The 144179-nt window shown below is 39.1% G+C and overlaps 2 protein-coding genes across 3 annotated transcripts in view; one reads left to right on the top strand and one right to left on the bottom strand.

The window, feature by feature from the left end:
- Positions 1–36219: 36219 nt before the first annotated feature.
- Positions 36220–119898, bottom strand: LOC104608273 (transportin-1-like). 2 transcript variants are annotated; one of them, XM_010274207.3, is made up of 29 exons: positions 119534–119898; positions 118118–118405; positions 117538–117627; positions 117313–117390; positions 117137–117217; positions 114128–114178; positions 110903–110988; positions 97774–97840; positions 97586–97642; positions 97287–97316; positions 97108–97167; positions 96671–96898; positions 95397–95495; positions 83979–84104; positions 83824–83898; positions 83559–83630; positions 83061–83171; positions 82077–82160; positions 80798–80905; positions 70129–70230; positions 69961–70023; positions 69811–69885; positions 44436–44507; positions 44221–44345; positions 38439–38490; positions 38281–38349; positions 38125–38184; positions 36846–36935; positions 36220–36716 (listed from the first exon to the last, which is right to left on the bottom strand). In XM_010274207.3, the coding sequence occupies exons 1-28, from the start codon at positions 119708–119710 to the stop codon at positions 36852–36854; spliced, it is 2670 nt and encodes an 889-aa protein (XP_010272509.1). In that variant the 5' UTR covers positions 119711–119898; the 3' UTR covers positions 36220–36716; positions 36846–36851. The 2 variants fall into 2 exon arrangements, with proteins under 2 accessions (XP_010272509.1, XP_010272508.1); XM_010274206.3 differs by having other exon boundaries at positions 36220–36935.
- A 23746-nt stretch (positions 119899–143644) lies between these two features.
- Positions 143645–144179, top strand: part of LOC148803115 (uncharacterized) — a 2716-nt gene continuing 2181 nt past the window's right edge. The window contains exon 1 of the mRNA XM_088894139.1: positions 143645–144179. This exon is cut by the window's right edge and continues 1167 nt beyond it. Within this exon, the coding sequence (XP_088750265.1) occupies positions 143645–144179 (535 nt within the window).

Genomic DNA, 144179 nt, shown 5'->3' on the forward strand with positions numbered 1-144179 from the left:
CAGCCCAGTAGCCTTTTGTAGCTCTGGCATATCGTCACCCCTTTCTGGTAGCCTCCTCTCCTCTCATTCACTCCCTCTCTCTCATTCTCTCTCTTCATTGAAATAAATTGAACGAGAACCATTGTTCATCATTTTCAACCTCAAGACGAAGAACAGTGTTGGCATTCTCTTCCCCGACCATTCCCCCTTTCTCATCCTTTTCTTCTTTCCTATTATTCCTCCTTGGCTCCTCATTCTTCTTCTTCTTCCTCTTTTTCTCCCTGTTTGTATCGTTTTCCAAATCGCGCTCACCTTGTTCTCAATTGCAGAACTGTGTTTTTGTCAATGTTTGGATGGTTGATAAAGAAAATTAGATGACACTCGAAAGGCATTTGTCTTTTCCAAATGCCACTTAACGGTTGGTTAACAACAGGTATTGGATTGTCATGTTTTGAAAGTTTAGGTACTGAAATGTCGCATTTTAAAGTTCGGGAACCAAAGTGGCACTAGGCCCAAAGTACAGGGTACTAATCAGGAATTTTCCCTTGTTCTTAATCACATCATTGATTTTATTAATTTATCGAGTCACTAATTTTCTACTCTTAACACATCATCAGTTCCAACAATTTTCTTATCACATTATAGCACATTAGCTCATTGGAATTAACACTTCACAAGTATGTCATAAGTTGCATTATCTTTTATCAGCATCTTCCACAAGTACTTGTGTTTTACAAATTTTGGGAGTTTGATCGCTTTGTAAACACATAATAATGTTTCCACATATGGTATATCATAAATTAGAATTTTTCACTACATAGCACATGGAGCATCTACCCCTCTGGCACATCATGAATTCCACTCCATAGCACAAGATTTTTTCCATTGAATAGCACATGGTTTTTTCACTACATAGCACATGGTTTTTCCACCCTTTGGTACATCACAAATCATATTTTCTACTACATAGACATAGATTTTCCGCCATCTAGCACATCATAAATAAGAATTTTTCGTTGTACAGCACATGAATTTTCTGCCTTTGGCACATCATGAATCAATATTTCTTTGCACTATAGCACATGCTTTCCCGCTTCATAGCATGAGTTTTTTTGCTTTACTGCACATGATTTTTTTCGCTCTCTAGCACATGAGTTGTTCTGCTACATAAGACATGGATTTTTTTCCTTTGGCACATCACAAATCAATGCTTTCCGACACTAGCACATGTTTCTTTGCTTTATAACACATGAGTTTTCCATCGCATGGCACATGGTTTTTTCACCTTTGGCACATCACAAATCAATGTTTTCTACTAATAGCACATGTTTCTTTGCTTTATAGCACATTTGTTTTCTGTTGCATAGCACATGGTTTTTCCACCTTTAGCACATCACAAATTAGTGTTTTTCGCTACTAGCACATGTTTCTCCGCTTTATAGCACACAAAGTTTTTTGCCATTGGCACATCACAATCAGTATTTTCTGCTCTATAGCACATGGATTAACCGCCTTTGGCACATCACTATCGGAATTTTCCGCTCTATAACACAAGGATTTTTCGCCTTTGGCACATCACAATTAGTATTTTTCACTCTATAGCACATGGATTCTCTTCCTTTGGCACATCACAATCACGATTTTCCACTTTATAGCATATGGATTCTTCGCCTTTAGCACATTACAAATCAGGATTTTCCACTCTATAGCACAGAAGTCTTTCCACCTTTGGCACATCACAATTAGTATCTTTCGTTCTATAGCACATAAGTTCTTTTTTGCCCTTCGGCACATCACAAATTAGAGTTCTTCGCTTCATAGCATATGGGTTTTTCCACCACTTTGGCACAACATAAATCATTGGTTTCCTCGCTTCATAGCATATGGTTTTTTCCGCCACTTTGGCATATTATAGATCAGAGTTATTTGCTTCATAGCACATAGGTTGTTTTGCCACTCTAGTAAATCATAAATCACCGATTTCTTCGCTCTATAGCACATAGGTATTTTTCGCCATTCTAGTATATCACAATTTTAATCAAGGTTTTGTCGTTATTTTCATCGCCACATGGCACATTATTGATTTCAATGTTATGCTTTCTCACCTTACGACAAATAGTTGACCTCACTCCATAAGATCATTTATACTTGTTAGAATGTCCATTATTGCCAAAATTAAATTGACTTCATTCATTGAGTTGATTTTATTGTCATTTTCTATTTGCTTTCTATGTTTTTCTTCATGACAAATGTACCATGATTCCGAACGTTCTTGATACCTAGGAGGGGTCACTTTGCTAAGAATAAAATGGCCTGAACATGATGAAACGATGTTGCACAGGAACTTTTCTTTTTGCCTTCCCTCGCCATAATCCTCCTTCCTCATGTCGCCCCTCTTCCAAGCCTACCATTTGCAAAAATCTCTGTGTACTTCTTTCGACCTTTATTATTTCGTAGTCTCCTACCTCACAACAAAGAATGGCAGATGTTAATACCTGATTTTTTCTTGGTCCGCCGCCTAAACCCCAATTCACCCAAATTCCCGATAAAAAACTTTCAATCCTTCTAAAACACCTAAAAACCCAAGAAACCCGAATTTCACCCCGAGAGCCCTCAAATCTGGTGTTAAACTTGCCCGATACCAATCCGATGGCCCCCAATCAACCCTTGTCTACACTTTTACCCTTAAATCAGACACAAAACCTCTCAAAATACACACCCATAAAATTTTAGCTCAAGATTCCTCCATTTACCCATTCATCAAGCGAAGATTCCATTCTGATACCTCTCGTTAGCCTAAACACTCAAACCCAGATTCCCTTATTCTTAACACATCCAAACTGATCAAACCACACCATTAAAGTCTGGATACATCAAAACACTTGCCCAAGTATTAACCCCATATTCCCCCATTTGCCCTTCCATCAAACTAAGATTTAATTCTGGATCCCCTCGTTGACCCTAATTCCAATGATCTTGATCCTCCTATACCAATCAAACATCAGAATCAGATCCCAAACATCTTCAAATACCCACCTGTAAAATTTCAGCCTAAAATACCCTTGTTTGCCCCTCAATCATGCATAGATTCTGTTTCGATGCTCTATATTGACCAAATTAAACCTTTTCCATATCTGCCTGTTCTGTGCCCAATTGGCCTAATTTGACACCACCAATCAACTCAAAATGTCCAAAAATCTCACCTTGCCAAATTTCAGTCAAAAATACCCCCATTTACCTATCCATCTAAAAAAAAATTCCATTTCAGCTAATCTCGTTGGCCCTCAACCACCCTCTGTGGTCAGGGCCACCTCAACCCTCTGATATTTGACCCAAAAATCCCCACCATAAAACCAGAAACCTGGTTTGACCTCCTTAGACGACATAGTTTTTTTCAAAATTACAAAAATATCCCTAGATTTCCTCGAATTTACTGAAATACCCTTAATCCAAAATATAAATCCCAGCCAAACTTTCTCATTGAATCCAATCTACTATTCACCATCTTCGCTCGATGGCAAAACCAACAGCGGTGGCACCATCATGTCCAACCTCCCTCATCTCTCTCTCGCTCTCTCTCTCATTCTTCTTCATCTTCTTTTCAACTCCTGAGAATCCACTATTCATTTCCTTCGACAGTGAACCAGAGCAATGGTAGTTCTCAACCCAATAGGTGTATCATCTTCCCTATCTAGTAGCCTCCTCTCCCATTCACTCCCTCTCTCATTCTTTCTCTTCATTGAAATAAATCGAATGAGAACCATTGTTCATCGTCTTCAACCTCGAGACAAAGAATAATGCCGGCATTCTCTTCCCCGACCATTTTCCCTCTCTCCCTTTCTCTCTCTCATCCTTTTCTTCTTTCCTATTATTCCTCCTCATTCTTCTTCTACTTCCTCTTTTTCTCCCTATTTGCATTGTTTTCCAAATCGCGTTCACCCTGTTCTCAATTGTAGAAAGGTCTCACGACGATGTCTCTTCTTCTTTTCAACGACAACTAAGGCCATGTTTGGTTCAATTCTCATTCTTACCCAAGATGAAATTCTAAAATGGAAAAGAATGGGTAGAAAAAAAGGTAGAATGAGAAAATATTGCTATGAACCAAACACTTTTTTCCTAAAAATGAATTCTATTTAGACTGACAAGTGTCCTATGTTGCTCATTTTCATTCTTTAAAAAAAAATTGTGCCAGTATTCACAAACCACCAGCCTAGTCTCCAATTGGCATAGATGTTTTGCAATAGTAATTTCATAAAAGTGCTTTTATAAAAGTAAAAGTACTTTCATAAAAGTGATTTTATAAAAGTAATTTCTTAAAAGTGCTTTTGTACTTTCATAAAAGTACTTTTGAAAAAGTTGTTTCATAAAAGTACTTTTGTAAAAGTGCTTTCATAAAAGTTCTTTCATAAAAGTACTTTCAAAAAAATGCTTTCATGTAAAATTACTTTCGTAAAAAGTACTTTATAAAAGTGATTTCCTAAAAGTACTTTTACAAAAGTGCTTTCGTAAAAGTGCTTTCATAAAAGTTCTTTCCTAAAAAGTGCTTTCGCAAAAGTAAGCATCTATAGCAACAATTTTATAGGTAGAGTTTTCTCAAAGAATTAAATGAGCAAGATGGGGCATGATTATTTTTCATGCTGTAGGCTAGTCAAGTTTTGGGCTATGGGGCTGATTTTTCATTCTAAAAAGAATGTGGCCCCCTAGGCAAGAATTTTGTAACCAAAGACTAATGTTATTCATTCTTGCCCATTCTTTCCTATAATGAGCTAGAATTAAGAGAATGAGGCTTAGAGCAGTGAACCAAACATGGCCTAAGGAACCTGTTCCCTCTCTCTCATTCTCCTCATTTCTTCTCCCACATTCCCTCCTTCTTGCTCGTCTCCACCTTCATTCTATTTCTTCCACTGAACCAAAGATCAATGTTGATAATCGTCTACCTCAAAAAACGTAGAGTGGCAGCAACCTCCCCCCCGCCTCATCGTTAAGCCCCACGAAAGCAATCCTCACTTGAAGGTGAATCCCACACCCTAGCAGTCGGGTTTTCGTGCTAAGCTTTCGATTGCGGATCATCGATCACCTTTGTTATTCCGGAAAGGAAGTCAGGGACAACATTCTATCCCCTACGCATCATTTGGTTTCTGGCCAAAACTAGACCAGGTAAGCCCCTTTGCACTATCCTCTACTAAACTTGTGATAGGGAGGGGAAATAACTGACGGAGCTGGTAATCAGTTTCGTCCAACCAGGCTCTTGTAGGTTTTCAATACTGACCCAGTCTCAATATTGTTTCTTCAAGAGCTTGATAGTTATTTTTGAAATGTAATTGTTTATAATTCTTAGTTTCCTTTTTAAATTTGCGTTCCTCTGTGATGATTACTGCCTATAATTTAGATTCTAATCATGTTAAAATTGATCAAACTTGAATCCTAATGTTGGATCTGTTCTAGCTGTTGATTAGCTTAGGTTACTATCTCTTTGTGTTTTTGGTTACTTGAATGTCTTGAATAATTATTTCATTCTAGTGCAGCTAACTACCGGACAAAGTAGTTGAAAGGGGGGAATGACTTGTAAATTAGACTAGACAAGGGAGGCTATGGATATTAGAGGATGAAACTGATTTGAGAAAGAATAAAATAAAAGAGAATAATGACAAAACCAAAAAAAAATTAGGAAAAGGGAATTTGACAAAGAAATTGAGAATTTTTTATGGTAGAATAGGATAAATAGACAGTAAATCTAGTGAATAAATTTGGGGATAGGGATCCATGAGAAAATGATAAAAGTGTATAATTAAAAAGGGGAAAATACAACAAATAATAATAATAATAAAACAAATAATAAATAAGTAAGTAAGCATAAATAAATAAAAATGGGAAAGTGAAAGTAAAAAAAAAAGAAAAAATAATAATAAAAAAAAAGATATACAAAGTAAAACAAAGAAAAAAAGAAAATAGTAGAAAATACAAAAGAAAAATAATAATAATAATAAATTATTATTAGTTAATTAATAAAAGAGGGGGGGATTTATTTTGTTTGCTTTTTTTATGATTTATTCTTATTACTTATTTGGTACTTGTACTTTTTGTAACCCCATGTGGGCCCCACCTATCGAACCCAGGAGAGGGGTAACTAACTGATTTTGATACCATTCTCGGAGGTTCCATCACCTCCATTTCCATAACTGATGGGTGGTGACTCCATTTCCAGCCCGAGTGAGTCGTTTCCCAACACTCACACCAACCAAAGGCAATCAAGTGCCAAGCTGTAGCAAACCTCCTAGAGGCATTTCCCATAGGCAGTGAGTTTTACATCTATGAAGTACTCGGGAAACTCCCCCTCATCGCATTTGTAGAGGACACCGAATGGACATTAACGTTCGATGGCAGCTGGCTAGCTGCACCAACTCTTCTGCAGGGGCAGGGGTAACACTAACTTCCCCATAAAGAAAATTCATGGCCTATTCCTTTAAACTCCAGTTCCCTTGTTCTCACAATATTGCGGAGTATAAGGTGCTCGCACTGGGACTAGTCACCACAAGAGATTCCAGAGCCAGGAAAGTGAGTAATCAGAGACTCGAAGCTGGTAATCAACCAAATGGGAGGAGAAACAACTATTAAAGAGATATCCACACTCCCCTATAGGACACTAATCCAAAGCCTCACCAAGGATCTGGAAGTGACATATGAGCACCAAAATAGAGACAAAAATGGATATGTTGATACACTTACCTTGGGGTCTAAAATATAAACAAGTAAGGAGCCCATCACCATAACCATCTAGATGCAGGGCCAACCTTCGATAGACAGGTTAGCACACTGGATAGAGACAAAAGATAAGTTACAAGAAAATGACTAGAGGTTACCCATAATAGAAAAATTGCAAAACCCAATCTCTACGACCAGGGACAACAAAGTACTGTTACAATATCAAGTAGTCGATGGGGTGCTCTACCATAAAATGGCAAATGAAGTAAGGGCATAGTGTTTAGGAGTTGCGGAAGTAGCAATAGTGATAAAAGAGATCCACGAAGCCTATTGCAAAGACAATACCACTTCCCTATACAGGAGACTATAACGAATGGGTTGCCATTGGCTAGAAATGAAAAAGGACGCAACCAAGTTACAACATCAGTGCAATAAGTGTATACCTGTTATGGGCCCGGGCGTAGGATCTCGTCACGGATCGGTCCACGGGGAAAACTCCTAGCCTTCCCTTGCCCTTCCCTTTGCGTGCTGACCCTATTGTGGCAAACTAGGGGGTGATTTGTCCAAGAGATCACCCTAACTCTCCTAAGCTCTTTCTTGATCGAAAATTCAATGCCTTTATTCCAATTCCAAGCTCCTTTAAATAGGAGATTACAAGAGGATTTCCTTGTTATATTCGGCTAGGATAATCCATCTCTTATTTCTACTGGTAACACAACTCCTACTAAAAACAGGGGATAAGTAGACGGGATAAGGGATAAGGTAAGCTAGCGGTGAGTTGGCTAGAGTGGCAAGGTAAGTGGGCCCCTGATGAACTGTCGTGTGGGCCCCCCCTTCAATGCTACTGCTCAGTGCTGCTGCCCTTCACTGCTGCTGCCGGCCGCAGTGGTTAGGTTCGCCTACGAGTGTGTCTACTGCTTCTGTGTCCGCAACAATACCAAAATCAGATAAGAATGCCTCATCGTAGGCACAACAGATTGCAGAGAAGCATACATGGCATACCTCAAAGATGGCACAAAACCCACAAATTTCCCATTGAAGAAAAAATTTCAACTCATAATCAAAAGGTTCTACCTACAAGAATGATTGTTGTATAGGAAGTTGTACACAGGCAAACCCCTATGATGCATAGCGGGTGATGAAATAGAGGAAGTCTTAGATGCAGCCCATAGCTCCAAGTTAGCCACCCATCAAGGGCAGATAGCCATGCACAATCACATCCTACATCTCAGCTTCTACTGGCCAGCCATGCTAGAGAAGACACAGAAAAGCATATACGCAAATGTCATACCTACCAAATACATCGTCGTCGGATCAACCAGCCAGTCAACAAACTCCACCCAATAGTTGCGCCTTGGCCATTCCATACATGGAGGGGGTGGACTTGATTGGCAAAATCAATCAACCATCCAAGGGATACTACTTCATTCACATACTACTTTAGCAAGTGGGCCAAAGCCCTTCCATTAAGAAGGGTGGTTGCAAAGGATTTTGCGAACTTCCTCGAACAGCATGTCGTCCACCGCTTCAGTGGACCTCCTAGGCCAGTACAGGACATGACTAGGGACCTCCACTACCTACTACCCACAAGGGAATGGGCAAGCAAAGGCAGTAAACAAAACTCTACTAAAAATTCTAGGCAAAATGGTGGCTGAAAACCAAAATGACTGGGCTTACAAACTCTCTAGTACACTCTGGGCGTATCGCATATCAATCAGGAAAGGAACTCAAGCGACCCCTTAATCTTTAGTTAACGGGCAAGAAGCCATCTTACCAGCAAAAATACAGACAGTATCTGCCAAGGTGGCCCATGTAATGGGCAAACAATTCAAGATGGACCAAATGATCTGCGGTAAGTGAGAAGTAATAGACGAAGAACGAGAAAAATGGCTCCAGAAGCAAATAAGATACAAGCATCTCATGGCCTCGAACTTCAATAAGATGGTAAAGCCTAGAAGATTCAAAGAAGGCGATAAAGTACTCAAAATGTCTCTACATGTAAGACAAGGGAAATATGTTGGGAAGTTTGCACCCAATTGGATCCTATGTTGTAACAGAAGCCCATCTAACATGATATTATGTATTATGGGACCTCCAAACGAATGAAAGGGATGAAAGAATGAATGGATATTGGTTAAAGCTATACAATGAATAATGATTGACAAACTTTTATATGTATTATTATATGTTGATTCAATAACATTGTCTTCAATCTTGAGCATACCTTTTGTTCACTGTTTACATATTCTTTGCATGGGCATAGCATTTAATGAATCAATCTTCCCCTTTGCATTACTATCTCTATTACTTGTTGCTTATAACAAACTATTCCCGATTACATAATGCTTGGAAATTTATGCACATCGCAAATCCCTACAACCCCAGGCACTCACATCGCATGTCCCTAGCAACCTCAGGAGGCCTTAGCAACCCCAAGCGCTCACATCTCAAGTCCCTAGAAATCTCAAGAGGCTCTGGCAACCCAGTCACTCACAAAAAGGCCCTGACAACCCCAAGCCTTGGCAACTTGAGCTGGGAACGATCCAAGCATTGCTAGGATGCATTACTCTAACCTTCCAACAAACATTGCCAACAGTACCACTAACGGAAAACCCATGGAATAAAGGCGGGAATGCATTGCAAACGACAATCTCTGATGCGCTGATATGGCATGGTCATGATCAATGGTCTCTCCACATTGCAACAAAAGAACTCAGTAGCATAATCAATACATAGACAAAAAAGTGTTGCAATCGCTCATATCAAAATAAAAAAGGCGCAAAGAGGACTTTTGTGCAACCTAACATCTCAAAACACAAACAGACCAGGTATTGCAACCATCAGTCTGCGTTGGTGAAACATGTCACTTCGTAAGGAATAAGAGCAACCTGAACTTTATAAACGATCGTCCCTCCTCCTACCACGACTAGGGACGATCAAATTGTGTAACACTTAATGATCACACCGAAAAATAAGGCAAGACATAGTTACAACGCTGCTCTAGAAATTTCATATCATTACATTCACACTACAAGTAAGAATATGTTACAAAAAAGCAACAATATTGACAAAAGAAGCTTTTCTTTCCAAGGAGTCTCATTTATAGCAAAACCTATAACAAATTCAGTCTGATTACAAAAATGAGAGTACAACAACCCGTCAGCCATAGCCATACCACTCATGCTGGAGTTCAGATATAACATTTATCTTCAATCTCTGATCTCAGACTTGAACAAGCTCAACCAGCTCCTCCCAAAGTTAAGATAGCTTTCTCTGACGTCGCTCCAACTCCTCACTAAGGCTTGCTCTCGCAGCCTCATTCTTTGCAATAGCAGCATTGACAATATTCAGTCGCTTCTGAACACCAACATAGCTTTTTGGGGACAGTGGCACATAATCCTTGTGGCTGGTCTTCTAGAACACATGAGCCATTCGAATAATTCTCTCTTTCGCACACTCCATGTTAAAGCCCATCATAACAAAGGAAGTGCTTGTCTTCAGCCATCAAGAAAACAATAACCAGGATAGGGGGTCCACCACAACAAAGCCCAGAGGGAGCATCTCCTCCTTCTCGTAATGCTCTATCAACTCCCTCTCGACCATAGAAAACTTGGCCTGGAGGGATGATGCTTTATCCCCACCAATATTGCCTTCACCGTCACTCTCCGAACGGAGCTCGTGCTATGGCCTGGGCACTGGACTCTCATCTCCCCCAGGAGCTTGCGAAGACTTTTGCACATCTCCCACCACGACTGGCTCACTCTCCATCGAATGGTCCCGAGCTACCTGTCCCTCTAACGCAGGTAGCGTTTGCTCTTGCTCCCGCACAACAGATTGTGTCTCATCCCGACGGATTGGCACCCCCTCATTCACCTTAGGGGCAGTATGCGGATCTTGGTGAAGTGTAGTGCTCGGAATGCTGTCATCTCTTACCCCCTCTTGCTTGATGCCAACTTCACACTGATCACTAACCTGTGCGTTTGATGATATCTGGAACAAAGACGCTAGCAAGATGATGAAGGACAAGGGCCTACACCAAAGAACATGTTTAATAAATCGGATAACTATGAATTAACCATGAAAACATAGTAATTACACCAACATAGTAACTACACCAATTAGCATACCTCTTTGTAGGTAATCTGCCCACCAGGAAACCGAGGGCCTATGAACTCCAGATGCTCACAGTGATCTCCTCCTTCAACTTTCTTCAAAATGAATGACTACAATATAACAAACTTATCTGTTAGATGGATCAATAAAATAAATACAACACAATGAAAGAGGGAGGTTAAGTGATAGAACTACCAAAGTTGACTTCTCATGCACGAGTAGCAATCTTCTTCACACACTTATTCGTAATGGGGACTAAGGCCCGTAGGAGGGACTACCAAGAATGGGAAGAGAAAAATTCTCTGGCCCGGTGTTATATCATTGCCTCCCTAGACAATCTGATACGGAGGCAGTTCGATCAGATCGAGCTGGCCAAGGACATATTGGACAGTCTAAAGACAATGTATGAGGAGCAGAACCGTTCTACTCGCCAAAAGGTCTTGAAACAGTTCATGACCGCTCAAATGTCCATGAACCAACAGGTTCATGACCATTGTCTTCGGATGATTGGATATATCAATGAACTTGAGGATCTTGGATCCGGGCTGGACCATGTGACCAAAGTAGACGCCATCTTGAATTCTCTGCCTCCTTCCTTCAAACTGTTCATCATGAACTATAACATGAACAAGATGAATGTCAGCATTCAAGAACTCAGCAATATGTTGCAGAGGGCCGAAAAACTGATAAAGAAGGATGAGCCTCTTGCTATGCTTGTTGAAGCTAGCAAGTCAGGCAAGAAAAAAAGGAAGGCTAAGAGAAAGCCCCAGAAGAAGACCGCCAAGACCAAGAAGAAGAAGAAGGACAGAGTATCATATGCTTGTCACTTCTGCAAATAGACCGGCCACTGGAAGAGGAACTGTCCTCAATACCTGGAATCCAAGAAAGGTAATTTCAAATCATGTGTCATAGAAACCAATTTGTTGGTAACTTCTGCTTCCTGGTGTATTGACTCCGGGGCTTCGACTCATGCATGTAACTCACTGCAGGGGTTCAGGATAAACAGTAGATTGAGTGATAGAGAAGTAATGCTTTACTTGGGGACTTCTACAAGTGTTGCAACTGTGGCTATCAGAACCGTAGAGTTATTTTTCAAAGAAGGATCTATTATACTTAAAAATTGTCTTTATGTACAGAATTTGAGAAGAAATTTGATTTCTGTTTCAAAATTGTGTGTGGATGGATATTCTATTCTTTTTGGTAATACGATTACTATTAAAACAAATAACAAATTCATCGCATATGAAGAACTTGAGAATGGTCTCTATGTTCTTCATCCTTCTCTGGAAACTAACATAGTCGAAACTACGTCGGTTGATATCCCCAAGAAAAGAATCCGTGATACAGTTAATCCCACGTGCCTGTGGCATTACCGACTTGGCCATAAGCATTGATCGTATCACAAGGTTGGTAAAGGATGGTCCTTTGGATTTTCTAACTATAGAAGATCTTCCTACTTGTGAACCTTGCCTTCAGGGTAAGATGACGAAATGGCCATTTAACGGTAAGCCTGAAAGATGTACAAGCACGCTTGACCTTATACATACTGATGTATGTGGTCCCATGAGTGTTAAGACTCATAACCAGCACGTGTATTTTATTACATTCACCGATGATTATTCTCGGTATGGTTTCGTGTACCTAATGAGACACAAATCTAAATCATTTGAAAAGTTCAAAGAATTCAGACAAGAGATCGAGAAACAGTTAGGGAGAAAAATTAAGACCCTTCGATCGGATCGAGGTGGTGAGTATCTCTCTAACGAATTCGGGGACTACTTAAAGGTCAACGGTTAAACGGTGTTTCAGAGAGGAGGAATAGAACCTTATTGGATATAGTCCGATCACTTCTCGTGCACTCAAAGTTGCCCACATCCTTTTGGGGTTTCGCATTGGAGACTGTGATATACGTGTTGAACCGGGTTCCAACCAAATCAGTTCCGAAGACTCCCTATGAGCTTTGGACCAGAAAGAAACCAAGTGTAAGACACTTGAAGATTTGGGGTTGTCTAGCACACGTTAAAAGAACGAATGCGAACAAGTTGGAATCCAAGACCAACCGTTGCCTATTCGTAGGCTACCCCAAGTGCTCTGTGGGTTACCTATTCTATGACCCAGGAGAACAGAAGGTGTTTTGTAGCCGAAATGCCCATTTCTTGGAGGATGATTACATCCTGAACAATCATCGTTAGGAAGTTGTTCTTGATGAGGAGAGCTCAGGGGTAGTGGGAGGTGTCTCACAAGTTCCAGGTAGTGACCAACCTAGAAGATCTACCCGGGTTTCCAGGCCTCTAGTTCGTTTCAGCTATGAACAGGATAGTTACCTGGTGGAAGCTACAACCATCGAGGAGGATCCCGTGACTTATACGGAAGCTATGTTGGACATAGATTCCTTGAAGTGGGTACATGCCATGAGAGCTGAGATGGATTCAATAGAGACCAATGGAGTCTGGACTCTAGTAGATCCGCCTCCCGGGGTAAAAGCAATTGGTTGCAAATGGATCTATAAGAGGAATAAAGGCTCCGATGGTATGGTTGAGACCTACAAAGCTCGTCTGGTGGCGAAAGGGTATACTCAAAAAAAGGACATCGATTATGAGGAAACCTTTTCGCCGGTGGCCATGCTTAAATCCATTAGGATCCTGCTAGCTATAACAACATACCATGACTACGAGATTTGGCAAATGGATGTCAAAACTGCGTTCCTGAATGGAGATCTTACTGAAGATATCTATATGCAGCAAACGTAAGGTTTCATAGCTGCGGGTCAGGAACACATGGTATGTAAATTAAATAGATCCATATATGGACTTAAGCAAGCTTCTATGAGTTTGGAACATCCGGTTTGACTCTACTATCAAAAGGTTTGACTTTGAGCAGAACCCGGATGAGCCCTGTGTTTATAGGAAATCCAGTGGGGATTAGGTTATGTTCTTGGTTCTGTATGTAGATGACATTCTGCTCATTGGGAATGATGTAAGAATGTTGACTACGGTGAAAGTATGGCTTTCACAGCAATTCTCCATGAAAGATCTTGGAGAAGCCTCCTATATACTAGGTCTTCAACTCTATAGAGATAGATCGAAGAGGATAATAGGATTATCCCAATCTGCTTATATTGACAAAATAGTCAAGAGATACAACATGGAGAACTCCAAGAAAGGAAATGTTGCTTTCAGGCACGGAGTCACTCTCTCCAAGGGGATGTCTCCCAAGACTCCCGAGGAGATTGAGGGCATGAAGGACGTTCCCTATGCCTCAGTTGTAGGGAGCATCATGTATGTCATGCTGTGCACTCGTCCTGACATTGCTCAGGCAGTGAGTGTGGTAAGCAGATTCCAGGCCAACCCAGGGCAGGAGCACTGGACTACTGTGAAAAATATACTTAAGTACCTTTGAAGGACAAAAGAGTTTTGTCTGATATTTAATGGTAGCTCACTACAGATCTAGGGGTATACTGATGCCGACTTCCAGTTAGATCCAGATAATAGAAAGTCTACATTTGGGTATGTTTTCACGATAGGATCGTGTGTTGTTTGCTGGAAAAGCAGCAAACAGGGGTCCACGGTAGATTCCAGAACCGAAGCCGAATACATTGCCGCAAGTGAAGCTGCCAAAGAAGCCATATGGATGAAGAAGTTCATTCATTAATTGAGAGTAGTTCCATCCAGCACATCACCCATTCCGTTGTTGTATGACAACAATGGAGCTATCGCTTAGGCTAAGGAGCCACAAGCCCACTCGAAGTTGAAGCACATCGAGAGGAAGTACCATGTACTGTGGGAGATAGTTGGAAGAGGGGACGTCCTGATTCAGAATGTAGCATCAACGGAAATTATAGCAGACCCATTGACTAAGCCACTAACACAGAAAGTCTTTGAGAAACACATGGAAAGTATGGGACTCCGGCTTATACCAGATTGGACCTAAGTGCAAGTGGGAGCTGTTAGACAGTGTATGCCCTTAGCTCCAATCAGAATGATGTACATTATGACATTTATTGTAAATGAATAAAGTACATATTTGATTCATGTTATTGTGGTGTGTTTCGGTGTAATACCCTTAAAATGGACACATATGATACTCGTGTTAGTTTAGAATGTTCACAACCGATGGATCGATCTGTGGAGATCTATCCTGATAAGGCTGACACTGATGTGCCGCCAAGTTGGTTGGGGTAGCCTGTCTCAGCTGCCAGGGTAAGACCCGAGGTACATGTAGTGTAGGTTTACTTGAAACCCTGAACCAGACTAGAATTCCAGTATTGCCCTAGACCTTGGTGATTAGTGGGCAAAACTGGAATGTTACACTTGACCCCTAGACTCGATTATGATATTGCACTAGGTGTCGGATTGGGCTGTCTTTAATATGCCAATCAGTGAGATTCTTAGAGGGGATCAAAACCTGGGTATGTTGGGACAGTCCGAGAATTCATCTGAGTGGGTGATCATAGTGACAGGATCATCCCCTTTGTCGGACAAAGGTAATGGTCGGGGATGCACTCTCTCTGATGGAAACCAAAATTGTCGGTAGTTGATTTCAATTGTTGAAATTTGCTTTGCAAAATATATTTATATAGAGATATACATATATATTATGGTTTCAAAATGTTTGCAAAAGGTTTTAATTCCCGGGATCCATGTGAGTAGAGAGTGCGACACTGTTCCTTGCAGCCAAGGGAGATGTCCTCTCTTGTCGGGCAGTGCTAAATCATTATGGGCTGAGAGGTTAAGTGTAAAACCATTGAGGGTAATACCTGATGGGCTAATCTTGCATCTGCCCACAGTCTCTGGGTTTTTATAAGGTGGTTTGGCCCAGGGACCACTTAGTGTAAATGTTGGGCCCATTAAGAGCCCATGGTGATGGGCTCAGGGGTTCACTGTCCATAATAGTGAATTCGGCCAGGCCTTGTAACAGAGGGTAGGCTGAACCCATGTGGCTGATGTGTAGATCAATGTTTGGGTCCCACGCCATACAAGTAAACCCAACTGGGTAGTAGTTTGAAAGGTTAGTGAGCACATGGACTTAATGGGCCCAAAGCCCAATTCGAACTAGTTTAATTAGATTAATTAAAGATGGGCGGATCTAGGATTTGGATCAGCAAATAGGATAAGGGATTATCCTTCTCCACTCAGAGAGTCCAGATCCAAATACAGATTTGGATTTGGAAACTCCTAATAAGGTTAGGAGGGTTGATCTAATCTGCAGATAAGATAACGACTTATCCTTATCTCTTAAAGAGAGTCCAGATTCAAATAATGATTTGAATCAGGAAACTCCTAATGAGATTAGGAGCTGATCTCTTTAAGACTATAAAAGGAGGAGGAGGGCGAACCTCGAGTTACAACAACAACATTCAAATCTCAGATCACAGAAAGAGATGAGACAGCTACAGTAAAACTGCGCCATATTCTGCTCTTGCGCCCTTCTCCTGTTGTCGCCATTGCCAGTTCGTTCTCCACTGTAGGAGCGATTAAGAAAAGTTCTTGATATCAGTTTTGGAGAAAAACTGATCTGAAGTCGTGCTCACATACCCTTCATCGAATTCTTGCTGAAGGATTCGGTTCTTGGGAAGAACCACCTGTTGATTTTGCTCCATCTTGTACTGTGTCATCTTCTGTGGGAGCAGTCTTTGGATTTTCCTTGGGCGTGAACACCTTCATTGGGAGATATTATTTCGTATCAGGTACCTCCCTCTCCTACCTTTTAGTTTTAGATCTGGTTTGGTTCTTCGTTCAAAATTGATCACTGAAAAATGCAATTTTTCTAAAACAGGGAATGCGATTCTCAAATGGGAGAGAGATAAATTTTTGAAATTTCGCCCTACCTTCCTGCAAGGTTCGGCCATCCATATGATAGATCTTTCATCCCTTCACATGGTTTGTTCTTTGCTCACCTAGGCGTGTATCTTTGTAATTAGGTGTTTTGGAGATGGAGGAATTGGTTTATTTCATATTATGATTTCATGGCCGTAATAGGAAGAAAGGATCTAGTGATTTTTGCATTTTATTAAGGTGAGGGGAATGGTTGATGTTTGTTCATTAGAATTGGATATCGCTCTACTGTTGTTGTCACATTGGTTTATATTATTTTCTACATTATTATTTTGGCCATGCACGCGATGGTGATGATAGTGATGGGACTATGTGAATGTTTCACAATATATGTGGCGATGAGAGCATGGATTGAAGCATTTGGTAAGATCATGGTTTTACTCTATGCTTCATCAACTAGTGAGGTGGGTTAAAACGGATCCTTGCTTGTTTAATGATCGAATAAAGGTGTTAAGTTGTGAAGTTTGTTGTGCTGTGCTTTTGGATTCTGATGATGGTGGTGGGGACTGAATTGCCTAATTAATAAAGTTTAGATGATAAAGAATTACGGGCAATAGCTCTAACCAAGAGATTTGATTAATAGAATCTTTGCTTGATGGTGGTATTAAAGGAGGAAAATATGGTTTGTTTAGCCCTCTTGTTTCTTGATAGAGGGCATTGTGTCAAGCAACGGATCGTCTAATTTTTAACCCCCTTGTTTCTTAATCAAGAAACACTCCATTTGGGTTTGGGATTTGTGCTTATAGGCACATTGGGTCATGTGTGGGGCCACTATTAATCATCCAAATGATTTTGGGGGAGTGGCAACTTTATTTAAGTTGTCTTTAATAGCATCCCAACCTTTTAAGGGTATTATTGTAATTGTCTATTTTATATACTCGTACTTGATTGGAGGGGGAAGCACAGCCGGTCATTTCAACCGTCATGTGGTGCGGCCTTAATCTTTGGCACCTGTGGTGTTCTGTTTAAAAGGACATGCACGGGGAGCTTTTTCCTTTCTAAGTTTCCTACTCTAGGTCTTCCTTCAACTGTCAAAGAGTCCCTTTTGTCCCTCGATGCTATTTGGGATCTGTTCTTCCTTCTGATTATCCTTTATTTGAGTGTCCTCAGTTGGGCAAAGATGTATGTTTTGGAGAACCCCGTGTATTGTAGGATTCCGCACAGTGCTGGTTTTTTGAGGTTAGTTGACTGCTTCATGCATATGCCTGGTTGAGATGGCGTGGATTTTATGGATCTGCTCTTGGTGCATCGGTGTTGCCGAACGCACACCTCCGTTGCTTTGTTGTCTCTTCCTTGGTTGGGGCTGTCGAGTCCATCCTTAGTGAGCTTTCAAGTATCTATACGGAGTTGGTGAATGAGGTGGACCGGTTCAAGACCAAGGTAGATGCCACTTCAGCCTGTGGTAAGATACCTCGTGATGCATGGGTTAAGCACCGGTTTGAGCGCAGGAGTGCAACAGACATTATGGTTAGGAAGGTTGACAGAAAATGTCACTTGGCCACATTCATTCTCTTCGTCACATTGCGATTCCTATTCCCTAGCAGCCTTGATTATGGCCTCTGGACAGTATTGCCACCGCTCACCGTTCTTGTAGTTGGAGGGCACCAATTTCCATTATTTTCAATGTTCTTGGGCTACTTGTACGAGCAAATGGATGATACCATTCACCAGGTGATGGGCCCAAGTTGCAGCCGATGGTCTTCGTACATTTTCTTTCCATTCCTCTTTATGTTCATCTACGAAAGGTTCGATTCGGATGTGATTCCCCGGGAGCTGTCTCTAATGGACGTCCATATGGCTACCTTGGATGGGACAGATTCGGAGGACGTCTGGTTGGATGTTTGTCAAGGCAAGGACTGGTTGAATGCCAAGAGGGGTAAGGGATTTGGCATCAATGAAATAGAAGCCTAGTTCGTGTGTTTAGATGGTTTCTTTCCCCATCCATATGCAAAGCATGTTGCTCATTCCATGCCATTTTGTATTGGAATGAATGTTTCCAAAGGAGGTGATTAGCAGTGTGTGTGCAGTTGCCATTGATAGCCCAGTGGTGGGTGCTGCCCATCTTGTCCTACAGCCTGGTGTTACTAGTTATTTGGACAAGACGAGGTAACTCAATCATGCACGTACCAGCCCGATCACCTTCTCCATTAGTTCGACTACGATAGCTTGGGGTCCTAGTTTTTATATTCTGATGGCGAGGACGTTTTCTGGCAGAGACACAACGGTCTCGCCTTTGTAGGCATTACGCGCTTCCCACTAGCTGGGTACAAGCACGTGGAGGTATGCAGTTCTCTCTATCGTGGGTATCTGTGTTCTTTGTTTGGAAGATTTCAATTATTTTTAGTGACTGCCACCTGGTCATATGGCAGAAAAGCTTGAGGAGAGGCCTTGCAACACCTGTAGTCGACGAGTTATGCCGGTGTTGGCCCCTGAAGCTCATATTGATGAGAGGCAACCGACAACCACCAATGACAAAGGAAAATGACCCATTGAGGAAGTGGGGGAGAGTAGTCGATCTTCTGTTGCGAAGAAGCAAAGTGTAAGAAGTGTTCTCTTCGCCGCACCATCAAGTGCCAACCATCGTGCCTTTAGCCGCCATTTTAGTGTCCAAGTGTGTGCCATGGGTGGGCTATGCATGTACTTTTGTATGGGGGATTGCAATGGGATTATTGTAATACTGTAGTATGATTTTTCACCTTTTTGATGTTTCTTATTGTCACTCCCCCAAAAGCTTAACGTACTCTTTGAGGGGAAGTAGGTAGTCGAGTGAGCTCATAAGCATGTAAAGGCTTATTCGTCCATTTCGAGTGCCGCACGGGGCCCCAACGATTACCCCCGTGACAGTTGGTATCAGAGCAGGAGCTCCTTTTAAGCCATTCGATCCGCGATGCGATTTATAGCATGAAGCACAACAGGGACATCGTGGAGGAGATCGAGCATGGACTCTCCACATCCCATGAGGCCGATGATGCGCCCGCCGACGACATCAGCAAGGACAAGGAACCGAAGCCCAACAAACGTGAGAAATCTTCCAACAAGCATGCAGTCGTTGAGTTGCGCATGCTGCGTTGCGAAGCCACCGTAGGTGAGATGCAAGACTCGATAGACGAGCTGCATCAAAATATGGAAGCCATGGACAACACACTGGTCGAGATTGAAGGTCACTTGAGTGGAGTCGTGGACGAGGTCCGAGACATAATCAATGGCACGCTCAAGCAAATTTGTAGCACTGCGCGCCAAAGAAGAAGCAAGCTCCTCCAACTCGCAGGTCCAAGACAAGCTTGATAGTTTTCAAGCCTAGCTCGATGAGATGAAGAACGAGTGGGCAACGTGGAGAAGAGGCACCTCCACATCAATGGATGTCCAGGCCCAACTAAATGAAATGAGAGCGGAGTGGGCCTCACTGAAGTCCGCCGCATGTGCCTCCTCTGACACCCAAGCTCAATTAGAGGAGCTCAAAGCAGAATGTGCAATCTTGAAGAGGGCCGTCGCTAATCCAGCCAACACTTCCTTTGCACATACTCCCTTCCACATCAAGATTAGGGAGCCAACTCCCTATTCGGGTACCCACAATGCACGAGAGCTCGACAACTTCCTGTGGCAAATGGAACTGTACCTGGCCGCCGCCAATGTGACTAATGAAATGACTCAGGTACGTACTGCTACTATGTATTTGACTGATGTCACTATGTTGTGGTGGCGCAGAAGGTGTGTTAATATAGAACGTGGTACGTGTGTTATCCGTACCTGGGCTGACTTTAAAAGAGAGCTGAAGAGACAGTTCTACCCAGAGAACGTGGAATACCTCGCTCGTCGCAAGATGAAGACTCTCAAGCACGACGACTCCCTCCATGACTATGTCAAAGAGTTTTTAGCCCTCACATTAGAAGTCACCGATATGTTAGACAATGACTTATTGTTCAACTTCATGGATGGCCTAAAGCCTTGGGCCGAGCTCAAGCTCCAACAACGCAATGTTCAGGACCTTGCCTCCGCCATGGCTGTGGCTGAACAACTTATTGAACGGAGACTATCGGATGACGAAGGAAGCAGACCAGCCAGCCCGCGTACCACACATTCGAGTGGGGGAGATAGACAACCAAGTCCCCCGAAGGAGAAGCCACCCTTCAACCACAAACCAGTCGAGCATCATAAAGGGAAGCAGCCCCAAGGAAGCCAAAGCTACTACAACAACAAATATCAAGGGAGACCCAGCCGTCCTCCCATTTGCTACATTTGTGGGGAGGAGCACTTCACCAGGAATTGCCCAAAGTGAGCAAAGCTGAATGCCCTCATTGCCAAGCTAAGTGATGATGAGCAGAGTGATGGGGAACAGAGTACCCATGCGCCAAGAGTGGGCGCCCTCCAACTTTTCAATGCCATGATGAAGAAAGGAGCTACCTCCAAACAGCCCTCCTTAGTCAAGAGAGGACTGAGGTATGTTGATGTAACCATTGGCGGGAGGCCAACCAGGGCCCTATTTGACATAGGGGCAACTCACAACTTCATATCCATTGCAAAGGCCAAAAGACTTAATTTGGCCGTTTCCAAAGAGCCTGACTGGCTCAAAGTAGTTAATACAGGTGCCAAACCTACTAAAGGCATGGCTCATCGAGTAAGACTACAACTTGGCACCTGGGATGGAGAGATTGACCTCTCTATCGTCCACGTAGATGATTTTGATATTGTCCTTGGAATGGACTTCATGATATAGGCAAAAGCGACACCGGCGCCTCACCTTGACACCCTGATGATCTTCGACGAGCAGTCACCTTGCATGGTCAACATGATCGCCACAGCCAGCACCAAGAAGAAGCAAGTCTCCGCCTTGCAACTCCAACACCACCCTCAACCATTGATGGCAGAGAGATCTACAACCACCACCAGTGCAACCAGAAGTGATCGAAGCAACTCCAGGAAGAAGTCAGTGCCAGCGCCAGAATCAGTGCCAATGCCGCCACAACAACAGCAGCGGAAGCCACCTTTGCAGCAGAAGCCGCACACACCCACAACTGGTGGGCTCATCAGAAGACCCAAGGCCGTGTCAAACTTTACCCACATCTACTACCACAACAACCGGGGAAAGCGAGTGCCGCCCAAGCCATTTAGGGACCACATTCACACCATCCCTCAAGCTAAATCCTGTAGTAGCCCTATGAGTCACCCTTGGGGAAAAATGCATGGGAACCAACACCCTAACAATCCAAAATACCATTTTGACCCAACCTTGGCCACCAATTTTCCTTCCACCATCAACAACCATCCAAAATCCTACCTCGAAACAGCCAGGCAGGGACTTAACTTAGGTACTAGCCATAGGTTTTCCTGAAGGGATAAGAGATCCATCCTATGGACGCCCAAAGATTGCGGAATAAGGGGCGAATTTCAAAAAAAATTATCTCTCCCTTCAACTAGGAATCGTATTCCCTATTTAGAAAATCATATTTTCAATGATCACTCTTGAACCATAAACTGAACCAGATCTGAACCAAAAGGAGTGGGAGAGGATTATACCTGATACGGAGAAATACTATCTCCCAATGGAGGTGTTCACGCCCAAGGAAGGATCCAAAATCTGCTCCCACTGAAAATGGCGTAGTGAAGGATGGAGCAGAATCAACAATGTTCTTCAAAAGAACTTGACCCTTCGCAAAAATCAACTAGACGGCTTGTGAGTACAGCTCCAACCAATCTTTTCCCAAAAGATTGAGATCAAGATCAAATCTTGATTGCTCCTAACAACTGGAGATCGAACTGAAGGAATGGCAATGGCAGGAAGGTGGCGGTAGGAGAGAATTCGTAGTATGCAGGAAATCTCTCAATCTCTCTTTCTTCAAAGAGAAGAATGTTGTTGATCATGTAAAAGGCTGCCGCCCCCTTCCCCTTTTATAATCTCAAAGGGATCAGCTCCTAATCAGATTAGGAGTTGGTAATCCAAATCATATTTGGGTTAGAAGTCCCTTAGTGATAAGGGATAATCCTTATCTTATCTGCAGATCAGATCAGCTATCTCCTAATATAATTAGGAGGTTTCTAGATCTAAATCTCATTTAGATCTTCGATTCTCTGAGTAGATAGGGTCTAAGCCCAATCCTTTTAGCTGACCCACTTCAGAATTCGCCCCTTTTAAATGACTGATCAAATCAGCCCAGTTCGAAATGGGCTTAAGGCCCATTTAAGGTTATATACTCAAAAAGCCTTCCAAACTGCTGCCTAGTTAGGCTTCCTTGTATGGCGTGGGACCCAAGCATTGATCTACACATCAGCCACATGGGTTTAGCCCAGCCTTTGTTACAAGGCCTGGCCGAATGCATTGCTGAAAACAGTGTACCCCCTGAAACCCATCAAATGGGCTCTATGGGCCCAACACTTACACTAAGTGGTCCCTAGGCCAAGCCACCCTGTAACACCCAAGGACTATGGGTAGATGCAAGATTAGCCCATTAGGTGTTATCCTCAATGGTCTTACACTTAACCGCTCAGCCCATAATGATCATACACTGCCCAACAAGAGAGGACCTCTCCCTCGGCTGCAAGGAACAGTGTTGCACTCTCCACTTATGTGGATCCCGGGAATTAAAACCTTTTGCAAACCTTTTAGAAACCATAATATATATACTTTTATATCTCATATAAAATATACTTTGCAAAAAACAAATCTCAACGGTTGAAATTGGCTGCCAGCAGTCTTGGCTTCCATCAGCGAGAGTGCATCCCTGATCATTACCTTTGTCCGACAAAGGGGCTGATCCTGTCACTATGATCACCCACTCAGATGAATTCTCGGACTATCCCAACATACCTAGGTTTTGACCCCCGCTAAGGATCTCACTGATTGGTACATCAAAGATAGCCCAATCCGACACCTAGTGCAGTATCATAATCGAATCTAGGGGTCGGGTGTAACTTTCCAGTTTTGCCCATCAATCTCCAAGGTCCAGGGCAATACTGGAAATCTGGTCCAGTTCAAAGATTCAATTAATCCTACACTGTATGTGCCTAGGGTCTCACCCTGGCAGCTGAGACAGGCCACCCCAACCGACTTGGTGGCACCACAGTGTCAGCCTTGTCAGGATAGGTCTCCCCAGACCGACCCACTGGTTGTGAACATTCTAAACTAACACGCGTCTCATTAAGTGTCCAGTTTAAGGGTATTACACAGAAACATACCAAGGGAACATGAATCAAATATGTATCTTTATTCATTTACAATAAACTCATAAAGTACATCATTCTGATTGAAGCTAAGGGCATACAAAACTGTCTAACAACTCCCACTTGCACTTAGGTCCAATCAGGTACTAGCCGGAGTCCCATGCTTTCCACATGTTTCTCAAACACTTTCTGTGATAGTGACTTTGTTAATGGGTCTGCTACATTTTCCGCTGACGCTACCTTCTGAATCAAGACGTCCCCTCTACCAACAATCTCTCGCAGTACGTGGTACTTCCTCTCGATGTGCTTCGACTTCGAGTGGGCTCGTGACTCCTTAGCCTGAGCAATGGCTCCATTGTTGTCACACAACAATGGGATGGGTGATGTGCTGGACGGAACAACTCCCAACTCGTGAACGAACTTCTTCATCCACACAGCTTCTTTGGCAGCCTCACTTGCGGCAATGTACTCGGCCTCGGTCGTGAAGTCTGCAGTGGACCCCTGTTTGCTGCTTTTCCAGCAAACAGCACACGATCCTATCGTGAAAACATATCCAGATGTAGACTTTCTATCATCTGGGTCTGACTGGAAATCGGCATCTATAAACCCCTGGATCTGTAGTGAGCTACCGTCGAACACCAGACAAAACTCTTTTGTCCGTCGAAGGTACTTAAGTATGTTTTTCACAGTAGTCCAATGCTCTTGCCCTGGGTTGGCCTGAAATCTGCTTACTACACTCACTGCCTGAGCAATGTCAGGACGAGTGCACAGCATGGCATACATGATGCTCCCTACGGCAGAGGCATAGGGAACGTCTTTCATGCCACCAATCTCCTCAGAAGTCTTGGGAGACATCTTCTTGGAGAGAGTGACTCCGTGCCTGAAAGGAACATTTCCTTTCTTGGAGTTTTCCATGCTGTATCTCTTGACTATTTTATCAATGTAAGCAGATTGGGATAATCCTATTATCCGCTTCGATCTATCTCTATAGAGTCGAAGACCCAGTATATAGGAGGCTTCTCCAAAATCTTTCATGGAGAATTGCTGCGAAAGCCATATTTTCACTGTAGTTAACATTCCTACATCATTCCCAATGAGTAGAATGTCATCTACATATAGAACCAAGAAGGTAACCTTATCTCCACTGAACTTCCTGTAGACACAGGGTTCATCCGGATTCTGCTCGAAGTCAAACGATTTGACAGCAGAGTCAAAACGGATGTTCCAACTTCTAGAAGCTTGCTTAAGTTCATAAATGGATCTATTAAGTTTACATACCATGTTTTCCTGACCTGCAGCAATGAAGCCTTGCGGCTGCTGCATATAGATATCTTCAGTAAGATCTCCATTCAGGAATGCAGTTTTGACATCCATCTGCCAAATCTCATAATCATGGTATGCTGCTACAGCTACCAGGATCCTAATGGATTTAAGCATGGCCACAGGCGAAAAGGTTTCCTCATAATCGATGCCTTCTTTCTGAGTGTACCCTTTCGCCACTAGACGAGCCTTGAAGGTCTCAATCCTGCCATCGGGGCCCTTCTTCCTCTTGTAAATCCATTTGCAACCGATTGCTTTTACCCTGGAGGGTGGATCTACTAGAGTCCAGACTCCATTGGCCTCCATTGAGTCCATCTCTGCTCTCATGGCCTCCACCCACTTCTAGGAATCTATGTCCAACATAGCTTCTGCGTAAATCACGGGATCCTCCTCACTAGTCAAGGTTTCCACCAGGTAACTATCCTGATCATAACCATAACGGACTGGTGGCCTGGATGCCCGAGTGGATCTTCTAAGTTGGTCACTACCTGGAACTTGTGGGACATCTCCCACTGCTCCTGAGTTCTCCTCATCACGAACAACTTCCTGACGATGGGTGTCCAGGATATAGTCGGTTTCCAAGAATTGCGCATTTCGACTGCAGAACACTTTCTGCTCACTTGGGTCATAGAAAAGGTAACCTACAGAGCCTTTTGGGTAGCCTACAAATAGGCAACGGCTGGTCTTAGATTCCAACTTGTCTGCACTCGTTCTTTTAACATGTGCTGGACAACCCCAAATCTTCAAGTGTCTGACACTTGGTTTCTTTTCGGTCCAAAGTTCATATGGAGTATTCGGAACCGATTTGGTTGGAACCCGATTCAGCACGTATATCGCAGTCTCTAATGCGTAACCCCAAAAGGATGTGGGTAACTCTGAGTGTATGAGAAGCGACCGGACCATGTCTAACAAGGTCCTATTCCTCCTCTCTGAAACACCGTTAAGTTGGGGTGTAGCAGGAGGAGCTAATTGTGATACTATCCCATTGTCCTTTAAGTAGTCCCTGAATTCGTCAGAGAGATATTCGCCACCTCGATCTGATCGAAGGGCTTTAATTTCTCTTCCTAACTGTTTCTCGACCTCTTGTCTAAACTCTTTGAACTTTTCAAAGGATTCAAACTTGTGTCTCATTAGGTACACGTAACCATATCGTGAAAAATCATCTGTGAAGGTGATGAAATACACGTGTTGATTTCGTGTGCTAACACTCAGGGGACCACATACATCTGTATGTGTTAGGTCAAGTGTGTCTGTACATCTTTTAGGCTTACCGTTAAATGGTCGTTTCGTCATCTTGCCTTGTAGGCAAGGCTCACAGGTGGGAAGATCTTCTACAGCTAGAAAATCCAAAGGACCATCCTTTACCAACCTTGTAATTCGGTCAACACCGATGTGGCTAAGTCGGTAATGCCACAGACACGTGGGATTAACTGTATCATTGGCTCTCTTCTTGGGATTTCAGCCGATGTAGTTTCGGTTATGTTAGTTTCTAGAGAAGGATGTAGAACATAGAGACCGTTCTCCAGTTCCCCGTATGCGATGAATCTGTTATTTCTTTTAATAGTAATCGTATTACTAAAGAAGACAGAATAACCATCTGCACACAGTTTTGAGACAGAAATCAGATTTCTTCTTAAATTTTGTACATAAAGACAATCTTTCAGTACAATTATTCCTTCTCTAAAATATAATTCCACGGTTCCTATGGCCGCGGCTGCAACAGTTGCAGTAGTCCCCAAGTAGAGTGTGACTTCTCCTTCACTCAGCCTTCTGCTTACCTTGAACCCCTGCAGTGAGTTATACGCATGAGTTGAAGCCCCGGAGTCAATACACCAGGACGCAGAAGCTACCAATAAATTGGTTTCTATAACACAAGTTTCGAAGTTACCTTTCTTGGATTCCAGGTAGGCAGGACAATTCCTTTTCCAGTGGCCGGTCTTCTTGCAAAAGTGACAGGCATCCGATGCTTTGTCTTTCTTCTGCTTCTTGCTTTTAGTGGCTTTCTTCTGAGGCTTCTTTGCCTTCCTCTTTCTCTTGCCTGTCTTGCCAGCTTCAACAAGCATGGCTATAGGCTCATCCTTTGTAATCAGTTCTTCAGCTCTTTGCAACATATTGCTGAGCTCTTGTAAGCTGACATTCAGCTTGTTCATGTTATAGTTCATGATGAACGGATTAAAGGTAGGAGGCAAAGAGTTAAGGATAGCATCTATCTGGGTTGCAAGGTCCAGCCCGGATCCAAGAGCCTCCAGTTCGTTGATGTATCCCATCATCCGAAGACAATGGTCGTGAACTTGTTGACCCTTGGACATTTGTGTGGTCGTGAACTGTTTCAAGACCTTTTGTCGAGTAGAACGATTCTGCTCTTCATACATTGTCCTGAGACTGTCCAATATGTCTTTGGCAAGTTCGATCTGATCGAACTGCCTCTGTATCGGATTGTCCAAGGAGGCAATGATGTAACACCGGGCAAGGGAGTTTTTCTCCTCCCCTTCTTGATAGTCTCTCCATCGGGCCTCAGAAGCCCTATCTCCCGAACACTCCGGGGCAGGATTCTTTGCCACTTTGTCAAGTTTTTCAGAGGTTAAGACCAACATAAGGTTCCTGTACCAGTCAGCCTAGTTTGGGCCCTTCAACTTGTTGTCATCAAGTAGCTTTGCAAATGATCCATTTGCTATTTTCTAATAAAAGAGCAAACATCAGTCCACGACCTAATTTGATTCATGTTCATTTCATAGATATGTATTTTAATCTACGATCCATTTCCATTTATTCATCTCTGAGATTTCCCTCCTTTCTCAGTGACGGAGACTACGGGTTGTCTCTGGAAATGTGGAAAATCACATAGGGTGCATGAGGCCAACTGTTTCAGCTGCATAACCCCACCACCTTTTTGTGAAGGATCATATCCACTCATCATATGAGTTTTCCCTTTGGCCTCTGTCAGACAAGGTTCAGAGCCGTTTTCAGGTAAACCTTTCTGTCCAGTGAGTGCTTACTCATCATATTCGTGAACGCCAAGGTACCGTGAGAGGGTTCCCATTTTCTAGTGAAGCCCCTCCCACATCGGTCTATGACGCCCCTATCATCTTATGAAACACTTAGACAAGCCCAACAACAAATGGATAGCCCATTTTCTGGTGCGTTTCCTCATTACTGAAGGACCCATCATTGTGCTAATGATGGAAGGCCTTTAGAGAGTTCATCATATGAATCTCCCTATCACATGCACTCATATTGTCTGGAGGGAACAGATAAATACGCCCTAGTTCTAACTTTAGGTCAAACCAAAGTGGCTCCCACTGACTTTCACAAAGCCAGATTTTGGTGGGCCTAAATCGGCTAGGGTTCCGCATGAGACCTCATGATGAGGTGTGGGGCCCACCACTAAGGGAGGTCATCCAATGACCAAAAGGGACACCATGGCAATGATGTGCATTCAGCCATGGTGTGCGAAAGAGCCACTGTCGATTGAGCATGGACCAAGTACTTATGGCCCATGTACGTAGCATATCACACATCCATACAACACATGCAGGGATAAATTGATCCAATCAATTAATTATCTGTAAAGTCCATTTGAAGCCCATTTTAAATCCATAATATTAACCATTAATATTATCTAGGTATATGGGCCGAATGGTTCAACCCATATAACTTTAAGGGTTAAGTGGGCTTTTAGCAGTTTTAACTGTTTAAAACTGGGCCTTTACAGGTTGGGCCGAATTAACCATTTAATTAAATATCAATCCTTAGGCCCATTAGTGGGAAAATTAGGGCTGACTTTCAGCCTTGATTAAACCCTAGATTCGGTCCTAACAGTTTGAACCAATCTTGGTTCGAATGGGTCTAGGGTTTGATCTTTAATTAAATCTTTAATTCAAGAAAATAATCTGAAATTAATTAGTGATAAAAGAAAAACAACAATTAGTAAATCAGGGCTGTTCGCACAATCCATCCTGCAAAACAGAGGTTAGATCACAGAATGCAGTTTCACAAACTGCAAATCGCAGATAGCGATTCTCCCATCTGCGAAATCTCCTTCTCCACGCCGCCATCTTCGATCCAAAAATAAATTAAATAGAAATCCTATTTCTATTAATTATTACATCAGATCGAATACCTATACATTGAGTCTAGAAAATAAAAAAAAAATTATTTACATACCAAATGTAATAAATAAATCAAGAAACTGCAAAAAAAACGCAGGTTCCCTACGCAAATCAAGATTTCGATCTCCCTTTGTACGAACAGCCCATAAATCAAGAAAATCATAAAGAACAATTCTAAATAATAATCAGATTTATATAAAATTAATTTCAGATTATTCGCCCATTAATTTTGGGAACAAATTTCCCAAAACCCATATCTGCGCAAATTGAGTAGAACACCTTCTACCCATTTGCGCAGGTTCAGATCTGAAACAAACTGGTTCAAGATTTGAACCATGGCTCTGATACCACTGAAGGGATGAGAGATCCATCCTATGGACGCCCAAAGATTGCGGAATAAGGGGCGAATTTCAAGAAAATTTATCTCTCCCTTCAACTGGGAATCGTATTCCCTATTTAGAAAATCATATTTTCAATGATCAATCTTGAACCATAAACTGAACCAGATCTGAACCAAAAGGAGTGGGAGAGGATTATTCCTGATACGGAGAAATACTATCTCCCAATGGAGGTGTTCACGCCCAAGGAAGGATCCAAAATCTGCTCCCACTGAAGATGGCGTAGTGAAGGATGGAGCAGAATCAACAATGTCTTCAAAAGAACTTAACCCTTCGCAAGAATCAACTGGACGGCTTATGAGTACAGCTCCAACCAATCTTTTCCCAAAAGATTGAGATCAAGATCAAATCTTGATTGCTCCCAAGAACTGGAGATCGAACTGAAGGAATGGCAATGGCAGGAAGGTGGCGGCAGGAGAGAATTCGCAATATGTAGGAAATCTCTCAATCTCTCTTTCTTCAAAGAGAAGAATGTTGTTGATCATGTAAAAGGCTGCCGCCCCCTTCCCCTTTTATAATCTCAAAGGGATCAGCTCCTAATCAGATTAGGAGTTGCTAATCCAAATCATATTTGGGTTGGAAGTCCCTTAGTGATAAGGGATAATACTTATCTTATCTACAGATCAGATCAGCTATCTCCTAATATAATTAGGAGGTTTCCAGATCTAAATCTCATTTAGATCTTGGACTCTCTGAGTGGATAGGGTCTAAGCCCAATCCTTTTAGCTGACCCACTTCAGAATTCGCCCCCTTTAAATGACTGATCAAATCAGCCCAGTTCAAAATGGGCTTAAGGCCCATTTAAGGTTATGTACTCAAAAAACCTTCCAAACTGCTGCCCAGTTGGGTTTCCTTGTATGGCGTGGGACCCAAGCATTGATCTACACATCAGCCACATGAGTTCAGCCCAACCTTTGTTACAAGGCCTGGCCGAATGCACTGCTGAAGACAGTGTACCCCCTGAAACCCATCAAATGGGCTCTATGGGCCCAACACTTACATTAAGTGGTCCCTAGGCCAAGCCACCTTGTAACACCCAGGGACTGTGGGCAGATGGAAGATTAGCCCATCAGGTGTTATCCTCAATGGTCTTACACTTAACCTCTCAGCCCATAATGATCATACACTGCCCAACAAGAGAGGACCTCTCCCTCGGCTGCAAGGAACAGTGTTGCACTCTCCACTTATGTGGATCCCGGGAATTAAAACCTTTTGCAAACCTTTTAGAAATCATAATATATATACTTTTATATCTCATATAAAATATACTTTGCAAAAAACAAATCTCAACGGTTGAAATCGGCTGCCGGCAGTCTTGGCTTCCATCAGTGAGAGTGCATCCCTGATCATTACCTTTGTCCGACAAAGGGGCTGATCCTGTCACTATGATCACCCACTCAGATGAATTCTCGAACTGTCCCAACATACCTAGGTTTTGACCCCCGCTAAGGATCTCACTGATTGGTACATCAAAGATAGCCCAATCCGACACCTAGTGCAGTATCATAATCGAGTCTACGGGTCGTGTGTAACTTTCCAGTTTTGCCCATCAATCTCCAAGGTCCTGGGCAATACTGGAAATCTGGTACAGTTCAAATATTCAATTAATCCTACACTGTATGTGCCTAGGGTCTCACCCTGGCAGCTGAGACAGGCCACCCCAACCGACTTGGTAGCACCACAGTGTCAGCCTTGTCAGGATAGGTGTCCCCAGACCGACCCACTGGCTGTGAACATTCTAAACTAACACGAGTCTCATTAAGTGTCCAGTTTAAGGGTATTACACAGAAACATACCAAGGGAACATGAATCAAATATGTATCTTTATTCATTTACAATAAACTCATAAAGTACATCATTCTGATTGAAACTAAGGGCATACAAAATTGTCTAACATTTCCAACCATCAAGGACATCCACTAGACATCTACCCAATCTCCCATCTGGGCCTTGGAAGAAACCCTGTTCGTGGAGCAGTCGAAGAACCTTCCTACACCAACAACAAGTTCAAGCCTCAAGCAGAAGTTAGTCTTCGAGGACGAAGACTGAATTGAGTGGGGGAGACTGTAACAAGTGTTCTCTTCACCACACCATCAAGTGGCAGCCATCGTGCCTTCAACCGCCACTCCAGTGTCCAAGTGTGTGTCATGGGTGGGCTATGCATGTACTTTTGTATGGGGGATTGCCAATGGCATTATTGTAATACTGTAGTATGACTTTTCACCTTTCTTATGTTTCTTATTGTCACTCCCCCAAAAGCTTAACGTACTCTTTGAGGGGAGGTAGGTAGTCGAGTGAGCTCATAAGCGTGTAAAGGCTTACTCGCCCACTTCGAGTGCCGCACGGGGCCCCAACGATTACCCCCGTGACAAAAGGGCAGTGGTGGTAGGGCAGGTGAGGGAACAAGTCGTTCCTATCAGGGTTGTCATCCTTGCTCGTTTGAGGACTCCTATGAAGAGAGTAGGGAGGCATCTACACTCCGTCTCTCCCTTGGGTACTTCCACTATGTGAGATGCACAAGTGATTGTGTCTGTCGCTAGGGTTCACCAAGCAAGAAAGGAGGGGTCTAAGGCTCCCCTTATGCCTATGATTCCCCAAGAGCCTGTCACTCCTATTGTTGAGCGTAGAGTGAGTCAGCCAGCGAACTGGTTGGCTATAGAGGTTGTGGCTCCCGATGTTGAGGTACAGAAGTAGGGACTCTCCCGATAGGAGAGAGGATACGTGACCCACACAAGGGCAGCCCAAAAGGAAGTTGTCTTGGTGGGTGTAGTGTAGGAGGACAAGTCACAGGAGTCGACGAAAAGGGAAATGGTTCATGAAGAAGTACAGGAAGGAATGGATCAAGGGGAGGTGTAAGGCGTTGGTGGTGACCTCGCCCTATCAGTAGGGGAGAGCTTAGCTCCAATTGAATCCCTATCTCTTGGACACTCCGGGGCAGGGTTTTTAGCCACTTTGTCCAACTTTTTAGAACTTAGGACCAACATAAGGTTACGGTACCAGTCAGCATAGTTTGGTCCTTTCAGTTTGTTGTCATCCAACAGCTTTGCAAATTGTCCGTTTGCCATTTCTAGTAAAAAGCAAGCGTTAGTCCACAACCTAATTTGATTCATGTTATCTACATAGATATGGCTTTTAATCTATATTTCATTTCCATTTATTCATCTCCGAGATTTCCCTCCTATCTCAGTAACGGAGACTGCAAATTATCTCTGGAAATGTGGGAAATCACATAGGGTGCATGGAGCCAACTGTTTCAGCTGCATAACCCCACCACCTTTCTGTGAAGGATCATATCCACTCATCATATGAGCTTTTCCTTTGGCCTCTGCCAGACAAGATTCATTGCCATTTTAGGTTAAACATTTCTGTCCGGTGAGTGCTCACTCATCATATTCGTGAACGCCAAGGTACCGTGAGAGAGTCTTCCATTTTAGGATAGGCCTCTCCCACATCGGTCTATGATGCCCCTATCATCTTATGAAACATTCCAACAGATCCAGCAGCAAATGGATAGCCCAATTTTATGGTGCGTTTCCTCATTGCTGAATGACCCATCTTCATGCTAATGATGGAAGGAATTTAAAGAATTCATCATATGAATCTCCCTATCACATGCACTCATATTTCAGGAGGGAACGAAGTTACGCCCTAGTTTAATTTAGGTTAAACCAAAGTGGCTCCCACTGACTTTCATATAGCCAGATTTTGGTGGGCCCTAAACGGTTAGGGTTCCGCACGAATCCTCTTTAGGGAGGTGTCGGGCCCACCACAAAGGGAGATTATCCAATGATCTTTAGGGACACCATGGCAATGATGTGCATTCAGTTATGGTGTGCGCAAGAGCCACTATCGTATCTACATGGGCCAAGTCCTTATGGCCCATGAACGTTGCACATTACACATCCATACATCACATGCAATGATAGAATTGATCCAATCAATTAATATCTGTAAAGCCCATTATTAAAGCCCAATTTAATCCATAATATTACTGATTAATATTATCTCGGTATATGGGTTGAATATCATTAAGCAGTTCGGCCCATATAGCTTTTCTACAGTTGGTGGGCTTTAGTAGTTTTAACTCCTTAAAACCGGGCCTTATAGGTGTGGGCCGAATCAAGTCTTACAATTAAACATCAATCCCTTGACCCAAGAGTGTGAAATTAGGGCTAAGAACAGCCCCCATCGAACCATAGATTCGATCCAACCAGTTTAGTCCAATCTAGTTCGAATGGGTCTAGGGTTTGATTTTTAATTCAAGAATTAATTCAAGAAATTGATCTGAAATTAAATAACTGATTAAAGACAATAAAAAATCAAAACTAGGGCTATTCACACATCTACAACCTACAAAACAGAAGTTAGATCACAGTTTGTAGTTTCTCAAACATCAAATCGCAGATAGCGATTTCTCCATCTGCGAAATCTCCTTCTCCTGCGCATCCAGCTTCGTTCATGAAATAAAATAAAATAGAAAAACCCTAATTTTATATTAAAATTACATCAGATCGAATTCCTATACATTCAGTCTAGAAATTAAAAAAGAATTAATTACAGACCAAAATTTAAAGAACTGCAAATCGTAGTTTTCCTGTGCCATTAAAGAATTCGATCTCCACCGTACGAACAAACCATAAATCAAGAAAAAATATAAAGAACTATTCTAAATTTATTTCAGATTCATAAAGATTTAATTTCAGACCAACAGCCATTGATCTGGGAACCGATTTCCCAGAAAAATCAATTATCTGCGCAAATCGGGTACAACGCCTTCTGCCCATTTGTGCATGTTCAGATCTGATCTATTTCGGTTCAAGATTTGAACCTATCTCTGATACCACTGAAGGGATAAATGATCCATCATATGGATAGTCGAACCCTATAGGAAGGTAGGGCAAAATTTTAAATTCTCTCTCTCTCATCTGGGAATTGCATTCCCTGTTTTAGAAAAACTGCATTTTTCAAGTATCAATCTTGAACCAAGAACCGAACTAGATCTGAAACCAAAAGGTAGGAGAGGGAGGTACCTGATACGAAATAATATCTCCCAATGAATGTGTTCACGCCCAAGGAAAGTCCAAAGACTGCTCCCACAGAATATGACACAATGCAGGATGGAGCAAAATCAACAGGTGGTTCTTCCCAAGAACCGAATCCTTCAACAAGAATTCGATGAAGGGTATGTGAGCACGACTTCAAATCAGTTTTTCTCCAAAACTGATATCATTAACTCTTCTTGATCGCTCCTACAGTGGAGAACGAACTGGCAATGGCGACAGCAGGAGGAGGGTGCAAGAGCAGAATATGGCGCAGTCTTACTATAGCTGTCTCATCTCTTTCTGTGATCTGAGATCTGAATGTTGTTGTAACTGGAGGTTCGCCCTCTCCCTCCTTTTATAGTCTTAAAGAGATCAGCTCCTAATCATATTAAGAGTTTCCTGATTCAAATCCTTATTTGAATCTGGACTCTCTTTAAGAGATAAGGATAAGCCCTTATCTTATCTGCAGATAACATGAATCAAATATGTACTTTATTTATTTACAATAAATGTCATAATATACATCATTCTGATTGGAACTAAAGGCATAATTTTATTTCTAAAATTAAAATTCTTTTTTTATATATAAACGTAGATTAATAGGTATGATAAATTCGATTTAATATTATATTCTTGAATATTTTGTAAACACTTTTTTATTTTTGTAAGTAATAAATCTGTTGTAATTTAATGTAAATTAAAATACTAATTAATAATTTAAAAAATATATAAAAATTTAAAATACATATCTTGTGCAAATTTAAAAATTTTAAGTACTAAAATAATTATTCTATTATTAATATTATATTTGTATAAACTTTTTGAGATTGAAATAATCTTTTGATATAAATGTAGATTTGATATATTATTTATTTAATTATTTTATAAAATACTAATTTTATATATAATTTTTTTAATTTTTTGTTGGAGTTATTAAACATAATTATTTATTATTTATTTGGATTACAATTAAACAATAAAGTAATAAAAGTTATTGCATTTCTCATAGTGAAAAGGTGTTCATGTCTTACGCGTGGTGACATGGCATATCATTGGCTAGGGTTTGGATCATTGCATCATTTATTTTATAGTCAAAAGGCATGTATTCATGTCTCACACGTGGTGACATGTCATATCATTATATATCCGTACCGGTTGAATCGATCGATACAATACGATACAGACTTGTATACATCCATATCGGCTCGATATGCACGATTGGTACCAAATGCTATTGATACCGATGTATCATATCAATATTTCAATCCTTATGTAAACCAACATAAACAGTTTTGCACTAAGTGTAATTCTTCCCCTCTTTCTTGAATTTACTTCAAGTAGTTTTTGTTACCTCACTTAAGTTTCTTCAAATCTCTATATCCAATATTTCTACTAATGAAACACAAGGTCTAATACAAGTTTACCAAAGTTCCTCTACAGCTTGCCATGACGATTATAAGGTCTACTAATATATCACGAAAATGATAAATCACGCCAAATTGCAAGTCGAAAACGCTCTATTATCATAAAAATAAACTGATTCAAATCAAACAGAACACAACTCTCATTAAACAAGAAAATCCAAGGCCACTAAATGCTGGTCATTTCGCTGACAATCGATCAATACTGATACAAGCCCTCGATGCTCCATCTCTAAATGTAAGTTACAATCCAAAAACAATAAGAATTGAAAAGAAAAAACAAAACAATAAAATTTATGTAAAGCCCCTTTTAACAAAATCAGCGGAGCCTTCAGACTAAAACCTATCCACTGGCATGGTATAAACAATAAAAACAATAAACTGAAAATGAAGCAGAAGGTGGAAACTGACACCTATATATAATCTTTCTCAGTGCAAATATTGAAAGGGAACAATCACCAGCTTTCGTGTGCTTGGAAAACCACACCTTTGGTTGGACCTGTTTCCATCCCCCCTTCAAACTCGCACTCAGCTTCTTCTGTTCAATATGGTTTCAAAATTGCCATCCTTCAGCTTCAGACTTCCATCCTAGAACTTGGGATGTAACTTCACCTTCTTTCGTTAAAATGCAACAGACAACCTTCTGCTCAAAGCAAATCACATCTTTGCTTTTCATCACAAGATGTACAGAAAAGGAACACTATCCAAGACACAGATATACACCTCTGAAGAAGCAGACTTGAGACAACTACCAGCATGGGCAATACAACACCTTTGATTATACTTGATACTTTGACAACTTGTCCTTCAGTGGAGGGTCCAATGCTGACATGCACTGTTCCCATGCTCCATTCCTAAGCATCTGTGAAATGTTCATGTAAATATTGTCCTATTAGTTCCATGATATCTAGTTGATTTTGTAGAAGTTGCCAATAAACGAAAATGATGCAGTCATATTCTTAACTGCAAGAGCTTGAATTTCAGATATTATCCTTCATTGGATAGCTGAACAGGGTATTTAGGAGGATAAGCAGGTCAAATAAGGCGAGGAGGATTTAGAAACCTAGGTTACATAAAAAACAAGTACCAACCACGAAAGCTTATGCAAGCTTATACCCTGTTAGAAAATAAGTTTGCCCATGCACTGTTAACTGGTCCACAGCAGTTTGAGAATCAGCATAATTGTGAAGGTGACATCTGGGAAATGAGGTGTTTCCTGAATGCACCTTCATATTAAGCCATCTTTTATATGCCCAGTGTCTTTTAGTCAAGGAAAAGGGCAAGCAGGGCATCTTATCACATGTTGCACTTTATTTCTGCTCAACCATTAAACAATGTAGTATATATATTATTATTCTGTTTATTACTTATGTTTTCAGATTCTTGGTACAACATTTCCATTCTTGGACTCAGCGTAATGTAATATTCATTTGATTGGGTTCATTATGCTATATGGAAATTCATGATTTAAACATCTCTTCCTACTTTGCTGAAAAGAATTGATTATGTGTATGGACTATTGAAACTTATGACTAAAAAACCATTGTCTTATGAAATTAACGGTGCCATGCCTCTGATACAATAAAATTGTCTTTTTTTTTTTGTCAAAATCTACAACCTAACTGGCATATTTCAATGGCAAGTTGGTGCCTGTTTAAGCACTTAGGCGACATGACAATATCTGGTTGCCTAGTCTCATTTCGCTGCCTAGATAACTATGACACCTGCAGATTTATTTGTTTCTTAGATATTATTTGTTTCTTAGATAAATCCTAGACAAGCTCCACTTTCCCAAAGTGAGATTTCGAAAGTTGAACCTGCATGTTAATAATATGCTAACCTCAATTTAGGAATTACCAAATCCGTCCCTATAGGAAGTTTTCTCATATAAAACTTTATATGAACAAAAAAGAAACATTAATCAGCTATGGAATGTTGCATGCAGACATGCAGAGACACTACTTCAAAAGTTCAACATAGAAGAAAATTCTAGAAGTTCCTATGCATGAATAGAATATAAACTGTTATCTTATACAGATATGGCAGCTCACCTGCTTATACCCATTTAACACTTGGCAAACTTCATTGTGTAGATCTTCACTCCTTATTTCCTAAAAATAAAAAAGGAACAGAAAAAAAAAATAGTTAAGAGAAAGAAAGGCCTAACCTATGAATTGTTTGGAGTTCTAAAGAAATGTCATTCTTACATGCCAACTAGCAATGGCTTTGCACATATAAACAAGTGAACTCAAAGCCCCAGATGGATTTGTTCTAACCTGCAAATGTTTGATAATAACTATACAAAATGAAGACATTGCTATTGATCTAATCAAAATTTTATACCACTAAGAAAAGTATATCATACCATAGCACATAAACCTCGGAAAGCATCCTCTTTCTCAACATCATCACGTATCCTGCCACCATTTCATTGGTTATGAAAAACTATGAACAAAAACAAGCCTATGCATTAAAGGAAATGAAAAATGAATAAATTTAGAATAAAATTTGCAGAAGTAATGTGGCCATGCAATTAAAAGAATGATTTTCTGGTTAAACCAAATTTGATATACTTTTTAACTATCCATATATAATAAACTTACATAAATATAAAACATAATATTCATATCTATATGCATATATGTACACATAATTATATTAAGCACACGTACATAAACAGAAACACATGTATAATAAATTCTAATCAAACTCAGATCTTAATTGGATGGAGTCAAATCTGGATCCAATCCAATTATTAAACAGATACAGATTGTGATATCCAAATTTGAAATCAGATTGAATGTCAAATCAGGTTTCAGACTTTTGGAGTCCATTGGCAGCCCTAGTAACAAGGTAAGTCTTGCCCAGCCTCATGTTATCACTTTCAGTCTCTATAGGCATTGCCATCTATGATCTATCACCTTAAAAATAAGATGCACATGATATAAATACATCTGCTCCCTCTGCTCTATTCCCAGGACAATTCCCCTTTCACATTTCTCTGTCCCTCCTTTTCTGTTTTTCTATATAGGCGGCATTTGTTAGGTGTCTTTATTTTTCTTAAACAGGGTATATTTGCAATTTTATTAATCACATAATAAAAGAAATTTGAGTGACAGATAGGAAATAGATTTAACTATCCTAATATGCTCTGTCCTCTTCTTCTTCTTTTTTGTATTTTTTTTTTGTATTCTTCTCTTACTTTCTCTCTATTCTCTTTAGCTTTCTGATTAACCTGTTTTTTAATTAGTATACCTGAGATTGTACCAGGTTATTTTCAGTAACCAAACAAATTCACTAAGACTAAGAATGGGTCGGTCCACTGATTAGAATCAAGGTTTAAAATCTTGGTGTCGGTGGAAATGATAAAAGCATTGACACATCTTTTTAAATTATATCTTGTTCCAAATCACTAAACAAAGCCAAGAAACTAATGCTACAGAGAAAATAATACATTCTGAAGTTGCCCTGTAAACCTTAAGATTCAATGCTTCATGATAGAATGAGTTAAAGCAAAATTTAAACATACAAAATTTTAAAGGTTGTAATAGATCAACCAAAGAATCTATTACACAAACAAAAACTAATATTTAACTTCATGTTTGAAATGAATATTGAGCTAGCTTGAAGTGGTAATCATGTAAGTTAGGCGGGCAATAACATTGTTACTCCACATATCTACAAATATTGTCAGCAACTTATATTATAATATTATCTCTTGTACTCAACATAACTCTGGTAGTGTTCACTGGGGAATATGTCAATTTCAGTAAAATTTCATGTCACTACCCATGGAAGTGGAAATCGAAATATGTCATGGAAAGTGGAAACTATATCTCTTCTACTCCACATAGTGCTGGTAGTGTTCATTGGGGAATATGTCTCAATTTGAGTAAAATTTCGTGCCACTACCTATGGAAATGGAAATATGCCGTGGAAATATTAGGGAAATTAGGGAGATTTTAATCCATGACTAGAATTTTGTTTCAATAATTGGTAGAACCCACAGATTGGGATTGTTTCGATAGTGGATAGGACATTAGGGCCCACGGGACATAAACCCAGTTAATGGTAAATGGCGGAAATGGTCTACAAAATGTATTTAGGGTCCACCGATCATGATTTTATTTTGAGTGGATAGAGCCCACTATTCAACTTTATTTAGTAGTGTATAAGACAACCAAATATAAACTGAACCTAACAAATGATATTAAACTAAGTGGTTCTATATATAGAACTTTTTTTCTAGAGAAAGATAAGGGTGTTAAAGCCTTGCTCTTAACAGTATGGGGCCAACTGGTTGCTATGACAGTGGGTGGGACCCATTACTCAGGCTTGTTTTAATAGTATTTGAGACCCACCGAATATGAATTGAATCCAACAAATGGATATTAAGTGAAGTGGGTTCACAACTTCATATATAGGATATTTTTGGGAGAAGAGAAAGCTGTTAAAACTTGCTCTTAATAGTATGGGACCCACTTGTTTCTGTGACAGTGGGGACCCACTATTCAATCTTGTTTTATGATGGGTAAGACCCTCCTAATGTAAATTGGACCACACAAATGAGTATTAAATAGACTGAGCGCATATATAGAATTTTTGGGAGAAGGTAAGGTTTTTAAAGCCTGCTGAGGCCCACCTGTTGTTGTGACAATGGGAACCCACTATTCAATCTAGTTTAATGGTGGGTAAGACCCGCTGAATATGAGTTTAATAACCAATCAGAAATCTTCAAATGGGATAGGATTATCTATACAAGGGTGGATAAGATCCACCAAATTTAACCCTAATCCCAGGACGAGACTAATTTTGGTCCTAATCACAAATTAATTGGATTCTCTTTCCTACGTGGCATATGGCCCAAAGAGAAGGGTATGTGAAATTTATTAGAATAAGACAAGAGTCGCAGACCCTTTGACTCAGAGTCTTATGAGGATCAGGGGAAGGATAAGAAGGCAACCTGCCACAGAAGAATACGTGTAAATATGGAAGAACAGGACAGAAGAAAAGAAAAAAAAGTACTTTTTACCCATACCACCTGTACTTCTCTCCTACCAGCAGAATTCTCTCTGGCTTCTCTTCTTTTTGTTCGATGGTTTCACTCCTCTCTCTAAAAATCTCCTCTCATTCTAATGGTCCCTCTTTTATAGACCCAGCCACCTGTCAATGTGACAGTGTTAAAAACATGAGAAGTTAAAACAACCTCCCCGTCTTCTTGTACATGGGGTAGTTATTTAACTTCACTTAATCAGCCTCACAACAGCTTTCCCCACAACTGAGAGGTATATGAAACATAAGAGGGGTTATTGTAAGTGGAACAAATAATACTCCATAATTTGATCCATCAAAATTAATGAAAAAATTACTCCTTTCTCAGAATCCATCTGAAATAATTCTTACAAACAAGAATATCAAACAGAATGCAGATTTCAAAAGTTCCCAAACAATGGAAGAAAAATACAGAAAACAGCACTAAAGCATCAAAAAGTACCAAACGAATTGGATCTTCTGTCACTAAACCTTAATCAGAACTCAGATCAGGACGTACTCAAATTCCTCCCTTTAGGGTGACTCAAAAATCACCGGAAAAATTCCAGATACCTTAAACAATCCCCTTGACTGATTAATGGCAGAAAAACCAACTATGAGTCACTTTAAATTAAATAAAGGCCAATAAGTTCTTTGTCAGTTTCCTCTTCACAATTTGAGTAGACAGCTATATATTGCTACAGCTTGAGGGATAGGTTCATCACAGCAAGTCCTAAGAAATATACATTGCTACAGAAGCTGTATAAAGGCATGTTTGTCCCTTTGAACAATTATATTACAAGTATTAAAAAAGGAAAATGTTCTATATTATAAAGCCCATTATAACACTATACACCATATTAGTTTATCTCTTGGTAAACAAAACTAAAGCGTCTCTCAAACCGAACTCTCATGATATAAAATGCATCATCATCATCAACACCAATATCCAATATAGATCACAAATTTGGATGGACTACCAACTACATAATGATAGGGAGCATTGCTTGGTGTAATGATAAAATCTCAGGCTGGCAAGTGTGAGAATACTGGTTTGGGTTTAAGAATGACTACTTTGTGCAAAAAACAAATGCCAAAGGTTAGCATAGTCTCAGTCTATCCCCTCCCAAGACCCCAGAGAACTGGGAGCAACATTAGACTGGGAAGTGGGACAATGCAAGCTTGAGTCTGAGAGTGGGAGAATGCAAGCTCCAGTCTACCTTCTCAAGACCCCAGACAGCTGTGAAAAACATTGGGTAAATGGCCTTTTTACCAACTACATGATAAGAGACTTAATATCAGCAATAGTTCTATTCCTGTCCTTCCATAATTTCAAAACATGGCAAGTAGAATGGAACTCCAGAAGATTCATGGCCAGTACTGGACCAACAAAGAAGGATCCATTGCTAATTTACCATGTACAAAGAAATCTCCAATGTTCTCCTCATGGCTGTATTACACATAAAATCTAGGCTTGATATCCCGAAGCCCTCCTACTGTTCTAAATGATTCATAATCAAGAAATGAGGAGATAAAAGCCAAGAAAAGGCCTCTACTCTCATGGAAATTGGAGTTTAACATAAACATATTAATGCATTCTTTGAGGCAGACAATCAGATCAACATATTAATGCATTCTTCAATTTCTCAATTAAATGTAAGGCAGAAAAATACCTGCTCATTTCCAATCTGGAAGTGTTTGCTAACAGAAATATCCTTGGAATTAAGACAATAAAGTCTTGAACAAATCTAAATATAGAAAATCCGCAAATATAAAATAGTTCATTCAATTAATGGAAAATAAAAGCTTCATTCAAAACATGAAACACACAACTGCATGCAAGAGTCCTTGAGACCCATTAAAATCAGGTCAACCTATACTTGCGGATCAATACCTTTATACATAAAGCTTCCCATTTCGACCCAAACATCCAAAGCCACTTTCCCAGAATAGCTTTACTCAGCCCTAATTCTTCTAAACTCTATCAAATCTTACCTTCTCTTTTATTTGACATTACAGAATTGAATCTTTTCTGGTCATATCATCCATGGAGGCTAGAACTTTAAGCAGAGATAGGTAATGGTGGGCATTATTGTCAATACATTCTTTATAACAGTAACTTTGATACCAAGGAAAGATGCTTGCACTTTCAACCAGATCTTTCAAAACTTAAAGGTTGCCATGTAGAAACTAAATAAGCTTCAGCACCAATTGGGAGGCCAAGAAACATCCAAGAGTCACAGCCCCAACTACATGGGACCGGCTATATGAATCCTGTTCCATCTTTCCACTCTATTCAGTACCATATCCGTTGCTAAATTCTGGGCCATTAAACCATTTGCTACTACTTCAAACCATGTCCTCTTTGGTCTGCCCTTTGCTCTTCTAGAACCATAAACTTGTAACGGATCATTCTTCTACTCATGCTGTACATGGAGTCATCTAGACATGACCAAACCATCTTATCCTATGTTTCCTCATTTTTTCACCTATTGAAGCTACTCTTAGGCTCCTTTTAAATAAGTTTATTTCTGATTCTGTCCTTTCTAGTTTATTAAGAAACAGTGAAGGATTTTTTATTTACAGATTTTCATTAAATGCCTAAAATTATAGCCAAATGGGAGATAACAATAGCAACTTGCCCCTTTCCCTGAAAGAAGAGCAATGCAACTATAAAAAAAATGCATCTGTTGAAGGAAAACCGAAGCCACGCTGAAGATATCAAACACTCAAATCTAGGAGCAACTGAAGGGAAAACATTTTCTTTTTGATAAATAAGGGAAAACAAATTTTCCTGAACTGAAACTATGGAGGATGTATACATTATTACTCAATACCTCCAATTTAAAGACATTAACCCTTGAGGGAAATAAAACCCCCATATGATTTAAATTGTCATAAGAATGGTTGAAACCAAATACAACCACTAATGTCCTCAGTAAATATCTAAAAGATCAATCTAACAAGTACATAGGTTCATATGGTACTTGGAAACACTGAAATCACAAACTACTGGATAATTTACTGTATGCTTATTTTTGCTGACAGATAATGCAATAAAAACCAGTTACAGCTACTGGAAAGGACTATGAAAGAAGAAAAGAGACATATCATACATGGATAAAGCAGTACACCATGATTGCATGAAATGCTCCATATGAGGTGATACAAGTTCTGGGCAGACCCATGCAAGCCTCCCAAGAGTGATGGCACTATTTTCTATGAGTGATTTGTTAAGCCCCTGTTCAGAATCAATAACAATGAGTTTGTTAATAGAACTCCAGGAAAAAAAAGGAAACTTTAGCTTATGCACTAGTAGTAAAGAAATTACCTCAGCATGTTGAAGGATTGGAACTAGGCATTGAATAACTCTTAGCACAATAGGAGATATTTCTTGGTGAACCTGGAATTTGGACGCAAGGAACAAACTTAAAACTATTACTTGGTTATACCTATAAAACTACATAATTGACCACATGCACATGGTTAAACTTAAGGTTACAGAAATAAAATCGAAAGCACCATAACATGGACATATCCAAGTAGATGTTAAAATCGTGAGCATGGGAATATCAGCAAATTACTAAAAGCTCTTCATGCTACCAATAGCAATTGCATTATGCTTTAAAAGATTATAATATAAAGGATAAGACCACGCAAATCCATGTTTTGGCATTACAAGCAACAAAATGGAACTTGTAAATATTTAACTCTAGAACCTAGATATAGATGTATACTAAATCATAACCAAATTGCAACAGAATGTTTACATCATGCTTGTGTTTAACTTACAGCATATTTTGCTTGTTGCCATATAAAATATAGCTAAAGACACAAAGCCATAAAACTCATATTCACTCTTTTCTAGTAATGGTTTACCTGTGCGTCATACTCAAGGTTCAAAGTATCGACACCTATCGGCCGATACACATCATTCCGGGACCCCTCCGATACGCCCCTACAGTGGGTGTATCGGAGGTCTGACCGGTTCAGGGGGTAGAGGAGACCTAAACCAGCCCCCCTGAACCGGTTGCAAAAAAAAAAAAAAAGCCTGAAACACTGTATCGATTCACCCAATACGCCCATACTGGCGTATCGATATTTTGAACCTTGGTCATACTATCTACTGATAAAGAATGCAAATTCACAACCTGTAAACAATGCAGAAATTGATCAATAGAAACTACCAATATAAAAAAACAATTTCACAAATCAATTAATCTCAAGGAAGATCAGCAGTTTCTTTTGATCATATTTCCCTTGTCTCTAATTTACTTTGTGTCTATGTCTAAATCCATTACTGTTGAAACTAGGCTATAGAAAAGGAAATCCATGCTCATATCTCAGCCACACATAGGATCTCACTTCTCTTCCTCCTAAGAAGTGTTTTGTTGGTTGCAGGTAGGTCTATAAAGTGAAATACCTACCTGATGGCAGTGTTGAGCTACACAAAGACATATGTTGTGGATTACCTTGAGACTTTCTCTCTTATTGACAAGTTGGGATCTATTCAGGTTATTATCTCTCTTGCTACCAGCCTAAGGTGGTCTCTATACCAATCAGACATTACGAATGTGTTCGTTCATTGTGACTTACAGGAGGTGTATATGGAGCAATCCCTGGGTTTGTTGCTTAGTTTTTTTTTTTTTTTGTTTTGGTAAAAGGTTTATTGCTTAGGGGGAGTCTACACGAGTAAGGCAATATATGAGTTAAAGCAATCTCCCCAACCATGGTTTGTTCACTTCAGTAGCACAGTCTAGGTGTTTCGATAGAAGCAGTGCAGCATCATTATTCAGTATTAATCCATGACACTACAACCAGGAAGTTTGTTTGAAAATCTTGGAAGATACAAACGGCTGGTTGAAAAACTAAATTATCTACCATTATCTGGCTTTATATTAAATTTGTAATTAGTTTATTGATCCAATTCATGCAAAACCCTAAGTGCCTCACTGGAAGCAGTTATAAGGGTGTTGATTTCAAGAGTGGCCAGGACATGAACCTACAAGAATGGACTTGAAGTGAGAAGCAATACCAATGTAGACTGGGTTCAGTCATCATTAATAGAAGATTAGCAATTGGTTGTTTGTTTGTCGCACATTCTCAGGAGGTAATTTGATGACATGGAAGAATAAGAAGCAAAGTGGTGGCTGCTAAAAGTGCAAAAGTATAGAACTATGGCTTATACCACATGTGACTTGATGTGGATAATATATCTACTAAGTGAGCTTGGGATCCATATCACAAATCTTTTTTTGATAAATACTAGAAATTCTATTAAAGATCAATTAGTATACACATTGTTATCTTCCCACAAAGATGCGCAAGTTGCAGCCTTAAAACAACCCAAACATATTACAATTGATATTATATTACTTGCAGCCTCAAAACAACCCACAAAGAGGTGCTAGGTGCAGCCTCAAAACTACACATTACTTGTAATTGTCTTTACATTACTAATCTATGATAATTTTAGTTTGTCCCAAGTAAGAGAAGAATAAAGTTCTCTTCCCATCTTGCAATCTCTCTATTTCTCTATTCATAACTATTTCTTGGCCTATGAGCCCTCCTTTTCTCCTACAGTCTTCTTTTGTTATATGGCTTCTATTCATATACCATTACATTCTATTTAGTGTGATATCCATTGATAATTATGGGCCTTCATAAGTAGACCCAATTATGATACTCTAAACAGTAAATAAGAACTCAACTTAATAACCAATTATCATAACACAATTCAAGAATTATCCCTATAATTTTAGTATTTCATGAATGTAATTTCTTCTAAAACAACCATCCTCAAGAAAGAAAGAAATTCCAACTCTGCAAGAATAATCTTTTGCCAAAACATTTCAGCAACTCCATGAGCCATGGCCCTCTATTCAGCCTCAGCACTAAACTGGTCCACTACTGTTTACTTACTCTTCCACGTCACCAAGTTTCCTCCAACCAAAGTTTTATAATGCAAAGGCATGACATGAGACATTCCACTACCTAGAGGCATGAGGTGTAGTCCAGAACAGAGACATAAGCCTCCCAAACACAAGGAGGCCTAAGCCTCCTTAAGAGGAGGGGGATGAGGAAGAAAGAGGAGGAGGGGGAGGACTTTTTTTGATAAAGATGTTTTATATTAAGAAGAATGAAGATGCATAACACTAGCTGAAAGGAGGGCTGTGTGAGGTCCATGAGGAATACACCTCTAGCACACCACATGCAGAAGGCATATGCCTCAAAGGCATCAACGCCTCTGGCATATGCCTCAGGGTGTTTGGGGGATGCCTCGCTTGGAGACACACGCCTCCCAAGCCTTTTAAAACACTGCCTCCAACAAAGGTACAATAACTACTAGTGGACCCCATATCATCAATGAATCTAGCCCAATCTGCATCTATATAGGCCTCCACTCATAAATATCCATGTTTAGAAAATAAGATGTCTCATCCAGGATGTTTATTTAGAAATTTGAGCACACGTTCAGCTGCAAAAAGATGTATAGTCCTTAGAGCATGCATATACTAGCTAAGAACTTCCACAACATAGGCAATGTAGGCCTAGTTATAGGTAAGTATAGGAACCTACCAACAAGTTTCTGAAACTGCTTAGCATTAGGGAGAATCTCACCCTCGTTGTCCCCAAAACTGTGATTGCCTCAATAGGAGTAATGGATGGTTTGCTTCCAGCTTTCCAGTGTCTTGAAGAAGATCTAGTATGTAAGTTGGACTTGGAAAAGGCTTATGACTTGGTGGACTGGGAATTTTTGAGGAAAGTTTTGATCAAATTTGGGTTTGGTGTTAGATGGTGCAATTGGATCATGGGTTGTGTCCGGAATTGTCATTATTAAGTGCTAGTGAATGGGATAGTGGTAGAGTTCTTTCCAGCCAGTAGGGGTATAAGACAAGGAGACCCTCTCTCTCCTTTCTTGTTCATACTAATTGCGGAGGTCCTGGGGAAATTAATTCATAGAGCATACTCGAGGGGTCTCATTAGAGGTTGGAGAGTCGGGAGGACGGAAACCCCCCTCACTCACTTACAGTTTGCTGATGACACAATTTTGTTCTGTGAATGTGGCAATGTGAGCTTTATCAGGAACTTGAAGTTGGTGATACAACTGTTTGAGCAAATGTCTAACTTGAAGGTGAACTTTGGGAAAAGTTGTGTAGTGGGGGTGAATATGGAAGAGGGAGAGATCAGAGAGAGTGCAGAAGTGTTGGGGTGTGAAGTGTCAGGGTGACCATTGAATTACTTAGGGTTACCATTAGGTGACAACCCTGAGGGAGAGCAAAAGGATTGGTCTCTTGGAAAAAGAATTACCTCTCTCTTGGTGGAAGAGTTACACTAATTAAGGCCATGCTTGCTAATTTACCCATCTACTTCCTGTCTGTGTTCAAAATCCCAGTGAAGGTATCTAATAGGTTGGAGAAGTTGATGAGAGGTTTCTTGTGGGAGCCGGGAGAGGAGAAGAGGGATCATAGAGTCAGCTGGGAGGTAATGTCCAAGAGTAAAATTTGTGGTGGTTTGGGGCTCAGGAATGTTAGAAGAAGGAATATGGCTCTTCTAGGGAAGTGGTTGTGGAGGTTTCCCTTGGAGAAGGAGAATACATGGGCTGGAGCACAATGGTTGGGATGCTAGAATCAAAGCTAGGACCACAAGCTTTTCTCCTTGGAAAGCCATTCACGATCTGCATCCAGTATTCTCCCCTAATATCAGGTATGATCTGAATTCTGGTAACTCCATAAAATTCTGGGAACAAACTTGGGTGGGGAATGCCCCTCTAAGGGATCGGCTTCCTTCTTTGTATGCTCTATCTAATCTTAAAAATGAGCCAGTTTCATCCTTCATTACCCCGTCCTCTTCCAATTCTGGGCTTGGGTGGAATTTGGGTCTTAGAAGGGCCTTGAGGGATTCAGACTTTGCTAATATTTCGAGCCTTCTTGAACTTCTTGATAACGTTGCCTTAGACCCCACAAGGGTGGACTCTAGAATTTGGACCCCAACCCCCACTGGCTTCTTTTCTTGTGCTTCCCTTTTCAAAGTCCTAAGCCAATCCACCAGTCCTGTAACCCCCCCTTTCCCTGTTGATGAGGTTTGGTGTAGAGAAATCCCTCCTAGGGTTGGTAGTTTTTGTTGGGAAGCCTATCTGGAAAGATTCAACACTAGTGATCTACTCCAAAAGAAGCGACCCAATACTTGCTTGTCACCCCATTGGTGTGTTCTATGTAAAGCGGATGGGGAAACTGGTTTTCACCTACTGGTGTCTTGCCATTTTGCGAGGTCAATTTGGGAATGGGCTTTTTCCCTCTTTGGGTGTAAATGGAACCCTCCATCAGATCTGCAGGGCCTTTTTTCTCCTTCTGTCTTCAGGTGGTGTAGGAAAAGGGGAAGGACTATGTGGAGAGGTCTGAGGGCTGCAGTATGTTGGACAATATGGGAAGAAAGAAACTTTAGGATATTCTCAGCTACTGAGAGAGGGGTGGAAGAACTAAAGGCTATCATTCATTTTAGGGCTGTATAGTGGCTGAAATCTTTGGAACTATTCACAGGTTACACAGTGGATGACATGCTGAGGAAGTGGGGTGAAATAGCAAATTGCACACAGACCAAGTCAGTAATGAATGTGTCTTGGACACCTCCACCTGTTGGGTTCATGAAATTAAATTTCGATGGGAGTAGTAGGGGGAACCCTGGACAATCAAGGATTGGGGGTGTCTTTAGGGATAAGAATGGGGTCGTTTTTGCCTTGTTCTCAGGCCCAATTGGAGTGGGTGACTCCCTTAGAGCTGAGATCTTTGCAGTTATGGAAGGAGTCCAGAAAGCCAAGGAGATGAACATGAGAAAACTCTTAATTGAAGGGGATTCGGAAGTGGTGATAGGGTGGCTGAATGCAGATAGCAATGGTTTATGGAGGTACAGTAATCAAAGGAGGAAATTTAAGTGGCTGGTGCGGGAGATGGAAGTTAAAATGTGCTGGGTCAAAAGATCAGCCAATCCTCTAGCTGATGGTTTAGCTAAACAAGGGGCAGAAAGGGATTCAATGTTTTGGGCTAAGTTGTAACTTTTTGTCTCTACCTATTCTTTTGTTTTCTTGATTGTACTTGGAAGATAAGTGTGTTTGTCTTCCTTATGTAACTTCTTTAGTGAATTAATGAAATTGTTATTGATCAAAAAAAAATGAGCATGCCCTTATTGGATTTGGCAACTTCACTCCCTAGAAAGTATTTCAATGGGCCTAGGTCTTTAACTTCAAACAATGGCCCTAGAAACTCCTTCAACTTTTGGATCTCCGATTCCCAATTGCCAATGCTGACAGTGTCATCCACATGAACAATCAAGGCTGCTATTGTATTGTTGAGTTGGGCCTAGTTGTTTTTAATCTTATTTTAAGTTATTTAGTTAGGAAGTCGTTGGGCTTTAGGCCCATTAGTTTATGTTTTTAAGTTGTGACTGTTCAGCTACAATAGTAGCTGCCCTACTAAGGGCATCCTTGTAATATCTTATCCGTTAAGTTAAGTATAAATTATAACGAGGGGTTGGCGGCTAGGGTTTATCTAAGAATCCTGGTTGACTTCCTCCTCTTTTCTTCTCTACTGCTGAAATCTTCATCTTCCTCCTCTTTCCCTTCACAAGAAATTCAACTAAATCTGCAATCAATGATTTCTACTTGGTGTCAGAGCAGGCCGAAGGTTCCTTGAGTTGTTTTCTCATGCAGCCCTAGATCGGCCGATTGCATGGTGATTTAAGAGGCTGATCGAAGATCTCAGGTAAGCCCATTTTTTAGATTTTTTGGTGGATCTGTTTGCCCTGTAGCTAATCTAAGGTTTCTCATCAAAATCAGGAAAAACTGGAGAAAAGGGAAAAGTCTTGTTTCTGTTGGACTCTTCAATTTTGACCTAGAAAGTGGCGCCCTAATTTTTTAGGGTTCCTTGCAGTTTTCTGTAAGGGGCGGTTCAAGTCCTGCCTGTTTTGGAGGCTTCTAGAGAGAGTGGCTGCCTCTTTTCTCTCTTCTCATGTCCCGCAAAAAAGGAATCTTTTGTGGGAAGACAATCTAGGACACCAGAAAGGTGTTGTTGGTTCCAGAAATGTTTCGTTTGATCTTCTTGCATATTTCAGTTATTTTCTTTACACTTTTTGAGAAGCATGGAGGGTCACGGAGTTGAAAATAAGCCCGGGAGTGAAATGAGACCAATGGGAAGAGGTGCTGGAGATCTTTTCGGGGCTGGGAATTACTACAATTAGGTTGGATGGTGCAAATTACTTAGAATGGTCACAATCTGCAAAGATGGCCATTGGTGCTCGTGGGAAATTAGGGTATATCACTGGTGAAGAAGTGAAACCCAAAAGTAGCAACTCCCAGTGGATACAGGAGAATTATATGGTGATGACTTGGTTGTCTAATTCCATGTTGCCCCATACAAGTAAAATTTTTTTATTGGCAAATACAGCTAAGGAAATATGGGATGGGGTTGCAGAAACCTATTCATAGAGGGAGAATGTTGCTAGGGCTTATCAGTTGAGAAATCAGATTATTTCTACAAGGCAAGGAGATAGACCTATTGCAGCCTATTTTTCAGCCCTTAAAACCCTGTGGCAGGAGATTGACCATTTAGAGACATTTGATTGGGAAACTACTAGGGATGCAGCTACCTATCAGAAACATCTAGAGAAGTATAGGGTGTTTGAATTTCTTGCTGGCCTTAATCCTGAGTATGATATTGCAAGACAACATCTTCTTTCCAGGGACAGTGTTACCCTCTCCCAAGCATATGCCTTTGTGTCAAGGGAGGAGAGCCGGAGAGATGTGATGATGAAAAATCTTGTTTCTAATCAATCTGCCATGGTGAGATTGTGAAACCTAAACAAAGTGGAGATCGGGGTGGCAGTGAAATCAAGAAGGAAGATAAAGAGATTTGATCTGTGACTACTGTAAGAAGCCTAAACACACAAGAGATACTTGCTGGAAGCTTCACCCACATCTTGTGCCGACTAGACTGAAAAATAAGGGAAATGCTCACATGGCTGTTACTTGTGACATTCCAGCCCCTCCTACTATAGCTACTCTGGAGTCTGTTGCAACTGCTGCAATAAGGGCCGAACTTGAGAGGTATGGGCAACTTCTGAACCAACGAGATACAGCCAGTTCCAGTACAGCAGCAAGCGGACAACAAGGTACAGATGGTACTAGTGGAGTCCACTCTACTTCCTTTGCTCACACAGGTAATTCACACGTCACTGCAAATTATGTTTCTACTTCAGGTAAGCAGGGACCTCCTTGGATTATAGATTTTGGAGCCTCAGACCACATGACCCACAACTCTTTTTTGGCAGAGATAGGGTCTCCACAGCTGATGGATCCCATGTTCCCATTGCTGGGAAGGGATCTATCAAGATTAGTGATTTTATTTCTCTACCCTCTCTCCTTCATGTTCCCAAATTGAGCACTAATTTGTTATCTATTAGTAGTTTGATTAAGAACCTGAACTGCTCAGTAATTTTTTCTCCTGATCATTGTATTTTGCAGGATCTAGATTCAAAGAGGACGATTGGCAGTGGTCGTGAAGTGAATGGGATCTACCTCCTGGATGTGCTTCCTCCTCATCAGAGTCATCATGTCAACAGGGATAGTGAGTCAAGGTCTGTGGGTCAAATTATGCTTTGGCATAATTGTTTGGGTCATTTACCTTTTTCTTCTTTGAGTCTTTTGTTTCAAAAACTTTTTGAGTCTGTTAGTTTGTCAAGTCTGGAGTGTGAAGGTTGTCAAAGATGTGAATCAGTCTTCTAATATCAGATTTAAAATAGTAATTAACAGTGCAAATCAGATCTGAATAATAGTGCAAGAGCTGTGTATGTCGAAGAGAAGAGGTAAGAGAAGAAGAAGTCGAAATACTCACCCTTCTCCTCTAACCCTATTTTATTAATCTCTAACAATTAATGATGACAAGTATGCCCTTTAGTGGGCGGCCAGATTGGCAATTACATAAAGAAAATAAAACAAGAACAAATAACAGGCCCATCAACATAAAATAAAAGATAAAAAAAGGATATCACACAAGCAGCTGTTAGGGCCCATTCAGCCCAGTCTCTTTACACTCCCCCTCAAGCTGAGCATAGATGTCAATCATGCCCAGCTTGCTTATATAGTGTGTCAATTTCCCTTTGGGAACTCCCTTGGTCAAGATATCAGCCAGTTGCTCTTCTGATGTGATAAATGGCAAACACACTTCTCCTGAAGAGACTCTTTCCCTTATGAAATGCCTATCAACCTCAATATGCTTAGTTCTGTCATGTTGAACAGGATTATGTGCAATGTTGATAGCAGCTTGGTTGTCACAATAGAGCATCATTGGTTTCTCGTAGTCCACCCCCAATTCCTCTAGAAGGGATCGTAGTCATAGTAGTTCTAACACACCATGAGCCATTGCCCTGTATTCTGCTTCAGCTGAGGATCTAGCAACTACTGATTGTTTCTTACTTCTCCAAGACACAATATTCCCAGCAACCAGAGCACAATAACCAGAGGTGGACCTTCTGTCATCAATACATCCTACCCAATCTGCATCAGTAAAGGCTTCCAGCTTCATGTGACCATGCTTAGCAAATAGAATACCTTTCCCTGGAGTACCTTTCAAGTAGCACAGAACCCTTTCTGCAACAGCTAGATGAGTATCTCTGGGAGAGTGCATAAACTGACTAATAACACTTACTGCATAGGAAATATCTGGCCGAGTCATGCAAAGGTATAACAACCTCCCAAGCAGTCTCTGAAACACTCCCTTATCAGACAAAGGCTCACCATCTGTGGCAGAAAGCTTATGATTAGGATCGATGGGAGTGGAGATAGGCTTAGCTCCAAGTTTACCCGTTTCAGCAAGAAGATCAAGGGCATATTTGCGTTGAGATATGAAGATACCTTCCTTAGACCAAGCAACTTCAATACCCAAGAAATACCGAAGATCTCCCAAGTCTTTGATTTCAAATTCAGAGTTGAGAAATCCTTCAGGTTTATTGGCCTCTTCAATGTCATTACCCGTGACCACAATATCATCAACATAAACAATCAAGAAGGTCACCAGAGTGTTATTTCTCTTCAAGAACAATGTATGATCAGATTGTGTTTGAATGTAGCCAAAGGAGACACGAGCAGCCCGAAATCTCTCAAACCAAGCCCGAGGAGATTTTTTGAGATCATAAATGGATTTGTGTAGTTTACACACCTTGCCTTTCATTTCTTTCCCATACACCCCTTGAGGTAGAGACATATAGACTTCTTCATGCAGATCTCCATTCAATAAGGCATTTTTAACATCAAACTGGTGTAGGGGCCAGTCAAAGGTAGCTGCTAGAGAAAGCAAGACCCGAACTAAAGTCATCTTAACTACAGGAGAAAATGTCTCAAGATAGTCAATGCCATACATTTGGGTGTAGCCCTTGGCAACCAACCTAGCCTTATACCTCTCAATCGAGCCATCAGAGTGATATTTAATGGTAAACACCCATTTACACCCCACTAGTTCCTTCCCTTCCAGCAAGTCCACAATATCCCAGGTATGGTTTTTATATAATGCTTCAAGTTCAGTCATCATAGCATCCCTCCATTTAGGTTGAGATAATGCTTCCGATACAAACCTGGGTATCACATGTGAAGAAACAGAAGCAAGAAAGTAGTAGGAAGGAGAGAGAAGGTTGTAAGATAAATGTTTGGAAATGCAATGGGTTGTACACTTCCGCTTGCCCTTGCGAAGAGCAATAGGAAGGTCAAGGTCAAGGACAGTCGAAGCTGGGTCGGTAGAGGGCTGACCTGTTTCCTCAGGAACTATGGGAGTGGCAAGATGCTCTTCTGAAGGAGTGGAAACAACCTGCATATGTCTGAATCTCCGCCTTTGGTAACACCTTTGGAGAGTAGGAGCAGAAGCAAGAGGAGGATCAGGGGTGGGTCCAGTGGAAGAGGTGGACACCCCATGATCAGACTCACAAGGGATGGGAAGAGGAACAATTGGAGACATAGCAAAGGGTTCATCAAATGTCTCCCCCTCAGAAGGAATAGTAAAGAAAGGAGTCAACTCTGCAAAGGTGACATCCCGAGATACAAAGCGGGTGCCACGACCTAGATCAAAACAACAATAACCCTTTTGTGTAGAGGCATATCCCAAAAACACACACTTATGAGCCTTAGGTTCAAATTTATGCCTTTGGTGTCTATGAATATGCACATAACAAGTACTCCCAAAGACACGGAGAGGGAGAGAAAAGAGATCCTCATCCAGGAAGAGAAGACTAAAGGGGGTTTTAAAGCCAAGAACCCTGGAAGGCATACGGTTGATTAGGTAGGTAGCAATATGAACAACATCTCCCCAAAACCTTACAGGAACATGGGATGCAAATAAAAGGGATTTGGCAACCTCAACCACATGTTTGTTCTTTCTTTCTGCCACCCCGTTTTGTTGTGGAGTGTAGGAACAAGAACTTTGATGAATAACCCCAAAAGTTTCAAGATAGGTGGAGAGGGTTTTCTCAAAATACTCCTTAGCATTGTCAGAACGGAATATTTTGATACAAGTATTAAACTGGGTGAGGATGAGTTCATGAAAATTTTTCACAATAATGGGTATTTCATCCCGGGATTTCATGAGATAAATCCAAGTATAACGAGAATAGTCATCAATAAAAAGGATAAAATACCTGTAGCCCCCCATGGTTGGCATGTAATATGGCCCCCACACATCAGAGTGAACAATATGGAAAGGAGAAACAAATCTTTTATTACTGATTGAATAGGAATGTCTACAATGCTTTGCTAGCTCACATGACTCACAATGAAGACTAGATAAAAACACTCCTTTAAACATATCTGGGAACTGATGACTCAAAGCAGAAAAAGACAAATGACATAACAAAATCTTGTTAACAGACTCTGACACAACTGACTCTAAAGCAACTCCATGAGGTGGTCCCAAGGCATGATTTGGTGTGTCCAGTAGGTATATTTCGTTCGCCTCATGGCCACTCCAGATCGTCCTCTGAGACTGCAGGTCCTCAAAAACACAATGAGTGGGAAAAAAGGTTATGCTGCAGTTCATGGACTTTGTTAAGCTACTAACAGATAAAAGGTTTGTGTTAAGCTTAGGAACATGGAGAACAGAAGATAAAAACAGGGTATCAGAGGTCTTTATATCTCCTTTACCAGAGATGGGGGCAAGTGACCCATCGGCAAGGGATATTTTCTCTTTCCCAGAGAGGAGATGATATGAAAAAAAATGGTTAGATAGGCTGGTCATATGGTCTGATGCACCGGAATCTATAATCCAAGGGAGTTTATGATTACCTGAAACTGAAGCATGATTTGCTGAGGCATATGTACCTGAGTGAGAAAAAGCCGATGAAGAGGATGTACTGTTAGAAGGGTGGGCTGAAGAAACTGTAGCTTCCAAATGATTTAGGAGCCTCCCATACTTCTCAAAGTCTAACTTCATTGCAGCCAACTACTCAATGGTTGATGTTTTCTCACTCTCCTTACTTCCCCCTTCAGGTACTGTAGCAGCATTAGCAGTCTTGAGTTTTCCCGCTTGACTGCCCTTCTTAGGATTATTCTTAAACCTCTCAGGGAGTAGTCCAGGGTGAAGTTTCCAGCAAGTGTCCTTGGTATGCCGTGGTTTCTTGCAATATTCACACACCCGCTCCCCCTTTTCAGTAGGCCCCTTAGATTTTATTCCCGCATGTGCAAAGTGTTCTGTAGGTGGATTCTGCAACTGAACTTGTCGTCTACTTTCCTCACTACTTATCATGGCATATGCCTATGATAGAGTAACCTCATCTCTGGCCAAAATATTCTGTCTGATAATATCAAACTCCGGGTTGAGTCCAGTGAGAAACTCGAATACCCTATTTCTCTCCACCAACTTTCTGTACATTTCAGCATCCTTTTTACTCTCCCATACCATAGTTTCCATAACATCAATTTCCTGCCATAGGAATTTTAGGATAGAGTAGTAGACTGCTACACTCTTCTCCCCCTGTCTCAGGTTCTTCACATCACTTTTCAATTTGTACGCTCGGGCTACATTCAGTTTCTGTGAATAAGTCTCAGTTATACTGTCCCATATCTCCTTAGCAGAAGACATCCAGAGATAGTGTTGGCTTATATGAGGTTGCATAGAGTTAACTAACCATCCTATAACGGTATAGTTCCCTTGCATCCATCTCTCAAATTCAGGATCTGTCTCTTCGGGTTTCACTTACTGCTTGTGAGATACCCGAGTTTTCCTCTACTACAAACATAAATTTTTATAGACTGTGCCCAGGCAAGATAGTTCGTCCCATCTAGCTTAATCGTGGTAACACCAGTCAAAACGGAATCTACTGGAGCAGATCCAGAAACCGGCACCTGCTTGAACTCACTTCCGTATGTCTCCATTAATCAAACGGAAATCAAGGAACTGAAATTTTAACTATGCAAACTTACTTGAAGTCAAACCAAAAATAGGGTGCTTGAAAAACTAGGGTTTTGCTCCGTCCAACAGATGGGAGGAAGAGAGAAGATGGTGCCGCACCAACCAGACTGACCCAAACTCTTCCTAACCTGAACCGCCCTCCTTTAGCAGTCACAAGACACCTTCCAAGCACAGAGCGCCACACCCAAGCTTCACCTTTCCTGGTAACCTCGAAAATCTCCAGTTGGAAGGGTTTCGGGTAAAAGCAAAACAGCATCACTTCTTGCCAAAATTCGGCCAGAACTTAAATCTCCAAGTCCTTCTACCAACTAGGCAAGTGATTCTCTATACTATAGAGAACCTATCTCTCCATACACTCTCTTAATTTTAGAGTGTACAGGAACGAAGAAAAGAAAGAAAGAAGAATTGTACTCGCTCTGATACCAAGATGTGAATCAGTCTTCTAATATCAGATTTAAAACAGTAATTAACAGTGCAAATCAGATCTGAATAATAGTGCAAGAGCTGTGTATGTCAAAGAGAAGAGGTAAGAGAAGAAGAAGTCAAAATATTCACCCTTCTCCTCTAACCCTATTTTATTAATCTCTAATAATTAATGATGACAAGTATACCCTTAAGTGGGCGGCCAGCTTGGCAATTACATAAAGAAAATAAAACAAGAACAAATAACAGGCCCATTAAGTGAGGCCCATCAACATAAAATAAAAGATAAAAAAAGGATATCACACAAGCAGCTGTTAGGGCCCATTCGACAGAGTCTCTTTACAGTCAACTTGGAAAGCATTGTAGACATTCATTTAAACCTAGTAATAAAAGGTTTTCTTCTTCTTTTGATATTCATTCTGATGTGTGGGGACCTTACCATGTTCCTTCTATGGGAGGTTATCGATATTTTCTCTTATTTGTGGATGATTTCTCACTATACTCTTGGATTTACCTGATGAGATCCCACGATGAAGTACCATCCTTGGTGAGGCAATTTCATCAGATGGTGCTAACATAGCTTGAAACAAGAATAAAGGTGTTAAGATCAGACAATGCCAGGGAATATTTTGAAAAACACCTCACCTCATATCTGTTAGAATATGGTGTTGTCCATCAGAGCAGATGTCCCTACAATCCACAGCAGAATGGTGTTGGAGAAAGGAAGAACAAACACATTGTTGAGATTGTGAGAAGCATGATGATCACATCTACAGTTCCAATTCGGTTTTGGGGTGATGCAGTTCTCACAGCAGTATATCTGATTAACAGGGTGCCCTCTCGTATACTTGGATTCAGCACCCCATTCAGTCTCCTTTTTCTTGAGGGGGGAAATGTTTCATATTCCTCTCAGGGTGTTTGGGTCTGTCTGCTTTGCACATATCCTTGGTCCTCACCGCTCAAAGCTTGATCCCTAAGCAAAGAAGTGTGTCTTCCTTGGATATGCAGAAAATCAGAAAGGGTACTATTGCTATGATCCAATCTCTAGGAGCTTATGTTACCATGGATGTCACCTTTTTTGAATCCACATACTTCTCAAAGAATCCTTCTCAGGGGGAGTGTTTTGGGGAAGTGAGTCAATAGTCTATTCCTCTCCCGGCCCGGCCCGGCCCCCAGACGGGTTTGAACGGGCTTTTTGGCCTGCGGGCTTAACCTCGGGCCAAAAAGCCCGGCCCGCATAAAATTCGAGCCGGGCTCGGGCTTTGCCAAAATAGCCCGACCCGAGCCCGATCCGGCCCGACCTATAGTTAAACCTAAGTAAAAACCCTATGTGATGTCCATTTGAATAAATTTTTTGATTTAAGTTGTTGATTCACTTATAGGCCCATTGTTCATTTAAATAGGGGAAAAAAACATCTAAATTAAAATAGATAATGTTCATTTGAATAGGGAAAAATTAGAATTTCTTTTATTAGGTCGGGCTTCGGGCTTTTTATCAGGACCGGGCTTGGGCCCAAGTTGTAGAACCGTTGGTCGGCCCGGGCTCGGGCTCGGGCTCGGGCCTAACATTTTTCTGTTAGTAAAGAGTAAAAGCCCGGCCCGGCCCGGCCCGGCCCATGAACAAGTCTATATGTCACCTATCTTACCACCTCATGTGTCACCTACCTTACCACCTCCTTTGCGTCCTGCTTCTCAGCATTACTTACGATAGAGACTTCACAAGGAGGTTGATTCCACTACAACAGAACTCACATCACTTCCTGTCGGTTCCTTAGAGACTCCAGATTCAGCTGACATGGATTCAGGTATTCCTCTTGGTACCGCTACTGCTTCAGTTTCCATTGATTCTACTAATTCTATTACAGATAACCTCGATCTTTCTATTGCTCTCAGAAAAGGGAAGAGAAAGTGTACTGCTCATTGTATTTCACATTACTTATCCTACAGTGGACTTTCTCCTTCCTACCGTGCCTTTCTTTCCTCTCTTGACTCTGTGTCTATACCCAAGGGTGTTAATGAGGCTCTCTCCAAACCTGAGTGGAAGACAACTATGCAGGAAGAGATGGCAGCTTTGATTTAGAATCAGACATGGGACATTGTGGATCTACCAAAGGGAAAAGAGAAAGTTGGATGCAGATGGGTTTACATAGTAAAATATAAGGCAGATGGAAGTATAGAAAGGCACAAGGCAAGACTTATTGCAAAAGGGTACACACAGACCTATGGCATTGATTACTTAGAGACCTTTGCACCAGTTGCAAAGATGACCTCTGTTTGGATACTTCTTTCTCTTGATGCCTCATACTCTTGGCCCTTGTTTCAACTTGATGTGAAGAATGCTTTCCAAAATGGGGATCTGCAAGAGGAAGTGTATATGGATCTTCCTGCTGGCTTCTATAGTGATGTTGAAAAGGGAAATGTATGCAAGCTTAAGAAGTCACTTTATGGCTTGAAACAATCTCCCAGAGCATGGTTTGACAGATTTAGAAAGGCCTTAATTGCTTTTGGCTACACTCAGACTCAATCCGATCATACCTTGTTTGTGAAGCGAAGGGGATCTTTGGTGTCAGTCCTAATTGTTTATGTGGATGATATTGTTGTCACCGGGAATGATCTAAGTGAGATTGATGGTCTAAAAAGGAACCTACATAAAGAATTTGAAATTAAAGATCTTGGAGAACTGAAATACTTCTTAGGCATTGAAGTTGCAAGATCAAAACATGGAATTTTTATCTCTCAAAGGAAGTATGTCTTGGATCTCCTTCAAGAGACAGGGAAGCTTGGAACAAAGGCAATCAGCACCCCTATTGATCAGAACCATAAAATCAATACATCAGAAGGTGAACCAGTAAAGGATATTAGGAGATATTAGAGACTTGTGGGTCGGCTGCTATACTTGTGTATGACAGTAGGTGTAGTAAGTCAATACATGCATGCTCCACGAATCCAGCATTGGGAGGCAGTTGACAGGATTCTTGCTTATCTGAAGGGACACCCGGGCAGAGGCATATTGTTTACTGATCATGGACAGTTGAAACTAGAGGCTTATACAGATGCAGATTAGACAGGATGCCTTGATGACAGGAGATCAACTTTAGGAGTGTGCACCCTTGTTGGGGGTAACTTTGTCTCATGGAAGAGTAAGAAACAAACAGTGGTGGCAAGATCAAGTGCTGAAGCCAAATACAGGGCCATGGCACATGGAGTTTCAGAACTTCTCTGGATCCGTTCCCTGTTAGAAGAAATTGGTGTATAGGCAGAAGAACCTATGATGCTATACTGTGATAACCAGGCAGCAATTAACATTGCCCATAACCCAGTCCAGCATGACCGAACTAAGCACATTGAAGTGGATAGACATTTTATCAGAGAAAGAGTAACTTCTGGAGAAGTTTGTCTTCCATACATTGCTTCTGATATGCAACTCGTTGATGTTCTCACAAAAAGTGTTGCAAAGAACAAGCTAGAGCATGATCTACGCAAGTTGGGAAAGTGTGACATTTACTCCCAACTTGAGGGGGAGTGTTGAGTTGGGCCTAGTTGTTTTTATTCTTATTTTAAGTTATTTAGTTAGGAAGTTGTTGGGCTTTAGGCCCATTACTTTATGTTTTTAAGTTGTGACTGTTCAGCTACATTAGTAGCCGCCCTACTAATGGCATCCTTATAATATCTCATCCTTTAAGTTAAGTATAAATTATTATAATGAGGGGTTGGCGGCTAGGATTTATCTAAGAATCCTGGTTGACTTCCTACTTTTTTCTCCTCCTCTTTTCTTCTCTACTACTGAAATCTTCATCTTCCTCCTCTTTCCCTTCACAAGAAATTCAACTAAATCTGCAATCAGTGATTTCTACTTGTATCTCCATCTCTCTTAACAAAGAGACTATGGTCAACATAGCAATGCTTAAATCCTATTTGCTGAACTACACAATTAAACTTATCAAACCATGCCCAAAGTTGAACTGCTGAAATCCTTCATTCTCTTTGCCATGGAAGCCTAGAGGCTGAATCATATACATTTCTTCCAAGTCCCCATTGAGAAAAGCATTCCTTATATCTAAATAGTGAGGGCGCCAACCAAAATTAGAATCTTGAGAGATGAGGACCCATATAGATCATCTTAGCAATGGGAGCAAATGTTCCAATTTAATTAACTCAAATGTCTAGGAGTAGCCCTTGTTTACCAACCTGCCTTTACATCTCTTCACTTGCCCATCAGTCCAACACTTCACAAAAAACACCCACTTACACCCAACAAGTATTTTAAAAGCACAAGGGGCAATTTGTGCCCAAGGCGCAAGGTAAAGCATGCACCTTTTTGAAGAAAGGCAAAAAAATGCAAAACAGGGACAAAAAATTAAAAAAATGCAGAAAAAAATAAAAACAAGTATATCAAACATTGTTAATTAAAAACATAAACTTAAAATTAAAATAAATAAACATAACATGTAAAACATATGCAAATGAAATTTTAAAAATAAAATCAAACATATAAAGCATATTCAAGCATGCAGAACCATCAATCTCTTTAGTGTGATGTAAAACATTTTGCATTCCTGATTCTACAAGTCCATGTTAGGGTCTTAAATTCTTAATTCCTACACAAAAAAAATAAAAATATGATTTTATAATTTTAATTACTTTATATTTTATTAGGATAAATTAATGAACAAATTAGCATATAAGGGGTTCTTAGAGCTTTGGTGAGCGAGTGGAGAGTGAAGCAACTGGCCCAGCCACTAGGTTCAAAAAAGAACAAAAAGCACAAAAAATAAAAAGGTGCATGCCTAGGCTGAAGCGCAAGGCACACCAGGTACACGCCTTTTGAAAGTGCTACTCCTGCTGCCTAGGCGAGGCACATACCTTAAAATGTGCCTCACCCGTGTGCCTAGGAACGCCTTTCAAACCACTACACCCAATAGGCTCTTTCCCTTCGGAAAGATCCACTAAGTCCCGTGTATCATTCTTACGTTGGGCATCAATCTCCTCCAACGTGTCCCTTTTCAATTCAGGTGAATACAAAGCATATACAACACTTACAGTGATAGAAACACTAGAAATGGTAGAAAGATAAGTACAGAAAGGAGAAAGTTGGTCAAAAGTGGTATAATTAGCATCAGAATACTTAGTAGTACATGTTTGGATACCTTTACCAAGGGCAATGAAAACATCAAGGTCACAAGGTGTAATACGTGGCTGAGTGGAACACGGACTACTCTTCAGTTTTGCATCATGAGATCCCATCGGTTCAAGTAGCACATCTTCTGGTTGATCCATACTTGGAGGTGTATACTAGTCTTTCTGGAACCAAGTGTAACAAGAGTAGACATAATGGAGTAAGTGCAGGAATGGGTAACGGAACCTGAATTTGCTCTCCCTCTCCTCAAGTTCATTTTCCTTCTCCCTCTAGGGATAAACAAGGAAGAATGGTTGAGACTCCAAGAAAAAACACCCATGAATATATAGACACGTTGAGAGATAGGACCATGAGAAAGGAACAAGTTATGAACATAACTACACCCAAAAGTCTAAAGAGGAATCGAGAATAAGGGAGACTGAGGGAACAATGATTTAAAAGGTGCGCCTAGGCACTCAGGCGAGGTGCATTTTAGGGTAGGCGCCTCGCCCAGGTCCTAGGCGCAGCCTATTCAAAAGGTGCACGCCTAATGCGCCTAGACGTGCGCCTTGCACCTTAGCCCAGGCGTGCGCCTTTTGAAAATTTGTCGTTTTTTTCCTTCAACAACCCCTATTTGGTAATGTTGTCCATTCGTTCATCTTAATAAAATATCTTCTTAAAAGCAATTTAAACTATAAAATTATTATTTTTTGTGTGAAATCTAAGAATTTAAGAACCTAACATGGACTTGTTTGAGCTGGCCTCGAGGGGCGTGGCACAAAGACGGCTCGTAGAATTAGGAATGTAATATATCACATTAGCTACTTGATGCAATTGAGAAAAAAAAAGAGATTGTGGGTTTTATATGCTTGAAAATGTTATATATGTTTGATTTCATTTTTAAATTCTCATTTGAATATGCTTTACATATTATATTTATGTATTTTAATTTTAGATAATAGGTTTTTTAAAACATTTATTTTAAAACTTAAGTTAATATTTTTATTAATAATATGTTTTATAATTTTTTACTTTTTTTTTGAAATGTTTGCATTTTTTTGAAATGTTTTGCATTTCTTTTCGAATTTTTTGCATTTTTTTAAATTGTGCGCCTTGCCTCCAAAAGGCACGCACCTCGCCTTGCGCCTTGTGCCTCAGGCGCAAAATAGCCCTTGCGCTTTTAGAACACTGTGAGGGAAGAAGAGTTGATCGCAAAATCCAACTCAACATCTGGTTAATTAAATATGCAGTAGTAAGAATTGTGTCTCCCCGAAAGCACTTTGGCACAAGCAAATGTAATAGAAGACCTCAAAAAACTTCAATGAGATATCTATTCTTTCTGCAACACCATTTTGTTAATGTGTTCTAGGGCAGGATAGTGCTATTATTAGTAAAAAACCTGATTCACATAATCTCTAAAATATCCACATGCACTGTCAAAATAAAATAGCCAAATTTCTACATGAAATTGAGTGAAGATCATCTATTAGAAGTCTTGTATTGTTTTTGGCACTTAATCTCAAGAAAAAAGTAAATAAATCCAAGTATACATGGAAAAACCATTGATGAGACTGATGAAGTATTTGTGTCCCCCTTTAGCAATACTAGATGTTTGTCAAAGAGGAAATTTGAAAAGGAAAATTAGTTCATTAATTATTTGGTGGAAACGGAGTTCTACAATGTTTACTAGTCTCACATGTTTGTCAATGCAAATAAGACAAAGGCACTAACTTAAACAACTCAACAAATAGGAACTTTAAAGAAGGAAATGAAAGATGACACAAACAATGACATAACAAATCTTGGTTGTAAAATAATGGCCAATAACCTCGTTCACATAAATGACGGAGTTATTTAACTTCAAAGTCATGGTTTAAAATGTCCCTAATTTCCTTAATATTTCCATGACATATTTCCATTTCCTTGGGTAGCGACTTGAAATTTTGCCAACATCAACATATTCCTTAATGAACACTATCAGCACTATGTAGAGTACAAGAGACAGTTTCAACGACATATTTCCATTTCCACTTCCATGGGTATCAACATGAAATTTAGTTGAACACTACCGGTGTGGAGTGCAAGAGATAGTAATAGTATTATAACATAAGTTGGTAACAATATTGTATATATGTAGTGCAACCATGGTTTCAAATGTCGCTAATGCCGCCCGTCATATGTCGATGTCATGGCTCACCGACATGAAAATGGATGGTAACATAAAAATTACATTATGTCAGTCGACATTTCCTATATTTCGGAAATGTAGATCAAATCAGTCCAAATAACCAAAAAAAATACAGTTTTTCCTATTATGTCGACAAGATGTCGACTAATGTCGATAGGATGTCGACTAATGTACATTAAAAATATAATATATTAGTATATTATATTAATATTATACAGTATATTAATATAGATTATTCCATATTAAAATCAGAAATGTTTATTAAATTTTATAATAAACCATATTCTACATTTAATATAAAAAATCAGAATAAATTTAACAAATTTTATACTAAATCATAATTTATTATAAACTTAGTATAAAAAATCATAATAAATTCATTAAGTTTTATAAGAAATCAGAATTTATCATAATCTTAATACTACAAAAAGGAGAATCAGTTTATTAAATTTATAATAAAACATAATGCATTATAACTTTAATATTTAAAAAATCAGAATAAATGTATTTCTATTTACTAGTGTGAAATAAATATATTAGAATTTATAATAAATCGGAATTAAAAATTAGAAAAGAAAATATCAGATAACCTTGTAAAAACATCAAAATGCATAATAAATCAGTAAATCGTCATTTACTAATTTGTTATTGATCTTAGTTTCTTAGCTTTATATAATGGTTGGGAATAAGATAATAGTCTAGAAATATGTATTAATGCTTTGTTTATCATTTTACAAAATATCTTTGCATATTTCCACAGATTTCATAATATTTCCACAATGTCTCTAATTTTTACAATATTTCCCCTCAACATTTCCGACATATGTCCTATATTTTGGTCAACGACATTTCCATCAACATCGACATTTTAAACCTTGGGTGTAACAATGTTATTGTCCGAGTAACTTGATTACCACTTTGAGCTATCTCAAAATTGATTTCAAACATAAAGTTAAATATTAGTTTTTGTTTGTGTAATAGATTATTTGGTTGATCTATTATAACCATTTATAATTTCTCTAAGTTTAAATTTTGCTTTAACCCATTCTATCATCAAGATTTGAATCTTAAGGTTTACAAGGCAACTTCAAAATATATTCATTTTCTATAACCTTAGTTTCCTAGCTTTGTTTAATGATTTGGAACAAGATAGTAATCTAAATAGGTGGGCATATGCTTCTTTTATCATTTCATAAATTATCATTCTATATTTTTCATATTTTACAATGTTTCCACCATATCTATAATTTTTACAACATTTCCATATGATATTCCCAACATTTCCGATATGTTTCTTATACTTGGACGACCAACATTTCCACCAACATACATTTTAAACCTTGATTCAAATCAGCATCATCTTCCAGTATGTAGAAACCATCCACTACACAACTTTTACTAATTGTTTTTCCCCAAGGTGAATTCCCAGAAAACACAAGAATCTGAGAAAAACAATACATAACAATTCAAGGATTTAGTAATGCTACTAATAGAATGAAAGTTTTTAGGAAGTTTAAGAACATGTAATACGGAGTCAAGGTTGATACCGAAAGGAAGAGATATAGTTCCTTAGCCAGAAATAGTAGAGAATGACCAATCTGCCAACCTCACTTTATCAAACAGTAGATGGTAAGAAGAGAAAAAATCTAGCTAACCAGTAATGTGGTTGGAAGAACCTAAATCGATGATCCAAGGGGACTAAGAGGGGTTAGACACATAGTTGTCAAGGTGAGGCGACTAGGTGCTTTTCAATGAGCGCCTCACCCAAATGCCAAGAAAAAATGTATTAGGCGCATGCTGTGGGGACTGAAACACATATATAGTATACAATATTTTATTAAATATAATAAATATAAAATATATAATATTTGATTGGTTGGTTTTAGTTTTTATAATAGGATATGTTGCATGTTATCATGTTTTTGTTACGAGGAAAGTAAAAACAAAATAATCTCAAGGGTTTCATTCACTTTGACAAAAGAATCGAATGAGGAAGAAGAGAGAACAGCCCTCCATCGTTCCGACACAATCCTCTAAGTCAAGGTGAGTTAATCAGTTTCCTCCTTCGTTTTGTTCTCTTTTTCCACTGGTTTAAAACAGTGGTTTCGCCCTATTCTTCTCCTCTTCCTTGTTGGACTAAAACCATTCTTCTTTCATGGTTTGAATCATATTATTGGACTAAAACAAGGGCTCCACCCCCTTCTTTGTTCTGAAATTTCATGCGTGTTTTCAGCTCCTTTTCCTTCATTATTGGTGTCCGAAATTCTTCAGTCTTCTTTTATTTTAGTATTTTTTTTCACCAGCTTTTCTGGGTCTAGAACAGGGGCTCGCCCCCTACTTTTGTTCTTAGATCCTTGCATTTATCACCCCTTTTTTTGTTCTCATCATTGGTGTCTGAAACAGGGGCAGAGCCCCTTCTATTCTTCTTTGTATTTTATTCTTTTATTTTAATATTTTTCACCTTCTTTTTCTGGGTCTAGAACAGGGGCACTGCTCCTTACTTTTCTTCTCCATTTTCTTCTTTTATTTTAGTAATTGTTCTCATCAAGCAACGCTGCATGAAACACAAGCACAAAAGTAAGTGCAGAATACATAAAACCAAAAAAAAAACTAGTAAGAAGGGGTAGAAATCCATCGGCTTCTTATTTTTAAATTCCATCGCCTAGGCGAGGGCTAGGCACCCGCCTAGGCGCCTAGCCTCGCCTTGGCAAGTTGGTGCCTTGAAAACTATGGTTAGACACATGGAAAGCAATGGCTTAGGTTACCTGTACTTGCTGGATAGGAGGTAGGAGCAATAGAAGTCCATTCCAGATGTCAGATTACCCTACTGTATTGTTCCAATTGGTCTTTTATGGTACTTGGTAAATCATCCCTTGGTGCTGAACCCAGAGTAACCCAGAGTTGCAATGTAACTAGTAGAACTCTCCTCATTAGGAACATCAAGAACCACATTTGTTGAAGTATTTATCTTCCCGTATTTCTTTTGAAACTTTTAGGTTTTTCAACTAGGTCCAAAAAGTGCTCCCTAGTAGCTCCAAGCAATTCAGTACATCCCATTATCTTCACCATTGATGAATACAGCCTGCCCTCCTGTAGCTCCAAATGCTACTGGGTCCACTATTTTTATTTTAAGAACTAGGGAAAAATGCCAGCACCAACCACTAGTTTTCACAACAACAAGAGAACAACGGATCTGTCTACACAGATAAGTTCAAGATACTAGTTGCTACAAAACAACTCAACAGATAAACCAGATCATTGATTAGATGTTCATACATCTGCACAGACCATTTCAAATACAGGTTCTAATTTTCCAAGCGATAATCCTGCATTCCCACCCTACTTCTTGACCTAGAAACACTCCACATTCAGCCCATCACCCTACAACCTTTAGCCCTCCATAGCCAATCATACAATCACCAATAAAATGCCACAAACCAATCACAGCAACCCCCAATGGAGAAAACAACAGTCCAAATAGTATTCTTCCATAAAAATATTAAGGAAACCCTCGAACTCCCCAAAAACTACTAGATTCCTGATCCTACAACCACAAAAAGAACAAGACAGAACATCTCTTTATTTGTCCTTAGATGTATATAATACTCCTCTTCTGATTGAAGTCTAAGGAAAAACAAAAGTGAAGAAAGAGAAGAAAAAGGAGCAGAACTAGTATAGAACATGCTCTGATCCCATCCTTTTTTATCTAGAGATGCTGTAAAGAGAAAAGTGAAAAGAGGTGAAGAGAAAAGACAAGATTTCGAAAGTCCAAGATGGGTCCATTATCCACTTGGATATTTATATTAGGGTGAAATTATATATAATGAAAAGACAAATATACCCTCAGGTACATAAAAATATATAAAACAACCTAATAATATCTACAAAGCAGTCACTGCAACTGGTCAAGCATCTGACTCCATTCTGTCTTCCACCTTCATCTTCAAACTTTCTGTTTCTTTAATTCCAAAACAAATATGCAAATTAACAGGTAAGACTTAATTTTTCTCAGTGATTATGACAAGGGCAAAACCAAGTACTCAGCTGTTTTCTGTACAGCATTCTGCTACAAATTCTATTTTCAGACTTAAACTTCAATATGGAGCCTAAATCACAAACCCACAATGCACTTCAAGTATTCTAAAATATACTTCCTTGGAAAAGTCTCATACAACAGGTCTAATCAAGTAGATAAAATTATGCATTTTGTAATACCTAGTTCCAAATTAAACATCTGTTTATTGATAAAAATAATAATTCTAAACTAAACGTTTGATTTTTAGTTTGCACCAAACCTAAACTACAGAGATTATGGCCATTTCGACATCATCATTTTCCTTTTATGTTTGACAATGCTCTACAGACAATTTAGAACAAACAGGCACAATGCTTGGGAGGACTGTAGTTTTTGACAACTAAATCACAAATAGGATGATCTGAATTCCAGTCTTTTGGTTGAAAGACAACAAATTCACCATCACACTATATGCATTATTGGACTGGCTTGGTTGGAACATAGTGCTGAAAGATACCCTACCTTTACTGCTAATTCTCCAATTGCCCAACATGCATTATTAGCCACTGAAACAGATTCTTTCAGCTCCTGAGTATGCTGCGCATGGCATATGTTGGTCAAATACTAACAAACAAGGCTTGATATCAATAAAAACATGAATCAAATGCTTACCAACTGATTGGCAGCAACATTAAGAAATTCTGACAAACGAGGATGCAAATGCACATGGCAAACCTGGCACAAAATCATGTCAGAACAAAGCTAAACTTTAAAGCTGATGAAATAAATAAAACCAATCAACCAAAACACCACTATTTGAGCAAGGAAATGCTAACACACCCTTGCAAGGTCCCCCAGAAGAGCAAGAGCACTTTGACGCACATCAGAAGCATCATCCATGCAGCACTGAAGAAGTAGGTCCCTCAAATTGCCTTGTGCAACCTACAAAAATAAAGTTGCACCAGAACAAATGAACAAATTTTTGGAATGTTTAAGCATGAAAAAACAATTGATTTATAAAACAAAACATCAGGAATTGGAAATTTCAAAAATTAGAGAAGTAGTAGCCCAAGACTACATATTCAAGCATGAAAAAACGAATGCAACATCTACAAGCATATAAATTTTTTTTTTGATAATTGAAATGAATTTATAAAACAGCAATAGACAATAGTACAAAGTCCTCAAGGAAAGGTACGAGTTGCAACCTCTCCGGGCTAGTTAAGTACAGATTTCCAAATTAATAACAGCTTACATAGAAGCACAAAAAAGATCTTCCCTAGAAACCCCCTGTTTGGCTAAAGCATCAGCCAAAGAATTAGCAGACCTACCAACCCATTTTACCTCAACACTCATATTACTGGTTAACCACTTTACTTTTTTGATGAGATCTTTGTAGCCCCAAATGGCGGTATCCAAGTTTATGAGCCACCTGGTTACCACCTGAGAGTCCCCTTCAACTAGGAGATGCTCCACCCCAAGCTGGTTGGCAATCTGAATTCCTTGTACTGCAGCAAGGATTTCTGCCCTTGTGGAATCCCCCACTCCCACTAGTCCTGAGAATAGGGAAATTATGTTGCTGTCCTTATTTCTCAGGATACCCCCTATACCTGAAGGCCCGGGGTTGCCTTGGCTACTTCCATCAAAGTTCAGCATGATGACACCTTCCAAAGGCGGAATCCATTCTGACAGAATTCTATCCTTCTTTGTTGAAGTGTTAGCTATTACTAGCCAATTTCTCCACAAATCATCAAAGGAGAAGTCATCAAAGATATCCACAGTTTTCAGCCAATGGATTGCTCTTGTTAGGATACAATCCTTCATTTCATCTAACCCTCTTTCCTTCTCTAAGAAAATTCTTGCATTCCTTTCCTCCCAAAGTGTCCACAGAGTGGCTGCCCGGACACATTTCCGCATGACCTTACCTCTTCTAGTGTGCCAAACAAAGACAGATGGGTTGAATAACAAGCTTAAATCAGAAAGCAAAGACCACCTACCTCCAAATAAACAAAGGCTCCACCTCCATATAGTTGTAGATAAGGAACAGGAGATCAGCAAATGGACACAGTCCTCATTCTCGGCCTTACACAAGGAACACCAATTTGGGGAAAAACAAAGCGAGGGTCTCTTTTTCTGTAAGTTTTCCAAAGTATTGATCTTCCCATAGAAGACTTCCCAGCAGAATACAGCAATTTTTGGGGGAATAGGTCGCGCCCAGACTTCTTTGACAGGGAATTCTTGGGAAAAGGGGTTAGAACTGAGGGATTTTAGAAAAGAAGAGCAAGTAAAAGTACCTTTTGGAAGAGGAGTCCAAACCCTTTGATCAGAAGAAGTGGGGTCCAAGCAAACGGATTCAAGTAAATGAATTAGCTCAATAACACAATTTGACTCACCATCCATTAACCCTCTACAAAATCCAAAGTCCCAGTTTAAAGATAAGGGGTTTAATGGACTCGGGAGAAAAGTTGCAATTATAAAATTACTATTCATGAAGTGTAAACAAAACCCAAATCCTAATAAAGAGATTCAAAGTAACCCAATGGATTTTAGTCTTTTACTAATATCATTATACAACTTATATGAGAAAATTCTGCAGATTAAATTCTTCTTTTTTTTCAAATATGTAACTATATATTCATTAAAATATATAGAATAGGTGTGAAAGAGAGAAGAGGATACATTTTTTTGGTTCAATGGATTGACACTTTCACGCCTTTTTCTTCTGAGGATTTTCAAAGGGAGTGGAGAGGCATAGAAGTTCTGGAATTTTCCCAGCTGATAAAGGTTTCTTTAATATTATTATTATTATTATTCTGCCTTTTTGTCCTTTTCCAAACAAACTTTATGACTAGGGGATCTGTGTACCTGGGATTGTGCACTTAGCTCCACTATGCTGCATCACATTTCAGATTTATACCTAGATAGATCACATAAACCACACAGTACAAGGGTTCTCCTTTACTGTGCGCTTACACATATCCCATACCAACACTTCCTGTTCCATAGCTTATCTTCTATATTCTGACTCTTAATAAACACCTAATTATGGGTGTAGAGAACACTGATGTGGGCCCCACGGCTGTGGTCCCCACTGTGTTCGTATGACAGCACATGTAACCTTTGTTAGTTATGTCAGTGTTAGTTGGTAGTTATCTTAGACAGCTTGTTATTTCAGTTTATTATTTGTTTTATTTTCCATGTAAGCATTAAGGGCAATTCTGTCCTTTCCTACATTTAGTGAACATAACCTATAAATATTGAGAGAGTGGCGGCGGCAGGTTCATTCGATCTGTCCCTCCTTTCAAAACTCTTGTGTACTGCTTTCTTCTCCTTCCTTCTCCCTCTTTCTTCTACTTTTCTCAATCCGAAATCTATTGGAATTCAAGACTGACTGTAGTCTTGATCGACTACTTGGTATTAGAGCCTATCTAGGGTTTCTCATGTGGATCTAGTCTAGCCGACCACATGAGAATTGTCTAGGGCTGGAAGCTTACAAAGGACTGTTCGTTGGCTGATTCTTGGAAGTTACCAGAAAAGTTTAGCAGCTGTCCGAAGACTTGTAGAGGCTTGGAAAGTGTTTTGGTAATCAAGAAGAATCAGAGAAGGTTAGGGTTCAGGCCACGATTGAAGGTAGCGATCAGAATTTTCTGGGTAAGCCCTTTTTTTCCCTTGAGATTGCTGTCAGTCAAAATAGGTTGGACCTATCTAGGAGGAGTGGCCGAACTCTCCTATTTTTTCTCAGAGGTGATCAGTTTTTTAGGGTTTGTCATTAACCCTACGGCTAGACTTGACTGTGAATTCTTTTGGAAGGTGCAACTGAGCATTGTTTATGTTCTCACAGAGGTTTTCCTAACCCTACGATTAAAACCCTAATTCTGCTTCAGCATTACAGATTGCTTTCTAAGTGGTTTTCAGACCTGTTTTGGCTTCCGAGCATGTTTTGGGGGTGAGACCTGTTATCGGACTGCTTATATTCTGATTGTCGATTGGTTTCAGATCAGATCTGAACTGATTTCATACAAATTTCTAATTGTGATCAGTTGTTTAAGTGTTGTTTTCTATTGCAGTAACCCTAATAGTTCTTAACTACTGATTCTTAACCAAGAATGGAGTTCAAAAATCAGGGAGAAGGTGTTTTTGGGAACAGCAGTTCTGGTAGTATGTCTGAGACTGCGTTTCAGATTACAACAGTGAGATTTGACGGATCCAATTACTTGGAATGGGCCCAATCAGCCATGATGGCTATTGGGGGAAGGGGAAAACTTAGCTACCTATTGGGAGATGTGAAAGAACCTTCCAAGGAGGACCCAATGTATACCAAGTGGGTTCAGGAGAACTACTTGGTTATGGCATGGCTGCACAACTCTATGCAGCCACATATCAGCCGAAATTACTTGTGGGCAAAGACAGCCAAGGAGATATGGGATGTCATGAAAGAGACCTACTCCCAACCCCTTAATGTTGCTAGAGCCTATGAACTGAAGTGTGAGGTGAATAACCTTAAACAAGGAGAGAAACCAGTCTCTGTTTATTTCTCTACCTTGAAATCTCTGTGGCATGAAATTGACCATCTGGAGACTCTTGAGTGGGAAAGTCCAAAAGATGCACAGACCCATAGAAAGCAAGTCGAGACAATAGGGTGTTTGAATTTCTGACTGGCCTGAATTCAAATTATGACATTGCGAGACAGCAGATACTGACAAGAGACAGTGTGACCCTATCTCAAGCCTACTCCCTAGTGCATAGTGAAGAGACCAGGAGAAAGGTCATGATGCAACATCAGCCCTTCCCCCCAGCCCTGGTGGCAGTTAAACCTAAGTCTGGGGGTGATACAGAAAGGGACATGAAGAAGGAAGATAAACGGGATCTAGTATGTGAACATTGCAAGAAACCCAAGCATACGAAAGATACATGTTGGAAGCTGCACCCTCATTTAGTCCCAGCAAAACTGAGGAATAAAAAGGGTAATGCTCATATGGCTGTGAATACTGATTCTGCATCCTCGTCGGGCACAAAAGGCACGCCCCTAGATACCTTAGTTGTTGTTCGGGCTGCCCTAATACAGTTGGAAAAGGAGGTTGGGAATTTAGCTCAATCACAATCAACCCCTGCCACATCAGCATTTGCTCATTCAGGTACTTGGGCCTCAACTTACCATGCTTCAGCTCCAGGTAACACTGAACATTATTGGGTAATAGACTCAAGTGCATCTGACCATATGACTAGCTTGCCATCACTGTTCACTACTTATCACTTATCTTCTGGTAGAGACAAAGTATCCATTGCTGATGGCTCTCTTGTTCCCATTTCTGGCAAGGGTGACATCAAGTTATCTGATACTATCTCTTTATCCTCAATCTTGCATGTTCCTAAACTTGATACTAATTTGCTTTCAGTCAGTATTATTACAAAACATCATAACTGTTCAGTAACCTTTTTCCCTGACCGATGTGTTTTTCAGGACTTGGAGACGAGGAAGGTGATTGGGACTGGCCGTGAGACGAATGGGATCTATTTGCCTGGAGAGAGATCTAATTGGAAAGAGCCTATGGATAAGAAGTCTTTTGTTTCGCAGTCTATGAGTCTGGTTATGCTCTGGCATAATCGGTTAGGTGATTTATCTTTTCAGTCTTTGAAGAGTTTGTTTCCTACTTTATTTGAGTCTATTGAGATGTCAAATTTGAGATGTGAGAGTTGTGAGCTTGCCAAACATTGTAGAACATCTTATTCCTTGAGTAATAAAATAAATAGTAATTCTTTTGATATTGTGCATACCGATGTTTGGGGGTCATATCACATCCCTTCTATGGGTGGGTATAGATATTTTTTGTTGTTTGTTGATGACTATACCTGTTTTTCTTGGGTCTACCTTATGCGTTCTCGAGACGAGGTTCCCGCTCTGACCCAAAACTTTCATCAAATGATTTTAACCCAGTTTGGGGTCAAAATCAAAGTCCTCTGATCTGATAATGCAAAAGAATACTTTGCCAAGCCACTGGCCTCTTATCTACTCGATCATGGGGTTATTCACCAGAGCACTTGCCCTCATACACCACAGTAGAATGGGGTTGCCGAGAGGAAGAACAGGCACATTTTGGAGGTGGCTATAAGCATTATGTTTACCTCCAATGTGTCTATCCGTTTTTGGGGTGATGTTATCCTCACGGCAATGTATCTCATTAATCGGGTTCCTTCACGGGTTCTTGATATGAAGCCTTCGTTTACCCTTCTATACCCAGACGAGGAGTTGTTTAATGTTCCTCTTAAAACCTTTGGTTGCACCTGTTTTGTTCAGCTTCTTGGACCTCATCATTCCAAATTTGACAGGCCTCCAAATGCATTTTTCTCGGTTATGCACAAACTCAAAAGGGTTATTGCTGCTATGATCCTATTTCAAGGAGGAGATTTGTCTCGATGGATGTCACCTTCTTTGAGGAGGCACCTTATTATCCTAGGGTTTCTCCTCAGGGGGAGAGTAGTGAGAATTTGGGTCTTTTTCCTCAGGGGGAGCACAGTGAGAGTGGGGTTAACTCATCTAAGGTTGTTCCTTTACCCATTCCATTGAGTGATGAAGGTGGTGAGGGTTGTCAGAGGGATCAGGAGTTGAAAGACTATCACAGGCGATGCAGGCAAGTTGATTCCGGTCATCAGCAGTCCAGGCCAGTCCCAGTTCCTTCTGTGGATCCAGATCCAGGTACTACAGTCCCAAGGCCCACTGAGATACCTTCCACTGTTGCTACTTCCCCTCCTTCTGATGACCTTGACCTCCCTATTGCGGTCCGTAAAGGGAAACGGCGTTGCACCACATCCACAACTCACTGTATTTCCCAGTTTCTATCCTATGATCGCCTGCCTCCCTCTTACAGGTCCTTCCTCACTTCCATTGCTAATATTCCTATCCCCAGAACAGTGCAAGAAGCCTTATCAGTTCCAGAGTGGAAAGATGCAATGAAAGTTGAAATAGATGCCCTTTTGAAAAATAAAACTTAGGAGCTAGTTGACCTACCCAAAGGAAAGAAACCAGTTGGATGTAGATGGATATTTACTGTGAAACATAATGTTGATGGCTTCGTTGAAAGGTACAAAGCCCGGTTGATTGCAAAAGGGTTTACTCAGACTAATGGTATAGACTACTTGGAGACTTTTGCCCCAATAGCCAAGATGACCACTATTAGCTCTTGCAGCAAGTTACTCTTGGCCCTTGTTCCAGATGGACGTTAAAAATGTCTTTCTAAATGGAGACTTACAGGAAGAGGTCTACATGTAGTTGCCCCCTGGATTCTATGATACAGAGACAGGTAAGAAGGTTTGCCGACTGAATAAGGCATTGTATGGATTAAAGCAGTCCCCTAGAGCTTGGTTTGATAGATTCAGACTAGCCCTTGGAAAATTCGGTTATGTACAAGCCCAGTCAGATCATACACTGTTCGTTAAAAGAGTGAACTCTTCTTTGACCTTGCTTGTTGTATATGTGGATGATATTGCAGTGACAGGGAATAATAATAGTGAAATTGAGTCCCTCAAACAGCTCCTTCATCAAGAGTTTGAGGTGAAAGATCTTGGTGCACTGCGATATTTTTTGAGTATTGAGGTTGCTAGATCTAAACAGGGGATCTTTATCTCTCAAAGGAAGTATGTTCTAGATCTGTTGGCGGAAACTGGAAAGTTAGGTGTCAAGCCTGCCGATACACCCATTGAACAGAATCACAAGATCAATGCAGAGGGTGGAGAGCCTCTTGAAGACAAAGTTATGTTCCAACGGTTGGTTGGAAAGCTCCTATATCTCTGCCTCACACGGCCAGATATCAGTTATGCAATCAGTGTTGTCAGCCAGTACATGCATTCCCCTAGAACTACTCCTCTTCTTGCAGCTGAGAGAATATTAGCATACTTGAAGAGATGCCCATGTAGAGGTATACTGTTCAAGAACAATAATCACATGAAGGTGGAGGTCTATATAGATGCTGATTGAGCTGAGAGTGCTGATGACAGGAGGTCTACCTCTAGATATTGCGCCCTTGTAGGAGGTAACCTTGTCTCTTGAAGGAGTAAGAAACAAAATGTTGTTTCCCGCTCTAGTGCTGAAGCTGAATACAGGTCAATGGCTAACGGAGTGGCAGAAATCACTACTAGAAGAATTGGGTATTGATTATGATAAGCCCTTGATGCTGCATTGTGATAATAAGGCGGCTATTAATATAGCTCACAATCCGGTGCAGCATGACAGAACTAAACATATCAAAGTTGATCGACATTTTGTCAGAGAAATGGTCTCATCACAAGAAGTGTGTCTCCCGTAATATCACCTCCAACATGCAGCTCGCAGATCTTCTCACCAAGGCTGTTCCAAGGAAGAAGTTAGAGGCAGACCTATTCAAGTTGGGATGACAAATATCTATTCCCAACTTGAAGGGGAGTGTAGAGAACACTGATGTGGGCCCCACGGCTGTGGTCCCCACTGTGTTCGTATGACAGCACATGTAAGCTTTGTTAGTTATGTCACTGTTAGCTGGTAGTTATCTTAGACAGCTTGTTATTTCAGTTTATTATTTGTTTTATTTGCCATGTAAGCATTAAGGGCAATTCTGTCCTTTCCTACATTTAGTGAACATAACCTATAAATATTGAGAGAGTGGCAGCGGCAGGTTCATTCGATCTGTCCCTCCTTTCAAAACCCTTGTGTACTTCTGCTTTCTTCTCCTTCTCCCTCTTCTACTTTTCTCAATCCGAAATCTATTGGAATTCAAGACTGACTATAGTCTTGATCGACTACTATGGGGAATAATTGAATTTCACCTAAACAGGTAACTGAATTCCACTCTTATTGCAGGAATATGGGTTTTGCATGGCCTATTCTGTAGTATGGATTTTTGCAAGTCCATGCTCTTACCGTTGGAACACCAGCGAGTGTCGAAAACCCCATTTTCTGCTAATATTGTTCACTCATTCTTCTTAACATAAGACAATTTCTAAGAGGTAGGCAAAATTCTTAATATAAGACAATTTTTAAGAGGTAGAGAATTGTAATTAAAATTATAATACCATTTTTTATATACAGGTTAAGAATTTAAGACCCTAACATGGGCTTCTTTGGGATTGCCTCAAGGGGCTTGGTTGGGAGTCACAATGCTTAAAAAACACAGAAAGCACCAAAAAATAAAAAGGTGCCTTTGTAAAGGGGCCACACTTGGGCCAAGTCTAGGCACACATTTTAAATCACTGGTTGTGAGGCAGTCAAAAGATATAGAATACAGAAAGGGAGTTCACATATTTTCTTCCACCATTTCCTCTCTCTGTTCTGCTTTCCTTTCTTATCCCTAAGAAAATTCCGTCCTGTACGTTTTAAATCACTGGTTGTGAGGCAGTCAAGAGATACAGACCAAAGAGAGGGAGTTCACATATTCTGTTCCACCATTTCTTCCCTCTGTTCTGCTTTCCTTTCTTATCCCTAAGAAAATTCTCTTCTGTTCTTTCTATTCTTTGCTAAGCAAAAAATTACATGTTAAACCAAAAAATATAAGAGTAAATTCTGTTATTATCTCCTGAGCTTCTCTGATTTTGAGCCTGTGCCTCCAAGATCCCTCCTACATACCTCCCAGCCAGCCTACTATCACCTTGGAATCACCTACTATCACCTTTACCCCTTTAAGTCCTTACAAAGAAGCGTTCAATACTGCTGTAAATGAATCCCCAATTCCAACATGACCTGAAAACAGAGTCATACATCCCCTGCATGCTTTCTGAATACTCCTATACCCGATGGTCCCAGGTTGCTTAAGCCGCAACCATCAAAGTTCAATTTGAAGTGTAATACTTGTGGTGGGCTCCAATCAACTGGTATTACTAATTTGATTGGTGCAGAATCAGCAACTTCCTAACAATTCCTTATAATGTCACCAGACGTAATAGGCTTCAAACAAGTCCAAAGACTTGACTAACTTTGAGGATGGAGTTAGAATGTTTTATGTCCTATTTTCCTAGTTACAGAAGTTGGCCTTTATCAAAGGTTTTACTGCAGACCACTCAATCATGAGAAAGAGTGGGATCATCATAAATAGGATCTCCATAAAAAAAAAAAAAAAAAAAAAAAACTCCAACTTTGAGGATGCCCTTCCTGTTAAAGAAATTGTAGTTTCCTGATCTAAGAAGATGAAGATACACCAACTTGGAAAGTATCAGAAGCTTTTATCCTTTATAATCATTCAATGGCTCCCACTAGGAAGAAATAGAGGAATAAGACAATCTTGTTCTATATTGTGAAAGTGAAAACCAACTATATGTGCTAGTTCCTGATCACATGCAGAATTTCCTTTTAGTAATTTGGATACCCGAAAACATTATGGTGTTCGAAACAACTTGATGCAGATTATATTGTAAGAAAATGGTATAATTTGCACTTGATTCTTTTGTTAGGAGGATTCTCCCCCAATTGACCATGTTCGTTTTGAAGATTACTAACACAAGCAAGGGAGAGTGTATAATTGGCATTCTATTTTCACAAATCTCTCCTCTTTTTCATAAATGGCCTTTTACCATAAGTTACAAGGAGGAAACTAGGTTGGTTATGTTGATACCCCCTATAATGGTGTAGAATTCAATCAATAAATACAATTGGATGCATTCCGTAAGCTAGAAAATTTGTTGATTAAAAGCAAAGAAAAAAAAGGTCGAAGCTTCCAAAAGGATAGAGGAAAGAATAGATCAGAGAGTAAGAAATGGAATCTTATCCTTTAATGGATTCAAAGTCGTTGCATAAACCATATAGTTTGTATACTAGGGTTTTGATCTCCACCCTTGTTAGCAATGTTGTCAAACTCCAACAAGACACGAAACCATTTTGGTCACTAGATCTTGGATCACATGGTCTGGCTGTTCAACCCACTCAAATATAAAATTCAAAAAAAAAAGAAAAATTTATAAAGTAGCAAGTTATTCTAGATTGTATTTTAAAGCTATTTTTAATCAAGATAAGCTTAAAATAATAAATAACATACATTGTAACAGGCATGGTTTTGAAAACCGGACGGTCAGACCGGTTGACCTAGGAACCCGTCACGAGTCCAGGTCCGGTCTTGAACCACAAAACCATCCAACCGGGCTTCGGACCAGACAGCCCGGTTTTCAAAACCGTGGCAACAAGTATTAACAAATACCAATTTCATGTAGGTTTGACCAAGTCAACACGTCTAAGAACTGGGAAGCTTACAAACTGTTTTGGCTTTAGTTCCATGGTTCTGATGGTCCGACTATCTAGTCCAGTCAGAAATCAACAATGCTGCTTGTTAGTTTTGATGCTTATCTTTTTCTAATTGATAAACTGTCTTGTCATCTATCAAAAAATTACAAAAAAGGGAACTAATTATATTCTGCTTTTATATTTTTCCTTCCCTAACCCCCAGATTATATAAACACAAGTCCAAACAACTCATGTAACCACATATTTTCATGACAGATAAAAAGCAACTTCAATTTTAAAGACACATAAAAGAACCATGAGAAAATGGAATACCAGACTCTCTATCCCATTCCCGAGGCCTTCTGCAAGCCCTGAAAGCAAATCCAAAGAGCAGACAATAAACTCTCTGTCATATTGAACCCCAGCAGACACAGGATCAACCTACAAAAAAGGAATCAATAAATAACAAATGATCAATTAATAACGAAATATATCAGTAAGAAGTGTATGTAATGCAACCAGTAGAATGGGCTGCAGAAAGTAGTGAGAATAACCTTAGTGCCAAATATCAGTAACAGGATCAGAAGTTGGAAGGGTGGACCTGTAAATTTTAGAAGGTCCAAGAGTTTAGAGTGGCTCTAAAGTATGGGCATATGTTTGTGTGTTCAGGCACAGAGGTCAGTTACACAGGGCTGCTTCCAGCTAACCGGGTTCTTAAGAAGGGTGGACTGGATATGGACCCATCTTCTGCCATTTTAGCATGAATTGGCCACTCGCTAACTTCAACCCTCATTTTCATGCATATCAATATCAAGACAAAATCTTATTACCAAACAAAGTAACAGCACCTTGTCCTTGTGCTTATGCATGTATATAATATTTATATATGTAACTTACGCATATAAATAGATGAATATAAACAAGGGCTCCACTGAGTTGCTACTTCATCATTTCCAAATTACTCGAGGAGAAACGAAATTTGAAGAAAAAAAAAAAAAAAACTTCATGTAGTGTGCAGGAAGGAGGATAGAGGGAGTGGATGATGGAGAGCGAAGTATTAGTACATATAAATCCTTCTCCCAGTCTTCCATAGTTTCTTTTTTTTCCCCTTCAGTTTTCTTTCCTAGTTCTCGGTTCTCCACACCAAGGATCAAACTATTGATATGCCTGATACACAAAAATTGTGTATCACGAAATTCAAAGGGACAATCACTTAGAAAATAAAAAATTAAGTTTGGAAAATTGAGCCAGGACATTGCTAGGAAGGGTATTACCCTTCAAAAGTGGTCAAAAAACTTAACTCTCAGGATTCAGTGTATCAGTGACCCTAAAAACTGATACAATACGTCCCTGTATTGTAATGATACTTTGATCCTTGTTCCACACCTTCTTTTCTCTTTTTCTCTTGTTTTGTCTCTCTTGTTGTTGGAAATTCAATTAATAGAACGTAATTAGCCCCCTCTACTTGCAAGAGACAGGTTTAATTGAAGACGGGAAGTGCTTGGATAGTTAAGAATATCAAATAAGAATGATATTAATAGCCAGCAATGATAGTTAAGAATGATATTAATAGCCAGCAATGATAGTTAAGAATATCAAATAAGAAAGAAACCTTTGCCAGTTGTTGAGTCTGGATGAGGTTTAAACACCTTTGGAATACAGGTTCAGCAAATTGAGAAAATCCAGGACCAAGTGCCTGAAAGAGGTAACAGACAATTGTTCTATCAGAATCATTATATTTCTTAGCTATCTTCATTTATGATTAAGATAGGGAACACTCAACATTTTGCAGATAAAAAGGAACTGTATACAACATGATAAATGTTTTACTTTAAAAAAAATAATTTTTTATCAATAACAAGATGACTTATATTATAATAGAAAGAAGGATGGGCAGGACAAAAAGAGCCATCATACTAGTGTTTGCATAGAACCCTCTGTTTTTCTCCCTATCCACACATAACCAGGGAAGGCACAGGATATTAATAGTGGACAAAAAAAGGTAAGAGGTCTAATTTTTCTGTGTCCACTTCCACAGAAGTGGGGTATCCACTTTAGATAGTCATAGAAAAAAGTTCCCTATCTAACCAACTCTTGTGAGAAACAAGAGCTCTAGTGGGGGTTAGAAATCCAAGTAACTTTTCTTGATGCTTATCTCACAAGAGGGCATCTAGTATAGCTCTTTGTTTACATATATCTCATTTTTCCATGTTACCACTCACATCACACTTGAGCAATTCTATGACCACAGACATACCCAACACATGATTCATTGACTGCAACTGTAGACCCCCCATAAACATAAATGACCTTAGAAAAGAAAAAGGAAAAAATTACAAACTGAAGATGAAAAAATGATTTCAACTGTAAACCTCCAAAAGCTTCCTATTTAAACCCAGAAACAGTTGCATTCCCAGAACGTTCAACTTTGGACACTACAGAATGAGAAACATAGGGTGGCAAAAAAGCAGTGTCAGTGGAAGTTTTAGTGTTAACAAGTTGAGATTTCATCTGAAATGAACAGATTGATCTTGCAGTACCATGAGTGACATAAAGAACCTGAAGACAAGATTAAATAATAAACACAAAAAAATACCTGCGCTATGGATGTGAAACACTCAAGCAATGGAAAAAGATCTTTGTCTGAATTTGCAAGTTGCTGCCACTTTGAGATTAATGGAGGCATCAAAATATCAAGATACCTTGGCTGTCATGTTTACAATAGAGATTAGAACGCAAGTAACATATGCCATTATAGCATAACATGCATTGAACTATGACCCGTGTCAGCACTGTCTCTCTCAAAAGGGAAAAAACAAATAACAAAAAAGGGTAGGTGGGGCCGTGGGTGAATATAACCATCATATTGCACATTAAGGGGCAACTGTTTGGTCTAATGGTAAAATCTCAGGCTGACAATCGTGAGAGTGCGAGCCAACATCTGAGAGAGGTCACTTTGTGCAAAGGAATCTGCCGAAGGCTAGGTCATTGTCCAATCAACCCCTCCCAAGGCCCCAGAAAACTGGAACTTTTATTGGGTAACAGCCCTTTATAATATTGCAAAGAACAGGAGAGAGAGAGAGAGAGAGAGTACTTGATTGAGCTCCCCTCCAACAGCATCTGCTAGTGTACCAATAGCATCATACACTATCCGGAGGTTACGTTTCTGAAAAACAGTTAAGAATAAACACAATGAGAAACAGAAAAAGAGTTATAATTAGGATGGCAATATAAGTGGAATCTGAATTGGCACTTACCATGCACAATTAGAGTCAATTGATCAATAATGCATACAAAATGCAGAACAAAATACATTATAGAAAACAAGAAAAAAAAAGCAAAGGAGAAAAAACAAAGACCTGATATTTCCCAAAAGCACATAAAAGGTGCTGCAGAATTATTTCCAAGTGTGGCGCCAACTCTTCTGCAGCCTCCTGCTATTAAATAATGCCTTGAGTTCTAAAGAACTTTACAAGAATAAATGTAGCTATTCAACTCTTGTTACAGAATAAACCTCTTCAAGTGTAGCAAAGGCTGAACAAGCAGCTTCTTGAACTCGTTTGTTAGTGTCCAATATCCTTCGTAAAAGACCCATAAGAACTTTTTCAAATTGTTCATGACCTGTTTGATGGCCAATACCCTGAACTTGGCAGGAAAAAAAAAGATTTTTCAAGCAGATTTTAAAATTTCATGGCACCAAAAACTAGAGATCAATTAAAAAACCAAGAAAAAAGAACAGTCTCACAAGCTCAAAGTATTGAACATCTACTGAACAATTATATCTGTAACAAGTTGCATTCTAACACAGTATATATGAATGAGAATGTTAGGTAAATGATCCAATAGCAATATCAATTTACTTTATGTTACTAAAATAACAAGGTATGGTCAATTTTACATGACACCCTTTATAAAGTCCATAACACAACAAGCATGTCACCAGGGATTAGAGACAATTAATCAACAAAAGGAACAGAAGATTTTGGTAAAACGATCATAAAAAGAAGGAATCAAAAGCAATGAGATTACCATTCCAACACCAGGATCTTATAGATCAATTAACCCATATGGCAAATAGAACCCCTCATTTGATAAATTTTCAAATTAATTTAAAACCCAACCATAGTGACATGTTTGCAGAGCCAAACCTAAAATAACATAAGATGAATCCATTTCCTGAAATTAAGTCATTTAGGATTTTGCAGTCAGTATATTACAATCACCCCAGAGGCCTTAGGAATAAATTTGGAGATTCAAGAGAAGATATGAAGCAAAAGCCAGTTTATTGGACAAGCATTAAATAAAAATCCTGTCATAGGTAGCAAATCATAATGACATAGTCATTCACCACTTTGGAGGACTCTAAATTGCCCTTCTTTCATCTTGAAGCTCCCCCAGACCCATTGGTGTCAATGGTATCTGTAGGTACAAGCACTTCATTGTTAATAAACTTAAATATGACCAATACATAACTTTTGCTCGCATTTAGGGCACAGCTCTTCAAATTGCGAAAAATGATTTACTTGTTAGGAAAGTATAAGGAAAAAGAATTACATGTAATAGATGTTATGTTCTCTTGTTTTATAAGGTTAAATGTGTTGTTTAGTATGTACAAGAAAGGTGCCACGCCCCATCACAACAACAATAATAATAATAATAATAAATAATAATAATAATAACGGTAACAATAACAACAATAATAATAATGCATGTTTTCTTATTACAAGGAATGTGCATGAAAGGAGGGCATTGCTTTGTGCAATGGTAATACATCAGGTCATGAGAATGCAGTTTTAGATTTGAAAATCCCCACTTCATGCAAAAAAAAAAAAAGAAAGAAAAAAAAAAAAAAAACAAGCACTGGTGTTTTTAATAATCCAACCTGAAAGTCAGGAATAAGAAAGAGAGGAAGAACCCAAGAGAAGAAAAGAGAGAAAAGGCATTCATCAAAAAAAAAAGGAGAGAGAGAAAAGGAAGATCATGGAAGAGAAAGTTAACTCTCCAACTCATTTCCAACTCCTTAAATATTAATCACCATACAAGAACCACACATTTAATATAAGGAAAAGGACTACACTTCCCCTATGTAATAAACTTCATAATAAAAGACAAAGCTACCCTCTCAAAAAATAAAATAGTGTATTTCAACAGTATCCAGACTACCCCTCCCAAGACATGGATAGCCAGGACCATCATTGGGCAAGGGACCTTAGGCACATAAATGAAGGTGAATAAGAAATGATTCATCTTGACAACACTCAGCCTATACAAGATGCATGCACAGTCTGGCTAAATGTTTGATGTTTTTTCAAGATGATTGTACTACAGGGTGAAAGCTCTTCACCATTACATAACTATTTACACATTTCAAATCATTTCAACTCTCCAGCCTCTGCTTTTTTTCTTTTTTCTTTTTTTTATTTGTAACAAACAAAATTTTATTATAGACAAATAAACAGAAATTTACCCAAGCAATCGGATCAACAAACACTAGAAAACCAGCACAACACATACATTAGACTCCCCCAAGAATCTCCCTCCAAAAGAGCTCTTCCTTGTTTATCCTTTGTCTAGCTAGTCCATTAGCCAAGATGTTCCCACATATCAGATTCCACCTAAAGGTGGCATTCAGATCCTTTGCAAATACCTTGACTTCCCTCAGGAGACATCTGTATGTCCAGGTTCCCCTTGCATTATTTCTTAACCAGTACACTACTACTTTAGAGTCTCCCTCCATATGATGTTCTTCCCAGTTTCAATCTTTGTAAACAGCCAATAATTCACCCTTGTTGAGTTTCTATGCCCTTCGGGTCTTTGAACTTTCACAATGAAACACGATAATCGGTATTGTTAATATCATTTTTCTTTCCTTTCTATTATTTTTTTTCCAAAAAAAAACCTATGTTAGAACACAAAACATCAGAAAACCATAAACTGCAATTAATTAGAAGCAATCTTGTTAAAACCTACGATTCATGATTTGAATCATGAATCCCAAGGGTTTCGATTTGAATCTTATGTCCAAATCCCTTTCTACAAAAATCTTACAATTTTTGTTTAAAACCTGCAATTTGAATCATAAATCATACGATTTATACAATTCTTGCGATTCAAATCAATTCAATTAATTATTAGTTCTTTACTTTGTCATTTTATTTTGTTGCTATTTCGTTTTGTCAAGGGTGACTTGTTTTAAGGACCTTACTAGAAATTGACATATTTTCACTATTTAAGTCCACATGTTAATTTTCCATCATATGTAGGACAAAGAGTCATTGTATTACAGTTTCTAAGAAATTTCAGCAAGTGGAGGATGGCTTTGAATGGGTTTTAACAAATCTCTATGGTCCGAATGGGTATAGGGAGAGGAATGAAATGTGAGACGAATTGGGAGATATAAGAGGGTTGTGGGATGGACCTTGGTGTATTGGCGGAGACTTTAATGTGATCAGGTTCACTGAAGAAACAAATAATAGGAGACAGGGCATTACAACCAGCATGAGAAGGTTCAATCAGTTCATAAATATGTTTGAGCTTAAAGAATTGCCTCTCCTTCACAATACTTGCACCTGGTCCAACCTCCAAGCTAGCCCTATTTGTTCTAAACAATATAGGTTTCTTTTCTCGGTGGATTGGAAGGATTGTTGGGGTGGTTTAGTGACTAGAGCTTTGACCAGGCTCACTTCAGACTATTGGCCTATCTCCATTTGCAAGGAGGATCTTGTTGGAAAAGGGCCAGCTCCCTTTCGGTTTGAAAATATGTGGTTGTGTCATCCAGGTTTCATTCAGAGGATCAGAGAGTGGTGGGGGAAGCAACCCAAGAGCTGAATGAAAAGGGATGAAATTTCACAGGAAGTTGCAAGAATTAAAATCTAGAATCAAGGAGTGGAATACTTTAGAGTTTGGGAGGATTGAAGAAAGGAAGCAATCTTTGATCAACCAAATTAAGGAACTAGATAAAAAGGAAAGGGATACCTTTGAAGAAAGAGATAAAGAAATAAGGTGGTCCTTAAGAAAGCAATTGGAAGATGTTCTACACAAAGAGGAAATAAGTTGGAGACAAAAGTCAACACTCAACACATAAGTGGATTAAGGAGGGGATAGAAATACAAATTTTCCCATGCTTTGGTTGTTGGAAGGAAGAGGAGGAATAATATCTCCAGATTAGTAGTTGACGGGGTGCCCTTAACTAGTCAAGATGAGATTGTTGGGGCTTTCAAAGAACATTTTAGATCAATCTATAGAAAACCTTTGCAGGAAAGAGTTTGTGTTGAGGGCCTTGATTGGTTAAGGATCCTAGGGGAAATGAAGATTTGGTTGGAGAGGTGATTTGATCAGGGGGGGAAATCAGGGAGGCTGTCTTTTCCATGGATAGAAGCTGTGAAAACCTTATTTAGTCCTAGGTTACAATAGAGAAGAAGGAGAAGAAGAAGGGTTCGGCCAATAGAGGAAAATCAGTCCTCTCTCTAGTCGACCCACTTGTATTTATCTCTAATAACATAGTTACAAGAAAGACCATATTGTCCCTCATAAGTGATGGGACACATAACTTAAACTTAAATAAAACAAACCTTTCACTCTCAAATAGATAAACCCAAATGACCAAAATACCCCTGTTTTGTGTACTCTAACACTCCCCCTCAAGCTGGAGAGTATATGTCATATAGTCCCAGCTTGTCACAAATATAATCTACTCTGCCCTGAGACAATCCCTTCGTAAAGAGATCTGCCCACTGATTTCCTGAGCTCACATGAGATGTGGTTATCACTCCACTTATCACTTTCTCTCTCACAAAGTGACAATCAACCTCAATATGCTTGGTTCTCTCATGGAAGACTGGATTGGAAGAGATGTGAACAGCAACTTGGTTATCACAGTATAGTCTCATGGGTTTGTCAACCGAGAACCCCATCTCTTGTAGCAAGTTTTTCAAACATACTAGTTCACATGTGGTATGAGCCATAGCTCTGTACTCAGCTTTTTCACTACTCCTTGCCACCACTGTTTGTTTCTTGCTCTTCCAAGTTACAAGATTGCCACCAAGGAAGGTACAATACCCTGTAGTTGATCTCCTGTCTGATATAAAACCAGCCCAATCAGCACTTGTATACCCTACTATTTCAAGAGTCCCTCCACTTTGGTATAGCAAACCACGATCTTGAGCACCCTTCAGGTACCTAACAATCCTTAGAACTGCTTCCCAATGAGGAATCCGAGGATGTTGCATAAACTGACTCACCATACTCACAACAAATGATATATTTGGTCGGGTAATAGTCAGATAATTCAACTTTCCCACCAACCTCCTGTATCTTCCAGGATCATCAAACTCTTCACCTGCATCAACACTCAACTTGACATTAAGTTCCATAGGAGTCTCTGTTGGTTTAGCACCTAACAGTCATGTTTCTTCAAGTAGGTCAAGAACATATTTTCTTTGACATAAGTTAATTCCATGCCTTGACCTTGCAACTTCTATTCCTAGGAAGTACTTCAGCTCACCTAAATCTTTGTATTGAAGTGGTCCTGTAGGAATTTCTTCAACCTGTCAATCCCATTACGGTCACTCCCAGTTATGACAATATCATCCACATACACCACTAGCAAGATTTCCCCATCTTTTGAGTCATTGTTGAACACAGAATGATCTACCTGACACTGTTTCATCCCAATGTCTTTCACTACTTCACTGAACCTGCCAAACCATGCACGTGGAGATTGTTTGTTTCAGTCCATAAATTGCCTTTTTGAGTCTACAAACCTTGCCATCCTCCCCCTGAACAACAAACCCTGGCGATTGCTCCATATACACTTCCTTAATGAGATCACCATGTAGGAAAGCATTTTTTATGTCAAGTTGCACAAGAGGCCAATCATACATAGCAACTAATGAAATCAACACCCGAACTGAACCAATTTTAGTCACAGGAGAAAATGTCTCCATATAGTCCACACCATACAGATGAGAATAGCCCTTGGCTACTAACCTGGCCTTCAATTGCTCCACCCAACAGCATGCTTACCAGGAGGAAGAGTAGTGAGTTCCCACGTGTGATTGTGTTGTAGAGCAAAGAGTTCCTCTTCCATGGCTTGCCGCCACCCTAGGGAGGGAAGGGCTTCCTGGACAGTCTTGGGAATGGAAACAGATGATAGCAATGATATAAAGTTGCGATAAGAAGAAAAAAGGTGAGCAGCTGAAACATAGTGTGAAATAGGATGAGAAGTACAAGTGCGTTTACCTTTCCGCAGGGCAATAGGAAGATCAAGGTCCAAGGGAAAAGAAGCAATGACAAGATCTATCGACGAGGGCTGAATTGGAGGAGGGGCCGGTGCTCTTCTGTGAGTATACACTTTTCTGATTTGTGGTCTCTCAATAGTAATTGGCACGGGAGATGAATCTGCAACTGGAATGGGAACCACAGGAAGGGGATCCGCAACAGGGACGGGAAGAGGAACTATGGGGGAAGGAGAAGAAACCACAGTATCCGAGAAAAAAGGAACAGATTCAAAGAAGGTGACATCGGAGCACACAAATGACTTATGGAAGTTAGGGTTATAACACTTATACCCTTTCTGAGTCCTTGAGTAGCCAAGGAAGATACACTTAGTAGCTCATGCATCTAACTTGTCTAAACTAAGCCCCAAGTTTTGAACAAAACAAACACATCCAAAGACTCTTGGGGTGAGAGGAAACAGAGACAATGTGGGAAACAACACCGAGAAGGGGGGTTGACTTCCAAGGATGGACATGGGCATCTGATTGATGAGAAAATTGGATGCGAGGACAGCACCACTCCAAAAATGCTTTGGGACATTCATATTAAGCATCAGACTTGCATAGTATTCCTCCAAGCTTTGACTGCCTTGCTTCAGATTAAAGTACTCTTGGTATAACTGATACACCCTAGTTGTATTGTCTTGCCCATAATACAATTTCTTAGCATGATCTCATATTTCTTTAGTTGTATCTAGGAACATAAAGTTTACGTTAATTTTTTGTTCCATGCTATTCCACAGCCATGTCATTATTTGTGCATCTTCCTGTTCCTAGTCACTAAACCCTAGAGAATCAAAGGAGGGTTTCTCCTCTCTCACATGTTTTACTTTTTTCTTGGCTTTTAAAAACACCTCCACAGATTTTGCCCAAGGTACATAATTCTCACCATTCAACTTAATAGATGTCATTTGAACATTTAGGTAATCTGGAGAAATCATAACGCCAATTTTATTGTCATTCCCATCTGCAATCGATGCCATCTTAACTAATTCACCTTACCTCACAAAGAAATCCCTGCTATATGTAGAGTATTCACCTTCAAATATTCAGCACAACCTCACACACTTCCACAAAACTTATCTCACTTTCAGCACCACCAACTTCTTCAAATACACATTACACATCAAATACAAAAGCTTAAATCACTCAGTCATTAAATCAAACACAATTACTGCACACTGCAAAACCACTCACACACCAAATACAAGAGCTGAAATCACTCGGTCATTAAATCAAACACCTACACTGCACACTGCAGAACCATTCACACACCAAATACAAGGGCTGAAATCACTCAGCCATTAAACCAAACACTTACACTGCACTCTGCAAAACCAACTTGTACTCAGCTGAACACTGTTCACCCGAACTTGCTCTCTTCATACCATCGAATAGAGAGCTTCCTACCAATCACCACAAACAGCCACTGCACCACAAACTGGAGGCATGAAGGCCTCCTACAGAGAAAAACAACCACTCCTTTTCAACCTTTCCCTTAATCTCCCAGTGGTTCTTGAGAAATCTGCAAAACCCTAGAGAGGAGGGCAATAAAAAAACTGGGTAAACCAGAATAAAAGAGCAAGACGAGCAGATCTGAACTTGTTACATGCGCTCTGATACCATGTGAAAACCTTATTTAGTCCTAGGTTATAGTAGAGAAGGAGAAGAAGAAGAAGAAGAAGAAGAAGAAGAAGGGTTCGGCCTGTAGAGGAAAATCAGTCCTCTCTCTAGTCAACCCACTTGTATTTATCTCCAATAACATAGTTACAAGAAAGACCATATTGTCCCTCACAAGTGATGGGACACATAAACTTAAATAAAACAGACCTTTCACTCTCAAATATATAAACCCAAATGACCAAAATACCCCTGTTTTGTGTACTCTAACAAAAGCAAAGCTCCAGGACCTAATGGCTTCACAATGGCATTCTACCAAGATTGTTGGGACATTTTGGAAGAACATATGTTAGGAGTGTTTGAGGAGTTCTATGAAAGAGGAGTAATTAACCCAGGCCTTAATTCGACCTTCGTTACTTTGGTGCCAAAGAAAAGTGATGCAGCTCATCCTCATGAGTTTAGACCTACTAGCTTGGTAACTAGCCTCTACAAAAATATAGTGAAGGTCCTTTCTCTGATGATTAGGGCTGCTCTCCCTCTTATTGTCTCTCCGAATTAGGGTGCTTTTGTAAGGGGTAGGCAAATCACTAACCAAATCCTAATTTCTCATGAATGTGTGGAGGACTACAAACGAGTTGGAAAAAAGTTTTGTTAGTAAGTTGGACTTGGAAAAAGTTTATTATATGGTGCATTGGTCATTCTTGGTGGAAGTTTTAAGGAATTTTGGATTTGGGGAGAGATGGTGTAAATGGATAACAGGTTGTGTTAAGACCTAGCATTTACTCCTTGTTGGTGAATGGAACTATGGTGGATTTCTTCCCAACCTTAAGAGGGATTAGACAAGGAGATCCCCTATCTCCCTTTCTTTTCACTCTAATTGTTGAGGTCCTTGAAATGCTTATTGCTAGGGCAAACTCACTTGAGTTGTTGAAGGGCTGGAAGGTTGGTCGGGCCAGTGTTTCAATTACTCACTTGCAATTTGCAGATGATACTTTTCTAGTGAAGGTGGCAATGAGAACTAGGTTAGGAATCTAAAGCTGACAATACAACTCTTTGAGCTAATCTCCAATCTCAAAGTGAATTTCGACAAGTGTTGTATTGTGGGTGTTAATGTGGAAGAAAGGGAGATGTTAGAGTATGCAAATATCTTGGGGTGTGACTTGTGAGGTGTCACAATGGTCGTTGAAGTATTTAGGATTTCCTTTGGGGGACAATTCAAAAAAGAGCAGTTTATGGGACCCAATAGTTGAAAGGTTTGTTAAGAAACTTACTTCTTGGAAGAAAAGTTATTTGTCTTTAGGGAGAAGGATCACTTTGATAAGAGATACTCTAGCCAACCTTCTTGTGTATTTCAAGTCTGTTTATAAGATGCCAGGAATGTGAGCAAAAAATTGGAAAAGTTGACGAGGGACTTATAGGAACCAGGGGAGGAGAAAAAGGACCACAGAGTTAACTGGGAAATGGTGAGTAGGAGCAAGAAGTTTGGCGAGTTGGGTCTAGGCAATCTACAAGAGAGGAATACAGCTCTGTTAGTAAAGTGATTTTGGAGGCTTCCTATGGATAAGGACAAGCTTTGGGCTAAGATAGTGATTGGTACACATGGGCTTGCAGCTGATGATTGGGATGTTGGATTACTGACTGGGGCTACCAGAGCCTCTCCTTGGAAGTCTATCCATGCTATCCTCCCATCTTTCCTACCTTTTATTAGGTATGACCTCTGTTCTGGTAACCTTATAAAATTTTGGGAACAGGTGTGGGTGGGTAACCTCTGTTTGAAAGAAGAATCCCCTTCTGTTTTTGCCTTGTCTAGATATAAAGAAAAACCCGTGTCCTCTTTTTCAGTTCCTTAAAACTGGAGCAATGGTTTTGATTGGGATTTGGGGTTGAGGAGGGGTGTGAAGGATTCAGAAATTGATGATGTTTTGGACTTGGTTCATATCCTTAATGGGATTTACTTGAATTCCTCTACACCTGACAGTCATATTTGGACCCTATCCTCCTCCAGTGTATTTTCTTGTGCTTCTTTCTTTAAGGCCCTGATCCAACCTTTTGACTCTTTGGGGACTTTTCCCGGTTAAGGAGGTTTGGGGTAATCCCGTTCCTCCAAGAATTGGAGGTTTTTGTTGGGAAGTCTTCCTAGAAAGAATTAATACTTATTAATTTCCTGTCCATTTGCAACCTTAGTTTGGGAATGGTTTTTTTCATTGTTTTGGGTGCAGGTGGTCTCCCCCGGCTACTGTGCAAAGCTTATTTGCCTCTACTTTCTTGAGATGGCCAAGGAAAAGGGGGCGAGTATTATGGAGATGTGTAAGGACAGCTGTGAGCTGGACTCTATGGGAAGAAAGAAATGCAATATTATTCCTAGACAAAGAAAGAAGTAGAGAAGTTGTCATTGAAATTATTATGGTGAGAGTAGTTCTTTAGGTAAAATCTATGAAGATTTCTGCTGATTTCTCAACAGGTGATATCATGAACAAATTGAAGTGGCTAGTTCTGATTGCCACAATCCTATTATAAAGCCTGCTTGGTCTCCTCCAATATTTGACTACATCAAGTTGAATTTTGATGAGACTAGTACTAGGAATCCAGGCCCATCTTGTATTGGAGGGGTGTTTAGGGACAATGAAGGCAAGATCATTGATCTTTATTCAGGCCCGATTGGAATAGGTGACTCCCTAAGGGCTGAGGTTATGGCAGTTAATGGAAGGTCCGCAAAAGGCAAAAGATCTGAATGTCAGAAATCTGATTGTAGAAAATTATTCAAAGCTGGTTTTGGATTGGCTGCAAAAGGATGATAAAGGATTCTGGATCATTAATAATGAAAAAAAGAGATTCAAGTGGATGATTCAAAATATGGAAGTGCGGTTCAGTTGGGTTAAAAGGGCAGCAAATGGTTTTGTTGATGTTTTAGAAAAACAAGGAGTGCGGAGGAATCAGTTGTTTTGGGCTCAGCTGTAACAGTGTTTTTGTTTGTGGAGAGTTAAGATAGTTTACCTCTCCCTATTATAGTTGTCAAGGTGACAAGGCGCCCTTGGAGGCTTGCCTCACTCAGTCGCCAAGAAGTTTTGTATATTGTCAAATAAAATACTTCTAGATTGTTGTTTTTTTGAGATTATAATTATAAAATAGATATTATTAAACAAAAATATTCATTTTTTGTGTTTATAAACTAATTTCTTTTTATTATTTTCTTATTTGTTAGGGTTTAATCAACACAAATATTGCTAACTGCTCAAAGACTTCAAAATCTGGACCAATATGTAAGGGAAGAACTTAAAATTTTGTCTAATCAACACCTTTTCTTTTCTTCTCTTCCTATAACAAAAATAGGGGTTCAGCCCCCTATATTTTTTGAATTTTCTTTTCTTTCTTCTTTTGCTTCTCATAAATATGTTGATTTTCTAGACTTGACCATGAAGTTTATAATTTTCTTATGAAAATTATAGATAGTTATTAAGGAAATATGGTTATGGAACCTAGGGAACTACCCTAGGATATGTGGTTTTTACTTATAAAAACCCATCGCCTAGGCAACTAGGCAACAAGGCGCCCCCCCATCGCCTAGCCTCACCTTGGCACCTTGAAAAAACTATGCTCCCTATCTTGTAATTCTTAATATTTCTAATGAAATTCTGTTATTGATCAAGAAAAAAAAAAAAAAAAGATAAAGAGTCACTGTATGTGGCTTATTTGACTTTCAAGTCAAACTTGAATATATCATCTTAGACATCTATTGTATAAGTGGTGAACTTTATTGATTTAGGTAGATGCATGGTAGATATGGACTAAAAATATGGTAGAATCACATTTCTATATATATTTTGCCTTTTATAATATCTATATTTAACAATCTAACGATTTACAATACGATTCACGATTCGATTCGATTCAATTTTCTCTACAATTTACAATACAAATACAATTTTCAGAACATTGATTAGAAGGTATGCCACAAAGAATAAATCAGAAAAGAGTAAGAAAATAAAAATAATATAAATATTTAAAGCATGTAACCTGTGGAAAAAGTGTAAATTTACCTGAACAACAAATTTACTATATCTAGAGAGTGTCCAACAAGTGATACTGCGAATGAGAGGAAATTTATCATCTAACAGAGGGATGAGAAATGCCACAATCTGCACATAGAGTAAGAATTACTTAGCATAAATTGAATATAATGAATCAGCATGTAAGCATGATTTCCAGTAACAAAGAAGAATAAAAGCACAAAAGGCCTCAACTGCAATCTACTGCATGTAGAATCCACATATACTTAAAACTTGAAAAATAAAAAACAAAGAAAGAAAAGAAAAGAAAAAGGATTTAGAAAAGCAGGAAAAGCTGGATTAGATTCCAAGCTTCCAATCAAGAGGCCCAAATACAGAATTAATTTAAAGCAACAAACTAAATAGGCTTAATCAATTTTTAAAACGCGGAGGCGTGACGCGAGGCATTCCATTACCTAGAGGCATTGATGCGTAGTTCAGAATGCAAGAGGCGTAAGCCTCCCGAACACAATGAGGCATAAGTCTCCTTAAGAGGGGGGTTAGGAGGAAAGGGAGGAGGATGAAGAGAAAGGGGGGATCTTATTTTTTCTTTATTTTTAATGAAAATCTTTTATGTTAAGAAGAATAAAGATGCATAACATTAGTTGAAAGGGGGGGTCTTGTCAAAAAGGGGGGTAGGGGGGTCTGGGGGGTGAATCCCTCCAGCCGAAGGGGCAGGGGGCAAACCACTTTCTCCCTATCTTTTCATCCCTTCCCTTTCCTTTTTTTTTCTTTTCTTTCCTTTTCTCTTTTTTTCTTCTCTTTCTTTTTCTTTCCCTTCCCTTTCTTTTCTTTTCTTTTCCTTTCATTTCTTTTTTTTTTCTTTTTTTTTTCCGTCTTTTTATATAAGATGCCCATGAGGCGCATGAGGCGTACGCCTCTAGCACGCCTCATGAAAAAAATATATGAGGCGTACGCCTCAGAGGTGTCAGCACCTCTGGCATACATACGCCTTTTAAAATACTGGGCTTAATATATCATTTTTAAAACAGGAAGAGCTTGGCAGTTTCAGTCAAAATTAAGAATAAGAAACACAATTATCCAGACCTATTTCCAGGAAGTTCAGGTAACAATTGGAACGTACATGATGACTAGCAGAGAATATTGAATAAAATACAAAAACAAATGAATAGTCAGGAATTGTCTTGGACAGGGAATTTAGCAACTCAAATGAACCATGATGTCTATGCCAACTTACCTCCAAAGTGCTTATACAATAATGTTTTCAAAGATATGTTTATGCTAATCAGCAGTGAAATTTATACCTCGGGCAAATGGGGGTAGAGGCCATTAATGCAACCTTCAGCAATGGCACCAATAGCTAGAACAGCAGCTTCCCTGTCCTTCCAGGTTGTATCATCAGCAGTAGCTAGCTTAGCTTGAACTAGAGGCATCAATGTTGGAAGAATCTCATCCCCAAACACATTTGAGAGGATATCTAGAGCGGCTGCACTGCATTTCCTTAGATTCCAAATGTTGACAATGTCATCATCCTGGAAAAGATAAATCACATAATGATCAAACAAAAAAGCAAACCAATCTGGTGAACTTATTCTGCTGACAGCCAGTAAAGCACACAACATCACCAAATTATTTACCACCCAGAGTCAGTTAATGGGAAAAGAGGTTATAACATGAATTTAAAAATTAAAAACAACATGAATAAAGATAGATAAATGAGATGTGAAACTTGAGTTGATACATCATCTTCCATGCTATCTGCTCCATGAAACCGTGATGAATGGAAACGAGGCTTCAGATCCTGAAAATGCAAGCATCTTAGCAAGATCACTCCCAGTAGATTTTCTTTTTCAATGTATAGCCACGAGAGAATAAACTAAACTAAAGAAAACATAGGAAGTCATGGACATAATTCATCACCTGGTCTCGATCAGGGAAAGACTCATCTTCCTGCACATATGTACTAGGAGTTAATAAATATCAATAAGAGTAACTCTAACTACACAAAAAAAAAACAAAATTATCCTTCCTAAAGCAAGGCACAAAAACCTCAAATATCCAACCAGTATCCAATCCACAAAACCACCCAGAGACCAGCAGAAATATGAAGCACAACCACAGCCATGCCAAAAGGACCCCAACCACAACCACATTTTCAGAAGTGTCTTCTCAACATGATATTGGAATGGGAAAAAAAACATAATCCAGAAAAACTTTACCTCTGCATCAACAAGTGATTCATCATCCTCAGCATAAACCATGTTTGACAGCAAAACCTGCAGATATGGTTGCAGCATGAACAATAAAACAGCAAAGTTTTTGGATACATATATAAAATGCGTATGTATCCATGCATGTATGTATGAAAGGGAGAGACTGAGAATTCAATAAATGAGGTGAGAAATACTGGAACTAGGCGTGGTAGAAAATCTCTCAAGCCATCTGGGTGCAATTGAGCTTCACAGTATGCTGACCTGAGAACCAAAACCAAACACTAGAAAATAAACTTCTAGAGGCAAATTGTTTCATAATGATGAATACAAAGGTTCATAAAATCTAACATCATCCCGGTATCCATTGGCCATTCCCCATTCTTCAGCACCAAGGATCACATTAGCCAAGTCATATACCTCACCTTTGTATAGAGTCTGAATCCCTAAAGGGTCCACTAAAATACCAAAAATAGCATAAAAGAGGTTACATCAAAAAGAACTAAGATCTAACTCAGTCCCAAATCAAACGGCAAAACAATACCATATAAACAACTGAGATCATGTTGAGCCAACTAAATTAACTTCAATAGTTAACCATAAATTTGCGCCAAATGATACCCTGGGCACCACTCTAAATTCAGGATGCATCAGTAACAATTTCATGATCATTAAACCAATATCAGAAATAAGCCTCAGTTCTCTGATTTTTCCTCCAAGACATCTATTTCTTTATAGCCATAATCCCCAAGGAATTGTTATCATCATCATCACCCATGCCTTATCCCAACTATATGGGGTTAGCTTCATGAACCTGTTTCACCAATCTGTTCTATTTAAAGCCACATTCACTGTTAAATTATCAGTGCTTAAATTATTTCTTACTACTTCTACCCAGCCCTTTTTGGTGGTCTTCAATGCACGTGCCCAAACCATCTTAGTCTACTCTCTCTCACCATGTCACCAATTGGAGCTTTTCCTAGGTTCCTACAGAAGACTTCATTCCTTGTCCTATCCGTATTAGTTTTTTCTCTCATCCATCTCAGAATTCACATTTATGCCACATTCATTTTTTGGACATGTTATTTCTTGACTACCCAACACTCTGCTCCATGCAACATAGCTGACCTTACAACCGTTTTATAAAATTTTCCTTTTTATCTAAGTGGTATTTGCCTATCACATAAAAGTCCAAATGCACCCCTCCAATTTGCCCATCCTACTCTAATTCTTTGGGTGACATCCTCCTCAATCTCTCCCTTATTATGAATTATTGAACCAAGGTACCAGAAATGGTCACGTTAAGTTAACACTTGGTTTCCAATCCTAAGTGTATCTTGACTTATACTTCTATTATTACTAAATTTACATGGCATATACTTTGTTTTAAGCCTACTTATGTTAAAACCTCTTGTTTCTAAGGAATTCGTCCATAAGCTTAATTTAGCATTTAATCCTTCATTAGTTTCATCAATTAAAAGTTTAAAACAATGTCCTCCGTAAACAACACGCACCATGGAACTTCCTCCTAAATATGTTTAGTCAATGACTCAATTCATCTATGGATGAGTGCAAATAAATAAGGGCCAAGTGCTGAACCTTGGTGAAGACCCATTATAACTGTAAAATCTAAGGTCTCTCCCACTGGTGTTCTAAACATTGGTTGTTGCCCCCTCATACACATCCTTAATTAGGTCTATATACCTATTTTAAACCCTTTTCTTTTCAAAGGCCCACCATATTATCTCTCAAGGAACTCTATCATATGCCTTTTCTAGACCAATGAACACCATATGAAGAACTTCCTTCTTCTCTCTAAACGTTTCTATCAATTGCCCTAAAAGAAATATAACTTCCATGGTTGACCTCCCTAGCATAAAGCCAAATTGGTTCTCCAATACACTTGTTTCATAATGTGGTTCATGAGTTTAATCCCCCGATAGTTATTACAACATTGTATATCACCTTTGTTCTTAAATGTAGGCACCATGTTGTTTATTTCTCCATTCATCAAACATCTTCTTTTCTTTCACTATCTTATAAAATAAGCTTAGTTAGACATAACAGGCCCACCTCTCTCATACCTTTCCACACTTCTATTCGAATTCCATCAGGGCCTAATGCCTTTCCCTTCATTTTAGTTAGTACCTCTTTTACTTCAATAGGTCTAACTCTACAAAGGAACATATTATTTTTAACACTACTAGTACTGCTAGATTCTCCTCCATTAGCACCCTCTCCCTATTGTTCATTTAAAAATTTTTCAAAATATTTTGTCCATTTTTGTTTGATTTCCTCATCTGTTACCAACACTTTTGATCTTCACCTTTAATGCACCTAACATAGTTTAAATCTCTACCTTCCCTTTCTTTGACTTTGCTAGTTTATACATTCCTTTTTCTCCCTCTTTAGTGCCTAGTTTATGGTAAATCTCATCACAGGTCTTATATTTAACTTCATTCACTTTCTTTTTAGCTTCCTTTCTTATGGTTTTATATTATTCCCAGTTTTCTTCATTTCCAGCTTTTTGCCATTCTTTGTAACATGCTCGTTTTAATCAGAATATATTTTCAACCACTTCATTCCACCACCAAGTTTCTCTAGTACTCATCCCCTTGAGTCAATTGCTTCGTTATGTAAGGCCTGACGCGATGGGGTATTCCTACTCGACCTCAGGTCAGCAACCATAAGACTGAGTGGAGTCAAGCCAGAAGAAGTTCCAAGGAAGATAGAAGTTTTCTCTGAAGACTGTTTCTACTCTGTGTGCCTTCTATCCTCCTCCATTGAAGCTACCTTGTGGAGGGAGTCCAGGAGGGAGGAGGAAGAAAAGGTAGAAGAACACCTACATGGAAATCAGAGATTGATTGGTTTGAAAGTGGCAGAGACTTGTGCATTTTTGGAAACTCTGAAAAAGAAGTCACAAGAGTTGTCTACAGGGGAAACTATGATGCATGCAAGACAAGGAAGTGGCTTAGGCAGCAGCAAGACCTGTGCCCAGGTTCTGACTTCCAGTTTTAACAAAGAGACAATTGCTCAATCTTCAGGTGTGTTAAAGGAGAGTGTATGCCTGGCCGGGCCTGTTTTCGAGCCGTTGAAGATGGTGAGGGCTGATTCTGGTTCACCACATGGGAAGGAGGTTGTGTCAAGTAGAAGAGTGGAGGGTGTGGAAGCAAAGGCCACTTTAAAGATCTTTGCAGATGGGCCTCCGAGTAAGCCCATTAAAAAGTGTAAAGATGTATTGGAGGGGGCCCCGTGTAATGAGCCAAAGCAAGTTGAAGACCACGTGAGGCTTTAAGTGGTCATGTGACTAACTTAGGAACACCAAGTAACCACTTAAGTGGTCACATGACCAAGGCAGGACTGAAGATGATGGACCATTGTTTAGGTCTATCATCTTCCAACTCGAGACCTGGTTCGAAGAGAGGTGGATTGAACACATCAGTGTGGAAGAAAAGGCCACTTTAAAGGTCTTTGCAGATGGACCTCCGAGTAAGCCCATTAAAAAGTGTAAAGATGTATTGGAGGGGGCCCCTAGGTGTAATGAGTCGATGCAAGTTGAAGACCACGTGAGGCTTTAAGTGGTCATGTGACTAACTTAGGAACACCAAGTAACCACTTAAGTGGTCACATGACCAAGGCAGGACCGAAGATGATGGACCATAGTTTAGGTCTATCATCTTCCAACTCGAGACCTGGTTCGACGAGAGGTGGATTGAACACATCAGCGGCGGAGGCTTCAACTAGAGACCTAGACTAGTCTCCTATTCCACGACCCTGGAGCATACAAACCCAAAGTTTGACCGACGGAGGTATAATGATGATAGCTTCTACTCAGAGTGGGTAAACTATGAAGAAGAAAAGGAAGAAGATGATGTTCTCCTCGAGGATTCCAGATTTCCAGCATAGGAAATGTATGAGAAGTAGATGCTCGAAAAGTTCCTCACTAGCAAATGTCAATGTTTTAAAAGCGCAAGGCACAAAAAAGGCATAGGGGCCAATATGCGCCCGAGGCACACGCATTTTTTAAGCAAGGCACAAAAATTAAAAAAAAAATCAAAAAAAAGTCAGAAAATTCAAAAAAGTACCAAAAAATCAAAAAATGCAAATAAATCAAAAAATATTAAACATAATATTAATAAAAGTATAAACTTAAAGTTAAAAAAATTGTTTTAAAAAACCTATTAGCTAAAATAAAAATACATAAACATAACATGTAAAGTGTATTCAAATGAAAATTTAAAAATAAAATCAAACATATAAAACATTTTCAAGCATGCAAAACCCACAATCTCTTTTTTTCCTCAATTGCGTTACTTCAAGTAGCTAATGTGATATAAAACATATTACATTCCTGATTCTATGAGTCGCCTTAGTGTACGCCCCTCAAGGCAAGCCCAAAAAATAATGAATTTCTAATTCTTAATTTTCACACAAAAAATAATGATTTTATAATTTTAATTGCCTTTAGGAAGATATTTTTCTAAGATGAATAAATGAACAACATTAGCAAATAGGGGGTTAGCCCCTAGCCCAACCGCTAGGTTCAAAAAAGAAAAGCAAAAAAGCGTAAAATTTTCAAAAGGCGCATGCCTAGGCTAAGACGCAAGGCGCAAGGCGCATCAGGCATGCACCTTTTGAAAGTGTTGCGCCTATGACCTGGGCGAGGCGCCTACCCTAAAATGTGCCCCGCCTATGCGCCTAGGCATGCCTTTTAAATCACTGGCAGATGTAGACCTTGCAACAAGACTTCTTTTTGGAGAAGAAATTGTGCCTAAGCTTGTGAACTCTCTAGAACCATCGAAGAACTTGGGAATGGGAGGCAGTACTTCAAGGGAGGTGAACGTCTTGGCCAAAATCAGAGAAGAACCCTATCACGAATCTAGATCAAGGTCAAGGTGTCCTTAGTCCGAGTACGTCATCTTCCAGTTCAAATGGCAAAGAAACAGACACTCCCTTATCCCTTGTTAGTGCACTGCAAGTTGATCCTAAGGAGACTTCTCCCAGCAAACTCCCTCAGAACCTAGGCAGAATTGGTGACACTTCGGGTTTTAGTGATTCTAGTATGGTTTGCCATGTTTTTGTTGCTTCTTGATTTTTTGGTACTAATCTATCCCCTTTCCCCAATTGTTGTTTTGTTTCAACCTGCAAGTGGTCGACACTCTTCCAAAAGCTACCTGTCCTAGTGATTCGGTTGAAGTAACAGAAGTATTAGAGGATGTGGAGGCTTTGAATGATAATGTGGAGGAAGGGGGAAGGATTTGGGGATTAATCTTGTAGACCTTTAGACTTCTGGTAGAGGAGGAATTAGGGGAGAACTTTGAAAAGGAACAGGAGGGTGACACTCCAATTCCCAGTACCTAGGCAAGGGGAAGGGAGGGTGAAGGGACAAATTCATGTGAAAAAACAACAAAGAGGAGAAATAGTTAGAAGAGTCAAAAAAAAGAAAAGAGCAGAAGACCAAGATAACTATAAGAAAAGGCTTGAAGGAAGGACACCTAAAAGGAGGAAGAAGAAATTGAGTGAAGTGGAGAGACTGAGATGTGAAGTGGACTATGATAAGGGGTGTTCTGGGAGAAAGGGAAGGTAGTCAGGTTAGCAAAAGGTGTTGTCTAGGGTTTGTTCATAAGATTGTATCTCAATGAAGATTATTAGTTGGAATGTAAGGGGTTGGGGAGTTCCAAGAAAAGAAGAGTGATAAGGGAAATGCTTAGAAAAGAGAATCCAGATGTTGTGTTAATTTAAGAATCAAAATTATTAAAGGTAGATAGGAGATGGGTGAGAAGTATTTGATTGGCTAGAGGACTGAGTTGGGCTTTTGCACAATCTTGGGGGCCTTAGGGGGTACTCTGACAATCTGGAAAAATGAGGATTTGGACCGTATAGAAGAATTAATTGGTAGCTTTACAGTTACAATGAAATTAAGAAGAAGAGTTGATGGACTGGAATGGACTTTAACAAATATTTATGGGCCAAATTCATATAGAGAAAGGGAGGAGTTTTGGGAGGAGTTAGCAACTATAAGGGGATTGTGGGAGGGGCAATGGTGTTTGGGAGGGGACTTCAATGTCATTAGATTTGTCAATGAAACAAATAACCCCAACCACAAGGTCACCTCAAGAATGAGGAAATTCAACTCTTTCATGGATTCCTTTGAATTGAGGGAGTTGCCATTGTTGCAAGCTGAATATACCTGGTCTAATTTTCAAGAAGAACCACTTTGTTGTAAACTAGACAGATTCTTATTCTCATCAGACTGAAAGGAAGTTTGGAGTGGTTTGGCGATGAGAGCCCTACCTAGACCTACGTCAGATCATTTTTTTTATCAATAATAGTAACTTTTATTAAGAAAAAGATGATAGAAAATTACAAAACGGAGGGAGGGGTAAAATCTCTTAACCCTCCCTAACATTAAAAATCAGATTACAACAATGCCCAAAAAAGATTTGCTCTCCCACCCCTTGTTTAGCCAAAGTGTCTGCCAGAGAGTTAGCACTCCTCTTTGCCCACTGAACCAGAGTTTGCATGTTTTGAGTTAGCTGATTGATTTTCTTTTTTTCATTTGAAAACTTCCAGACTGGACTCTTCCTTCTGCAGCCCGCTAACAGTCAGCCTAGAATCACCTTCCACCAAGTTTGCTGATTTTCAGCTGTTGGGCTCTTTTAATCCCTTCCAGAGATGCCAAAATTTCAGCTCTCAATGAATCCCCCCGACCTATAGGTCCAGAGATAATTCGACCTTCTTCATCCCTAAAAACACCACCTATACCTGAAAGGCCTGGGTTTCCTTCCCTGCTGCCATCAAAGTTCAATTTAATGAACCACAAAGCTGGCAGAGTCCAAGCTTGACTAAGGGATGTAGTCAAGGGAGCAGACCAAGCCACTTCTTTCCATTTTGTAAAGATGTCTCCTGCTGAATAACCTTCAAAGAGCTTCATAGACTTGACCCAGTGAACCACCCAAACATATATTAATTCAATGATGGCTTCATTGGTTTTTTCTTTTTCATGAAAAGTTCTTTGATTTCTTTCCTCCCACATCATCCAGCAAACAACTGCTCTAACACATCTCCACAAGATTTTACCTCTCTTTTTTAAACCCCTCACTGATGTAGAATTAAACAAGCTCTGCACACTTGAAGGGGAGGGCCACCTGCAACCAAAGAGAGAGAAAAACCAACACCAAATATATAAAACAAAGGGACAAGAAACTAATAAGTGATAACAGCTCTCACCATTCTTCTTACATAAAATGCACCAATGCGGGGATAAACACCAATTAGGCCTTTTCTTTTGAAGTAGGTCACAAGTGTTACACTTTTCTAAGATAGCTTCCCAGAAAAAAGCACCTACTCTAGGAGGAATTGGTCTACCCCAAATTTCCAAGACTGGGAAAGGAAAACCAAGTGCCGGATTGGAATGTTTTAATTCTTTGAAAAAAGAAGAGCAGGAGAAGATACCCAATGGAGCAAGAGACCAAACCTTAGTGTCCACTCTGGAGAAGTCAATAACTACCTCATCCAGAATCTTAAGCAAGTTAGAGATGGATTCCAATTCAGAATCTCTAAGAGCCCTTCTAAAACGCAGATTCCAATTAATAACAGAATTAGACAAGGTTAGGAAGGTGGCTACGGGCTCATTTTTAAACCTTGAGAGAGAAAACAAAGGGAACTGCCCTTTCAAAGGAGTGTCTCCCACCCAAATATGTTCCCAGAATTTCACAGACATACTAGAACAAAGTTCATACCTGATGAAGGGAAGAAAAGAAGGATGGCATGAATAGACTTCCCGGAAGAAGCTCTTGTAGCCCTAGATGAGATCCCCAAATCCCAACCATCTGCCTCTTGCCCATGAATACTTAGGATTATTTTAGCCCACAAATTCTCCCTTTCTTTAGTCAATCTCCATAACCATTTCCTCAAGAGAGCTTCATTCTTATTCTGTAATTTACCCAAACCAAGTCCCCCATCACTTTTGAATTTTGTAACAAGTCCCACCTAACTCTATGGTCCCTTTTCTCCCCCCTGGTTCCCATAAGAAATCCCTCATTAGTTTCTCCAAAACCCTACATGCTCCCTCAAGAATTCTGAACAGAGTCAGGAAATAAACTGGGAGGTTTGCCAAGGTTGACTTAATCAAAGTTATCCTGCCACCCAAGGAAAGGTAGTTTTTCTTCCAAGAGGCTAACCTTTTGTGAATCTGTCAATTACCGGGTTCCAAAAGCTTCTCTTGCTAGTATTATCCCCTAATGGAAGCCCTAGATATTTCAATGGCCATTGAACCATCTCACAACCCAACACTTGAGCCCTTTCTTCCACCTCTCCAACACTCATATTAATGCCAATCACACAACTCTTATCAAGGTTTACTTTGAGGTTAGTCACTTGTTCAAACACATTAATCACCAACTTTAAATTACTAACCCACCTAATCTCATCCCCACCACAAAACAGAATTGTGTCATCCCTAAATTGTAAATGAGTGACTGGGACCCTATCCCTCCCAACTTTCCAACCACTTATCAAGCTTCTAGAATCTATCCTCTCAATAAGCCTCCCTAAAACTTCAGCAATCAGGGTAAAAAGGAAGGGGGAAAGAGGGTCCCCTTGCCTAATACCCCTAATGGCTGGAAAATGATCTACCATCTTGCCATTTACTAGTATAGAATAGTGGCATGTTCTGATACACCATTTTATCCACTTGGACCACCTCTGCCCAAAACCAAAGGACTCTAAAACTTCTAGCAACAGGGACCAATCAACCAAATCATAGGCCTTTTCCAGATCCAATTTGCACACCAGCCCTTTCTTTCCTCTTCTTTTATAATCTTCCACACTCTCATTTGCTATTAAGATTTGGTCCACAATTTGTCTATTCTTCACAAAGGCACCTTGATTAGGGGATATGATTGTGGGAAGCACCTCTCTAATTTTTCTGGATAACACCTTAGCAATGATCTTATAGAGGCTATTAACCAAACTGATGGGTCTAAAGTCTTTAGGGTGGCAAGCTCCCTCCTTTTTTGGAATTAAGGCAATGAAGGTAGAGTTCAGGCCTGGGTTTATCACTCCTCTTTCAAAGAATTCTGAGAAAACACTTTGTGTCAGCCTTAATTATCTCCCAGCAGTCTTGATAAAAAGCCATCGTGAAACCATCAGGGCTCGGGGCTTTAGATCTATCCATAAAAAAGATGGCATCCCTTATTTCTTCCAATTCAAACTCTCTTTCCAACCACTCAATCAACTCTTCAGGGAGCCTGGGCCAAACCAATCCTTCAATCCTTAATCTCTCGTTCAAAGGCCTGTTTTTTCTTTCTTCTGCCATTAGCTATAGCATGGAAAAATTTTGTATTCCTATCTCCTTCCTTCACCCATTTATGTCTAGATTTTTGCCTCCAACTAATTTATTCTTTGAAAATTGTGTCCTCCAAATTTTTCCTCAACTCTTTGTCTATTTCCCCAAAACATCCTATTTCTTCCTTTGCATCTAATTCCTCAATCTGGATTATCAATTATTGCTTTCTTTCTTCTAACCTCCCAAAGTGAAGAACATTCCACTCCTTGATTTTGACTTTCAGCCCTTTTAGCTTCCAGTGGAATTTCATCCCTGCCCAATTTACCCTCGGGTTACTTTCGTTCCACCATTTTTTTCACTTTCTCTTTAAAATCCAGGTGAAGCAGCCACATATCCTCAAAATCTAAACGGGGAAGGTCCACTATTTCCAAATTCAGACTTGCATAGCAGAACTGGCCAATGATCGTAAGTAACTCTCGATAAGGCCCTTGACACCAGTTCTCCCCAATGCTCTTCCCAATCTGTGGTAAATAGGAATCTGTCTAGTTTGGAGCAAATAGGTTCAGCTTGGAGATTAGACCAGGTAAAGCTATTATGTGAGAGGTTCAGTTCCTTGAGTTCAAAGGCATTAATAAATTCATTTAACTTCCTCATGCTGGTAGTACTCCTTTGTCTCACCTTATTGCACTCCTCAAGACCCATTCAAACCCATATATCACTTGCTTGAATATAAGAGAGACTGAGAATCTTCCAATTAATTCTTCCACTCCCTCCACTACTTCATCCTTCCACAAGGTAACTAACACTCTAGATGAACCCCAAGAGGGACCTCATTGCTCAACTCAGGCCATTTGCTCTCCACACACTTCTGGCCCACCTTTTATCAAAGGTCATGAGTTTAGATTCCTGGATTAGAAAAATGTCTGGGTTTTCTTTCCTTAGGACTTCCTTTATTAAATCTCTCTTTCTTGCATTCCCCAAACCTCTCATATTCCAACTTACGATCTTCATTACTCCAACATAATCTGCCCCACCCCTAAACCTTCTATCCTAAGATCCTCCTTTTCTTCCCCTACCCTTCCTTTCACTAAATTCTTTGTCCGCGTCCACGTCCAACTTCAATCTCTCAACTTCACTTAGCCTTCTTTTCCTCCTTTTCCCATCTTCTTTTTAATCTTCAAATACCCTTTCAGCTCATTCAAATTTTTAACCTTGCACCCTAACTTTTCTACAAATTCAGCTAGGGAGTCCCCTTTTTCATCTCCCTTATCAATCTGTTCACCTCTGTCCTCTCTGTGCTTCTTGCTTCCCCTCTCTTGCTCCACCCTTCCATTGGCTACCTTGGGCTCACTAAGAAGCTAGCAGGGTGGAAGAAAAATTATATCTCACTAGGGGGTAGAATCACTTTAATCAAGTCCACTTTGGCCAACCTTCCAATGTATTTTTTGTCTACCTTTAAGCTACCTGTCAAGGTTGCCAACAAGTTGGAGAAGCTCATGAGAGATTTCCTGTGGGAACCGGGTGACTCAAAAAAAGGACCATCTAGTGAAGTGAGAAGCAAATTCTAGGAAAAAGGAAGTCGGGGCTCCTAGACATTGGCAATATCAGATTAAGGAATGTAGCATTGTTAGGAAAGTGGTTGTGGAGGTTTCCTTTAGAGCAGGATAGTTTGTGGCACTTGGTGGTGGAAAGTATTCATGGGATGGCAGCTAATGGATGGGATGCTGGCGTCAACCCTAGGGCTTCTCATTTCTCCCCTTTTTTTGATAGGAAACGGTAACTTTCGTTAAGAAATTAAGAAGTTAAACAAGATAATTACAACTCCAACATTCCAAAGCTGAAATGTTGACCCACATTCATAACCACTGCTACAAAGCAGCCCAAAAAAGTTCACTTCTATTTGATCCTTGTTTAGCTAGAGTATCAGCCATCCCATTTGTTGTTCTTCTAACCCATTGGAAGTTTGCTCCAATTTCCCTTGGCAAGGCACCAGACTTCTCTCATAACTTTCCTGCTAAAGAAGTGTGCTCCTATGCCACCAAAGGTTAGGGCTTTTTGCTGGGAAGTGGCTCTCCAAAAGATCAATACTATGGATGTACTTCAAAGAAAAAGGTCAGATTGGTGACTTTCCCCACATGTCTGTTGCCTTTGCTTAAGAAATGGTGAGACAGCAATTCATCTTTTGATTTCTTGTCCTTTTGCTTTTTTTTTGTGAGATTGGTTCTCTTCTCTTTTTGGTTGCAATTGTAATCCCCCTCGGGAAACCAAAGAAAAGAGGCAAGGTAATGTGGAAAATAACAAGAGCAGCCATCCTTTGGTCAATTTGGGAAGAGAAAAACAATAGGATCTTCCAAGGGCAAGAAAAATCCAAGGAAGAACTTCTTGAGGTTATCACCATCAAGGTTATGCATTGGCTGAAAGTGTAATACCTCTTCAAGGACTTCTCAGCTGACTTAATTAGAAATTGGAGTGCTATAGGCCTATAGATGTATCCTCTCCCTCCTCCCCTATGGTTCAAGAAAGTTGGTTACCACCGCCTTAGTTCATGGTGAAGTTAAACTTTGATGGAAGCTCCTTGGGTAATCCATGTCAGTCGGGAATTGGGGGTGTTTTCAGAAATGAGGAAGGAAAAGTTTTGGCCCTTTACTTGGGCCTGATTTGGATAGGAGACTCCTTAAGGGCAGAAGTCATGGCCTTGCTCCAAGGCCTGAGATTGGCGAAATAATGGGAAATGCAACACTTAGAAGTCGAAGGAGACTCCAAGATGGTAATAGGGTTGATGCAATCTGGAAACTTGGGAGTATGGTCACTTAGACAGCCTCTAAGAGAGATTAATAGCTTAGCAAGGCAGATTGGGGTGCATTTTAAATGGGTAAGAAGGTCAGCAAATGGAATGGCTGACACTTTAGCTATTTACCCATATTGGTGTAAATAGCAAATAAGAAATCCTGCCCGACTATCAAACTTCTGCTACAAGTCATTGGTACCTAAATAGTTAACAAAACCAAGAATGAGACAACCAATAGAGTCCCAGCAGCTTGTGCACAGCAGCCACGAAGTTTAGTTGGAGAATTGATGATAGTAGAAACTGTAGAACAGTCCAATGAATATCCAAGATAGTAAAAATATCCTCTACAACTCCTATTTGTATCCGATGGTAACAACAATTAATGTTGAAGCACGACTAATCAATTGAATGCCTTCTTTCTTGATGATCTAGTGCACCAGTTAAAAGGAATACTTTCAGATGTCCTCATATATTAAGGATGTGATGGTTTTTCTTCGATAGTAATCAATGTATGACTTTGAAGCCATGTATAGTGCTACAAGTGTATTCAATAATTCAATCAGGATACTTTCAGAGCTATAAAACATATGCACTGCTTTTAAATCACCATGACCATGACCCTCATTTCCAAATAGTGTGAATTTAGGAAATAAATTGTTCCCATGAAGGGCGGTAACCTGGATGTGCCATCCATTCATTCAAGGATGTGTTGCCTATGAAGAATTAGTTGGACGAAAACTTAGGGGATGCCCAAGTCAATTCAATAGAAACTTAGGGGATGCCCAAGTTAAATGCTATCACATATCAATAGCAAGTGATGGACAATTGATAGAACGATGGTTTTTGTCCTATGACATCACCCAATAGGGGATGCCCAAATTCAGAAAACTTAGGGTATAACTCAAGTAATTGTCAGATGCCTTAGGGGGAGGTTCAAGTATTTTTTTTCCCTTTATCTTTTCTATCAAAAAAAAGCATTATATCTTTGATTTTATCATTACTAATATAACACTGTCAAATGAAGGCAACATCAGAGAAGTATATTCTTTTCAAACGTAACATAGAAAACCATATTAAATTTTTTTTCATTGAAAGAGAAAGTATATATTAAAAAAATAATAGGAATTAGGTTGTCTGAAAACCATCCAACTGTCACCTCAAGCATAAAATCTTCCCTATATAGAGCATACAAAATAATGATAAACATCCAGAATATCTTTTCCAGACTAAAAGCAAGATAGAGAAATACCAAAATTCACAAGCTTCAAGAGCAACTTCATCATCAGCATCCTTGTTGGCTTGCAACATATACTCAATTACATTTCTTAAATGAGGCTGCAACAATATTGTAAATACCATACTAAGGACCACAACACGGAATATCAAACAGAAAATAAAAAATAAAATATGTAATATCTAACTCAAACTTAAACTTAAACAAGCAAACAAGATCAGTTTTATTATCCATTTGTCTAATGATTCATGTAATCTGTCAAAAAAAAATCTAGAGAAGACAGAAGTCAGAACGGAACAGAAAGAATATCTCAGGTCAGTGGCAGTGCCCATTTTACCCTATTATATATTGGAATTATATAATTACAGAGTGGTCACTGAAACAAAAGAAATTGCAGGAAAACCCCTGTCTCAATAATACCTTACAGAAACACCCCTCACAGCACTCCCCCTTAAGCTGGGTTGTAAATAATTAAATATCATGCATACCCAACTTGTTACATAGTTCTTCATTATGCAAGGTGGGCACACCTTTTGTATAAACATCAGCCACTGTCTTTTGACTCAACAAACGGTATACATATTTCACCCCTTTCAACCTTTTCATGGATAAAATGTTTGTTGACTTGAATGTGTTTAGTCTGCTAATTAAGAACTGGATTGTAAGCAATACTGATGGCCACCTTGTCACAATACAAAACATTGGATCTAAATTCCACATACCTCTGTAAGAAGATTCTTCAACCACAAGAGTTCAGCTACTTCTTGAGACATGGTCCTATAGTCTGGCTTCTACATTTGACTTTGCTACCACAGTCTACTTCTTACTCTTCCAAGTGGCCGCCAGATCGCCCCCCACAAAAGTAAAATAACCAGTGGACCTCCAATCCTCAAGAGGCCACTCTAGTATGGCCTTGTTTGGCGAAGAGAAGGCCCCTACCAAAGTGTCTCTTCAGATTGCAAGAACTCTATCTACAACCTTAAAATGAGAAGTTTTAGGTGAATGCATAAACTGACTTACACTCACTGCAAACGCTATGTCTGGCTGGGTCATAGAGAGATACAGAAGCCTTCCAATGAGTCTCTGATAGTGATATACTACAAAACATCTAAAAGAATCTTACCCTCAAAGTTTCCAAGCTTGTGATTAAAATCAATCTTTGGAGAGGGCGAGGGAACTGAATATTAGCAAGTTGATCATTGAAGGTGATTCCAAAATAGTGGTGGGCTGGTTTAAAAAGGAGGATAACAATCTTTGGAGACACAGCAATGAAAGAAAGAAGTTCAAGATTCTACCACGGGAGGGACATTGAAGTAAGATTGACTTAGGTTAAGAGAAGTGCCCATTACTTTGCTGATGTTCTAGCAAAACAAAGGGCAGGTAGAGATAACTTATTTTGAACTCAGCTAAAATATGTAAAAAGTATTGGGGGAGTTAAAAGAGTTTATCTCCCTTTGGATTGCCTGTACTCTTTATTGAATTTTAATGAAATTTCACCGTTATTGGTCAAAAAATTAAGATCCATAGGAGTCTCTACCAGTTTACACCCCAGTTTTCTTGTATCTCTCAGTAAATCAAGAATGTACTTCCTTTGGGAGATAAAAATTCCCTTATCAGATAGAGCTACTTCTATACCAAGGAAGTACCTAAGAGGGTCATGATCCTTCACTTCGAATTGTGAAGCCAGAAATTCTTTCAACTACTAAATCTCTTCTTAATTTTTGGTAGTTGTGACATCATCTGCTTAAGGGCAGCCTAACGCACAAGGCTCCAACCAATGCAGCCTTACCCCTGCACATACCACACGCTGGATCCTCCCCTTCAATTACTATTCTTGCTTCATACACTTTTCCGCCAAAGAACAAATCCAGATTCACAGGTATAGTTTTCACATTCTCTGTCACCACCGGAATTCTTGCAAACATTCACACAGGCTTCACCAATGGCTTTAAAGGTCTGGACACACGATGCATGCAGCAGTATCCCAAAAACATTAATCCATACAAAGCCTCTTCCTTACATGTTCCTCACTCACCTCACCATGTGAGACTATTTTTTATCAATAAAAGAAGATTTTATTAAATTCAAACTTGAATATTACACCAAGGTGGGAAGGTTCTCTACCCCAAACAACAATTTTATAGCTTTGCCCCAAAACAATTGGTGCCTAATAGCCCTTGTTTAGCCAAAGCATCTGCCATCCTATTTGTTGTTCTTCTGATCCATTTAAAGACAACATTCAGCTCCCTTGCTATACTTTCAACCCTAAATTGTTGAATTGCTAACCCACCACCAAGAGGGAAGAAAATGGTTTTGTTTTCAAATTACTTTTCAAAATATTTATTTTTATACTATTAAAATTAATGTTGTGGATTTAACTAGTAGAATTTAATGATGAAAAAAATATATCTCAAATATAGGATTTAATGAGAATATAACTTAGATATGAGATTTAATGAGAAAGAAGAGAATAGGAAAACTGTTTTATTTCTAATTGGTTTTAAATTTTATATTCCATCTCCATAATTAATAAAAATACTTCTTATTTATCATAATTATTATTGTTTAATATGTTGAATATATGATATTAAAAATGTTCCTAAATTTTTCTTTAATTTCTATGTTTTTTTAATTTTTATCTATTTTTTAATTTTTTATTATTTAATTGTGGCAACATGAGTTGGCCCATTTGACCCAAAATGGTTTAGTTTCTTACCACCACCTAGATGAAAACATTATTCTTTTCTATATAGATTTTAAAAGTATAAGTTTTTTATTTTATTGGAATTATTAATTTATTATGTATGGATTTAATTAGTGGAATTTAGTGATGAGAATAAATAAAAATGCTTTACATATATGATTCAATGAGGGTGAATGGGAGTTAATACCTTAAATGTGGGATTTAATGAGGGAATTGAATGCATTGAATAATAGTATTCAATTTACTTTTTTTACCCTCACAATAAAGGGACCATATTTCAAAAAAAGGGGTATTTTAGTAAAGAAAAATTCCAGAAATTTTAGAGGCTACTCGTACCTTTTATAGTAGTATAGATTTTCTGTTTCCTTTTAATATATTTGGTTATCTATAAACAAAAATAACACTAACAATATTATAACTCATATATCTATGAACAAAATGTGCCACTAACAATACACACACACAAATAATAATAATAATAATAATAATAATAACAATAGAATCAAGTTTATATGGAATAGAAACATGATACATACCTCTAAGAAAGATGGGCTAACTTCAATTAGCTGAACAAAAGCAGCACAAACCTATGCAGTATAAAAAAGAAAAATAATAGCACTTTAGCACCCACATGCCACAGAAATCAATTCTTACATAAAAACAAGAAAGCAATCATACCATTGTAAAGTCCTAAATTAACAAAAAGTTGGATGCTGGCAAAAACCATTAAAACATAGAACAAAAGATAAAGCCTCTACATGTTCCAATTATTTTATATATGTATATCCATAATTCTAAAAATGAAAAGGAAAAAATAAAATCAGAAATACTTTTCTCTTGTTAAGAGATCAGAATACTTTTACAAATACTGAAAGAATTTCTCTGCACAAGGAGAGCAGAAGCAGCCATTTCTGACTTCTCCAGACAAATACATCACAACCCAACAGTGACAATCTACCATGGTAGGGTAGACTATATATAAAACAATACCTGAAGAATTATAACTAAAAGCAATCGTAATAGTCTCTTTATTTTTCTTTTACTTAATTTTTTTCCTAAAACTGTGAACAAGTTTCTAATGCATTTCTTCTTTTTTTTCTTTTGAGAAAAGAAACAGACTCATGCATTAACTAAAACTTCAATTCTATTTTAGGCCTTTTTTTTCAATCATAAACATAAAGGGAGGGGGTTGTGGACATCAAGGACTTCAGGCCCATCAGTCTTGTTGGAAGTTTCTACAAGATCCTAGATAAGTTACTTTATACAAGGCTCAAGCAGGTTCTTCCTAGTATCATTTCTAAATCCCAAGGAGCTTTTGTGCCAGGAACATGAATGTTAGATGGTTGCTGATAGCTAGCAAACTCATAGACACAAGACTGGAATCGAGCAAAACTGGGGGTCCTCTTAAGCTTGATCTAAAGAAGGCATTTGATCTTTGTAGCTAGGCTTCCTGCTAAAATGAGCTTTGGCAACAGATAGCAAAGTAGGATTAAAGCTTGCACCACTACCCCCAAGTTTTCTATTCTGATCACGGCTCTACAGCTGGTTTCTTTAAAAGTTCAAGAAGGTTAAGGCAAGGAGACCGACTCCCCCCCCTTGTCTTCATATGCATCACAGAAGTGCTTGCAGCTCTTTGTAATAATGCTATGGAAGGAGGTTTCTTATCAGGGTTTGCCATGGGAAATAGCAAGCAACCGCCTGCCTTCTCCAATTTGCAAACGATACCCTTTTCTTCCCAGATGCCTTCATCCCTTAGCTACAAAACCTTTGGGGCATCTTAAGATGGTTTCAAAAGGTGGCAAGTTAACCTGCATCAAGTCTACACTTACTAGCCTCCCTTGTCACTACCTTTCTCTCTTCAGCATCCCAACTAAAGTGGCCACAAATCTGGAGAAACTTCAAAGGGATTTCTTCTAGAAAAGGCTGGAAGGAGGAAAAGAAAATTCACCTAGTTGATTGGGCAAAGATACGCACTCCTAAACAGTTGGGGGCCTTGGTCCTTTACAGAACCAAAGAGGCAGAGCAGATACTAGTGTCTTAAGCAAATGGCACTGGATGTTTAATGAAGAAAAAGAAAGTTGGTGGAGGCAGATGATCCTGAAAAATATGGGTTCACTATCAGGGGTTGGGAAACAAAACAGCTCCCCAAAACATCCAGCAGATCGGTGAGGAAGGAAATCCACAAGATTCAGCCTTTCTTCCTCGAAGGAACAGCTTTCAAGCTAAGTAATGGAAGCCATTTGAGGTTTTGGATTGACTCTTGGTGGGGCAATAAACCTTTCAAGCTAGGCTCCAGAATTCTTTTCTGTCTCTGGGACCTCTAGAATCTAGGCTCCCACCTTTAGAAGAAATTTCTTTGACTAGGAGATTTACCAGCTTGAACAGTTGCTCAATCAGATTCAGAACATCCTCCCAATTGCCACATTAGAATTTAGAAGATTGAAGAATCTGGAAATGGGAACACCATGGCAAGTTCACAGTCAAGTCCATGATTCTTCACTCCTGCCTTAACAGAAACAGCTTCCCCTTTCAATCTGTCTGGGCAAACTCCAATGTCAGTTTTTTTAGTCTGAACTGTGGCTCTAGGAAAGTGCCTAACTAAAGACAAGCTATCTAGAATAGGGATTGCAGTAGCCTCCACAAACTGCTCCCTGTGCAACCTGGAGGTGGAAACAGCTGAACACCTTTTCCTTCATTGGCCCCCCATTACCAGGGATTGCAGTAGCCACCACAATCTTGTATTATTCCTATGTATAGAATGGGATTGAGAAATTGGTGCAGATATGGAAACGAGGAAAGAATCAGTGGAAAAATATATTAGTTTCCCAATTCGTACACCATTTTAAAAATTATAGAGTGATAAGGATATTGGTACTCTTGAGTTTTTCAAATTTCTTTTATAGCTTGTTGGTGCCACAATCTTCTAGAAATTCACTGTTTTTATTTAAAAAAAAAAAACATCATGATTGCTATTTATGTAAACTTTTGGACTTTCTACTTAGAGTACTTATCATCATAATTACTATTTATAATAAAATCACTATTTACTATTTTTAATAAAGTCTGATTACTAGTTTTAGTAGGATCAGTAAAATATTATTAATTTGTTTTAGGAGTTAGATTTCCTCATTTGAGTGTTCCTATGAGTTATTTGTGGATCTGTCTTAGTTCTAAGGCAGCTAAAAGTTGTTCTGAGTCAGTTTTGAGCCCAAATTGGAGTCTGCAAAGGGACATCTAGGTTCTAATGTTAATTATCAAAAAAATAAATAAATAAATCTAGGTTCTTCTGTTAAGTTTATAAAGAGAGTCACCCAATTTTCTGAGTCCAAATTGCAAAAAAAAAAAAAATAGTTGATTTGATGAAATAAATTTTGCTTTAGTGAATTCTAGTGTTGCCATGACATTTTATCTTTTTTCTCCTCTCTCTTACCTATTTCTTCTTTCAAGTGATCTATCTCTTTATTTAATACAACAGCAACAGGTCTCTTTCTTTCTAATTTCTTGCTCATTCTTTGCTGGATAAAATATACATCAGATATACTCACCAATTTTCGCACATCAGCAGCAGGATCGAGGGCAAGAACAAACAAACCCTGGAGGTATTGATCCACGGATTGAGATAAACCCTGGGGCAGAATAACAAACAATAGTGAACATTTCCATTTGTGGTAACAGTTCCATCAAATCAATGTAAAGGGAAAGAGCAGAATATCAGATATACCTTGGGCATCAACATAAGGAACTGATTAACAGAACCTAAGGAAAGCTTCCTGAGTGAGGTATGAGGAGATTGGAAAAACTGTATCAGTCAAACAAAACAAAAAAGTCAGTACAAGCTATAGGACAGCACACTGTACACCTACCATTCAACTTTAAAATCAAAGGAAATTGCATATAGAAAAGACACCATGTTATCATGGCATTCAAAATCAAAGGAAATTGTTACCTGGAATAATCTTGGCAACAATATGTTGATAGGGCGTTCAGGTAATCCAGGTACATCCGAATCAAGCTCTTGTGGGATGTCTTCACAAATCTGTGTAAGACATGGTTAATTGGTTAGAATTTTGAAATAAATGTTGTTTCTATATAAAATATGGTAAAATATGAAACGCAAAGCAACCAAAGAATCTAAAATTCTCCTTAAAAAGAAGAGAAAAAAATGAGCATAGTAGTACTAGTGGTAGTATTGAACTAGAACCACCAGTATCCATTCTTTTGCTCAGACCAATTTTGCATGCTACATCCTAATATCAAAGTGCCACTCCTGCAACATGATTGACATTTGAAATGCAGTTGCAAAAATGTCTCCATTCTACCAAACTCCGAGAGAGCTTATTTCTGACATCCTATGTATGTTGGCCCAGAAATGGATGTCCATGTACATGTTAAATATTTACAAATATGCAGACACTTTATGCCAGGAGCCAAGGAGATGTACAAAGCACTTCCAATGACTTGTACTTAATTTAAGCCATCACTGTTAAAAGTTGTTTGTATTAGAGACCTTGAAGCTAGAACATTACCTTGGATAAAGCATCCATAGCACCTTCCATGTGATTTAAGTCATTGCTCTCTAAGCAATGTAGGAGTGCTTGCAACAGCTCTGGCCAACCAACGACCCGCCCTTGTTGAACAACAACACTTATAATTGTTCCAACTGTAGATCTGATATGCCTATCTGCTGCTCCTAAGCAAGGTAACAATTCAGATTTTATGTATTGCTGGTATAAAGGTTCCATGGATTTGAAAGCGGTTCTCAAATTATTTTTTAAAAGCAATCCAGCTGCTTGTCGAATTTCCACTGGTGTACCCTGTTTCAGAGGTAAAGTTAAATCTTCAAAAGCAAAAGCAAAACAAAAAAAAAAAAAAAAAAAAAAACATGAAAAAAGACGATGTACAGAAGGCTCATATGATACCTTCAATAGTAAATAGTAACTTTCTTTCGCAAAATGTATTATTTTTTGCATGAATAATAAAATTACATATCTAAAGAAAAAAAAAACAATTCTACAATAGACAAGAAAAAAAGGTTAAATCAAATGTGAAAGTTACAAGCAGGCATTCCAATGCAAGAGAACCAGTACATGTCAAGCTAACTCAAGATGCACACTTATTGGAAATACTGAAATATGGAATCCATAATTGAAAAATACAAATGATGTTTACAATAAAGAAAGTTGAGGATCAACCATGAACACATTCTGAACTGTTTATATATATATATATATATATATATATATATATATATATATATATATATATATATAATAGAATAATCAAAAACACAAAAATTAACAATATTGCAAAATATCAAACAGAAGTTAATATATATGGAGAACCAAACTCAGGTTGAGATCAAAATGTGATAGAGTGAACTTCATTACTACTAATCTGCAAAGGAGAAATGATATAACTCCATGACTAGAGGGATGATGGCTCTGTTCACAACCTAGACACAAGGAAATGCATACGAACACACAGTTTAGTATGGAGCCGATAGGAGGTATCCATTTCCAACCAGTCACCCGTATACACCTTTAATATATCTTCCATTTCTTACTTCTACATCTCGACCATAAGGGTTTTGCGAAAAAAGAAACAACTAAAAGCTAAGGCTACGGAAGCATGCAAATAGCCTCATTTTCAAGAACAAAGCACGCAACAATCAGATAAATGTCATTTCTAATTCCAATCCAAACAGAAGGACAATTTACTAATGAAAACCATCCAATCAACGATTACCAATGCCCCTAATTTTCAATTTCGCGGTTTTTGCCGACAAAATAAACACTCTATGCTTGTAAATCCTATCCAAACTCAGGCATAAAAATAGAATAAAATAAAATAATGGCATGTAACACCAGTCAAAACAAGCTCAACTCCTGTCCAATGAAATGAAGCCCTATTATTTTCCGATGATAATCAAATAATCGGAGCACCTCAGCATGAGCAAAGATGAAAGCGAGATAGTTATTGAAATCGGGGAACTGGCTATAATGCTGGAGCTGCTGCCAAATCTGAGGATGATCAGGAGTAGGAGAAATTTGCTGTTCCAGTAAGCGGCAGATCTCTCTCAGGCCATCCTCGTTGGGCTGCCACTGAGCAGGTGCCGCCATGTTTAGCAGGATTGCAGCTTTAGCTATCTGAGGTTTCAGAAGGAGACCTGCTGAGGAGGAGACAAAGAATCTAGAGAGAAAGAGAAGGCTGCCAAGGCCTTTTGTAAGGCGAGCGAGACAAGCCGAAGAGGGCGAGTCTGGCGTCTGCCTTTAGACACACTGACACAACGCCGGAACCGGTTTGAACCAGATGAAAATCACTATCCAATCAACGATGTAATTTCGGCTTTTTTCCGGTTTTTCCTTTTTTCCAAAACGTCGTTGAGTCGGACGGTCGAATCGTTCAACTGATAAATCAATACCTTTCCGGTCCATTTATCACCTGACCCGTTGTTTTGCGATATATATATGTATATACATGGCGGGGCCCGTGCGATGTACGAAAGAAAACTGATTCTGAAATTCAGATCAGTTTGGTCGATTTGAATTTTGAAGGTAAATTTGGCCAATCCTAAGCATGCAAACCACAAGTTTTGGTCCCATCCATGGTCAAATCCAGGTTTAGGCTCGGGCTCGGGCTTGGGTTGGGTAGAGCCAGGCTTTGGATTGGTTGGGTCTAAAAAGATTTATGAATATAATTTTATATAACCATCTTTTATTAGGCTTCGTGGGCCAATTTAAAAGTGCAATTAATTCAAAAGGTGATCATGGGTCAAGCTCAATTTTGCACTTGTCATAAGGGCTATAGTTTAGGCTTCGGCCCGGCCTAAGTCCAGGGCCTAAAATATAAGTTCAGACTGAGGCTAAGCGGTCCTAGAATTTTAGACCAAGGTGAACCGAGCTGAAAATTATCAATCCCATATACGTACGTAATTTTAAAGAAGATATTCTTATATAAATATAATGCATGTATGTACATATTTGTTCAAGCAAACTTGAATGGGTTTATCGCCTCAACAACCAAAATTTACATCAAGACCAGCTTTCTAGTCCATACCTAGCCTACAACTTGAAACTTAGGCACAACATGTGCAAAAACTCAGGTTAGAGCAGATCGATTTGTATCCAATCCAATTATAAGTTTACTAGTGTTTAATTTTACCAACTCTTAAATGAAATTTAAATTAATGAAAACAAAGTTTAAAACTAAAAAATTTATATTATTTTATTTTAATTTTACTCACCTTTTTCTTAATTTTAAATTTTATTATTGTTAGAGGAACAAGTTGTATCAAGATTACTCAGTTCTGTGGTTGTATCAAGAGATGTTAAAAATCAACATATCAAATAATGGGTCACATGAGAGCTGGAAACTAAAAAAAAAATATCAATTTATTGTTATTTAACAATAATATAATAGTTAACTTACTATTAATAATTCAATTAGATTTTAATTTGACTCAAATTTATTTTTATTGTATTATCTTTTATTTCATTAATGAAATATCTTTTAACTTTAATTATATTTTTTTTAATTTATTAAAATTCTTAGTAAAATAAGTTTTTGTTTTTACTAATATTTATTATTCATAAATGAATATATTGATTTTTTACAAATTTTTATGAATTATTAATATTATTTTTATTATTTATTGTTAGATGGGCTTATTAATAGTTTTTATTAATTTGGATTAAATGTTTTTTGTGTTTATTGTTTTTATTAGTTATTAATTTTATTCATAAATTCAATTTACTTTATTTAATATAATTAATTTTTGAATTTGGTCTAGATCAACCTCTGGTGGATCAATCATATGGGTGGACTATGATTCAATCTAAACAGCTGGTAAGTGTATGTAATGGATTGGATTGACCCTCGACGCAACTTTTTTATCCGGGTTGAATAGGACCTAAAAAATACAATTTTTTTGCCTGTATTTTACAAAACAAACACGATAATACTGTTTTGTTTCTCCATTAGTTTGAACATGTAAATGGCTGAATCTCTCTCAAAAAACAATCAATTCACAAACTTCTAAACCGCAAAATCCTCAAAACCTCCAAACCAGTGATGACATTAGCATCATCCATTATAACTTCATCAACTACAAGGTCATCCACTTTCTCTTTTTTCATGCCTCTCCATGATTGAGCCCAAGCAGCAAATCCTTAACTCCCTTTCTAAGCTCTCTAGTTGAGATACCTAATAGATTGTTTCAAAGAGCTACAAAAAATTATCCAAACCCTTTCTCATGGCAATATATCCATGCTACTCATTTGCCTCTACAATGCCTTAAATGACTGGAAAGTAAGGAAGTACTACACCTCATTGCTTTCCTGTGCACATCTCATGTCAATTGCACAATGACCATCTCACCGAAATTATTGTCACATTGTAAGGAAGCTCAAGGACTTTGATCATGACATTCGGGATTCTTGTTGTGATGCCATTATGAATGTGCAATTTTCAGCACCCAATTTTAGCCACCCTTTGAGCTGAATCTCATTCAAAAGTCCTAAACTTAACCTCCTTGAGTGTTACTTACACACCTCTAAAGTTCACTTAAAGACCTCATTGACCCTCTCCTTAAAACCAAACCTCTAAATATTGCCATTATAGCCCCAACACATAAAGACCATGTCTTTCATTCCAATACAACCTTTTCCCTCCCTTGATAAAGCCAAGATTCAAATATGAGCTTTCCCTTTTGCCAAAACCCTCTGATAAAATCGACACTGTGACAAGTCACATAGCCAATCTAATTGCACCATTAGACTCTAAACACCCCCAAAACCCCACCCATGAAATTTCACCTTAAAATAACTTGTTTAATCATCAACCAAGCTAAGATTCCATTTTATCCCCTCTCATTGGTCGAAATCAATCAAGTTCTGAATTTCCATCTTCTCAGCCATTTCAAAGCAATCTAATATCTTACCATTAAAAATTCTTGCCCACCAAATTTCAACTCCAAACTCCCTCACCTAATTAGGGATGTTCATGGTAACCAAACCATATGTTATTTTTTGAAACTAAACTAGTACTATCAGCTTTTGCAATTCCCTGAACTAAAATTGAACTAGTACCACTGGTTAACTAGTTAGTTTTTTTTTTTTTTTTGGTTTTTTATGTCTATAACATCATTATAAATAAATATATAAATATACTATACATAGTTATTATGTATTATAAATATAATATGTATCTATATATAATATATAGATAATATGTGACATATATTAAAAATATATAAGGGTAAATTTCTTAAACTACCCTTATGGTTTAGCTAATTGACAACCCTTACTGTTTGAAAATTGACCAATACTACCCCTACCATTTCTGACAATTGACTAATACTTCCCTTACCATTAGCGCCCATTAACATAAACACAAAAAAGACAATTTTACCCTTTATTCTTCTTCAAATTTTCAAAATAAAACAAAAAAAGGGAAAGAAACAATGACACATCAAAACCCTAACCACATTTATGGGGACAAGTTTGGTTTTAAATGACAAGAATCCTAGACTCTGTAATCAGAGAAGAGCATGTTTCTCATTCCACCCAATAACAGCTACTGTCAAGAGAAGAAAAGAGCTTGCCTTTGTGCAGTAACAGAACGACAAGAGTGAAAGCGATTCAGAGACGGAAAGATTCAGAGATGAAACAGTTGCAATAGAAAACTTGTGTTATGTGTTCTGAGAAAACCTCTCTCTCAACCTGGACTCTCCTCTCCCCCTCCCCCTTTCCGGTTTCTTGTTCATCATGGCAATCAGCCATTCGGAGACGGAACCGTGGAAGGTTCTGTTTATCCCTAAATCCAACAGGTATTTAGAGACCATCGACAAAAATATCATCTCCTTCATCATGGTGGTCAACCATTTGGAGATGTCTAAATCCAACTACCCCATTAATGGCGATCTCCTACTACAACTCCATAGTGACAAAAAATTTAAAAAAATATATCAAAAACGAAGCTGGTAAGTTACAGCTCCGCACATGTCCTTGCTCCGCGATCTCTTACCAATGGTCCCTACTCCGCACATGTCCCTGTCACCATGGCGATCTCAATCGAAACTCAATGGCAACAAGAAGAATGACCCTAAAGACAAGGTACAAAAGACCTTCACAAACTTGCTTGGAGGTGGTAGTAGAGTCAGTTGCAGTAGGTTGGAAACAGTGGAGATCCCAAGTTGGTTGTGTCTGCGGCTAAACATTAGAATCGTTATGATCTTAGGAATATCGTCGCCGCTGCAACAGGGTTTCTAACGGCGAGAGGAAAAGGGCAGCCGATGGCGGTCTAACCCTAGCAGCAGACATGAGAGAGAGGGGTGGAGAGAGGAGTTGTAGTGGTGTTGGGCAGTCATTACAAGATGAAGAGCTTCAACAATGTTGTAGTGGTCATCGGCGTTCAGAACTTCGGATAGCCTTAGCAAGACGAAGAACATGGTGAAACCCCTTCTTCTTAAGTTGATTCTGATGTCCTATTACTTTGTGCCTGAACCCAATAGGAAAAAGAAGGGGAAAGAGAGAAAGAGGGGGAGAGAGGTAAAGGGGTAAAGGGGTAAAATTGGGTTCTAAAAAAAGATATATCACGTATGAATGAGTTTTGACGGAATATTAACGGACCTTAACGCTAAGGGTAGAGTTAGTCAATTGTCAGAAACAGTAGGGTTAGAGTTAGTCAATTTTCCAGCAGTAAGGGCACACTTAGTCAATTAGCTAAACCAAGGGTAGTTTAAGAAACTTACCCTATATATAAATATATATACTAGTCGATTCGGTTAATTGTATTTTTTTGTTCAATTCTTCAATTTTTCATGAGCACCCCTACATATGGCCCACTCAAGCTAAGATTCCATTTCAATAAATCTCACTGATCAAAGCTTATTAATGTAGTCAAAGCCTAGTTATGAGATCAATCTCACCACATCACAATCAAGCTCAACCCATCAAATTGATCTCATCATATCATAACCTCACTCACCCCCTAAATTGATATCACCTTATCGCAACCCCACTCAACCCATTGAGTTGATCTCACCTTGCCACAATATCATAGAATCCATTGGATCAATCTCACCATACAATAGCCTCGATTAACCCATCATATCGACCTCGCCATATCATAGCCTCGGCCAACCCATTGAATCAATCTTGTCATACCATAGCCTCACTTGCCCCCTAAACTTATCTCACTTTATCATAACCTAGCTCAACCCATCAAATTAATTTTTCCTGTAATGCAACCTCCTTCACCTCTTGAATTGATCTTGCCTTATCACGACCTTAATTAACCTATCAAATCGATGTTACCATATTACAAATTCTCTCACCCCCCTAAATCAATATTCCCTTATCATAGCCTCGCTTAACACATTGAATCAATCTTTTTTTGTATAACAACCTTGATCACTTGTTAAATCATCATTGCTACCAGACCTAATGCCAACCTATCACATTATAACTTGCCTTATCACATCAAGACCCAACTCATCTTGCAACTCTTCACATCACACCTTATTGTGCTCTCTAATGAACCCAAATTTGTGAAATCACAAGCCACTTGTGAGCCATCAAAGTCTTAAATTAGACTTGTCATTATACACCCTCCCATTGCATCTCAATCATCAAAAGAGAATCCCAAAAATTCCCTTTAGTTAAGAATCTCTTCCTTTCAGCTTTTATCCAAAGTCTCTAAAGTGTCCTCACTCTCTTTACCATATTCCTAAACCACCAAGACTAACCTTATCCCACACCTACCCGAACTCTCTTACCCTCATGACTTCTTCAAAATCTCCAATTTTACCCTCTTAACTTCAATTATAAATAGAGGAGAGAAGAACCCCTCTAGAATGAACAAGTAACTTAATGAAGACTAGGTAGAAAGGCCACCCCCTTAGGCTCTCACATCTAGGGGTGAGCACATTTTGGTTAAAACCGAAAAACTGAACCGATATTTCGGTTTCGGTTGAATCGGTTCGGTTTATTTGGTTATTCAGTCGGTTTCGGTTTTTTATTTGGTTTTTATACTTTTATGTTTTCGTATTTGCTAAATCGATTAACTGAATTAACCGAACTTTATAATTATATATTATTTTATATTAATATTTAATAAATTAATAAATAATAAATAATTATATAAGTAATTAAGTATACATTGAATTTCGAATTCTAAGATACAAATTTGTTTCCTAATAATAAGGCAATAACGTGAAAGATATACTTCCTTCTTACTCACGAAAACATTAAAATAATTAAATAACAGTGCAAAACAAATCAAGATTCAGGAGTACAGACTGTACAGGACTCTTCGTCTTCTTCCCTTCCGCACTCCACCACCGCACCACACTCCTACCTCACCTCGTATGTCGTACCTCTAGGCTCCAGTCTCTCCTGAGTCCTAAGTCAAAAATAGTGCATTTCACTAAATCAGTTCAGTAGTTCGCCAGTACAGGACTCTTCGTCTTCTTCCTCTTCCGCACTCAACCACCGCACACAGTTTGGTAGTTTGCCAGTAGCCCAGTTCAGTTCTTCCTCTTCACTGGTGCCAGGTAACTCCAAAACCTTCTTCTTCTTCTTTGCCGTCATCGTCATCGTCGTCGTCATCATTGTTGTCGAGTCTCGACTTCTGCAACACCAAGTCACCAACACACAGATGAATACCTTGAGTCCTGAGATGATTGAGCCATTCCTCATCTCAGATTGCGGCTGCCACTTGGCTCGGTCTTCTTCTTCTGTAGAAAAGAAAACAAAACAAAAAAACATCCATAGTTTGTGAGAGAGGATGCGGCCCTCATGCGTTCCATACACATGAAACCCACAACCACAAGCAATGCTCGCAGCAGATCCGTTGTCTCATAGTCACAACAAACACACCCTCAAGGCCTCACTCATCCATTCCAACTCTCTTTTAAAAATATAATAAAGTTATAAAGATATAAGCAACCAAAGAAACGCCAAGTCCAGCTGTCCAGGCACAAGTTAATCCCAACGACTGAATGCAACAAAACACTGAAAAAAGCAAAACAGTGATGGGTTATATACTTATATTTATACTCGCTAAAAGAAAAAAATATTATGGATTGAACAAGTCAGCAACCGAATTGTGTTCACCAATCACCAGTCACCCCTACTGCTAAGTGATGAGTGCTGGGGTTGGCATTGTCTTTTTAATGTTTTTTTTTTTTTTTATATTTACTGTTTTGAGCAATTCTAATTTCTAATAATGTTTAGTGTCACGGGAGTTGTAGCCACTCAGGATCTGCTATATCCATAGTCTGTAACTCTATGACTCTGTTATATACCATCATTTAGAGAAGGAGTTCATTAAGAGCAATTTCTTGACTTGCAATTCAGGACTTAAAACATTACTTCATTTATTCTTCCACTATTCCTTTTCCCAAACTATTTGCATGCAATTTCATGTTGGTCTAAATTCATATAGAATTGAAAATAAAATTATCAATGTATATATATATATATATATGTTCTAATATATATTTTATTTGTTTGTAGATGTCACATCAAGCAGAAGAAGGAGATACACCAACTACTACTAGTATTGATGATGCAAATTCATATCCCAAACCTTCAAGCCGAACGGGTTCGACAAATACTACAACTACAAATGCTAAAGAAAAGAGAAAAGCCATACAACCAAGGTCAGAAGTATGGGAACACTTTTCTAAGTTTGTTTTAGATAATGGTGAGCCAAAAGCTAGATGTAACTACTGTGATAGGGAATTTTGTTGTGACCCTAAAAAAAATGGGACTGGCTCACTAAGAAATCACATGAATATATGCAAGAAGAAGCCTTATAACTTGGATACAAAACAAGTAGAACTAAATTTGCACCCAAACTCAAAGGAAGGAGATAGCGAGAAAATGAGTCCCTTTGGCCTTAGTTGTTGGAAATTTGATCAAGAGGCTATTAGGAATGGGTTAACCCATGTGATCATTATTGATGAGTTCCCATTCAAGTTTGTGGATGGTGAGGGATTTAAGAAATTTATGACACTTTCTTGTTCAAGGTTTCATATTCCATCTAGATGGACTATTGCTCGGGATTGCTATCACTTGTACTTGGATGAAAAGTTGAAGTTGAAGAATATATTAAAAAATTCATGTCGAAGGGTTTGTCTTACAGCTAACACATGGTCTTCCTTGCAAAGGATTAATTACATGTGTTTAACAACCCACTTTATTGATAATGACTAGAAATTGAATAAAAAAATTTCTGAATTTTTGTCTAATTTCTAGTCACAAAGGGGAGGCTACTGTTAAGGCAATAGAAAAGTGTCTAGTTGAATGGGGGATTGATAAAATTTTTTCAATTATAGTTGATAATGCTAGTTCAAATGATGTTGCAGTTGCATTTTTAAAGAAAAAAATTGCTAATTGGGGAACTAGCATTTTAGATGGGAAATTGCTTCACATGAGATGTATTGCACATATTATAAATTTGGTTGTCAATGATGGTTTAAAAGAGATGGGTGAATCTGTTAATCGTGTTTGGGGAGTATTGAGGTTTGTGAGGCAGTCCCCAACAAGGTTGCAAAAGTTTAAGGAGTTTGTTGAGATTGAAAAATTTTAGAGTAAGAGTTTGTTATGTTTAGATGTGAGTACTAGATGGAATTCAACCTATTTAATGTTGGAGGAGGCTCAAAAGTTTGAAAGAGCCTTTGAGAGCTTTGAGGATCATGATCTTTATTTTAGAAGTGAACTTGAGATGGGGGATGGGGTTCCTACTAATTTTGATTGGGCCTGTGTTAGGAGGCTAGTGCTATTTCTTCAACACTTCTATGATCTCACATTGCGGGTTTCAGGCTCCTTGTATTGCACATCTAACATTTTTTTCAAGAAATTTATTCGGTTAATTGCCTTTTACGAGAGTGGGGAGGTCGTGAGGACAGAGAATTGAAAGAGATGCAGGGAGGATGAAAGGAAAAGTATGATAAATAGTGGGAAAACATTGAAAAGATAAATAAGTTGATTTATATTGCAATTATTCTTGACCCTCGTCATAAATTAGAGTATGTGGAGTTTGCCCTTACTGATATGTATGAATGTGTCAAAGGTGAAGAGCTTGTGAAAAAAGTTAAGGAAGTTGTGTATGATTTGTACAATGAATACAAGAACACGATTGCACCTCGAAGTAGACATACTAGTGATAAAACCCAATTCTCAACTTCAAGTGAGACAGAGGGTGAGCAACCATCACAAGTAAGGAAGATGTTGGCAATGTCTCGGTTTAAAAAGTACAAGTCAAAGAATGGAGGGGCAGATAGCAAATCAAAGTTGGATAGATACTTGAATGAAGATACTGAAGAGGGAAATGATGACTTTGATATCCTAGAATGGTGGAAAGTTAATTGTCACAGACTTCCCATCCTTTTACAAATGGCTAGGGATGTGTTGTCTGTTCTTATCTCTACAGTTGCTTCAGAATTTGCTTTTAGCACCGGAGGACGAGTACTTGATGCATTTAGGAGTTCTTTGATTCCTAAAATAGTATAAGCACTTCTATGTGCTCAAGATTGGATCCGATTGTCACAATATGCCATTAATGTTGAAGAAGACATAGAGGAGCTTGATAAACTTGAAAAAGGTAACACTCTTTTTAATTTTAAGTTTTATATCATTTGTCATTTTTTTTCTTCATAGATCATAATTGTTTAACCTTTATGATTTGTAGATGAGTGTTTATTTTTAATTTTCTTCTTCAATTTTCAGATTTATCAAAGGTTACGATCACATCAGAATTCAGAACCAATAGTGAATTAGTGATTGCTGATTGGTATTTGATTATCCCTTTTTGTGCTTGTACTTGGTAGGTTTTTAAATTTCATACCGCATTACATAATATATTAGATTTGTACTATAATTTTTAAATTTAATGTATTCTCTTGTAGGTTAAACACAAAGAACATCGAGTGATGGAGAACATGAAAAACGTGGAGAATAATATGATCCAAGACTAGATATTGCAAGATGGAGTTTAAGACTTTTGATCATTATGATATGGTAAGAAAAATTAATACAAGTATATTTTGATTATTCTTTCTTGTAGCCTTGTAGGAGTGGGAGCTTGGACTAAAAGTTTGGAAATGGGAAGATTGCAATTGGAATTATTTTGGAGTCTTGGACTTTGTTGGTAGATTTGGAATTGTCTTAACTCTTAACTATTGGATATTTTGTGGAGTCTTGAACTTTTGGAGATTTTATATTGTTTATTTTTTTTCCATCCAAAATGGACTAATGGAGTTTTTTATTGACACTTGAGAAACTTAATGGTTTAATGGATTAATGGATTAACGGATTATAGACTTATGGTTTAAAGGTTTAATAAATGTTTGAGAATTTGTTAAAGTTTCAGTTCTTAAGGATTTAATTTAATGGATTGTCAATCATTCTTGAAGTATGCAGGTTTGAGGGAGGATTGTTTAATGGTTTCAATTCTTGCAATGATTTTATGAATGATTTAATGGAGTATGCAGGTTTGGCAACGAATACCTCTCATCTCAATCAATGCCTACACACCAAGGTCTACCATGGACAAAGAAAAAGAGAAGATGGGCCGATGAGGTACAAGAAAAAATGCTTATCACAATTTAAATGCCACCCATGTAGGCTGAAATTATATAGGATTGTAGGCTATTTATAGATTGATTGTTAGTAAGATTATATAAGTAATAAGAGGGTTTTTTTTTTGACAAATATCCTACTGATATTCTGATAACAGCAAAATATGACTTACTTGATTGATGCTAGTTTGATAAGAATGAATGGAAATTACCATCCTTGCATCCTTGGCTCCTTGCATTCTGATATTTTGATATTCTGATATCAGCAAGAATGAATGGACTTACTTGATGCTAGTTTGATATTCTAATAACAACAAAAAGTAGGCTATTTTGTTCCATCCTTGCATTTTGTTCCTACGGACATGTGATAATTTGGAAGGAAGGAAATTACAGTCAAGCACTCAAGCTCATGTGATGTTTTGTCAGTTTTTACAATTTTTGGTTTAATCGAAAAAAAATTCGGTTCGGTTTGTTTGGTTTAACCTGACTTTGATTTCGGTTCAGTTTCCACCATTCACAATTTGGTTTCTGAAAGTTCGGTTTTAAACCGAACAAACTGTTTGCTCACCCCTACTCACATCCCTTAGCAATCATAGCACCCTTCATCCTCCTTCCCCATCTCTTTCTCCTTCCTTGGACATCCCCTAGATCACATATCTATCAAACACCTTTCTCTTCCATTCCAAGACTTAGAGAACATCTTTATCTTCATCAAAGGACCCCCCCCCCCTTTAATCAAACACCCTCCTCCATCTTTTTTATCCTTTTTCTTTGTTTTGAATTTCAGTGTGAGGATTTCTCAAGATAGGTTGTAAGGCTTAACTTTTTGCCCTACACCCCTTGCTCATTCTATAAGATTTAGGTCCAAAGGAGGTGAAAAACACGGGACCCGAGAACCGCCAACTTTCTATAACTCTAAATTGATAATGGGCAAGGTTGCAACTCATACTTTCTTAATGGCATGAACTTCTTAGTTTTGTTTTTTTTTTCTTTTTTTTTTGTGTGTGTGTGTAGGTATTGGTCAAGCTATAAAGGTTTGGGAAATGGTGGTTAAAGATCAAAGGAGTGGAAAGAGAGAGCTAAATAGAGATAGAGGGAGATGAAAAGGAAAGAGAAAATGTGGATTCCCCAATATGCATAATGGGTATAATGGATATCTTGTTAATGGTCCCCTTAAAATGGGTGTGGAACTCCTATTTATAAAAGTTTGGGTCCCCATATTGTAGAAACTTCTTAGACTCTATATATTCTTTATCTTTTTAATTTCACCCAATTTTCAATTATTATTCTATAATACTCTAACACTACAAATGCCCTTTTATGAATACTTCTATTCTACCACTTAATGCAAATATCTCTTAATTAATTTATAAAAGTGGTGCAGTTTAACCCAACTTTAAGTCGAGTTAATCGAGTTGATAGTATGTTACTTTGTGTAAAAGCTAGCCAAAGGGTTTATAGTGTAAGAATGCATAACCCCTTCTTTTTCTCAGTCATAGAACCTAAAATTTTTGGTAAATAAGGCTATTAATGGAGTCACTATTGAAAGAAATTCTTATCTTCAATACTAGCGGGAACCCATGCGATGCACGGGATTTGGTAAGAAAAAGTGAAACAAAATAATGTAGCAAAACGATAGACTTCCCTAATGTATTAGTGTAATTAATGTAACAAAACAATAGACTTCATTAATGTATTTTCTATGCAAAAATAAACTATTTTAAAATATCCACATTTTATAATAGTGTTGAACCATTTTGATTGTTTCTTCATTGTCATCAAACTTGTAATGTAAATAAATAAATATTAAATTAACTCATAAGAATAGTTCAGCTATATTAATTATTATTAAATTTTATTTACTATGATCAATGTAATTATTCATCTACAGTGAAAGAATTGAAAGACAATCTCGTGTTCTTTACGATTGTTACAGTTTGTCATATTGTCAATTTCTTTAATGTAAGAGAAAATTATATTAGTTTTATTTTTAAATCTATTGATATATAAAGTTAATTTTTAATGTACCACTTTTATGCAACTTCCAATAATAACTGTAAATTCTTTTTTATTTCTAAAACATGTGATTCAATAACATCAACAAATTTTTCCCATATAGTGAACCACATTGAAACTAATCTGTTAAAAAACTATAATCATAATTAAAATGATGTTCAATTAAATAATACTCAACATTATGTATGAGCATCTCACATCAACTTACAGTTGGTCTAACAAAAAAAATTCCTTTTATTTCAAATTTGGATATATGAAGAAATTGTTTCCTACATAAATAATTGTGTTAATAACATTTATAATAAATGAAAAAGTTATAACAAAGGCAAAACATACATTGTAAAAAATTTATCTAAGATAAGAGCAAAACAAAACATACCTATAAAAATATTTTTTCCAACGTATTCCACAATATGATCAAATGTAACAAAAGTATATTATATAGAAGAATTTCTAGGCAATTTTTCAAGTACATATAATCTTTGTTTGTCGAGTGAAATTCAATTTTATATTAATTTGACTTAAAGTATAATTAGAATCAACACAATCATTTGCCAACTTTAAAATACAATATACTACTTCTTCATTTAATTAATCCTAAAACTTTTCAATTTCTACACCAAATATTTTGACTTTAATGTTATCTAATTACAAATTGTAATATAATTTAATTTATTATTATTGTCCTTGTAAATATAATAAAACAGTAACATCTATTTATATAAAAAATTACATGGGAATCAGTAAATATTAATTTGTACACTTTTAAAAAATTTTTGCCCTCTCCAAATGTATGAACATCGAACTTTCTAATAAAGCAACTTTTTAAGTTCCAATATTTCTTGGAAAAATTTCATCTTAGAAATTAAAGTTAGTCGAAATGCCATTCTGTTAGGATAACCAAATAAATAGATAATTTTAAACTATAAGAGTAGTCAAATTGAATTTGTATGAGGGAGAGAATTAATGTTATAAACCAATATTTATTAAGACAAAAATCTTCATGAGGATATATATAATTTGTAATCAATTAAAAAAACACTGTAGCTAATTTAACAAAACAATATTGTTTAATAGTGCATTATTCATTAAAAAAACAAAATATTGCGATATTTGCTAAGCATCTTCATGATTATAATAACTTAAATTGTGTTCATTTTCTTCACCTGTAATGATCATTATGGTCTCATCCTTGAAATTTATCAAAAAATTCGATAAATCCTGCAAATCATATGGTATCTGCTCTACAATGTATTGCAAACCCACTTTAGATAACGGTGGTGGTAATATGGACACAAATGCATGGTAAAAAATTTATATTGTCACTAAAAAAACATTTTCTTTCCAACTGATAGAACATGTCTAGTTTGGTGGTACAATGAACTAAGAGATATGCGTCTTCTTTTTTTGACCTTTGCTCGAACATAATTTATAACGTGATGATATCGCACTCTTCTTCTATCAATAGATTTATTAACGCCAATGGATTATTTGGACTGTTGTGCGAGTATATGTTCTTAATTGCACCATTCCATTCTCGTCAAAGAGTATTGACAATGGTATTAATGATAGATTGATGAGGTATGTTGAAACCATAATCTCTGAATTTTGATACAAGTTGATTTTTCTTGAAACAACGATCATGTGCCTTTAACCAACATTTCTGAATTAAACTCCCTCCTTATCCTTCTAATTATCAGTCGATGGCTAAACCTTCAATAAACTTTAAGTAGAGTGATTCATTTTAAATATTAAAAGAAAAAAATTATAATTAATAATCAACAAAGAAATAATGCATTAAAAGTATAACTTAAATAACTTAAGAAGATTATATATATTTTTAAAACATATTTGTGATACTTGTTGTAATAATATATCCTGGAAGACTTCATTATAAACAATATTTTGTGTGAAATCATCAGGTTCACCATCTTTATTTTGTGTTAAATTTTTTTATTAACTATAATTATCTATGAGAGAATATAGGTTTTGGAAAATAGACACCTACATGTTTCCTTTTTTTATTAACTTTTATTAATGCTCATAGAGAAGGCTAGTCGTGTCTTTTTTTTTTCACAAATAGCCACTCTTTTTTAGTGGGTGAAAGATTAACCCTTGGAATAAATACAATATTCCTTGTATTAAGCGGGTTCCATCACACAGGCCAATTCATTGATTCAAACTCCATAAAAGCATTGAAGGGGCCCCCAACTTTAAGTTCCAAATTATGATTTGGAACTCCTGGAAAATTAAGAGAGTGTAACAAACTTCGGAGGATTCATATTTTATTCATTATTATCACCATTCATCTGAACTGACCTATCAAAACTTAAGTATGTTTGTACATTTTCTAGAAATTTGGAGAGCATAATTGAGATTCTTTCAGTAACATTAACATTTATTGGGGCGAAAAATACCACATTACTGTAAATATGACTAATTAGTATATTTCTCCTCAAAGCATGGATATATCGTATCAAGGAGTTATGTTCTTCCATTATTGTTGCCAATAAGAAACTTTTTTGGAATTTGTATCCAATTTAGCTCTTTACCTTGAACAAAAGATATAGCCGACACCTTACCATTCAAATATATCAAACTCAATTTGCAAATTCTTGTAATTGTATATGCTTTTCTTCTGTAATATTTGAAGATAAAATATGCATGTTGGTTTTAAGCGTAAGAACTTGATTATGATCTCATAGATGCAATATTTGAATCATAAAAGCAACAATTTATTCCCATCCACCTTTCATCATAAATGGCAAGATTTACCAACTTCCCTAAAAAAATTGTATTTTCTTTAATTACTAACATTTCTTTCATTAAATCGCTAAAAGTCTTATCAACTACTTCAAATACATTCCTATTTTTCATAAAAGCTTTATCCTAAATAATTAAATCCACCTTTTGGATCAATTTAGCTAAATCTATTTGTTAATTGATTGAACAACATGATAATTCATGTAAATCTAAAGGGATCTTGAACCTTAAATGAGTTGTCATTCCTCCAAGTAATAATAAAGCAACAATTCCCAGAGATAAAACAGATAGAACAATTTTATTCTCAACCCTAAACTTGGTAATGATTGTTTTTTAAAGGTAAGTTTTCCCTCTTCCGCCACTCCCATAAACAAAAAATATACAAAGTTAGTGGGAGCCACTATGGCATGACTTAAATTTGACCTAGGGGCTGATATATACATTCCTTCATGATTAGTATAAGTGCAATGAGATTAAGAATATCATAAGATGATATTTCTAAAGGTGTTCCGTCATTAGCATGAAAACGGATTGAATTAATAAGTGAGATGATATCTCTAAAGGCTATCCATTTCACAGAGACAGTTAGTGGGATTGCTTCACGAGATGATAGGGGTGTTGTAGACCAATGGGAGGGGCCTATTATAAAATGGAAGACTTCTACGGTACCTTAGGGCTTTGGTATGACAAGTCTACACTTATCAATTAGAAATGTTTAACCTAAAATGGCAATGTACCTTGTGTGGTGGAAGCCAAAGAGAAAACTCATTGGATGGGTAGATATGTGATCCTTCACAAAAAGTAATGGGGTTATGCAGTTGAAATAGTTGGCCTCATGCACCTATGTGATTTCCCCCATTTCTAGGGGCATGAACTATGTCATCGCCACTGAGATAGGAGGGAAATATCAAAGATGAACAAATAGAGATGGAACATAGATAAAAGTCCATTCTATGAAAGATAACATAAAACAATATTAAGGTTGTATTTTGCCTTTTATTACAATGACACACATAGTTTGCTAAATTGTTAGATGTCAACAAATTGAAAGGACCCAACTATGCAGATTGGTTTTGTAACCTAAATCTGATGCTCACATTTGAGAAATTGGACAAGGTTGCCAAAAACCCACCACCAGAACGTCCAAGTGATAGGGCTTTTAAGGCAAGAAGCAGGGAATATTAGGTATGGCAAAAGAAAAATTCTCTTACCCGATGTTATGTCATAGCCTCCTTGGATAATTCTATATAGAGACGGTTTGACAAAATTTATATTTACAAAGATATCCTAGATAGTCTTAAAACCATGTATGAGGAGCAGAATCATTCTATAAGACAAAAGGTCCTCAAACTATTAATGACCACGAAAATGACCGAGAGCCAACTAGTTCATGACCATGTCATGCAGATGTTAGGTTATATAAATGAATTTGAGGCTCTTGGCTCCTAATTTGATGATGACAACAAAACTAATGCCATCCTGAACTCTCTACCCTTGTCCTTTAATTAGTTTGTCATGAACTACAACATGAGCAAGGTAAAATTTAGCTTGTAGGAGCTCAACAATATGTTGCGAAGAGCTGAAGAACTGATTAAGAAGGATAAGCCGGTAAACAAGCTTGTTAGAACTAGCAAATCTAGTAGGAAGAAATGGAAGGGTAAGAAGAAGCCTTAGAAAAAGGGAGGTAAACTAAAAAAGAAGAAGAGACACAAGTCATCTAATGAATGTCACTTCTGCAAGTAGATTGGGCATTGAAAGAGGAATTGTCCTAGTATTTGGAATCCCACAAGAATAAAGAAGGTAATTTCGAATCTATTATCATAGAGACCAATATGTTGGTCTTTTCTACATCCTGATGTATTGATTCTAGGGCTTCCACTCATGCATTCAACACATTGTAGGGGTTCAAGGAAAGTAGAAGGTTGAATGATGATGATGTGCTTTACTTGGGGACGACTGCAACCAAGGTTCAAAGTATCGATATGTATATGCCCGTATTATGTCGATGGGTTCCTAATATGCCCCTCTAGGGGTTGTATCGGGTCATACACTAGTTCAGGGGGTAGTTGGGCTTTAGGCCCATTAAGTTTATATGCTCACTTAACGTCTTAACTTGCTGCCCAATTGTCTCTCTTTATATGGTGTGGGACCCAAACATTGATATACACATCAGCCACATGGATTCAGCCCAGCCTTTATTACAAGGCCTGTCCGAATTCACTATAGGAGACAGTGAACCCCTAAGCCCATTACTATGGACTCTTAATGGGCCCAACATTTACACTAAATAGTTTTTGGGTCCAGCCACCTTATGAAAACCTAAGGACTGTGGGCAAATGCAAGATTAGCCCATTAGATATTACCCTCAATGGTCTTACATTTAACCTCTTAGCCCATAATGATCAAACATTGCCCGACGAGAGAGAGACTCTCCCTTGGCTGCAAGGTACAGTGCTGCACTCTCTACTCGCATGGATCGCGCGAATTAAAACTTTTTGCAAACATTTTGAAAACATTTTGCAAACATTCAAGTAGCCTTATCGCAACTTGAATTAAAAAAATGAAGTTTTTTTTTTTTTTCAAAAGAGGATTCAACTTTAACTCATATTTTCCAAATAAAATATATCTTTTTCTTCAAAAAAGTTTTTTGGAATTTCTCTAACAGAAGACTCTAAGTAATGTCTCAACTAGTACCATTTCAGCACATCGCAAGCTGATGTCACTACGGTCTTATCATCAGGCAAAAATCCATCTATTGAACCTGGCACAAAGGTACAACATTAAAACCAAAGACCTATATAGACACAAATTTTTCAAAATTCAAAACAAATAACAACTTGTACAACTTGAGGAATTGAAAGAAAATGCATTGGAATACTACAATGAAGCCAGAGCGCCTTCTAGGTGCCTGACGGATTCCATTGACACGATCGAGGAACCATAAGCGGAGATTAATCTAGCAATCGACATAACAGATAAAAAACCTTTATACATATCTGCCAGGCTAGCAGTCGAAGACAGAGGGAAACTCATTGCACTTCTAAAAGGTAAGGAAAAATCCTTATCGCAGAAGATTTAGAGCCCAAAACCAGTCTAACCCACGTCTTTCTCACAAAATTTCAGGTTGTATTCACCTAGTCATACAACCAGATGCCAGGACTCAATTTAGAGCTTGTTTTTCATATGCATAGATCCAAAATACTAGCCAGTGAAGCAGCCACAAAGGATCTTTAAGCTAGAAATAACTCTAAAGATCAAGGTGGAAGTAGAGCGACTATTGAAAGTAGGCTTCATCAAACCTATAACTCACCCTCAGTGGCTCACTAATGTAGTTCCAGTAAAGAAGAAGAACGGGAAACTGAGGTTAGTACCTTTCCCATCTAATCCTTTAATGATAGTCAAACACCCAAATACTAACTTCACCTTATCGCAGATGTTGTGTCGATTTTAGGGACCTGAACAGGGCCTGTCTAAAAGACGAGTTCCCCATTCCCAACATGGAGGTGTTGATAGACTCAACTGCGGGACCTGAGCTTTTCTCCTTCCTACATGCCTACAGTGGGTACAACCAAATTTTCATGGACCCTGCAGATGCACCCCACACAGCCTTCAGGACACCCATAGGGCACTTCTATTACTAGATGATGCCCTTTAAAATGAAGAATGCCGGAGCAACATACCAGAGAGCGATGACTAGTGTTTTCCATGACATGATTCACAAGAAAATAGAGTGTTACATGGATGACATTGTTGTCAAAGCAAGAAGAAGGGAGAAACATTCCAAAGTTTGAGAAAGGTGTTCACAAGGTGCAGAGAATTCAAGTTAAGATTGAACCCCCTGATGTGTGCATTTGGGGTACAGTTCGGAAAGTTCCTAGGATACCGGGTAGATCAGGCCAGGATACATCCAGACAAAAGCAAGGTTAAAGCCATCTTAGATCTTCCGCTACTAGCAAATGAGTCCCAGTTAAAAACATTCCTAGGAAAAGTCTGGTATTTAAGAAGGTTTATCCCTGGCCTTACGTACGCAGCTCTGCTGTTGATGAAATTATTCAAGAAATCTGCTGAATTCAGATGGACTCAAGAGCATCAAATTACTTTTGAGCAACTGAAGGCAACACTGGCTAAGGCACTGAAGATGTCACCACCCAAAGACAGGTGGGAATTTGGAATATACATCGCAACAGGAACAAAAACTATAGGATGCCTAATAGCACAGGAGGATGATGGAAAAGTGGAACTCCCCGTCTACTATGCCAGTAGACCCCTCAAACCGGCGGAAAGGAACTATTCCCATATGGAGCAACAGTGCCTGGCCCTGGTTTTTGCTACACAAAAATTTAGGCACTACATCATAGGGCAAAAGGTGAGGTTCATCGCATGAAATGACCCAATCAAGTTCTTCATGGATAGACCCCCTCTCTCTGGCAGACTCGTCAAGTGGATGATGCGACTCAACGAGTATGCGAAAGAGTACACAACAGCCAAAAGCCATTAAAGTCGCCCTACCCTTCAATTAAGATTATATGAACCATGATTTTTGACAAAATGAATGATCAATCTTGTATTTGCTTACATACATATCTTACTTATAGTCATATAAACTGTTCTAGTATACTTACAAAGCCCTGGAAACCTTGGGCACCTCAGTAAGCCCTGACACCCCAGGCATACTACAAAGCCCCAGACACCCCAAGCTCTCTACTAAACCCTAGCACCTCGGGCACACATACAAAGCTCTGGACACCCTGGGCACCTCAGTAAGCCCCATCACCCCTGGCACACTACAAAGCTCTGGACACTCCAGACAATCTACTAAGCCCTGGCACCCCGAGCACACATACAAAGCCCTGGATACCCCGAGCACCTCAATAAGCCCCAACATCCCAGACACACTACAAAGCCCCGGACACCCCAAACACTCTACTAAGCTCTAGCACCTTGGGCACACATACGAAGCCTTGGACACCCTGGGCACCTCGGTAAGCCATGGCACCCTAGGCACACATACAAAGCCTTGAACACCACGAGCACCTCAGTAAGCCCCGACACCCCAGGCACACATACAAAGCCCTAGACACACTGGGCACCTCAGTAAGCCCTTGTACTCTAGGCACACATGCAAAGCTCTGGACACCTCGGGCATCTCAGAAAGCCCCGACACCCCAGGCACAGACAAAGCCCTGGACACCCTGGGAACATCAGTAAGCCTCAACACCCCAGGCATAGACAAAGCCCTGGCAATTGTGTGTGTGTGGGGGGGGGGGCTTCATCAATGACAGAAGTGATTTCTACTCAATTCATATAAACACTCTGTCAAATCGCGATGAACTGATAGAAAACAAACCCCATCTATCTCTACATCGACAATAAAACTTCACTAGCGAACAACACTTCGTTCCTCCAAACATAGTTGCGATGAAAGTCCAACCTATGCTACCTACTTGTATCATGATTGAGCCCAGTTCATGACAAAACTGGAATGATACAAGGAGGATTGGCATGACTCCTGCACAAGGAGGGCACACGTCCACGAAATCATTGGGGGGGGGGGGCTCCGTTGACAGAACGCATGAAATCCCCATTGAAATTCACAAACATAGATATCCACTCTCCTAGCAAAATCTGGGAGACCAAATTTCACCCACGCAACATTGACAACAATATGTCATTTTCACTAATGATCGCGACAGACTTTGCACAACTTATCAATAGTTTGCGATAAGGCAACAAGCCACACCACTTAGCCTCTTTAAATAACCCACAATAAAGTGACATTATGCTCACCCTCAATTATGATAAAGCCGACCAAGGAATTCGTTAACTTACGATCACCACTACATCTCTATTGCACGACAAGTATGAACACGAGAGTAGCATACCACGATCAAGTTGCCTACATATCCGAACTATAGACTATCTCTCACAGAGTCCAGCCAGAGGGCTTAGCCGAAGCGAATGCCACACTACATATGTCCTATAAGTGCACTAGTATCCCTACAAGAACCATGAGGATAGAGACACAGCGCAATTGGTGATCAAAGGACTGAAAACCGAAAATCTTCCTACAATATATGACAAGACTAATACCGAACACAATTGAATTCTGTACTATCTAACAAAAATAATTATTATACAATATTCGGGGCAACCCTAGAACAATCTATTACAGTGCAACAAGCAATGGTCATTCGGTCCACTTTTCCCTGATTGCGGATATGGCCTCTAGCATGTGGCTAGACTTCTTAAATTTCTTCAGGCTCTCCAACTCTGCCTTATAATCATCAAGGATCCATTTCTGTCGCGCACACTCCTCCCTCAGACCCTTGAGCTTGTTCGTTACCCTAGCGACACCTGCCTCAACAATTTTCCTGTGCTCGCGAACATCCTTCATGGAACAGAACAAGTCATTCTGAGGTATGTCTCGACTGGCCTTCCAAAAGGCATGCACTAATATCACGACACATTGCTCGATCTGGGTCATGAAGAAACCCATCGATGAAAATGCCCGACATGCCTCCAACCAGCAGGCAAAGTCAGCCCACGACAAACCCTTTGATGGGTGACGCACCACACGACTCATTAGGGTAGCAACAATGTTAAGGGTAGGACCCACGATCTCTGGATGTAGTCTCCCTTCTAGTAGCCACCCCGCATGAATCGCAGTCGAAGCAAACTCGGCAACTGCACTGGAAATGTTGTAATGTAGGCCTTTGCCCTGAACCAGCACTGGCTCCACCACTGGGAAGTGCAACAATGGGATATTGTGATTGTCGCAATATTCTAACAGCTACCGCCGTATCTCAAGCAACTCCTCCTCGTATGACAACTCATTGGAGGAAAGATAAAGTCGGGATCCGCCTCTTCATTCCTTGAGTGATGCTCCGCCTCAGCCAAGACCTTAGGCCCCACAAATTCATTTACCCTAGTTCGCGTAGAAGCATCCCCGGTGATGCCACAAGCTGCAACAGGGGACTGAGGCTAAACAAGAACCACACTCTCCACAGTTTCGAGGGCCTTCGGCATCACTAGTGGCCGCACCGGAGGATTCTGCACAATCGGTCGCCACTCCCGTGTCTGCAGCTGGCTGACTGGTCCGATCCATAGAAACTTTGCTGTCACCCACGGCAACCTCAGCAATTGCGGATTAGACGCTGGGGGGCTGCATTGCCCTCAACTCCTCGGTCAATCGCTTGAAGAAAGACGTGTCTGGCACCCCAACTAGATATTCAGAGAGGAGTGTCTGCAATAAAGCCAGATACAAATAGTCAGATTAATGATACTGTTTATATGCCAATTTCTGAACAGGTAATGAAACACAGTTGTGACCTACCTCTTGATCCATTCCATCGACGCCCGAGACATCCTCGTTGGGTTGAGCTCCATTGTGGTCAACCTGCCTCAGAACAAAGGATTGTTTTACGATTAGTTCTCACAATATATACTAACAACAACAATAACAAATTCAAATTTAAAACATGCACTTAAGTGATCACCAAACCCGCCTCGATAGAGGAGGTGACCGGAGCCTCTGTCATCTGCTTCAGAGACACCACCCGAACCTTCATGTCCACACGAATGCCATCGCTCTCCGTAGACTGCAAAAAGGAAAGGACAAACAACATTAGCACAGTTTTTTGTCTAACACAACATAAAATAGAAAGGTAGAGTGCAAATTAAGAAAAACCTATTGAATCATCACCCCCAGGACCTCACTTGGGGCGAGGGGGGCCATCCTCTTCATCTGCCCGCTGGAGAAACAAATGATGGCACCCATTGTAACCGGCATCCCTATAAACATTATGGCTTCCATAGTCCCACCCACTGTAGTCGAGGCCGAAGACCCTTGTGTGATGGTTCAGCCACCATCAGCGCCATCAGCACGCCATCAACACGCCAACTAAGTGTCTTGGGTTGGGTCATTGTAGTCTTTTTGTAAGGGGGGTATGCCAATGGCAATTATGTAAATAGTAGTATGCATGTACAGTATTTTGATGTATCCTTTTGTCACTCCCCCAAAAGCTTAACGTACTCTTTGAGGGGAGGTAGGTAGTCGAGTGAGCTCATAAGAGTGTAAAGGTTAAGCACGAGATCCCCTCGACAATGTACTGTGTGCTTGTGCTTACCACTGATTAATGCAATACAAGTTGCCTTTTGTCTAATTTGTGTGCACTCTTGTTTCCCTTTGTGTGTTGTTGCTTGCATTTGTAGGCTTTCTCGACCCCAATCGAGCGCCGCACGGGGCCCCGTCGATTAGCCCCGTGATAGTTGGTACTAGAGCCTCGTTGACACTAGCGGTTGTCAAGCGCAACGAGTCCCTTTCATGCCCCGCAACAACACCAGCCCGATGAAGAATCGTGACATGCGAGAGGAGATCCAGGAAGGGATCTCACGGGTTTATGATGAGGACGAGCCTAGAGGTAGCTCTCCCAAAGACAAAGGCGTCAGCTCAAAGCATAGCAAGCGTGACAAGTCAGTTGACAGGCTTGCGACCATGGACAAGTGCATCATGCGCTGTAAAGCAGTGTTTGGCGAAACTCGTGACCGTGTGGACGAGCTTCAACTCAACCTTGAGACCGTAGCATCGGTCGTGGAAAGATTGGAGGACCAGTCCGGTGACAGCTCCAACAGGCCAGACAACCCACTAGAAGACCTGGTGAAGTGCCTATAGATCCAGCTCGAAGACTTGATGGGCGAAGTGACCCTTCTGAAGAGGCTGATGGCAAGTACAGCCAGCACACCTGCTGCTCCAGCCCCTCCAAAGATCAAAGTCTGCGAGCCTACCTCATATGCAGGGACCCGCGATGCCCGGGAGCTTGACAACTTCCTGTGGCAAATGGAACAATATTTCACCGCCGCCGAACTCGTCGAGGAGGCGGCCAAGGTGCGTACTGTTGTTATGTATCTTACTGATGTTGCTATGTTATGGTGGCGTAGAAGATGTGCCGATGCGGAGCGAGGATTATGCTCCATTAATACCTGGTCCGTGTTCAAGAGCGAGATAAAGCGCCAGTTCTATCCAGAGAACGTGGAGTACCAAGCCCGTCGGAAGCTCAAGCACCTAAAACACACGGGCTCATTGCATGAGTACGTGAAGGAGTTCTCCGCACTATCGCTCGAGATCACGGACATGTCAGACAAAGACCTGCTCTTCAACTTTATGGACGGCCTACTACAATGGGCCGAGCTTGAACTCCAGAGACGAGGTGTGAAGGACCTCGCCA

The sequence above is a fragment of the Nelumbo nucifera genome, chromosome 1 (genome assembly GCF_055504915.1).
Source record: "Nelumbo nucifera cultivar China Antique chromosome 1, China Antique-T2T, whole genome shotgun sequence".
NCBI classification, from domain to species: domain Eukaryota; kingdom Viridiplantae; phylum Streptophyta; class Magnoliopsida; order Proteales; family Nelumbonaceae; genus Nelumbo; species Nelumbo nucifera.

Coding starts and splice junctions, on each gene's coding strand:
- LOC104608273 (XM_010274207.3), bottom strand. CDS start 119,710: ATGGCGGCACCTGCTCAGTGGCAGCCCAACGAGGATGGCCTGAGAGAG. Junction 97,168..97,286: donor CTTTCCCTGATCGAGACCAG/GTGATGAATTAT, acceptor TTGCATTTTCAG/GATCTGAAGCCTCGTTTCCA. Junction 70,231..80,797: donor GGAATGGGATAGAGAGTCTG/GTATTCCATTTT, acceptor TTATTTTTGTAG/GTTGCACAAGGCAATTTGAG.